We start from the raw sequence: 144,179 nt of genomic DNA, 5'->3' as shown, positions 1-144,179 counted from the left end.
TAATCATCTTTGGAACTTCCTATGATACAATAGCTTCCTTCTTGTTAGGGTCGATCTTCAAGCCTTCCATAGTTGCAATGAATCCCAAAAATTCCATCTCAGTTTGGTTAAACAAGCATTTTTCTAATTTGGCATAAAGTCCTTACTTGTGGAGTTTTTCAAGGACCACATGAACGTGATTCTCATGCTCTTCTACGTTCTTAAAAAATATCAAAATATCATCTAGATAGATGACAACAAAATCATCAAGGTGCTCCCAAAAGATGTCATTTTTCATGTGTTGAAAGATCACCGGAGCATTCGTAAGACCAAAAGGCATGACATTATATTCAAAATGGCCATAACTTGTACGGAAAGCTGTCTTCCATTCGTCTCCTTCTTTGATTCGCACGAGGTTGTAAGTTCTCTTTAGATCAATCTTTGTAAAGATCTTTGCATGCCCAAGTTGTTCTAGAAGATCTGCTATCAAGAGTAATGGATAACGATTCTTCTTTGTCACCTTATTGTGACCTTGATAATCTACGCACATTTGCAGTGAGCCATCTTTCTTCTTCACAAATAAGATTGGTGTCCTAGCTGGCGACTTTGAATGATGAATGAAGTTTTTGGCTAGATTCTTGTCAATGTACTTTTGTAACTCGGCTAATTTCATTTGCAATAAATTATAGATTGGACCAAAAGGCGATTAAGCTCCTTCCTACAAGTCTATAGCATAATTGTATGGTCGATGCTTCGGTAGCATGTCGGCATTCTTCTTTTGAAACACGTCTTCAAAATCCTTATATTGCTTCGATATATTTGTTGTCAAAATCTTCTCTCCGTTGTCGTGTTGTAACACGAGTATACCGTGAAAATATAAAAAAAAAGGACTTTTATTAATATTCAGTTACCTCAAATATTGGGAGCAACGACCAATTTCAGTGCAAATACTGAGTGGCCAGGTTCAGTCACCCCGTTACAGTCAGCTGGGGCATACTGAAATGCTCCGTTCGATTCCAATAACGGGAGTCAACAAGAAGGAAAAGGACCAATTCACACGACGGGTGAGCCTAGTTTGAAGAGCCAATTAGATCCAATTTCAAGACATCCAATCCAGGTCCTCTTACCCAATATGAGACCTGAATTGGTTGGGCAACCCAATGCAGTCTAATTACGGGAAAATCCAGGTCTTACTATGGGCCTCAGCCAATCTGATGCGAAGGACCAATTTGATCCAATTATGGGAACATCTGGATCTTACTACTGGATTCTTACCCAATATGAGACCTGAATTGGTCGGGCGACTCAATGTGGTCCCGATTACGGGGTTTCGATTCCGTTTCAGGCTGTTCCGTCCTTTGTGCCATTCCGGGAACGTCCTTTTGGTAAAAGGATCTCTTAAAGGTAAAAATGGAAGAGAAAGCTCTGACGGCGAGAGCCAATTTTGGATCCAAGCTCTGACGGCAAAAGCCAATTTCAGATCCAAGACGGAAGATTGAAGAAATTCAGAATTAAGGTTAAGAAATGAGAGGGGAGAATAGTTTTTTTGGGAGGTTTTTTAGAAGGATCAGAGAGCTAGCTTCATCCTTCTGGCGTGGAAAAAAGACAGAGAATTGGGTTTTTTTTTTCTTTATAGGGTTTTGGGAAGACTGAGACAATCGTTGCTGAAGTCAGTGTTGGAATGGTGAATCGGGATTTTTAATGAAGTGGGTTTGATTACTCTTGACTGTTTTATGAAATCGAGTTACGTCTGTGATGAAGAATTAAAAGGGTGTCTATAGGATTGAGTATGCGGAGTGAATGAAATTTATTGGGTTAATCTAATAAGACAGTCAGTGGATACAAGATCGTGAGTATAAAGCGGTATCGAAGATTAGTAGTTTGGGTTGTTCGGGGTTCTCGGTAACGTCTAGAGACCTACCGGCTGGGACAAAAAGGACTTCGGCAAACAGTCGAAGGGCATCCGTATAGATTTACGGTGTATTCTTGCAGTCGTTTATATTCTAACAGTCAAAATCCGATAGACTGCTTGAATATTGGCGAATCTCCATACTACCTTCTACAGCCAGACGCCCGGTGCATTTTCGAGCAGGAAAGCACGTAATACGACACAAGTGGTAAACCCGACGTGAAAGCTTGAGGTGGAAGGTATTGGATTTTGGTTGATTTTATCTTTATTTTTATGGAGAACGAAAATAAAAATTTTGAAGGTTCTTTTGGAGGAGTTTCTGGTGGAGGTTCTTCTAAAGGACAAGATATGGACATATATCCATCTATTGCTAGTATGTTTCAAGCCTTCTCATTATCAATGCAGCAACAGCAAAGCAATGATCGAAAGGAAGCTTTGGCAACCAAAGCATTGCAAGCAGTGGTTAATAAAATTGATCAATTTGATGGGAGGAATATTTCAAGGTATTTAAGATGTTATGTTCGTGAAATGGAATTAAATCGGGTTTCTGAGAAGAAAATGGTTGAATTATTTGGACTTGCCAGGATACCGAAGATAAGAGACCATATTACATTGATTACGGATTGTTATGGGAATTCATGGGAGGTTTTTTCACATGCATTGAAAGACGAATATTTCTTGGAAGATGCTGATCGCGTTACTAAGAAGCTATTTCTGCAATGGATTGAACGGCCCAATAAGAATTTACAAGCAACAGAGCTACTAAGGGAATTTGAGAGGCAGTACTCTCAATTGTCAAAGGTAGAAAAATTGACATTGGAGCCGAACAAAGTTGATCTATTTCTTCAAGCTGCTGATGGAGAATTGCAAGGAAAATTAGAACTCCTTCTTTAAGACAAAGAAGAAGATGAAGGATTGACAACAAAGTGGAAGAACGTTGAAGATGCGGTGGAATTGCTTACAAAAAGAGAAAGGAGGAAGGATAGGAGCAATATTCCGAAAACAGTACAAGCACCCAAAGCTCCAGTACGTACAACACCACCAACAATGCCTACAGTTCAACCTTCGACATCCTTATCAAAGAAAGCAGATATGGAGATGGAAGAAATTATACGAAGAATGCGAGATCTTCAAATCAAATTGACAAGACTTGAAGAGAATACTTCTACAAACAATTCGAAGAATGTTTCAAAACAAAGATATGTACAAAGATGCATTTGGTGTGATGATGCTTCATACACTAGAAAAGATTGCAATGAATTTGATAATATGATACGACAAGGAATTATTTGCTGGAAAGATGGGAAGATAGCATTAAAAGATAGGGAGGATCTTCTTCAAACCAATTTTGACAAAGGAGGAATGAGAGCATTAGTTCAAGATTACCTTAAAGAACATGAAATAGCAGCACGAGAAAGTGCAAGTTATGGTGCTAGAGTAGATGATGAAATTGGTGGAAGTACAAAAACTAGTGAGTTTTGGGCTTCTACCGTTTCTACAATGCAAGAAGGGAAATTACCTCGAGAAGCATTATTGAGGACTGCAGCTACAATACGAGGTAGAACAGGTTGGGAGGATCCTGTTGAGTCTCTTTCAGTTCATGCATATATTGCTAAGAGCCAACATGAAGCTTTGATGGAAGAAAAGAGACGAGGAAATTTTGATGATACTAAAGAAGGAAATTCTTCTAAGAGGCAAACTCGAGGAGACAAGGCTCGGGAGGCAGCTTCACAAGAATTGCCTGTAAAGGATACCTCAGCATCATTGGAAGAAAAAACAAAGGAGACAAAAGATAAGGGCAAATCAATTGCTTATAAGCTACTTTCTGACATTGAAGCGGCAACAAATTTGAAAGGGGTGTTGGAAGAACGTATATTAAACGCTAAGGTAGAATTCACATTGAAAGAAGTTTTGGAAATTACAAAGAAGGAGTTTCATGATGTTATCATTGACAGCATTAAGCGAAAGAGGCAATTAATGGGTGAAATTGGAATGAGTCATGCTATTGATGCAAGAATATATAAAGATGAAGAAGAGGTTGATATTGGTTACAAGCAACCAACAAATGAAAAGAATGGGTATAATCAACGAGTACGTTTCAAAGATTATAGTGACAAGGAAATGGAAACTTTGAGCCATTATATTCGACAACACGGATGGAAACAAAAGTACTTGACTATGGTTTTGCTTATGCAAAGGTACGTAGCGAGGATGGGAGGAAAGCTGTACAATTTCTAACAGTACCTCCTAACTATGAACGGAATCGAGATAGGTTGAGGGAGAAACCATTGCCAAAGATTGTTTAAGGATTTCAGGATTTTGAGGAGGTACCACTGTAAAGCGAGATTATGGAGGTACAAAAGAGGAGGTACTCTCGCGAGATGAAGGTGCCTTTGATGCGAGTTTTATTGGTATATTGGAGAATGGAAATATTATATATAAGAAAGTTGATGATTTTAAAAGAAAAGAAAGAAAAAGATTATATAATATTGAAAGAGAATTATACAAGTTAGGTACATTGCAAGATGATGAGAGGATTTTAGGTGTTTATGAAGAAAATGGACTGGAAGATTTATTGGAATTGATTACATCTATTGGGTTAGGGGATAATGATAAGATTGTTGAAATTCATTCAAAAGAGGTTTATACCATACTTGAATCTTTTCAAGCACCAGAAGTCACTCTAGAGACGAGATATAAAACGGTAGATAAGAAGATAAAGCTTGTTGCCGGACCATTACCAGAAGATTCTAAAGAACAAATGGGAGAAGCATCAAAAGAAGCAAGTTTAAGAGATCCAATGAGTATTGGACATCAGTTTACTAAAGAGACTTTTGAAGAATTGAAGATTGGTTCTGATGGTTCTTTATTGCGGAGGAAATTACTTGCTTCAAAAAGATGTTGGCTAAACAAGGTAGATCGTTTGCTTTCGAATCTCATGAAATTGGGTGTCTGGATCCGAATATTATAACACCTATGATTATCTTCACTGTACCGCATGTACCTTGGAATCTAAAATCGATTCCAGTATTGAGGGCACATTTATCTAAATTGGTGGAACTATTAAAAAAAAAGATAAAGATGAAAATATTGGAACCCTCGTTTGCGTCGTATTCTAGTCGATGGTTTACGGTACCTAAGAAGAATGGGTCACTATGGTTTATTCAAGATATGCAACTGGTGAATGTAGTAACTGTCAGGAATACAGGAATTGGACCTATTGTGGATGAATTTGCTGAGGCGTTTGCTGGAAGGGCGATCTATTCAATGAGTGACTTGTATTCAAGTTATGATCAATTTCAACTTGCCAAAGGAAGTAGAGATATGACAACAATGAGGACACCACTTGGATTGGTTAGAATGTGCACTCTTCCTCAAGGCGCGACCAACTCAGTTGCGCATATGATGAATGGGATGAATAAGGTATTGAGAGATTTTATTCTAAAAAAGACTATGCCTTTTCTGGATGATGTTCCTATAAAAGGGTGCAAAGAAGGAGACAAGGATGAAACTTTAGATACGAGGGGGTGTCGCAAATATGTTGTTGATTATATACAAGATTGTGAAAAGATTTTAATTTGGCTTGGAGAAGTTCATCTTACATTATCGGGTATGAAGTCCGTATTTGGAGTACAAGAGGTTGTGATTGTTGGACATTTATGTGGATCTTACGGAAGAAAACCAGATCCGACTAAAGTTGATGCAATTGAAAAGATGAAAGAGGATTGTGATTCTTTAACAGAGGTTCGCAGGTTTTTAGGTGCATGTGTATTTTATCGAATCTGGATCCCTCATTATGCTCACATAGTGGATTCATTATATGAACTGTTACGCAAGGATTACCGATTTAAATGGGAAGAAAGGCATATTTAGGCAATGCAAAGATTGAAGAAATTATTGATGTCACCTCCAATATTGAGGAAGGTTGATTATAAGTGCAATAGACGAGTGATTCTTATTGTGGATGCTAGTCCAATTGCCATTGGATGGGCTGTGGGTCAAGATGATTCCAATAGGAATAGATTTGCAGTTTGATTTGGAGTTAAAGTTTTAAGTATTTGTCAGCGTGCATATTCGCAAGTCAAAAGAGAACTTTGGAGAGTTGTTTCGACTATGAAAGCTGAAAAGGACTATTTGATTGGGGCATTAGTAGTAATTGAAACAGATTGCTTGCCATTGCTTGGAATGATTATTAACTGTTCAATGCTAGATATTACAATGTTGAGATGGATTGCTTATATTAAGTCACTAAATCCAGAATTTAAGCATGTTACTGGGAAGGACAATTTAGTAGCAGACATGCTATCTCGAGCAAGATACGAGAGGGAGGACGAAATGGTTGAAGACATTGATGACGTCGGATTGAAATTCTATTCAATATCAAATTTCAACAGGGAAGACAAGCTATTTCTTGAAGAATCTTATGAAGGAGAATTATTGGATATTGGTCATTACTTGAATACCTTGACTAAGAAGGGGAATTGGTCTACAGAGAAATTCAAACAAATAAGAAAAAAAGCATATGGATTTTTACTTCAAGATGGATTCTTATAGAAGAGACCGAAGAAAGGAATTGGGATGCGACAACGAGTGATAGGCAAAAAGGAAGAAAAACTAAAATTATTAAAGGAGTTTCATGATAGTTTATGGGCAGGGCATAGAGGAATCAGGGCTACTTTTGCTAAACTCAAGGAACGATATTGGTGGAAAAATATGTAATTAGATTTGCTCTCATTTGTAGAGTTATGTGAAATCTATCAATCGTATTCTAATATCCGACATCGAGATAGTCTTCATCCTACGTATCCTCTGGCTATTCATTTTAAATGGATTGTTGATTTGGTTATTATGCCAGTTGGATTATGGCAGATGAGATATTTGGTTTTAGCTCATGAAGATTTATCAAATCAAGTAGAAGGAAGAGCATTGAGGACAAAATCTACAGAGAGGATTTGTAGGTTTTTGCTTGAAGATGTTATTTGCCGCTACGGATGCGTAGGAAAAATCACTGCAGATCGTGGAGAATTAAATGCACAAGAAGTTCGTAAGTTCTTTGAAAGATGTGGAGTTAAACTATCACTGACTACTGCTTATAATCCGAAAGGGAATGCAAAAAGCGAACGCGATCACCCACCGATTGTGAAAGCATTAGTTAAAGCTTGTAATGGAAAAGTTAGAGAGTCGCCATGGCTTTTGACATTTGCATTATGGACTGATCGAACAACACATAGTTCGGTGACAGGATATATGCTAGTAGAACTTATGATAGCTCAAAAACCAATTATGCCAATTGAAGAAAAGGTACTTACTTGGAGTATGCTACCATGGGAAGATGAATTGACAAGAGAAGAACTTCTGGCTGTTAGGATTCGACAATTGGAGCAAAGATCGGAAGATGTGCAGATAGCATTGGAAAGGTTAAAAAGAGCAAGGTTACAAAACAAGGCACGATTCGATAAGCAACATCGATTGAGACCTAAAGCAATCGAGGAAGGTAACTGGGTACTTGTTTATGACAATAGTCTGGATAATCAACATAGCACTTTGCGAAAATTTTTAAAACGTTGGTTTGGACCATATGTTGTAACAACTGTTCATGATAATACGACTTACTCATTACGGGAGTTAGATGGTACAAAATTAAAAATACCAATTACAGGGAAGCGAGTAAAAATATTTAAATGAAGACACGCGGAGATGAATATGGAAGACCTTAATGAAGGTATAGAGATTTAGCAGCAAGAAGATGAAAGTGATTTGGATAATGAAGGTGACGAAGACAAACTGGATAAAGACGTAGAGGATATATTCTAAATCAAACAGCAATTGGGTAAATTGGTGCATACCGGAGGATGCATAGGTTCAGAGGGGGTGGATGTCGTGTTGTAACACGAGTATACCGTGAAAATATAAAAAAAAAGGACTTTTATTAATATTCAGTTACCTCAAATATTGGGAGCAACGACCAATTTCAGTGCAAATACTGAGTGGCCAAGTTCAGTCACCTCGTTACAGTCAGCTGGGGCATACTGAAATGCTCCGTTCGATTCCAATAACGGGAGTCAACAAGAAGGAAAAGGACCAATTCACACGACGGGTGAGCCTAGTTCGAAGAGCCAATTAGATCCAATTTCAAGACATCCAATCCAGGTCCTCTTACCCAATATGAGACCTGAATTGGTTGGGCAACCCAATGCAGTCTAATTACGGGAAAATCCAGGTCTTACTATGGGCCTCAGCCAATCTGATGCGAAGGACCAATTTGATCCAATTATGGGAACATCTGGATCTTACTACTGGATTCTTACCCAATATGAGACCTGAATTGGTCGGGCGACTCAATGTGGTCCCGATTACGGGGTTTCGATTCCGTTTCAGGTTGTTCCGTCCTTTGTGCCATTCCGGGAACGTCCTTTTGGTAAAAGGATCTCTTAAAGGTAAAAATGGAAGAGAAAGCTCTGACGGCGAGAGCCAATTTTGGATCCAAGCTCTGACGGCAAAAGCCAATTTCAGATCCAAGACGGAAGATTGAAGAAATTCAGAATTAAGGTTAAGAAATGAGAGGGGAGAATAGTTTTTTTGGGAGGTTTTTTAGAAGGATCAGAGAGCTAGCTTCATCCTTCTGGCGTGGAAAAAAGACAGAGAATTGGGTTTTTTTTTTCTTTATAGGGTTTTGGGAAGACTGAGACAATCGTTGCTGAAGTCAGTGTTGGAATGGTGAATCGGGATTTTTAATGAAGTGGGTTTGATTACTCTTGACTGTTTTATGAAATCGAGTTACGTCTGTGATGAAGAATTAAAAGGGTGTCTATAGGATTGAGTATGCGGAGTGAATGAAATTTATTGGGTTAATCTAATAAGACAGTCAGTGGATACAAGATCGTGAGTATAAAGCGGTATCGAAGATTAGTAGTTTGGGTTGTTCGGGGTTCTCGGTAACGTCTAGAGACCTACCGGCTGGGACAAAAAGGACTTCGGCAAACAGTCGAAGGGCATCCGTATAGATTTACGGTGTATTCTTGCAGTCGTTTATATTCTAACAGTCAAAATCCGATAGACTGCTTGAATATTGGCGAATCTCCATACTACCTTCTACAGCCAGACGCCCGGTGCATTCTCGAGCAGGAAAGCAAGTAATACGACACCGTTAGTTGGAGTCGCATGAATGACAAACAGTGTGCCTTCTTTGGACGATGTTACAAATACTCTTGTTCCAAAAAATAAGGGTTTTTTTGATTTGGGATCTTCTAACAAGCTTACTCTCAGAATATTCTATAGGAAATGTCATCCTTCGTAACCTCCAATCTATGGATGGATTATGCATTTCTAATCAAGAAAGACCAAGAATAATAGGGTTTGATGGGATTCTAATAATATTAAAAATAATATAACTACTATGATCTTTAAACATCACTTCTATAGGTTCTAATTCATGAGTGACACTACTAGACAATAAAAGTTGTCTATTTATTACTTCTACATGAACCAGCTTAGGTTTTTGTACTAGAAGAATCTCGTAACATTTAGCAAATTCTTCATTTAAAAAGTAAGCAGATGCTCCTAAATCTAATAATGCTAAGGTTTTTAGTTTTTGAGGGCCAAAAGATAGAGGAATGATTAAGCAATGGACATGTTGAGCGGAAAGAGAGGAACCTCATTGTTATTGTGGTATTGAATTGTCCAACCGCACGGTCCCTATTGTGACTAGGCATCCTCGTTTTCCTAAATAAATGTGCTTCTAGTCTTGACAATGTGTCGATTTTGCTTCTTGGGGTAATTTCTAGCTCTCTGGCCTTCTTCACCGTAATATAAGCATAGTCCTTCCTCCATACGCCACTTTTTTTCTTCTAGAATTAGGGATTTGACACGTATTGTGTCAATTTGTTTGTCTTCCACCTTTGAATGTGAATTCAGGCTGCTTGTTGACATAGTTGGAGCGTGGTGAGCAGTATGTTGTCTTGAGCGTTGGTCTTGGCAATGTTGGAACAAGCAGTTATTGCACTTCACAGCTTGGCTAATGGCTTTATTGAGCGTTCATAGTATTAGTATAGAGAGAATTTGCCTCAAAAAAGTGTTGGGCTTCTGGCTGCCACTAAATGCTCAATCAAGTCTAAGATATAAAAGTATGAAGTTTATATATATAATATATTCCTTTTTAGGAAAATTACATCAAAACATAAGCCCAAGTACCAAAAAAACACCCAAATGTATGATAAAGTATCTTAAAACCTTATATATCCTTATAAGAAATGTTTCCTGAATCTCAATAGTTCATAATTCATGATCGGACCGTCCAAAAAAACCTAAATTTTACAAGAAGTACTGATATACTTTCAAAAACTATCACAAAAAAATTCAATCATAAATTCGTTACGGATCTTGAGATATCACCAAAATCCTAACAGTAGCTTTAAATCCTAGTTTATATACACTTGTGTGCTAATTTCTTCATATCTCACAAAATAAGTACTCAAATACCATGAAACTTTGATCTATAGCTTCTTAACTTAATAAATCACACTTAAGAAAATTTTGAGCCAAAAAATTGCCGAAGAATTCAAGATATGATTCCAACCATTACTATCAACAAAATGACTTACTTACTACCTTTGAATTACATGCACTATCTTCAAATGTCTATAATTCCTTCATCCAGACTTGAAATTCATCGAAAAGTATATGTAAAGTATAGTCAAGAAAGTTTCCTCTCCAACTTAAGTCGCCGATCTTTCATTGCTATCCTTACGCAATTGTTATGCTTCAAAGAGTGACAGTAGGTACAAATTTGACACCTTAACTTTGAACACCTATATCTCCTTCACAAAAACTCAAAATCATACAAACTCTTCATCCAAATTATACCCAAAACCCTGAACTTGCTGTCCTTAGACTCCAAAGCTCCAATGACTTCGAAAGAGAAACCCTAATCCCTAATAAGGCCTCAGGAAGCCTCCTTGAAGCCCATTGGGCATGGCCTTTGACCAATAGGAATGAAGTTTCTCATTCTTTGCCTTCATCCAACCATACCTTGCTTTCATCCCTTCCAATAAGCCTCCTATTAGTTAAGATTTCCTTCTTTAGGCCTCAACCTTCTCTTAAGTTTTATACTAAATATCTAAATCCTACAGAATATAAATACTATAATCAAAATAGATAAATTTCCAAATAAATTTCTTTATATCAATTCTCTTTAAATTTATTTACTAACCACTCTAATTTACATGAAGATTTACAAACATATTATATGTTTTAATTAATTTTTACATACTATAAGCAGTTACAGTATGATAATGGATTGAGAAGAGATAATAACAAATCCTTCACATCGTCCCTTAAGCCCTAATAAAATTGACTCATCAATGCTTCCTCATCTCAGTTGATGTCGCACGCTAATTGTTTGAAATCTGATGCGTAGACTGATGCGGAGCATGCTCCTTGTCATAGTGATCAGATCTTTGTTGTAGCCCATTGCACTTTGTCATATTTGCCAAATGATCCGCAAATGCCTCCAAAAAAGTTTTGAAGTTGTTCAAAATTGACGATCCTTTCTCAAACAAAGGAAAAAACCATGATAGAGCTTGCCATGTGAGCAAAGTTCCAACCAGTCCAACTTGTGACTCCTCTGTTGGATAGTGTTTGGACTGTAAAGCTGTTATCAATCTAATTTGATTGACAAAACCTCGAAACTTAGAACACATACCATCGAACTTGTTTGGAAGGCTAATTCAGGGCTTCTTTTATTGTATGACCAATGGTCCTTGTTGAACTAGAGGCAAAGCTGCTTCTCTTAGTGCTGAAGCTTGAGGCTGATGAATCGTCTATTGTGCCACCCTGGATGCTCCATCATCATGAAGTCTTGCAATGATTGCTTCAATCTCTACAGTTCTATATGATAACATAGCAAGAACATTCATAATGGCATCCAATTTGGACTTCAAACTTTCAGTCATACTAATATCTTGACCTCCAGCCATTCTAAGAGAAGGAAAGAAATGACTCTACAAGAAGGCAGTATTAGTTTAGAAGAGGATACTCTGCAACCTCTAAAACGCCTTAAAATCTTCAAGAAGAGGGATAATCCACTCTCTCCAAGAAAGATTAGACTCGAGTATTATAATAGAAGAAATATTAGTTTAGAGGAAGGTAATCCACAACCTCTAAATTGCCAGCACCTTCAAGCAAAGGGATAATCCACACTCTAATAAGAAGGAACTAGCTCTGATATGAAAGATGAGTGTAGTCTTGACAAACTGTCATGAATTTAGAATACTGATTGAAAATCTAAACAAGAAGCTCAAGAAGAATTGGCAATAACTAGATTAATCAGATGAGTACAAGAACAATACTAAAGAGGTGAGCTAGAGCTCTAAGAGGTGTGTTGTTGAGATTGAAGATCCCCTTAGTCTCGGCTCATATATATACAAGCTAGGAATCTTTTCAAGTAGCTTCCACAAACTAATAAGCTTTTGAAGTAGCTTCTATGAGTTAGGAAGCTTGTCAAGTAGCTTCTATAATCTATGAAGCTTCTTGAATAGCTTCCATGAGCTAAGAAGCTTCTCAAGTAGCTTCCACAAACTACAAAGCTTTTCTAGAACCTTTTAGAATCTTCTACAACTTCTTGATGTATGTCCTTGACAAATGGATCAATCTCAAGTTAAGAACTTACAAGCAAACACATGCTATATATATATATATATATATATATCTATATATAAAATTTATAGAAGATTGAATGAAGAAGTTACAGAGGATTGAAGTCAGATATAATGAATTTAGAGTTTGAATGAAGAAATTATAGAGGATTGAAGTCAGCGCATCCAAATCAAAGGTAGTAAATAAGTGATTTTTTTTATAGTAATGGTTGGAGCCATATCTTGAGTTTCTAGAAGAATTTTTGGCTCAAATATTTTGCAAAAGGTAGATAATTATGTTAAAAAACTATACATACAAACTTTGTGGCATTTGGGTGTTTAATTTGTGAGATATGAAGAAAATTACATACAAATGTGTAAAAACTAGGGTTTCGGTGATATCTTAAGATCCGCAATGAATTTGTAGTTGAAATTTATTTGGAAGTTGATAAAAATACATCAATACTTCATGTTAAATTTGAGTAAGTTTGGACAGTCGGATCAAGAAATATGAGATATTGAAGTTCAAAAAAATTTCTATATAAGAGTATACAAGGATTTTATCATATTTTAGATATTGTTGGTTACTTGAGGCTTATATATTTGGTATAATTGCTCCAAAAAGGAAAATTTTATATATAAACTTAAAGTTTTCCTTATTTTAAAGCTTAATGAAGCAATTAGTGACCACCAAGAGCCTAGTGCTTTCTTGAGGCAAACTCTCTCTATCCTGACAATGTGACATTACTTTAGGATAGAAGAGTTTTTAGATTAGTTTTATTAATAATACAAAATTATTTTATTATTTTATAGTTTTTTAGTCTTATATTTAAAATTAAATTTTATATAATTTCTATTTTTAAATTTATAATTTATATTTTTTTATAATTTTTATAATTATATTATATTATATTATATTATATCTTTATTATGAATAAATCCTTAAATAAAATAGTGTTATTAGAATTTTAAAAGTATTAGCAATCACAACAAGAATTGTTATAAAAAAATTAATTGTAAGAATTTTATTTTTTACTTTTATGTGGAATTTTTTATATTTAATTTTATATAAATATATATAAATAAATAATATATTAATGTATTTTTTAATAACTATGATTGAATACATAAAGAAAAAAAATATTTGTTATTTTATTTATTTATTTGGTTTATAAAATATAATATTTTAAAAAAATTAAGTTTTTTTTTGTAACAAGTTATTATAAAAATATGTATAATCATGATCAACAGAGATGCATAGATATAAAAAAAAATATGAAAGTATTATGGAATTATATTTTATTAATTAAACTATATATGCTCATTTTTTTACAAATATTATGTAATCTTGCTAAAATACTTGAATAACAAGGTTTTATTGTAATTTTATGGAGATACAACTTTGACAATTACAAGCTCATTCCAATTATTTGCTAGAATCCATGCTATTATAATTGATATAGCTTTAATTATGAATAGAATGAATTGGAAAGAAATTGCTTAACTATTGAGATAACTATATATATGTTTGTGGCAGAAACATGAGAGAGTATAAAGAGAAGCTGAAATAGTTACAAATGATTGTAAAAAGAGAAGTCAAAGAAAGGTTGTAATAATAAGTATTGGAGCTTATATAATAGGTAAATAAATTTTATAAAATAGAAAGGAGTATTGGAAGAAAGAGTCAACATTTATATTGACCTTTTATCTTTACATATTATTTATAAAAAAAATATAAATGTTAGTAGCTAGAAGAAGCATAAAAAAGAACCTCATATCTTTTTAATTATTTATATAAAAAGTAGGATTTATAGTGGTTTTAAATTAATTTTATTACTATAAAAAATAATCAAAGTAAAAAAGTATAGATTAAAATTTAATTTAATATTACAAAAATATTATAGGAATTTTTAGAATTTATTTATAATTTAAATAGAATTTTTTAGGAATTTTTAGAGCAATTTTCAAGACTTAGGTAAAAATAAATTTTACCACTTTAGAAGCTATTATGAAAAAATAGAGTAAGATTTGAAGGCTACGATAAGTTCCTAGACTAATTGGATATTTTTCAACACTATAGTGGAGTCAAAAATACAAAATTATTGATTTTACTAGTAGAAAATAGGAGGACCAATAGCTAGTATAGTCCTTATAAGAAGGAAGGTGCACAAGTTCCATATGGGTTGTAGCACCTTGAAAATAGTTAGGAAGATAAGACTAAGGCCTCTCTTGAACACTGATATATACTACTTGTGAGCCTTGGTGAGGCTCGAATTCATGATCTCTTAAGCAAATTATCTTTGATGTAAAAATTATTTACTTAACTTTTCTTTTATTTATTTTTTATTTTTTAAACCTTCATAACTTACTCATAGTAACTCGGATTTACATGTTTCTTATACCATTGGAAAGAAAAAAAATTCTTTTTAAAATTAAATATTTTACTTTTATTTTTTTATTTTTTATTGGATAAAAATTCAGTGAATAGATTGTAACTAGTTTTGTAGTGTATACTTGCTTGATTGCACTTGTTCTACTAGTTTTGTATTTTACTTCTTTTATTCTTATTTTTGCTATTCTACTTTATACTACCCATTACAAGAAATTCTTAATTGAGGCCATCTTGTAATTGGATTGAAGAGTGAATTTTACATTTAAAATGGATGCCACATAGTTAACTTGTTCTGTAAGCTACCAATACATGTGGCACATGAGTAACTTGTTGTCTAAGTTTTTAACCTACTAATCAACTACAAATACATGTTGTGAATCCAAATTTTACCACTCGATAAAACAGATGCCACACAACAAGTTTAAGAGGTGGAATAGGAGAGCTCCCAATTGAGTAGTTGTTAAATTGATTTAAATCTTTGTATTAAAAATTCAATTAATTTTAAGCCTTCTAAGCAATGGTTACCAAAATAAAACAAAAAGATTTAATGAGATTACTATGATCTTCAAGGCTATTTATGTGATCTCTACTTAGATCTCAATGGACTCTTTAAATTCATTTATATAATCTATAATTACTAATTTTTTTATGTCATTACAAAAATATAATTAATAAGAGTAGATAAATAATAAATTAGTTGAAAATTATAAATTATTATGTATTAAATAATTCATGGTAAAAATAATTGATTAAATTATTATTATTAATTTATAATAAAAAGAAAAAAAATCTTAAAGGTTGAATTAAAAATGGAAGTTAGAAGTTAAAAATTAAAAATAAAAGTCGTAAGTAAAAAATAAAAGTAAAATTTAAAGTTAAAAGTTAAAAGTTAAAAGTAAAGTAGAAAATATAAAAATTAAAAGAAAAAGAGAGAAGATTAAAGATTAAAAGTTAAAATTTAGAATATAAAAGTTGAAATATGGAAGTTACGAATTACTATAAAGATAAAAGTAAAAGTGGCTAAAGAGAGATAAAAACAAAGTACCTTGACAATGTCCAAGAATTGAGGGTTGCAAATTCTTTTCTACTCCAAAATTTGCCAAAATTTGTGATTAACTCTAAATTGAATGATTTTAAGTTTATTGCAAATTTAACTTAAAGGCACTCATGTTTTAATGAATTTAAATTCAATCCAGTACCTAAACCGTGAGAAATGCTCCTTCAAAGTTAACTGACCAAGATTGCCGTGGCAGGAAACTTCTTTCTACTTGAAGATTTAGTCAAAAATTAAATTTATCTTCAAATTTAGTAAAATTTATTCCATTAAAAGCTCAACTTAAAGATGCACTGACTTCCAAAATTTCACAATAATGAAATTAGGAGACACTAAGAAATACCTTTTTAAAGGTGGTTGATTTAAATTGCTCAGGCAGTTGATCCTTGCGCACTCAAATTTCCACAAAAATTCCGCCTTTATTCCAAATCAAGCAATCCTTACCTTATTAGAAATCTAAAAATAATACCTACAACCAAAAAAAGACTCACATCAAAACAAAAAAAATAAATGATTGATTGAGGAAAATCTAAAAGTCTTGAATCCTTGGGATATTTGGGAGGCCGAGGGAACTATCTACCACAATGACTTATGTCTTAAAATCCAATGAACATCATTCACTATTCCAAATCCATGCATATAAAATTACAAGTTTATAATGAAATCAAAAATAAAATTTAAAATTAGGATTTAGGGCCAAAATTTGGCATGGCTTAACTTTTTACCTAAAAAGAGAGAGAGAGCTTAGAAAAACAAGATTCTCTTATCCAATTGAATGAATGCTCATAGAAAATTAGCTACATCTCTACCCTTGATTTCTAAGATCCCTAATCTAGATCTACGGCCTTCATTCTTCCAAGAGCCAATCTCATTACTAAGATTGATGGCTCTTGTAAGTGCTTAAGAAAGCATTTTTTGGTAAATCTAACTTCACTATTATATTCAAAACACCTTTTTAAGCTAAGATTGACTACTCTCATACCTCAATCCATATTCAATTATAATTTTTATGGAAGTTTTTACTTATAAGGATCTTGGCAATTTTTTTGTAAAATTCTTCAAAATAAGAATTTCATTGCTTCACTTGTATTTTGAAGGAGAGGGTGCTGATCTTGTTTTCTTTGCTTCACAAGGTAAATCTGATGCCACCATTGCATTAAAAAGACTCCCATTAATTAGAAGAACGACCATGTTGATTGAAATTGTTGAATTTGGAAGAAAGCTCAAAACTATCATTGCCAAATTTCACTAAATTTTTTAGAAAATTATAATTTTAACTCCTTCAAAATCATGTGAAATAATTATAGGTGCACTCACAGGCTTTTAGTCAACCCTTATAGTAATGACTAACAACCTCTAAATTATTAAAACTATCTAAGTTGCTATTTTAATTTTCTAAATTTTATCACTTTAGTTCTAATTAACCTAATTTAAGGAATTAAGCTATAATTTATACTATCAAAGGATGTAATTCTAAAAATTCTATAAAATTAATTTCTACTTATATAAATCCTAATATAACATGTTCAATTATTATAAAATAGGAAAATAAAAAAAATTAAATTTTAGAGCATAATTAAGAATTCACACATAAAAAGTCAAAATAGTGTCTAAAAAGCTTTTTAGAAGCTTCATTAGAAGGTATTATAAAATTAATATATTTTTACCTACTTCTATCTATTCATATTACCTAAATAACAATTACAATAAATATTTATCTATGATATTATCCTCTCTTCCAAGGATAAGTTCTACAAGGAACAATGATCATATGTTGAAGAAGTCTAAGTTGTGATAAATTGTATTTGCTACACACTCCAATCTTTTTTCTCTTTGAAGATAATTGATAGGTCCTCTTAGTCATTGGTAATTTGCCATTTTAGGATAAGAAGCCTACCTTGTGATTTGATCATTGTTGAAACCTTCATAACTTCTTTCAAATAAAATATTTGTAAAACCATTAGGAGTTGTACCTACCTCGAATGAAATCACCAAACATTGAGAGTCTCTTCTCAAATCATGATATCAAATATGTTATATCTCACCATTTATTCAAGAAAGAAGATGTTGTTTTTGAAGACTTTCATTCCTATTACATTATCTTGAAGGCTATGATAATTGTAATGTCTTATTTGATAAGTTGACAAATGATGGTTCTTGAGTTGAATCCACTAATTATTGGTTCTCCATCTCTTTAACACCATAATTATATAGAAACTAAAAACAAGGATAGAAGAGAGGATGCAATCTTTTCTAAATTATATTTTTTTAATAGAAAAGATTTTCTATCCTTCATTTTAATTTTGATGGATGTTGTTAATGAAAATCCTCTATTTTCTTTGTTATATTTGTAATATTCTTTGATGGCTCTCATGTATATTTATTAATATCATATTTATGCCAATAAACAAGATATTCTTACTTATTTTGGCATCACCTTGAGTCTAGAACTTTTTCTAATTCAAAATCTTCATTATTGTCTATTTCTATAGGAAGAAGTGGAACTTGTCTTCTTCTTGATACATTCATAGTCTTATATGGTTTAAGAAATGAAACATTGTCGTATTACATGATTTGCTATCTAGAAATATATTGGGTATTTAATTGTAGAGAGTTTAGCTTAAACTTTTATATGTATCTTATTTTAGCTTCCAAAACTCCTTTAATTTGCATAAAACTCAAAATATAGAAAAATCCCTTCAAAATATATTTTTCCCGTAAAGGGTTTTCTCTTTTGGAACTTTAGAAATTCATAACTCTTGATCTAACCATTCAATTTATCTTAAATTCATAAAGTAGGTAGACTTCATCTTTAAATTATACCACAAAAAAAAATCAACTACAAATTCACTCCCAATCTTTTGGCATCTAAGAAATCCTAGTAGATGCTCTAAATCCTAATTTACAAGCATCCAAGTACTATTTTCTTAATATCTCAAGAATTCAATACTCAAATATCATCAAACTTATGTGCAAAGTTTACTAACATGAATATACACATTTTTTAAAATTTTGAGCCAAAATCTTATCAAATTGTTGAAGATATAGCTCAAGTTACAACCATTAGTAAATTGTGTCACTTACTACCCTTAGATTGCATGTGTTGACTTCAAAATCCAATATCTCCTTTACTCCAACTTAGAAGCCAGTAAGCAGTATACAAAAAGTATAGCCACAAAAGTGTTCTCTCTAGTTGCAGTCGCCGATCCTCAATTGCCATCTTTACGCGTGCATTATGTCAAAAAGAGTGACAGTAGCTCCCAAATCAATACCTTAATTTTGAGCGCCTATAACTCCTTCATATAAACTCCAAATCATACAAGATTTGTACCAAAACCATGGTCAAAAACCTAAAATTATTGACTTTAGCCTTCAAAGCTCAAATGGACCCAAAAAAACTAACCCTAATCTCTAATATGGCCTTGGGCAGCCTCCTTGAAGCCTATTGGTCATGATTTTTGACCAATAGGAATAGAGATTTTTATCATCCATCTACATTCATCTATATACATACCCTAAACTCTCTTTTTATTACCAAAATTCCTCTCCAACTCTTTTCTTTACAAGATTTACTCAATATATGTTCTAAACACCAAATTAAAGAACCAAAATAAGACTTCAAGGATCACCAATGTCTAATAAAGGTGACTTTAAATATTTAAAATTACTACCAAAAAAGCCAATATCAAAAGAAAATAAAGTTATATAAATTCTAATAGTAATCCTTTTAAACAACCCCTTTTTAAAGTAGTAATTTAACCACATTCTACAACCAACTAAAATCCAATAACATGGCCCTCACCATGTTGTTAAGTAAATTGTACATTAAATACATAATCACATTATTTTCACATGGTAGCCAAACCACAATACAATAACATAGAATACAAGATAAATCTTCATTGACTCTAATAGATTTAATTAATAAGCAACTAATTTGATTTGTCTACAAATAAAAAAAGGTCTAAACCTATTGTACTTCAATTTATGACAAAAACAAGTAGTTTTAGTAATACAACAAAGTAACCATACCTTGTTATCTACATTGACTTGTGGTTGTTCTTTGTAAGTTAAAATAAACCTCTACTAGTTAGAAGTTTATTCTAATTCACAACAAGTGAATTAACTATGTAAATTATAAATATTATGACTCTTATTTACTCCACAATTAAATAGCTCTTAAATCTTTTTTAAATACTATATTATTAAGTAAAATCTCTACTATTAACTTTTACTTATAATAACAATCTACTCACCACATGCATGCCTAAGAAGTTTCATTTATTAATATTTAATTAGTTAATTTAATATAGTTTAATTAATAACTAAATTTATTTATTTTATTTTATTTATTTTATTAATTTCTATCTATCAACATAAAAATTCATCCAAATATAATTTATCGTCTATAAATGACTTCTCATCTATGAATAATTTCTCATCCAATTCAAATTTTTATCTTTAATTAGATTTATCATCTAGCATCTAATACTTCATATCAAACCTTAGTTCCATCCTAACCTTAGTTCATCTATTTTTATTAGAATTCATCCAACACTATTTCATCAACCTAACTGATCTTACTTGAATTCTAATAAAGATGATTGAAGATGTGGCCTTGACTGGTTTTGAGTCAAGATTCTCTCCTTTGCAATACTACTTTCTTTAGCCTTTGCACTAAAAATTTTGATTCAAAAGATTGTGAAGCCACGACACCACTAGCTCACTCTTATTTTCTTTGATTCAAATTTTCTAATGTCAACATCTACATTGCCTTCTAAAGCTTCATTCTACCATTGTTGGATGGAAAAACAGCAAATACTATTATGCCTCCACCACCATGTTGTTGCACCTTGAAGTTACTAACAATAAGGAAAGGCCACTTCAATTGTCTTGAACTTTCTTGCAAAATAATATCAAGTAGCTTCAATGGCACCATTGTACCACCAAAGGATTCCAATTGGAATAAAACAAGCTAAACTACACTTTGATCACCATCGTAGCATTATTATAGCCACACTTATGTTGAAAAAATAACAGTGTAAAAAAAAATTGTTGCAGTCCAAGCTTCCACATTGACTAATAAGTTGCTGTACTGCAGCGCCTCAACAACACCTTCTAGTTATACAAAAAGGAAAATAAATAAGAAGATACTACTTCTTTGTAGCACTCCCATAAAAAAGACACAGAGCAATGACATCAAATAGCCAATTGCTTCTATCCTTCAAATCACTATGCACTGTACTTTTTTCCTTTACCAAAAAAAAAAAAAAAATACAAAAATCCAACATCTCATCTCTACTTGTTGAACAACACCAGCTTAGACTAGTTGCGATAGGGGCTTAAGTTGTTCAACCTTTGAAACTAGGCAAAGATGACAAGGCTAGTAATTAATACATGTTGCATATCTAGTTGAGATTGCCGCTGCAATAGATCCTTGTATCTTACTTTGCTAAGATAACCATTGTACCACAAGATCAATGATTCCAATATTTTTGTTGTATTGCAGTAGAGAATAATACCAGCCGCAAGAAGAAAAAAATGATGACCAATCGTTGAAGCCATTTGCTTTAGCCGCAGCTTGTTACAAAAAAAAAAAAAAAAAAAAAAAAAAACACGTTGTTGATGTAGACCTTACTACTACCAACTTCTTTGTATAGCAATTCAAGCCACCAATTTTAGATGACACCATCGCCTTGAGTATTGATCACAAATATAACTACCAACATAAATAGTGCATCAATAGTACCAACTTGATGCTACTTTTGAGCCACCGGCAATGTTGATGATGATGAAAAAAAATAACAACATAGCCCCACTACATATATAATAGACAACAAAGAGGAAACATGCTAAAAAAAAATCCAAAATGATTGGAGCTTCAATTGAATTAAGTTGGAACAATCAAAAAACTAAAAAAGAAAAAGGGGTCAAGGATCCAATGGCCACACTCCTATGGATGAAGATGCTACTGTTGTCATAATACAACTATATAATAAAAATATAATCAAAAATAAAATTTTAATTAATATATATATTATCTTGATTCAATGATAATTCAAGATATTTAAATATGGCTTTTATAAAGGCTTCTTATTTTATTTTCTTATCTTAATACTTAGTAGAATAGGATTACTTAGTAATTTTATCTTCTATGCTATAGAGACTCTTTTATTGCCTTAAAAAGACCATAAATTGATAAAATCAGATTAAAAGAGATAAATATTTAGTATGGTTGACACTAGAATTAAGTTGAAGATATGGTTGAGCTAAAAAATCCCTAAGATAGGTTAAATTCATACTCGAGGGTTGATTATTTGTGAGACTTAGTCAAAATCAGATCTCTAGCCACTAAAATGACAACATAGGATAAAATAGGGATTTATTTGAAGATCAAAGATTAGGATTCAAGAGCTAGCTTAGAACTTATTCCAAAGATATAAGATTTCTTTTTATAGAGTTTGTTTGGACTTTGCAATTGTTATTCAAAATCAAGGTTTGTATTGATAATTTAAAATTTATGTATATGATTAGGACTAGCATGCTTGGATAATTCATAAAATCGATGTCACATCTATAGTTCAAAATTTGACAATGCCTATTTAATTGAGTGTGCTTAAAAATGCTTATTTAATTCTGAACATCTAATAGTGGGATTGAAAGACATGTGGATTTTGGTACAAGAAAGAATTGAAAGTTAGTAGTTTGAGATTGGATAGGATTATTATGATATCTAAAGATATACTAATTGGATCAAGGTGAAATTTGACATGATATTAGAAGACTTAAAGATCAAGCTACACACCAATTTTGATTTGAAATTAATGGTTGAAGAAAGAGAAATCACTACTAAAATATTTGCATCAACTTTCAAGTTGTTGGCTTAGTAACATTAATGTGGTTTTTAGACATTTTCTCACGATTTGTAAGTTGGATTGGAGTGAATTCTTTTGAGTACATAGAAGACTTATAAAAGCATTTGTATGCAAAATTTGGCTTTAAGTAAATAGTTAAATTAGGAGCTAAAGCTTGCTAAAGCTTATTGATTAGGATTTGGGCTTGCAAAGAAAAATCAAAATTACTTAATTATAAAAGTAATAAAGAAATTAGAATTTATTTATAGTTGATATTACTAAGAAGAGTGTTTTTAAGTACTTTCTATTAAATTGAAGGACTTTTGATTTAAAATTCAAATTTTATTCTTCTTATAAGTGTGAAACATATTAAGATTCTTGAATATTTATAAAATAAAATTTCACCTTCCACAACTAGATACTTGGTGCATTTCCAAACATGACAATATATAATATGACATAAGTGGTGAATCTATTGTGAAAGTTTGAGGTAGAAGGTATTTAATTGTATTTGTAGTTATTTGAAATTGATTGCACAAAAATGCAAGAAGGTTGAATTTGGAGTTTTTGATAGAGCTTCGGATGGAGCTTCAAGTAGATCTTCAAGTAGATTTTCTACTAGTGAAAAAGGTATGTACTTTGATCCAAATACTGTAAAAATATTTCAAGCATTTATATTATTTATACAATAGCAACAGGGCAATGATTGCAAAAAGGTTTTTGAAACCAAATCATTGCAAGCGATGGTTAACAGGGTTGATTAATTTGACGGGAGAGATATTTTCAAATATTTAAGATGTTATGTGTAGAAAATAAAATTGAATTATATTTCTAAGAAGGAGATGATTCAATTTTTTGAGCTTGCTATTCTATCAAAGATAAGAGAGGATATAAGATCTATTATGAAGCAATTTAAAAGTTTATGGGAGATATTTTCAAATGTATTAAAAGATGAATATTTTTTGAAAGATAATAATTGAATTATCAAGAAATAATTTTTAGAACAGATTGAATAACCTAATAAGAATTTATAAGCTATAAACTTATTAAGAAAATTTGAAAGATAATTTTTTAAATTATTAAAAATAAAAAAAATTAACATTTGGATCAAAAAAGGTTGAATTAATTCTTCAAACTACTGATAGAGAATTATAAAAGAAGTTAGAGATTCTTCTTAAAGACAAGGAAGAAGATAAAAGATTGACAATAAAGTGGAGGGCTATTGAAGATGCTATTGGATTGCTTATCCAAAGAAAAAGTGAAAGAATTGAATTGGTACTTGAAGAGTGGTACAAGTATCAAAGATCCCAATGCCTACTACACAATTGACTATGCCTATTATCCAACCTTCACTGGCTATACCAAAGAAAGAAGTTAAGAGACTTGAAGAGATTGTATATGGGATAGAAGATCTTTAAATCAAACTTACAAGGCTTGAGGAAAATACTTCTATAATAAGTTCAAATGCTACTTTAAAATAACGATATATGCAAAGTTGTATTTGGTGTGATGATGATTCTCATTCTCGAAAAGATTGTCGTAAAATCAATAAAATGGTACAATAAGACATTGTATATTGAAAAGATGGAAAAGTTGCATTAAAAGATACTCATGATCTTCTCTAAACTTACTTTGATAAAGAAGATATAAAAGCGTTGGTTAAAGATTATTTAACAACACATAGAGTTACAGCAATAGAAGTTACAGAACTAGGATAGATAATGATGGCAAATAATATTTTATTAGAAATATTCAATTAAGTGGATTTTTCTCTTCTACCATTTCTACAATGCAAAAAGAAAAGATGCCACAAGAAGCTTTATTGAGAATTCCTGCAATAATTTGTGGTACTATAGTCTTGTGATGTAATATGATTATACAGTGAAACTATAATCAAAATTAAAATTCTAATTAATATCTAATTATCTTGATTTAATAATAATTCAAGGTATTTAAGTATGGCTTTTATAAAAGCTTCTTAGATTATTTTCTTATCTTAATAATTAGTAGGTTGAAGATTAATTAGTAATTTACCTTTTAACTATAGAGACTCTTTTACTACCTTAAAAAGATCATAAATTGATAAAATTAGATTAAAAGATATAAATAATTAGTATAGTTGATATTAAGGTTAATTTGAGGATATATTTGGCTAAAAAAATTCCCTAGGATAGGTTAGGTTGATACTCGATGGTAGATCATTTGTGAGACAATGTCAAAATTAGACCTTTGGCTATTAAAATGACTATCTAGGATAAAATTTAGATGGCATTTGAACATCAAAGATTAAGATCGGCAAGTTCAAATTTTTAGTTAAGATTTTAATAAAAAATTTGGATTATTTATAGTTTTTATGAAGGAGATACAGGCACTCAAAGTAGAAGTATTGATTGGATACCTATTGTCACTCTTTTGGATATAATCCACGTGTATGGAAAGCAACAGAGGATTGGCAACTGGATTTGAAGAGAACACTTTTTTGGCTATATTTTAAATATATTTTTTGATAAATTCTAATTCGAAACAAAGGAGATATTACAAGTTGAAGTCAATGCTTAGAATCTAAGGAGTAGTAAGTGACTCGAATTACTAGTGGTTGTATTTTGAGCTATATCTTGTACAATTCGATAAGATTTTGGCTAAATTTTTTTAAGAATGTATATTTTTATGTTAATAAACTTTATACATGAGTTTCGTGGCATTTGAGTTTTGAATTAGTAAGATATGGTGAAATCAATATATAGATGTTTGTAAAGATGATACAATCAAATGAGCAACTGAACAGACAATATCTAGAGTTTGGTAACGAATTTGTAGTTGAATTTTTTGTATAATAGAAGTTAAGAATATTATCTTGCTCCTTAAAAATTTTGAACTCAATCCAACTGTTGGATTAGAAAAAATTGAGTGTAAATTTTTACTTTTTAATCCAAGTTACAAGATGGCTTGAATTATCAATTAAGAGTTTTTTGTAATTAGTGGTATAAAGTGAAGTAAGCAAATAAAAAGAACAAAAGAAGAACAACCACAAAAAATCGAAATAAATGACATGAAGCAATTACAACACTCAAAACTAAGTCATAGTTTGTTCACTTTATTTTCACCTAATAAAAGTAAAAGTAAAAAAGTAAAAAATATATTTTTAGATATTAAATTTTATTATCTTTCCAATGACATAAGAAACATGTAGATCCGAATTACTATGAATAAGTTATGAAGTTTTAAAGATATGAAATAAATAATTGAAAAGTGAAGTAAAAATATTTTACCTCAAAGGTAACTTGCTTATAGATCAAGGTTTCGAGCCTCACCAAGGCTCACATATAGTATATAAGGGTCTTAAGAGAGGCCACAAAGCCTTAGTCTTATCCTCCTAACTACCTTCACAAGGTGCTACAACCTATATGGGACTTGTGCACTCCCCTTCCTACAAGGACTACGCTAGCTGCTGGTCTTCCTATTTTCTACTAGAAAGACCAACATTTTTGCAATTTTGACCTCACCATGGTGTTCAAAAACACCCAATTAGCCTAGTGACCTTGAGTGGCATTCAAATCTTGCTTCGTTTCTTCATAAAGGCTACCAAAGTGATAAAACTCATTTTTACTAAGATCTTAAAAATTGCTCTAAAAATTCCTAAAAAATTCTAAATAAATTCTAAATAAATTCTGAAAAATTCTATAATATTTCTATAATTCTAATATCCATCTAAGGCTATATTTTCCTACCTTGGTGATTTTTGATAATAATAAAAATCACTTTAAATCTGTTATAAATCCTATTTTTTATACCAATAACTAAAATAACATGAGATTCTTTCTCATGCTTCTTCTAACTACTAATATTTATAGTTTTTATAAGTAGTACATATAGATAGAAGACCAATATAAATATTGGTTTTAATAAATAATTCTTACTATTCAACAATGAATAAAAATACTAAACTAATGAAGATAATTGCCTCCAAGTCTTATTAAGACTTTATTTCTACCACTAACATTCTAATTTTCTATTTTTCTAAGGATTTCTATACTACTTACTATATCTTGTATTTTAAAGAATTCTAAATGCATATTTTTATCCTAAAATAATAATTTAGTCAATTTGATGACTCATAATTACTACTATTAGTTATTATTACTAGTTATTGGTAATTATTACTACTATTTATTACTGTTACTACTATTGGTTATTATTACCAAAGCTAATTATTATTACTACTTATTAATTATTGTTACTATTATTAGATATTATTATTGATTATTGATTATTGTTACTACTATTAGTTATTATTATTAGTTATTGGTTACTGTTACTACTATTGGCTATTGTTACTGGTTATTGATTATTAATATTACTATTGGTTATTGTTATTGATTATTGGTAACTGTTATTACTATCGATTACTGATACTATTATTGATTATTGTTACCAAAGCCAATTACCATCACTAGTTATTGATTATTATTACTATTATTAAATATTATTAGTAGTTATTAGTTATTATCACTACTATTGGTTATTGCTATTAATTATTAATACCAAAGCTAATTACTATTATTAATTATTGATTATTGTTACTGCTATTAGTTACTGTTATTATTATAATTATTATATTCATGGAATTTTGGTAATTTTTTATTATTGTAGATAAATTGGTTGTTGAGTAAGAAGCCATAAAACTATAAATAAGCTCTCTTTAGCCAGATACCGAGTATATTTCTAGATAGAAAAATACATACTACAACAACGGGTTAGGAGGATCTTGTAGAAGTTTTTTCAATACATGAATATATTGGTAAAAGCCAACATGAAGCTTTAATGTAAGAAAAAAAGAAAAGAAATTTTGATAATACAAGACAAGAAAATTCTTCTAAGAGGAAAACTTGAGGAGATAAGGTCCATGAAGTGGCTTCACAAGAATTGCTCACAAAAGTTATTTCAATAATATTGGAATAAAAAGTGAAGAAAATAAAAGATATAGGTAAATTGACAACTTACAAACTATTCTCTGATATTGAAGTGGCAATAGATTTAAAGGGAGTGCTTGAAAAACATGTGTTCAATGTTAAGGTTGAGTTTACATTGAAAAAGATTTTAAAAATTATCAAGAAAGAATTCCATGATGTTATTATTGACAATATTAAACAAAAGAGGTAATTAATGGGAGAAGCTAGATTGAGTCATGCTATTGATGCACGCATATATGAAGGTAAATAGCATGAATTTACTAATTATTTCAAATAATCAATAATTGAGAAAAGGAATCATAATCAAAGAGTAAATTTTAATGATCAAAGTAATAAGGATAAAGAGGGTTTAGTCATTATATTTGGAAGCATTGGCCTAAAGTAACTATAGAGGCATTAGTGAAGGTTGGAGATATGAATGAGATAGTTGTTGCTTTGATTGACTATGGTTTGGAGATAAATCTTATATCTAAAGATCTTTATATGAAGCAAAGGTGGCTAATTGATATGGAGCATGGATAGGCAAAACGACATCATGTTGTGGTTTGGCTACCATGTGATAATAATGAATTTATATATTTAATACACAATATACTAGATAATATGGTGAAAGCCATGTTAGTGGATTTTTGTTGGTTATGGGATGTGGATAGATTATTAGTTCAAAAAGAAGTTGTTTAAAAGGGCTTCTATTAGAATTTATATAACTTTATTTTCTTTTGATAGTGACTTTCAAATTGATCTTATTAATAGTAAGTTTTAAATATTTAGAGTCATCTTTGTTAGATATTGGTGACCCTTAAAGTCTTATTTTTGTTCCTTTCATATAGTATTTAGGACATATATTGTATAAATATTGTAAAGAAAAGAATTAGAGAAGAATTTTGGTAGCAAAAAGAGAATTTAGGGCATCCATGTAGATAAATGGAGATGGATGATGAAAATCTCTATTCCTATTGGACAAAAATCATGATCAATGGACTTCAAGGATGCTATCTAAGGCCAAATTAGAGATTAGGATTACACTTTCAAAAAATTTGAGCCTTTAAAGGCTAAGGTCAGCAAATTCAAGGTTTTAGCTATGGTTTCAGCTCAAATTTTGAGTCAATTGAAATTTTTATGAAAGAGATATAGGCGCTTAAAGTTGAAGTGTCAATTTTGTACCTATTGTCACTCTTTTGGATATAACGCATGTATGTAGAAAGCAAAAAAGGATCGGAAATTGAGGTTAGAGAGAATACTTTTTTGGCTATAATTTTTGTATATTGTTAATAGATTCTAATTTAGAGTGAAGGAGATATTAGAGGTTGAAATCAGAGCTTACAAATCTAAATGTAGTAAGTGATCCAATTCAATAGTAGTTGTGTTTTGAGCTATATCTTAAAATAATTAACAAGATTTTGTTTCAAAATTTCTAAGAATGTGTATAATCATATTAATAAACTTTATATATAAATTTTGTAGAATTTGGATTTTGGATTTGTGAAATATAAAGAAAATAGTACTTAGATGCTTGTGAATTAGGATTTGAAGTACTTGCTAGGGTTTTTAAGATGCTAGATGATTGATATCAAATTTACAATTGAATTTTTTCATAGTAATACTTAAGGATAAATTCTACATTATCTGTAAATTTTACAAAAATTAAACAATTGGATTAAGAGATGAATTTTTAAAGTTTAGGAAGAAGAAAACCTTTGCAAGAAAAATATGTTTTGAAGGGGTTTTATTATAAATTGAGTATTTTATACAAATCAAATGAGGTTTTTGGAAGTCAAGACTCTATATATATGTTGAAGATGGATATATGGAGCTATGGATAAATTTTGATACAAACATGAGTTTTTGAGATGAGATTATGGATTTTTTTTAAAATTATTAAAAATCTAACTTGCCAGCAAATAGTTAGATTATGATTTGGTATAACCAAGAATATTAGGAAATTCTTAGATATTTTAGAAAGCCTTATGTACAAACCTTCTTAAATATAAAAGATTTTATTAGTATGATATCTTTTTGATATTGTAGTATTTATTTGTCTTCTACTTAAAAAGTTAAATAACTTATTATAGCTTGGCTAATAAGTTAAAATTAAACTATCTATAGCTGAGTACCCAATGTATTCTTATATAGAAAACCATACAATATAAAAATAGGTAGTTAATAATATACGAGGTGAATTATATGGTTCTTACTCAAATATAAAAATTTGAATTGATGATGTTGCAATGGAACAAAATTTCTTTATTTAAGAGGCAATGACTTATCCTCTTATTTTGGAGCAACCATATATTATTGTAACTTAGATGGAAACAAAGGTACTTAATGATGGTTCAACTTAAGCACAAATTTATATTAAGGATGGAAAGAGTGCAGTATAATTTTTGATTGTACCTCCAAATCATGAACAGAATCAAGACAAATTGATAGAAAATCCATTGCCAAGGATTGTTGAAGAATTCAAGGATTTTTTGGGATATTGCTATAAAGTGAGATTATAGACGTACAAAAAGAGAGGTACTCTTCTAAGAAGTAGATACCTTTGATGTAGGATTTATTGGTATTTTTAAAAATGAAAGTATTATATATAAGAGAATTGAAGACTTAAAAAGAAAAGAAAGAAAGAAATTGTGTATTATTGAAAAAGAGTTGTGTAGATTAAGAATATTAAAAGATAATGAAAAGATTACTAGTATTTATGAAAAAAATGCATTAAAAAATCTTTTGGAATTGATTGCATGTATTGAATTATGTAACAATGATAAAGTTATATAAATTCATTCAAGAGAAGTTTATGGTATGATTGAATCTTTTCATGTATTAGAGGTTATAGTTGAGATAAAATATAAGATAGTAGATAAGAAGGTAAAACTTGTTGCTAGATCTTTGTTAGAAGATTCTAAAGAATAGATGGAGGAATTTTTAAAGAAAAAGAGCTCAAAGAATTCAAGGAATATAGGGCACAAGTTTATTAATGAGACTTTTGAGGAATTAAAGATTCATTCTGATAGTTCTTTTTTGCCAAAAGAAATTTTTTGCTTCAAAGAAATGTTGGCAAAATGAAATAGATCATTTGCCTTTAAACCTCATAAAATTGTATGTTTAGATTCTAATATTATAATGCCTATGGTTATTTTCATTGTACCACATGTACCTTGGAATTTAAGGCCAATTCCAATACTAATGACACATTTACCAAGCTTGATAGAATTATTGAAAGAGAAGACAAAGATGAAGATTTTAATTCCTTCTTTTACACCATATTCTAGTTGATTGTTTACAATACCTAAGAAAAATAGATCATTATGATTTATTGAAGATATGCAACCAATGAATGTGGTGACTATCAAGAATACAGGAATTGGACCAATAGTAGATGAATTTGTTGAAGTTTTGTTAAGAAGGGCAATTTATTCAATGCATGATTTATATTTGGGTTATGACTAATTTTATCTTAGAGAAGGAAATAGAAATATGATGACAATGAGAACACTACTTGGCCTAGTTAGAATGTGTAGTCTTTCTTAAAGCACAACTCAATTGCACATATGATGAATAAAATAAATAAGGTGTTGAAAGATTTTATTCATAAAAAGACTATACCTTTTTTAGATGATGTACCTATAAAAGGGTGCAAAAAAGAAGACAAGAATGAAACTTTAGATAAGAAGGGATATTACAAGTATGTTGTTGATCATATACAAGATTATAAAAAAATATTGACTCAACTTGAAGAAATTCCTTTTACATTGTCGGATACAAAATCTACATTTGGAGTACAAGAGATCGTAATTGTTGAATATTTATGTGGATTTTATAAAAAAAATCATATCCAATCAAGGTTGATGGAATTAGAAGGATAAAAGAAGATTGCAATTTTTTAACTAAGGTTTGTAGGTTTTTAGGTATATATATGTGAGCTCTCAATTATGTTCTAAAATTTATTTTTTTTATTTTCTTATTTTATGATAATTGTGCATGTTAGATTAGGATTTATGTAAGTAGATTTTAGCTTAATAGAATTTTTAGGATTAAAACTCTTAATGGTATAAATTATAGCCTAATTTCTTGAATTAGATTAATTAGAACTAAAGTGATAAGAGTTAGAAAATTAGAATAGAAATTTAGTTAGTTTAATAATTTAGAGGTTGTTAGTCATTACTATGAGGGTTGATTAAAAGCCTATGAGTGCACCTATAATCATTTCACATGATTTAGAGGGAATTAGAATTATAATTCTCTAAAAAATTTAGTGAAATTTGGCAATAATAGTTTTGAGCTTTCTTCCAAATTTAACAAATTTAAGCAGCATGGTGGTTCTTCTAATTAATGGGAGTCTTTTTAATGCAATGGTGGCACCGGATTTATCCCATGGAGTGAAGAAAACAAGATCAGCACCCTCTCCTTCAAAATACAAGTGAAACAATGAAATTCTTATTTTGAAGAATTTTACAAAAAAATTGCCAAGATCCTTATAAGTAAAAACTTCCATAAAAATTATAATTGAATATGGATTGAGGCATGTGAGTAGTTGATCTTAGCTTAAAAAGGTGTTTTGAATACAATGGTGAAGTTAGATTTACCAAAAAATTCTTGTTTAACCACATACAAGAGCCATCAATCTTGGTAACGAGATTGGCTCTTGGAAGAATGAAGGTTGTAGATCTAGATTAGAGATCTTAGAAATTAAGGGTAGAGATGTAGCCACCTTTCTACAAGCATCCACTCAATTGTATAAGAGAGGCTTGGTTTTCCAAGCCCTCTCTCACTCTCTTCTTTTGGATGAAGGGCAAAGCCATGCCAAAATTTGGCCAAAATCCTAATCTCAATTTTATTTAGATTTTAAATCTCATTGTGAGCCTTGTGATTGTGTGTGTATGGATTTTGAATTGTGAAGGATGGTCATTAAGTTTTAAAATATGCTTCATTGAGATAGATAGCTCCTTCGGCCTCCCAAATATCCCAAGGATTTTAAGGGCCTTGAATTTTCCTCGATGAGTCACTCATTTTTATTTTTATTTTCGATGTGAAATTCTGAATGGTTGTAGCTTTTGTTGTTAGCTTTTGAGAAGATAAGACTCGCTTGATTTGGAGTAAAAAGGAATTTTTGGTGAATTTTTGAATGTGAGGGAGTCGACTGCCTTTGCGGTTTGGATCAATCGAGTTTGGAAAGGCATTTCTAAGTGCTTGATAATTGGCTTTATTTAAAATTTTGGGAGCATAAAGCCTTATAAGTTAAGCTTTGAAAGGCATAATTTTTATTAGATTTAAAGAAAATTTGAGTTTTTAGTGAATTTCTAAGTGAAGAGGGTTGGTTGCCATGGCAGTTTGGATCACTCAACTTTAAAATCCTAAAATTTGATTTATCTATTATCATATATATATATATATATATATATATATATATATTAGAGACTAATAGAAAATATATATTTTTTTATTTTTTATGCAAAGACTATTTTTTTTGGTCCTTCATCTAATATTAACCAACTAAAAATATATTCTTTGTAGAATTTGTTTTACTAAATTCTATCTTATGTTGCATATCTGCTATTGGTAATTTTTTTTTTCTAAAAATTTTACTATTAACTCTTAAAACCTATAAATTTAAGTACAATAAGTGTGTTTTTTATACCAAATATCTAAGTGAATAAATTTAATGACTCACATATAGTGACTATCTAGGACAACTTGAAAAGGTAAAGAATCCAGAATACTTGCTCCATAAGCAAGTCTTTATCTAAAGTTAGAAAATCTAGATTTAATATTCTATCAAAATTGTATTAGTAGTGGTATAGAACCAAAGTAAAAATACTCACATGAAAGATGGTCAGTATTAGTGCACTTCTATATTCTAGTGTTACTTCTCTCAAATTAAAAGATTATTGAAGAAATTAATCTATTTAATAAAATAAGGTAAGATACTTCTATAAAATAAGAAAAGAGACTACCAAAAGAGGAAAAAAATTAAAATACGTCTATATTAAAAATCTAAAAGGTGGTGCTATATAATTCTTATCATACAAAAAGAATTTAAATTAGAAGCTATGAGGTCAACATATCTTCCAAGTTGCATAAGTTGGCTACTTTCTTGCTCTAATACTAGCTCATATAGATAGTTACCTTTATAGATTAGATTCAAATCGAGTCCATTTTTTATATAATCACTTTTTTGACCTACTTCCCAGAAACTAAAGGATGCTAATCTTTACAAACTTATCTTTAAATCCTAAAAGATAAGATTTTATTTTTATTATTTATTTTTTTAATATATATATTTATTTATTTTCATAGGATTTACTAGCTCTTATGAAGTATGAGAGATGATATTCTAGTAGAACTAAAGACCACGTAAAGAACAATTTTTTCTTCCTGATGAATAAATATCCATATTTTTTTGATGAAAATTAAGTTTGATTAAGTTGTTTTACTAAATCCTTACTCATTTAAGTAAGCAAAGAGTATAATGGTTTTCTATTATGAAGAGAATTATTTCATATCTTATACTCTTTATATCTATTCTTAGATATTCTTATTAGAAATTATTCATCATTTAGTGTTACTTATTATAAAGAATTTTTTTTAAATACTTCCTTGATATGATAAGGTCCTAACCACAAAGCATCAAATTTATCAAAAAAATCTATTTTCTTAGCATCTTATAACATTACTAGCATCTATGGTTGCAAAACCTTTTTCTTGTGTTTCTTATCAAAATTAATTTTTTTCTTTCTTTGAATTGCTTTAATATGTTGAGCCCTAATCCTTCAAATTTCATTAAGGCCCTCTAATTATTTTAATCTATCCCTCAAAGGTTTTTGGATAGTTAATCTATCATTTATTTGTATCCTTAGAGAATTGACTTCAAACTTTATTGGTAGTATAGCTTCTATTCCATACACTAAGGAAAATAGAGTGGCCTTAGTTGAGATCTTGTAGATTGTCCAATAAGCCCACAAGGCTTACTTTGTTGGACTAGTCTACATTACACAAGTTCTAGTTTAAATGGTTTTGAATTGAATAGGTTATATCAATATTATTAACTAGGTGTAATTGTCGTTTTACTTATTCTACAAATTCCTTTCAGAATAAACTTATATAGGAGAATTCGAACACAGAGAAAGACTAAGCGCATGAGCTTTATTTGTTAGGATCACACAATTAACTGTATTCCGAACCACTAAAATACCAAGAAACACTACAATGCTTCCTTCCAGTAACAATACTCCTTCATCAACTGATAACAATAGTGTGCAATCTTACATTCTTAAAAGACTGCTCAAAACTCATAAATTCCATCCAATACTAGGAATAATAGACTTCACTCCAACCAATCTGGATTCACAGACTTCCTATGTCCAAAACTCACGCAACTCTTAATAAACAACAATCATAATCTTCTATCCATAATCAATCTTCCAATAACTTCTCATATAATTCAATCACTCAATACTCCAATTACATAATCAATAATTCATAAATCAATCTCTGATTCATTCCACAGACTCACTTCTCAATATTCAAAAACTATCCATTACTCTTCAACAACAAAAAAACAAAGAAAACAAAGAGGTAGCACCAAGCTTAACCCTGGCTCATGACTATCACAATCTGGCCCCCCGACAAACTTCTACAACTCCTATATAATTGCTACTGATTTCTAGATCCTAACCATAATCCTATAATAACTACTTTTAATAACTAAATCAACCATCTATCCTCCTGAACTAACTATTCTATAGAGTATTAATCTATTTTACCAATATCTTACAAAAACAAACTAATATCTATTCTACACTAGGTTATATCAATAATATTAGGTAGATGAGATATGAAGCACCAAAATTTGAAGATGGAAGAATTAATGAAGGCAACAAGAGAAGGCGATACAAGATATGGTATGTAATAGATGAGAAAGTTGAGGAAAGATAGATCTAGTCAGAGACATGTATATTACTTAAAGAATTTTGTGTTCAAAGAAGAAGTAGAGATTAGGAGAGAGAGTAGTAATTTGTGTGAGAGTTGTATAAAAGATTAAATTATAATCTAGTTGGAAGGTAAGTGAAAGAATCTAAAAAAAAGAAGGTGAAGGTTACAACAAAAAGAAGTTATTAGTTATGGAATAAAAATAGTTTCAAATCAGTAGAAAATATTGTTGATTAAGAGGATGAAAGGGTGCCAATTTAAAGGAGCTCGAGTTGACTGAAAGAGAAGTGATGGCAGTGCTACACTAGATTGGTATTGATAGATCTAAGCTGCATAGTTGTTTTAGAGGAAGCGGTGAGGTCAACGCATTTTTATTGAAGGAAATCAGATTAGTGGTGTTACAAAGACGTAGAGACAATCTCGTAGTGAGAAGGATAGGAAATGGCTTGGGAGTTAATGACTATGGCAAATTAGCCGTGATTCACCATATTGTTGCAAAGTGATAGTTGATTTTTAGTATTAATTAGATAAAAAGTTTAGAAAGATTCTTGTACATATTCTTGATGTGATAATAAGAAATATTGGTATTGTGATCAATATTTTAGTATGATTGTTTTTTTTATTGAAGAAAGTGATGTATGTAAAAGCTCTCACAAGTTGATTGTTGAATAATTTAAATAAATAAATAATAAAAAAATTAAAATAAATAAATAATTAATTAATTAAAATAAATAATTAAATAATTAATTAATTTAATTAAATTAAATTAAATTTGAAAATTAAAAATTAAATAAATAAATAAAAATTCATATAAATAACTAAAATAAATAAATAAATATATAAAAATTTCATCAAATAAAATCATAAGTAAATAATGGTTAAAAATAAAAAACATCTAGCCTTATGTAAGTAAAGTTATTCCATCAAACTATCAAACACAATTAAGGTGGATTGATTTTGTTGATATAAAATGGTGTCTTTGCCGAGAGTCCTACTTTGGATATTGCTTGGAAGTCAATTACTTAGGAATTTTTTTTTACTTATTATTGTGATTAAATTTTTTATGAATTATATAAATATTTTTAATTAAAATTAAGGCCGAGAGAAAGAGATGGAGAACAAAGAGTGAATCCAGCATAGAGGTGAAGCATTAGTTGAGATCTTATTGAAAGGAGCTGTCATGGACATACACATGTAAGCCAATAATTACCTATATAAATAAGTAGAAATAAGTAGAAGTAGGTAAAAATAAATTAATTCTATAATATCTTCTATAGAAGCTTCTTAGAAGCTTGATAGATGCTGCTTTGACTTTATAGGTGTCTATAATTGATTTTTTTAGGTTAAAAAAGTGGTCAAAAAGTTGACCATGTGCCATACATGTTGTTAGCTTCAAGACAAAGTTAACTATATGGATCACACGTAGAAAAACTTGCCTTGAAAGTCAAGGCATGTGTCCTATAAAGTCAACATATATTAGAGGTCTTATAAAACATTGCCACGTAGTCCCTAATTAGATAGTATATATAGAGATAAGAGTGAAGCCTTCTTCATTCTTGTCAATTCTTTTTATTTTTCTAGTCTAATTTTAAGAGTTTCAAGTTTCCTTGTCTTTTGGCAATAAGCCATTTCAGTTTCTTTCTAATATACGTACTTCTTTATTTCTATTTTGTTATTCTTTCTTTGACATGGATTTCATTGATTTATGCATCATCTTTTAATTCATGTCCTTGATAGATTGATAAGAATACACTTATAATATCAAAGATTTATCTTATCTTGATTAAGAGTGGATTATCTCTTTTTCATGATAAGACATAAGCATATTAGAAGTTACAGATTATTCTCTTCTAAACTAATATTATTTTTAGTATTATTTTTGTCCTCAAGTCCTTTCTTCTACTTATCTTGAGTGATATTAAATATTTTTTTTGAGTGTTATTGTGGCAAAGCTTATTGAAATGAAGAGTGCAATGGCACAAATGTAAGAGCAATTAAAGGAGTTAATGCTTACGATGCATTAACTTAGTTTACCACTACAAGGATCAAGAAGAATGGCAAGAAATGAGGATATAGAGATGATTAGAGCTGCTTCAATATCTACACCAAATCATGTCCCTCTATCCACGGTGGAACATCTTTCAAGTGTTAGAGAATCAAAAGTTATTTTGTTCGAGAATTTTGATTGTATAAGATTTAAATTTAGAAGATTTATCAATCAAGTATAAATTATGATTGAGCTTCAATCTTAAAGCTATCCAATTCCAAGATCACAAGTTAGATTCATTAGTATACTTCTTTCAAGTTTAGCACTATTATAGTTTTCATCTTTTCTTAAACAATGAAATCCAATATTGGATAATCTAGAGATATTTTTGGTAGAATTTTGGTCCATGTATGGAAAACATGATGCAACTCATGTTGCAACCAACAAGATCCATATTTTGCGATAAGGCAATCAATTTGTAATATAATATGCTTTATAGTTTTGACAACTTGTAATTGATATCAAGTGGAATGATGTTGCATTTATTAGCCAATTTCTCTATGGATTATAATATGAAGTAAAGAAATTGATGCTCAATTTACTTGATCCTCAAATATTGAGTCAAGTAATTGACTTTGTTGTGAAATGTAATAATCAACTTTTTAAATTTTCATCTAATAGTTGCATAAATGGGTTCAACGTTACTACAATTCAATAGCAATACTAACATCTCCTCAATACATATATTCAAAAAAAATGATATGCAAATTGATGTTGTACGTTTTAAACCCCTTATCGAGCAAAAAAAGACTTATCGCCATCAAGAAGGATTGTGCTTATATTGAGGAGAACCTAAATACATTGCTCAACATTGTCCAAAGAAGTGATAAAATCACAAAATGAGGAGCACATTTGTCAAAAAAGATAATAAGTTAGAAAACAAATTTTTCCAGCTACAATAGGAATCGTGCGGCTAAAATCTTGTATAATTTTTAATGAAGGTCCTATCCTCTCTTTAGAAACCTTCTCCTTATTTTATAATAGATGTGCATTTAGAACCTAATAATTATAAAGCCTCCATCTTCATAAATTCAGGAGCCTCAGATTGTTTCTTAGAAGTAAAATTTGTTAAAAGTCATAAAATACTGTTAGAACAAAAAACCAAACTTGTTCATATAGAAGTCATAAATGGTCATTTGTTGTCTTTTGGACGTGTTATTCATAAAATACTTCCTATAGATGTAGCAATAAATGGTCATAGTACTTGCGTAATCTTTAATATGATTAGATCTCCATCTAATCTAGTCATTTTAGATTTATAATGGTTAAAAAAGTATAATCCTTACATAGATTAGATTTCTCGTATCTTTAATTTTTTTAAAATTATAATTAAGAGTAAAATTAATCTAATAGAAAGTCATAAGTCTAGTGTAATTAAACCTATGTTTCTAGATATAAGAGCTTTCTTACATGTTGCAAAAGAAGGATTACCTTGTGTCATTTATGCAACACCTATTTCTAATGATGTGAAGATTCCAAGTAGCATTCCTAATCAATATTAAGAATTTCAAGATGTATTTGAGAAGAAGAATATAAATACTCCTCCAGAACATCGTCCTTATGACTGTTCAATTGACCTTCAAGAAAGAACACAACCACCATTTGGACCAATCTATAATTTATCACAAAATAAATTGACTGAACTCAAAGAATATGTTGAAGAGAATCTAGCCAAGAATTTCATACATCATTCTAAATTGCTAGTAGCAGCTCCAATCTTATTTATGAAGAAGAAAGATGGATCATTGCGGATGTGTGTTGATTATTGAGGATTCAACAAGATCACCATCAAGAATATGTACCCTCTACCTTTGATATCTGAACTTCTCGATCAATTAAATTAAGCTAAGATCTATACAAAAATAGATCTATGGAGAGCATATAATCTAATACGTATTAAAGAAGGAGATGAATGGAAGACTACGTTTTGAATTAGGTATAAGTATTTTGAATACAACGTCATGCCTTTTAGACTTATAAATGCATTGGCAGTTTTTTAACATCTAATGAATGATGTTTTTTAAGAGTTTTTAGACTATTTTGTTGTCTGTTATTTAGATGATATCTTGATCTATTCTAAGAATATAGATAAATATAAACTTCATGTTTGTCATGTGTTACAAAAATATAAAAATACACGACTCTATGCCAAGATAGAAAAGTATGTATTTTACACTACTCAAGTCAACTTCTTAGGATACATCATTTCAAATGATGGACTTATGATGGATCCTATGAAAGTTCAAATGATTATAGATTGGAAGATTTCAAAAACGTTAAAAGATGTCTAATGCTTTTTAGGCTTTGTTAACTATTATTGGATCTTCATCAAAGACTTCTCTCGAGTTACAACTCCACTTACACATTTGACTTGCAAAGATAAATTTGAGTAGAATAAAGAAGTTAAAGCATCTTTTGAAACTTTAAAGTCAGTATTTATTTTTGTACCAAGCTTGTATCACGTCGACTTTTTTAAGGTATTTTTTATAGAAATAGATACATCAAACTTTTCTTTGGATGTTGTATTATCATAAATGGAAATAAATGATAAACTTTACTTAGTAGCTTTTCATTTTAGAAAATTTTCAACAACCAAGATTAACTATGAAATCCACCACAAAGAACATCTTGTAATTGTGGATTCATTTTAAGAATGGCGCCATCATTTAGAATGTGCTTTTAATATAATCATTGTATATACAGATCACAAGAATCTCAAGTGCTTCATATCAGCACATGTTTTAAATCGTCGCCAAGCTTATTGATGCATGTCTTTATTAAGATTTGATTTCAAGATTATATATCAAACCAAAAAATAAGAATGTTTGTTAGACACCCTTTTTAGATGTTCTTATCTGGTATCAAAAGAAGGAGATGCATCTTTTAATCAATAAAAAATAATTCTCTTGAAACTAGAGCATTTTCATCTTCAAGTAATGAAATCAACATTGATTGTTTATTCGACCCTTGTGAAATAAATCCAATCAAGTATGTCTTCTGATCCTCTTATTCACAATATCAAGGATCTTTCTTCTAAGTCTCAAGATACTTCTAATTTTGAGTTCAAAAATAACCTACTCTATTTTGAAGGTCAATTATATGTTCCAAAAGGAGAAGCTCAATTACGTATTCTTCAAGCACATCATGAGTTTCCAACAGTAGGATATTTTTGATGCAAAAAGACTTTGGAGCTTATATCCATAGATTTTTAGTGGCGACAAATATGGAAGGATGTGAAAGACTTTGTTCACTTATGCGACATTTTTTCAAGATCAAAAACTCCTTGTCATTGACCTTATATATTTTTTCAACCATTACCTATTCCACAACAACCATGGTCTTCTATTTCTATGGATTTTATCACGGATCTTCTAATCTCAAGTTCTTATGATTCTATATTCATGATAGTAGATCATTTTACCAAGATGGCATATTTTGTACTATGTATAAAATCTATCACACGTGAAGAAACAGCTAAATTCTTTCTTGACAATATCTATCGCTATCATGGATTATCCAAGGATATTATATCTAATATAGGAATTCAATTTGTATCAAGATTTTAGTGAATTCTTTTTAAGATTTTAAAATTGGATATAAAACTATTTTTGGCATTCCATCCTCAAATTGATGGACAAACGGAGCATATTAATCAAGTTTTAGAAGAATATTTAAGATATACCAATAAGATGATTGGATAATTCTTTTGCCATTAGCAGAGTTTGTTTATAATAACACGGTATATTTTTCAACAAAATAAACAACTTTCTTTATTAATTATGGTTATCATCCACGACTTGATACTTTTGACTTTTCAAAAGTTAATAATCATGTAGCGAAAGATTTGGCACATCATTTGTCAAAGCTACATACAAAAATGAAGACTTAATTAATAGAAGCTCAAGAACACCAAAGATTAATGTGGATGTCTATCGAAAGGAACAACCACCATTTCATATGGGTGACAAGATATGGTTACTTCATCGCAATATCAAAACCACTCATCTTCATGATAAGTTGGACTATCATAAGCTTAGACCATTTTTTTTTTCTGCACAAATCAATCTAGTTGCATATTATTTATACCTATCGGAGTCAATGAAAATCCATATAGTATTCCACGTATTTTTTTTTGAACCATAGAAGACAATGGATATACCAAGAAGAAGATAAACTCCACCTCCTCCTATAGAAGTAGACAATAATAAAGAATTCAAAATAAAAGAAGTCCTAGATTCAAGATAGCACCAAAATAAATTAGAATATCTTGTCCATTGGCATTGATATGATATTAGTGAATGCACATGGGAGCCAATAAAGAATCTTACAAATACAACAAAGGTAATGGAGGCTTTTCATTGATGACATCCATCAAAATCAAGATGAAAATCTTTTTTATAAAAGAAATAAGATCTCGGCAAGATAACATTCTACTTTTAATCCTTATTTGTAGCTTCTTTGTAGTTGTGACTCTAAAGAGATAGAAAATCAAGAACCAGTGGATTTGATTGAAGAGCCTTTATTTATTCATCTACCGGATAAGACATTACAATTGTTACAACCTTCAAGTCGATGGAATCGAGATGAAGATCCTCAAGAACGACATATTTTTCCTCAAATAGATGGCGAGATACAATACATTTGGAATCACAACCTTGGAAGAGACTCCTGATGTTTGATAATTTTATTAGAAGCATGAACAACTCCTAATGGTGTTCCAAATATTTTATTTGAAGGAAGTTATGAAGGCTTCAACAATGATCAAATAACAAGGTGGTCTTTCTGTCCTGATATAGGACACTGTTAATGGTTGAGAGGTCCTATCAACCAACTTCAAAGAGAATAAAGATCTGAGTATGTTGCAAATACAATTTGTCATATCATATATTTTTTCAACATATGATAACCGTTTCTTGTAGAACTCGTTTCTAGAAAGAAGGGTAATGTCATGGACATACACATATAAGCCAATAATTACCTATATTAATAGGTAGAAATGAGTAGAAGTAGATAAAAATAAATTAATTCTATAATATCTTCTATAGAAGCTTCTTAGAAGCTTCATAGATACTACTTTGATTTTATAGGTGTCTATAATTGACTTTTTAGGTTAAAAAAGTGATCAAAAAGTTGGCCATGTACCACACATGTTATTAGCTTCAAGACCAAGCTAACTATGTGGACCACACATAGAAAAACTTGCCTTGAAAGTCAAGGCATGTATCCTATAAAGTCAACACATATTGAAGGTCCTATAGAACATTGCCATGTAGCCCCTAATTAGATAGTATACATAGAGACAAGAGTGAAGCTTTCTTCACTCTTGTCAACTCCTTTCTTGCTTCTAGTCTAATTTCAAGAATCTCAAGTTTCTTTGTCTTTTGGTAATAAGCCATTCCATTTTCTTTCTAATTTACATACTTCTTTATTTCTATTTTGTTATTCTTTCTTTGACACGGATTTCATTGGTTTATGTATCATCTTTTAGTTCATGTCCTTTAACAGTAGCATAGCACCAAGTGAATGGTTGGAACTTGACTTCAAAAATTAGGTAGAATCTTTTTCTACAATGAATTACCTTGATCTAATGTATTAATGGGAAGTTAATATTAATAATTCATTTAAAGATTTTGAGCAAAGATACCAATATATAAGAGGTATAGCGATGGCATATAGGTATATATACTTTTCAATTGGTTGAACAAAAAAAATACTTTTATATTTTATTTATATTTTTATTTGTTGAATAGATAATATACTAATTATATACTAATATAATACTTCAAATTTTATTTTGATACTTAATGAAGGTCAGCCCTACGTGAAGGATTGTTTTGTATGGTATTAGAATGAAGAAGGCACAAAGATGATACTTTAGCCCAAATCAAACATTGTCTTCTAATATTTACATTGCTTGTCAAAGAAAATGCAAATTTAAGTAGACTTGCAAGTGTCTGATTATGAACCTTCAAAAATCTTTTCACCTAATTCAATATAAAAGCCATAAGAAAGATATAAAAGATATGTGATGGATATGATGTATGTAGTGAATGAAGTAGGAATCAATACAAATTGAGTAGATAAATATACAAACTAAATCAAAGAAATCCAATTTTACCTTGACTATAGAAGATATCAATAAAATTGGATCAAAAAAAAGTTTAAAAAATTACTTAGTATCTAAAAAAGATCCTAAAAAAACCATTACAATATTAAAAGAAAGAAGATGTAGTGAATAACTTTAAAGAATGATCACAATAATAAGATTAGATTCTACCTTAGTAACAAAGCAGAGAGAAAGAGATCAAAAGTGTGAAGAACCATCTTCTTCAAAGTTTAAGAAGATGAAAAAATAAGATTTTTTTTCAACCTTTAGAGTGGTTAGTAGTAGGGAGACATTAGAAACTTTGTTTGATATTGTACCTACAGAAGAACCTATTTCTATAAGATTAACTCAACCACAGATAGATTCCTTCATAATACTAAAGAGTTTGTCCATTGTAGTACCTTATGATTTAGCTACAACCACTACCCTAACTCACTTACCTAAGTTCTATGGTAATCCATCCTTGTATATAAAATAATATATAAAAATATTAATAAGCATGTTAAACATTAACTAAGGATATTACTTGATTTGGATTTCTAAGCATTGCTTTGAAAGCTCTACTTGCAATGAAACAAGGAAGAAATGAAGACATATTTTCATATGTCTAGAAATTTGAACTCATATATATGTGATTTGTAGAAAATATGCTTAACAATAATATGTAATTTTTTATATAATAATTCTTTTAAAGATCCACCATTAGAGGCATATTAGAAAAGAATCCAAAGACTTTAAAAGATACTAAGAGAGTAGCAAGGGAAGTAGACGCCATAGATAAGAACTACAAGCAACTTTGGAAAAAAAAAATGTGAGTCTATTCCTTAGTTCATCCCAATTAAACTACATATTCAAGAGCCAAAGGTAAGCCAAATTAGTCCCAATACTAGTCTACCTATTATAAACTAGGGACATGCTCTAATGCCATTTGATACTAAAAAATCAATGTCTTTCTCTGCATTAATTGCCTAAACAATAGAATAACAAGTAGAAAATTCAAAAAAGAGGATGAAAGCTAACCAAGAAGGTTTCCAAGAAGCTATCATGAATCAATTTTAGACCTTGTCAAGGCAGATGGCTTGTATAGTAAGGAATCAAGGTCTCAACACACTTCCATCACAAATAGAGACAAGGAAGCATATTTTGAGGTTATGGTGTATCAATTGTGGTCAAGTTGACCATTTTTTATAATTTAATAGGACAAAATCCTTTAAAATATTTTCCTCCCATAAAAGATATTTTTATCCTAAATTTTAAAAATTCAAATCTCTTGATCCAATTGTTTAATTTTTTTAAATTTCTATATAACATAGATTCTATCTTTAAGCTATATCACAAAAAAATGAACAATAAATCTATTACCGATCTTTTGGCACCTTAGAAATCCTAAAAAGTACTTTAAATCCTAATCTACAAGCTCTTGAAAACTATTTTCTTCATATCTCAAAAACCAAAATCCAAATACCACAAAATTTGTACATAAAGTTTATTATCATGATTATATACAATTTAAAAAATTTTGAGCCAAAATCTTGTCAAATTACTCAAGATATAGCTCAAAACTCAACTACTAGTAAATTGGGTCACTTACTATCCTTAGATTTAAAGCACTGACTTCAACTTTTAATATTTCCTTCATTCTAACTTGGAATCTACCAAATAATATACCAAAAGTTAAGCCAAAAAAATGCTCTTTTCATCTCCAGCAGCTGATCTTTTATTCTTTTATGTATGCATAAATTATATCCAAAAGCATGATAGTAGATAAAAAAATCAACACCTTAACTTTGAGCGCCCATATTTTTTTTATATACCTTCCAAATCACACAAAATTTATGCCAAAATCATAGACAAAAATCTAAACTTATTGATTCTAACCTCCAAAACTTGAATGATTTCAAAGGAATAACTCTAATTCCTAATAAGATCTCAGATAACCTTCTTGAAGTCCATTAGACATGATTCTTAGCTAATAGAAATAGAGATTTTATCATCCATCTCCATTCATCCATATGGATGCCTTAACTTCTCTTTATGCTACCAAAATTCTTCTTCAAATCTTTTTCTTATAAGTTATATATAATATATGTTCTAAACATCAATTAAAAGAAACAAAATAAGACTTCAAAGATCACCAATGTCTAACCAAGGTGATTCTAAATATATAAAAGTTACTAACAATAAAACCAACTTCAAAAGTCACTATCAAAAGAGAATTATGTTATATAAATTCTCATAGAAGCCCTTTTAAACAACTTTTTTTTGGGGTGGTAATCTATCAACATCTTATATCCAATAAAAATCTACTAAAATGGCTCTCACCATGTTATCTAGTATATTGTGTATTAAATATATATACATTACTTTTACATGATAATATATATGTTGTTTATAAAAAATTAAATGCTCACACACAAAAAGATGATTTTTTGTTGTCTTTTATCACTAGCATCTTGAAAGAAGTAGCAAGATATGAGTATTATATGTTTATGGATGGATATTTTAGTTACAACCAAGTATCCATTACTTCTAAGAATAGTCATAAAATAGCCATAAGAAAGTCCAAACTAGAAAAAATTGGAGTCATCAATAATTTCAAACCTTTAACAAGTATGAAGGAGGTACAAAGAGTATTAGGCCATGTTAGGTCGTACCAAAAACTAATTCTAGATCATGCTATAATCATTCTCTTTATTTCCAATTTATAGAGAAAGCAAACAAAGTTTCAGTGGATCGAGGTTTGTCAAGAGGCATTTGAGATTCTAAAGAAAAAATTAAGTTTATATCTAGTCTTACGATCAATAAAGCAAGATCTACCTTTCCATGTATATTATGATGTGAGTACAATAGTAGTCAAAAGCATATTGTATCAATTTATTAAAGACAAGGAAAAGAGAATGGATTATCCTTTTGCCTACACAAGCCATCAACTTAATGCGGCTACAAAAAATTATTCTACAATTAAGCGAGAATGTTTGGTAATAGTTTTTTTAGTAAAGAAATTTTGTTATTATCTTTTAAATACTAGAAGATATTTAGTTAATAAACAAGAATTGAATAGATAATTTATAAAATAAGTGCTATTATTTTAGGAATTTGACAACAAAATGGACTTTAAATCTAGATCTATCTATAAATAAGTAGACCATATATCTTACTTATTTGAGAGCCTAATAGATGAAAGTCTTTTTTTAGTGACAACATAATTTATATGGTATTCAAAAATCATCAAATTCTTCAGCAATTAACAATTACTAGAGGACTTAACCAAAGATGAGAGAAGGAATATTAGAGTAAATAATAGGCATTTTGTAGTGATAGAAAATAGGTTGTATAGGAGAGGAGTTGATGGGATATTACATAGATGTGTCGTAAGCAAGAAAATTCTATTAATTTAGGCAGCATGCCATCATAGTATGTATGGTGGCCATATTTTCGATTAACTCACTAGCCCAAAGGTTTTAAGAGCTAGGTATTATAAGCCTACTTACTTCTAAAATATCCATGACTATGTGAAGAAGTGTGATGCATATTAGCGTTATGCATGGAATGACCTTTGTAAGTATAAAACTTACTTATCAATTTAAGTTAGAAGATGGCTTCAACTAAGAGTTATTTGTAATTAGTGGTATAAAGTAAAAAAATAAATAGTAAAAATAAAAGAAGAAAAAACAGAAAAAAATTAAAATAAATGAAATCAAATAATTACACAATTCAAAATTTGGTTTAGTCTATTTATTAAGTTTTTACTCAATAAAAAATAAAAAATAAAAATAAAAAATATATTTTTAAAAATTTAATTTTTTATCTTTTTAATGGTATAAGGAACATGTAAATCCAAATTACTATAATTAAGTTATGAAGGTTTATAAATGATAAGTAAATAAATCAAAAATGAAGTTAAAATATTTTACCTCAAGGATAATTTGCTTATAGATCAAAGGTTCGAACCTTACCAAGGCTCACATATAATGTATATCAATATCTAAAAGAAGCCATGAGACCTTAGTCTTATCTTCTTAACCACATTCAAAGTGCTACAATCTATATAAGACTTGTATACCTCTCTTCTTACAAGGACTATACTACTTGTTGGTTCTCCTATTTTCTATCAGTAAAAATAAAAAATTTTATATTTTTAAATTTTTGACTTCACTATGATCTTCAAAAACATCCAATTAGCTTAAGAATGTAGTCTTGACTTCAAATCTTGCTCATTTTCTTCATAATAGCTTCCAAAGTAGTAAAACTTATTTTTACCAAAGTTTTAAAAATTGCTCTAAAAATTCTAAATAAATTTTAAATAAATTCAAATTTTTTTATAATTATTCTATAATTCTAATATCATTTTAAGGCTATAATTTCCTATCTTGATGATTTTTTATAGTAATAAAATCAATTTAAATCTATTATAAATCCTATTTTTTTATATAAATAATTAAAAAGATATGAGATTCTTTTTCATGCTTTGTCTAGCTACTAACTAACATTTATAGTTTTTTATAAGTAATACATACAAATAGAAGGCTAATATACATATTGATCTTCTATAATTCTTAATACTCAATAATAAGTAAAACTACTAAACTGACTATAATAATTATCTTCAAGACTTACTATGACTCTATTTCTATAGTTAATATTATAATTTCTATTTTTTTTAGGATTTCTATACTATTCACCATATATTATGATTTTAAATACTTTAAATAAATCTTTTTATCCTAAAATAATTAGTGAATTGATTTAATGACTCATACATGGTAACCATTTAGGAGGACTTGCAAATGAAAATAACCTAAAATTGATTGTATTAAATCTGGTACTTAAAAAGAAATATTATTACAAAAATTATCAATTTTTTTAAAATCAAAATTAATGAGATATTACTATTTAATATTTCAACTAAATTGAATTGATCTGACTTACTACCTAAGAAAAACAAAAGACTCAAAATCTATACTAAGACTTTTAAAGACACAAAAATACTAAAAAAAATTCAAAAATTAATATTCTAAAATCTTCTCCAATCTAAAAAGAGCATGACATCAATCTTGAAAGGCTTACATATCTTTTGATTGTTTATTTTTTATTTTTTTTTATTTTTTTTATCCTTTGAAAGTTTAATTAAATATTTTTTTATTTTCTTAGTATATTTCGAACTTTTTGTAAAGATCTAAATTAAAGAGAAGACAAGATTAATCATTTAATCAATTATTTATTTTTAATTTTAGAATTTTAGTTCTCTAAATTCTATCTAATTTTGATAATTTGCTATTTAAAATATTGAATAAGACTGAGTTTAACAATGAGCCATTTCATCATGTGTATGATAAAAATTAAACTTTATATTCTTTATATTTATTTTTTGAAGTTCTAATAAGAAAATCTTCTCTGTTGAGAACTTGAAACCAAATTGAACTATTTAAAAAGACTTTAAGCAGATATCGTACCAATCATATGGCTTTGAATTTACTTGAGAAATCTAGTTTCTTAGTATCTTGTAAAAGGACCAATATATTAAGTCTAAGGGTTCTAAACTTGTGTCACTTATCAAAGGTAATTTTCTTTGTTCTTTATATAGCCTCAATTAGTTGGAATTCTACCTTAATAAGTTTTGAATCCTCATTTTTTAAAGTTACATCCATCAATTTATAATGAAAGTTCTACACATGAGATTGTTCTATCAATTCTCTATACCAATTGTTTGATATTTGTGGATAGATAGCCACATTATTTTTAATTGTAGGACCATTAAAATTTTGTTTAAATTTTAAAGATAGAATAAGATTGCCTTTTTTTATTAAATCGTTTAATTTATGAATTTTAATATTATCAAAGTTCATTTCAACATCTTCCAATTTGATGTCATCTATTAAGATATCTGATTTAATATCTACTTTATTTTTTTTCTAAGTAATAAAACCATCTATGAAGTTAACATGCATCACTTCATCTGTACTAGATGTAGGATGATTTGCCAACCATTGGATGAATTCTCTATCATCCTCTCAATTGTATAATCTTTGGCCCATACAACTTAATGGAATAGTTTGGACCATATTAGAGTGAGCCAATTCCTTTCCTCTTAAATTAGCAAATCTCAATTTTGTTTTGAACTCCTTCTTAGATTATAGAATTTGATCCTTTTTTTTTAATAAATTATTTAGTTTTTTTTTTAATAATAATCTTAACATTGAATAAAGACTTTTGTGAGGTTTTTTGATAGACTATAAATAATATGGAACTTTTTACCTCCCTAATTAATTTTGGTACTTATTGTCCTTAACCATGGTCTACTTAGAAGTAATGGATATAAATTCCTACTTGAATACAATGAATAACATGAAAAATAAGAAAATACTCCTCACTACCTATTTTCATCATACAGCCACTAATCTGGTACAGAGAGGTATCTTGGCTTTAATTAGCCATATTAATTACATAAAAAGAAGGACTAGTTATAATAAGGTCTAATTTCTCTATTTTTTATATAGACATTATATTTAATCTACTATCTTCATTCACAATTACATTGGAAATAATCTTGTGAACTATTGAGACATCTAGTTCAATTGCGTTAACTTCTTGTACCTTTTGAATTATTCTTATATGGATTTGGATTTTTTTTTAAAACTTTGATATCTTTTAAGAGGCATGTTTGTTTTAAAAACTCTTTTTATTTTTGGAAATACCTCTAATAATTGAATAATAATTATATTTTCCTTGATTTTTTTGAAGTCTTTCTACAAATCATAAGACTTCCTTTGAACTTTTTTTTTAAAGATATTAGTATATCATATTTCAATTTTAGGATCCTAAGTCTTTTCACTCTTCTATAGAGACAAATTCCTCCACAAGGATTTTCTTATTTACTATCTTGGTTTTTAGAATGGTAGTAGATTCTAAATCATGAGGCACTTGTCATAATTTTTTTTTTTATTATCCATTGCTTCTTTTGTGGCTTTATTTAAATCAAAGAAGTGAAGACAATCTTCTGAACTATTTTCACTTTCTATTAAAGTCAAAGGAAAAAGGCTAATATATCTAAACCTAGTCATAATTGTCAATCTTTGCATATTAAAAAGTCTTTTAACTATACTAAGAACTTCTTCATGGAAGATGTTATGTGTGTAAAAAATTGATTGTTGGTCTTGAATGAATTGAAAACCTTGTTCCTTGGTTGGTATTTCCAAATACCTTATATTTTAAAAAAAAATTGTCTTTCATTTTGTTGGCCATATTGAGGTTGGCCAACACTTAATGGAATAAATCCTCCTTGTATTTTTAAACGTGAGGCAGGATGTTAGGTCTAACAATTATTATGGTAATTATAAAACAAATTTGGAGGTTTTAAGATATTATCCAAATTTGAGATTCTTGACTCTTTAATGAACTTGAGCTTACTATTGATAATTTTCTTATAAATTTTTTAAGGAAACTATCTTTTCAAATTATCCATACACATTCATAAGATGGTTTCTTCCAAAATTTTTACATACTATTCTATTCTCTATCCAACAACTATTTAATAGATGGCTTTTTTTGCAAATATGGTATACTTCTTTTCATTGTTGTTGCTGATTTTTAAAGCCTTGGGTCGTATTTTTTTTGAGATTGGAATTCAAAATTGAAAGCTACTATACCTTGGTTTCTATGAGGTGAAATATAAAATTATTACTTTCTTTGATTTTGATGGTAATTTTGCTAGTTTAAACATAATTGACTAATATGCCCTGATTGGCTGCACTTAGTATACCAAAGCTTTAAATTGTACTTATTAGATTTTATAGGAGGTGAGACTTGATTTGGATTTTGACTCTTAATTAAAAGAGTCATCTCCTCTTGCATAGCCTTCATTTATTGAAAAAATTCATTTTGAAATCCATATTGGCTTAAAAAGACTTTACTCTTGAAATCATCCTTCTATCTATCTTATCTTTTGGATATATCAATTCAAGATGAATAAAGGGTGGTCTAAATTTTAAGGATATTGGATAGTGATTTATGAATTGAAATTGAGTTTCCACAATCCCATACAAATATTTTTAAGAATTTTCTATGTTTTGAACATATGTAAGGATAAAATTAGGAATTCTATGGTCTTTTTTTTTCTACATTTATTCTTGCTGCTTGTTGATGTCTTTAAATATCCGAACAATTTTTTTGACCTCTTCTTAATTATGTCACCTATCTTTTAGAATCTTCCAAATTAATCCATCACTATTAAATCTTTAAATAAAAAAGTACATGAAGGTATTATCTATAAAAAAAAATCTCATGAATTAGATTATTATCAATTCAAATTACCAAATATATTTAATAATTTCTTCTCTTTTTTTTATTTCACAGAAAAAAAAAGGCAATGAAAGCATTACATTGCCTTAATTTTTATCTAAATTTTCCTAAAAATGCTCTCATGAGTATATCTTGGTTTTTAGAGGTTTAAAGGAAGTGGTTTCTATACCATTTGTAAGCCCTATTTTTTAAAGTGCTTGAAAACCACACAAGGTATTAACTCGGATTGGTAATTAAATATGTTGTGAAAATTTCTATGAACATCTCCACATGTACTGATGGATCATTATTTCTAGTACCTTTAAATATAAGGAGGTTGTGAAGCTTAAAGACTGCTTGTAAATCCTTAGAAATTACAATTAGCAAACTTCTTGGTTGAAGGATATAGGATTAGAATTGATGGATATAAGATTGGAATTAGTTTTTCTATCACATTCCATTAGAGAAGAAAGAGGTGCTGATCCTTCTTTCTCTTGATTTACTTTTATAAAGAAGTTGGATGAATCATATTCCAATCTTTCTCTTCCTACTCTATCTTTTAGATTTGCTTTAATTGGATTTAAGACAAAAGATATTTTATTATTGAACATATAAGTTGTTTACTTTGAGACTCTTCTTATTTAATCTTTTATTTTTTTTTTGATAGCTGATTTTGGATTTTCTATAATTGGTGATAGGTTGGATTGCATAGATCTAGTAGAATAATGTATCTACATGACTATCAACCTACCATTCAACTTAATACAATTTCATCTATCAATCCACAATAATTTAGTTTTTGACTCTTCTACCTACAATCTACTTAAAGAACCTTCTAATAGAAAAAAGAATAAAACATAAATAATTAAAAGAGGAATGCTTGCTTGAGTATCACGTCAAATAAGACTATTTCTAACTTTAACTGTTATATGGAACTATCATGTGTAGAAGTGACTCTAAGCAATCTTAATTGTAAAAAGAAATTTTGTACTAAGATGGCAAGTTGTCCAAGCTCTTCTTTTTTCTTGTCTTTATACAATAAGACTATTAGAGAATTACTTATTATAATAATTAATAATAATTTTTTACTAAAAAAAATTATTCTTTGTAAGATAATCACACCACTTTGAAAAAGGACTCACCTAATTATATCTCTAGCCAACTTGGTACTAATTAAAGAATTTCCAACGAGATTTTTTTCTATCCAATTTTAACTAAATGATTTAAAATTATATTTTTGAATTGAGATAGTGAAGGATTCTAAGGTTCTATTGATCCTATATGAAAAATATCTATAAGAAGGGTTAGAAGGTTACCTCTTCTGGTATCTTTTTCATAGATTCTATCTTCTAATTCCTAGTTCTTACTTCTCATGTTCAAGAAATTTTCTAAAAATAATAATAATAATAAAAAATAATAATAAGAATTCAAGGACTTACTTGCTTGCAAAATACAATGCTACTCTTCTTTCTCCTTAAGCTCCTTCTCTTTAAACTACAATCTGAGTTAGTAAAATAAATTAAAATTTAATAAAAATTATTAAAAAAAATATTCACCTTAGATTTATGACTTAAACTTATTGATCTTTTCTTCCCTTGTTGATGAAGAATTTTCTTGGGGTTCTTCTTAAGCTCCTACTATATTACTTCTTATAAATAGAAGGGATACAAGAGGTAGAAGGAGTGATTAAATCTCCCTACTACTAGAAAAAAGCCCTCAACTAGAAATTCACAAAGATGAAAAGAAATGATATAAGGGATGGATGAAGTGATTAAATCCTCCTACCACTAGAGAAAGGCCCTCAACTAGAAAAATTATCAAGGATAGTGAAGATCCTTGAAGACAAACTCTACTTTTGATGATGAACCCTTAGAACTTCTAAGCTTCTTCTTCATTCTAAAAATCGCCAAAAATTGAGTATTAATGAAATTTCAAAGAAAATTACACCACTCTAAGATTGTCCTTTAAGTACTTCTATTATAAAGTAATTTAATTGAAAGTAATCAAAAATCATTAAAAAATACCTTTTCAAACATGGAGTACACAAAATTATCAATGCATTGGATTCTTTTCTAATCGAAAATTTACTAAAAATTCAATTTTAGTCCAATTTGGATATGTGATATTTTTTTAGAAAGTTAATATTAAGATATAAAATCTTAAAAAGTTTCAAAATGAATTAACAAATACATTAAAACTGATTGATAAAATCTCAAATGTAAATCACTCTCTATCTAATGTTCTTTTTTTTTTTTTTTTTAAAAAAAATATCTTTTGACTATACAATTAGAAGAGATTTATTTACAACAACAATAAAAAAAAATACTTATCAATGAATAATGATAATTCTTTTATCTAAGATGAATTATCAAATTCTTATCTTATGAATTTGATAAGTCTTTTATCTAAGATAGAAGACTTATCAATGATAGAAATTAAATTAGAAATTTTTATTCAAAAATTCCACATAAAAGTTCATCTATAATTAACTCACTTCACATTTATATCCATATTTAGAAGCACCACCTCTTGGAAAAAGTATCAAAATAGGAGTGTAAAATTCACTCTTCAATCTAAGTTATAATACGACCTCAATTAAGAATTTCTTATAATTAGTGGTGTAAAGTGAAGAAGCAAATAGTAAGAATAAAAAAAAAAATACAAAACAATTGAAATAAATAAAATCAAGTAATTACACAATCCAAAACTTGGTCTAATATATTCATTGACTTTTTATTCAATAAAAAATAAAAAATAAAAGTAAAAAATATATTTTAGAAAGTTAATATTTTTTTTTTCAATGACATAAGAAATATATAAATTAAAATTACTATAATTAATTTATGAAGGTTAAAAATAATAAATAAATAAATAAATAATGAAGTAAAAATATTTTATCTCAAGGATAATTTACTTAAAGATTAAAGATTTGAACCTTATCAAGGCTCACATGTAGTATATATGGGTGTCTAAGAGAGGCCACAAGGCCTTAGTCTTATCTTCTTAACTACCTTCAAGGTGCTACAATCCATATAGGACTTATGCACCTCCCTTCTTATAAGAACTATAATAGTTGTTGGTCCTCTTATTTTCTATTAGTAAAACCAATAATTTTTTATTTTTAAAATTTTGACTTTACCATAGTCTTCAAAAAAATCCAATTAGCCTAAGAATCTTGTATTGTCTTTAAATCTTACTTATTTTCTTCATAATGGCTTCCAAAGTAGTAAAAATTATTTTTACCAAAGTCTTAAAAATTGCTCTAAAAATTCTAAATAAATTTTAAATAAATTCTAAGTTTTTTTATAACGGTTCTATAATTCTAATATCAATTTGAAGATATAATTTCCTATCTTCATAACTTTTATAGTAATAAAATTAATTTACATCTATTAAAAATTCTATTTTTTATATAAATAATTAAAAAGATATGAGATTCTTTTTCAAACTTTTTTTAGCTACTAACTAACACTTATAGTTTTTTATAAGTAATATATATAGATAGAAGCCCAATATATATACTGATATTAATAAATAAATCTTAATACTCAATAATAAGTAAAATTCATAAATCGACTAAGATAATTATCTCCACAACTTATTAAGATTCCATTTGAAAGATCTTCATTATACTCTTCCAATTCACAGACTTGAGCCTCCAATTTTAAGATCTAGGCATCAAAAAGTTCCAACTAATGCTGCTACTAACTCACCCATTTTGAAACATCTTTAATTGACGCTTGTGACCAATTCTTCACGATTAACTCTTCCATCAATTTCGCCACCTTAGCTTGTAAAACTTCAATTTGAGACCTCAACTTCTCTATTTTGCATCTGGATTGGTCACTCAATGCTGCTTTCTCTTTTACTAATAACTTGACCTTTTCTCGTTCCACTTGCAACTGGCATATGAGTTTTTCTCATTTTAAAATCCATATCTTGCAAGTCTGGATCAATTCATCCTGTTGTCCTTCCACAATCCATAGTATGTGTTCTTTTTCTTGTGTCCAAGCTTCTTGTTTCTTTAAAAATCCCCTCTCCAATGTCAACATGGATTCCGCATTCTCTTGGAGGATCCGTTCTTTCTCTGTGATTTTTTGGTTCTGCTCTGATATCACCTTCTTGTTCACCTTCAACTCCTGTTTGCTATTGTCCTCTACATCGAATGCTTGCACCATATAATGTATTTGTGAAATATGCTTCAATAGAGCATTCTTAAGATGTAATCCTTCGGGCAATCTCACAGGGACATCTAACATTAAGTTTAATAATGATAATGTATGGCTACTAGCATCACTTGTCAGTAAAATTAATCCACTTTAATTACGTTAGGTAGTCCAATTGAGTAACTTCACTTACATAAGATTAGATGTCTTCTATTTCTTAACTATTATTTACCTATGATTTTGTTTTATTAAAATTTTATGTATTTATTTATTTATTTATTTATTTATTTATTTATTTATTTATGTAAGTTTATATTTATTTTTATTTTTATTTTTATTTATTTATTTATTTATTATTATTTTATATATATTATTTTAATTAATTGATTAATTAAACTAAGTTGCTCAATAATTCATTTATGAAAGTTTTTTTGTGCATCATTTTCTTCAATAAAGAAACACCCATACTAAAACATTGATCATAATATCACATTTACTTATTATTGCACCAAAACAAAATGTACAAAAATCCTTCCAACTTGCGGTCTAACAACTATTGGAAATCAACTATCACCTTGTAATAATACAATAAATTATGGCCAATCTACTATAGTTATTAATTCCTAAATTATGTTTGGCATTTTTTGCTATCAGGTCATTTCTACATTCTTGCAATACCACCACTTTCATTTCCTTCAAAAGAAACACCTTCACCTCACTACCTCCTTTAAGTGGCAGTGCAGCTTAAATCCATCAATGCCAATTTAGTGCAATATCAACATCGCTTCTCTTTTAGTCAATTTGAGTTCTTCTAGATTTGGCATCAGATCCTTATCCTTAATCAACAACCTTCTCTAGTCATCTAAATCTACTCTTATGTCCACAACCAACAAATTTTTTTTTATTGTAAATCTCATCTTTTTTTTCTTAGATTTTTCTACTTACCTTCTAATTAAATCATAATTTAGTCTTCTATAAAATTTTGGCACAAATCACTACATTCTTCTGTAATCTTTACTTCTCTCCCTGAATACAAAACTTTCTTGACTACGTATATGTCTTTGATCAAATCTACCACCATTCCACTTCCTTTTCTATTACATATCACATCTTTTACCGCCTTGTCTTGCTGCCTTTATTAATTTTGTTACATTTGAATTGCAATACTCTACACCTTGTCTACTTACTACTGTTGACATAGCCTACCTAGTCCAGAACCATCTTAATTGGAATCTGTGCAAACTATAGTACTCTACTAAGATATGTCGCTGATCTTCAATATCACTAAAGACTACAATTGTCACACCTTTTATCTATTTGAAATAGCCATTATAGATAATAAAAGAATCAATTTGTTGACACTACCAAATTCTATTAAAACCACCTTTGGGATCAATTGGTGCTCCAACATCTATAAACTCTAACACTCTACTTTGGCTCACCAAATAGCCAATAAAAAGAATTAAAAGAATTTTATTTTAGCAATATCTAGTGAGAGATCAAAGTCCACATCTCTAGGTACAACTGTTGGAAAAAAGAATAGTAGCTACACTCCAAAGACATAAACACAAAAAAACATAAGATCTAATCTAGAGTGCCACTTGATGAAGGCACACAAACAATTAGAACCAAGAATAAGAAGGCAAAAAAATGTTGCACCATAGCACTCCAACCAACAAATACAACTACAAGCCAAGCACAAAAAGTACAATGCATATGCACTCTCAAAAATATATATATATATATATATATATATATATATATATATATCCAAAAACAATTTGAAGTAATTAGAACTTAGAATTTGTGAATCATCAAATTAATTTACTTATTATTTTAAGATAAAAATATATATTTAAAATGCTTTAAAATACAAGATATAGTAAGTAGTATAGAAATCATTAGAGAAATAGAAAATTAGAATGTTAGTGGTGGAAATAAAGTCTTAATAAGTCTTGGAGGCAATTATCTTTGTTGGTTTAGTATTTTTATTCATTTTTGAATATTAAGGATTATTTATTAAGATAAATATTTATATTGGTCTTCTATCTATATATATTACTTATAAAAACCATAAATTTTAGTAGTTAAAAGAAGCATGAGAAAGAACCTCATATCATTTTAAGATTTATAATGGATCTAAATTAATTTTTATTATTATAAAAAATTACCAAAGTAGGAAAATATAGCTTTAAATGGATATTAGTATTATAAAAATATTATAAGATCTTTCAAATTTTATTTAGAATTTATATAGTATTTTTTAGGAAATTTTAGAGCAATTTTTAAGATCTTGGTAAAAATGAGTTTTATCACTTGAGGAGCCTTTATGAAGAAATGGAGCAAGATTTGAAGGCCACACAAGGTTCCTAAGATAATTGGGTGTTTTTAAACACTATGGTGAGTTCAAAAATGAAAAAACATTCGTCCTTCTATTAGAAAATAAGAGAACCAATAGCTAGTGTAGTCCTTGTAGGAAGGGAGGTGCATAAGTTCCATATGGGTTGTAGCACCTTGAAGGTAGTTAGGAGGATAAGACTAAGGTCTCATGGCCTCTCTTATACACCTTTATACACTACATGTGTGCCTTGGTGAGGTTCGAATCCTTGATCTATAAGCAAGTTATCTTTGAGGTAAAATATTTTCACTTTACTTTTCAATTATTTACTTCATATCTTTAAAACTTCATAACTTATTCATAGTAATTCGGATCTACATGTTTCTTATGCCATTGGAAAGAAAATAAAATTATCTATCTGAAAATATACTTTTTACTTTTTACTTTTACTTTTTATTAGATGAAAATATAGTGAACAGACCGTGACTTACTTTTGAGTGTTGTATTTGCTTCATGTCATTTATTTCAATTACTTTGTGGTTGTTCTTCTTTTGTTCTTGTTATTTGCTTATTTCACTTTACACCACCAATTACAAGAAACTGTTAAATTTAGGCCATCTTGTAACTTGGATTGAGGAGTGAATATTTACATTCACAAAATTCTAACAATTAAAATTAAAAATATGAAGAGAGATGGATCTAGAGTGGCTTGGATTCCTATTGACAAGGAAGTTGTGACTATTCAAAGCCAACCTCTTATCTTTTTTATCATCTTTCTATTTTTTATTTTTTTTATTTTTTTTTGTCTTTCTTCTTTTTTTTCTTTTTTTTCTTTTTTCTTTCTACTTCCTTTGATTTTTTTATTTATTTCTTTATTTTTTTTATTTTTAAAAAAATTATATACCTATATCTATTGTTAAAAATATAAAAAATAAAAAAAATTCTTTTCTTTTTACCACAAGAGATACTACCATTGGCCATCATCTAATGTTAGTTACAAAAAAACCTGTTTATCATAGAATCCAATATTGAACTAATGATTAAGCAAAAATTTGCTACATATAGAGATGTATTGAGTCTAAACCAAATAGTTTTTCTTAAGTTAAAATCTTTATAATTATCTTCTTATATTCTACTTCTTCTATTAGATAGTCATATCTATTTCAATATCTTTTAAAGTTTTTATTTTTTCATGAAGTATATTAAAGGCAAGAGTTGAATTCTCTCCATTCTTACAAATAGTCTTAAATAGTTGCCATATGTGAGCGCCATCAATGCATCTTAATTAGTCGATTGATTAAAAGAATATTTTTAATTCATTTTATTATATAAATATTAAGATTAAAGAGTCTTTTGATTATTTAATTAATTATCAAAATTTGGAAGTATTTATAAAATATAAAAGTCTTATTGAAAAAAAGTCATAAAAATTGAGTCTTAATAAGTTAATTACAAAAAAAATTAAATTATATTTAGAATTTATTTAGAATTTTTTAGGAATTTTTATAGAAGATTTTAAAATCTTGGTAAAATTGAGTTTTATCACCTTAGGAGCCATTATGAAGATAAGAAGCAATATTTGAAGGCCACTCTAGGTTTCTAGGCTAATTGGGTGTTTTTAAACACCATGGAGAAGTCAAAAATACAAAAAAATAATAATTTTACTAGTAGAAAATAAAAAGACCAGCAGCTAATTTAATCCTTGTAGGAAGGAAGGTGTATAAGTTCCTTATGGCTTATAGCACCTTGGATATAGGTAGGAAGATAAGACTAAAACCTTGTGGCCTCTCTTAACAACCCATATATACTACTTGTGAGACTTGGTGAGGCTTGAGCTCTTGATCTCTTAAAGCAAGTTATCCTTGAGGTAAAAAAAAATTAATCTAACTTTTCTATTATTTACCTTCTATCTTTAATCTATCATAATTTATTCATAGTAACTTTAAATTACATGTTTTTTATATTATTGAAAAGATAAAAGAATTATCCATCTAAAAATATATTTTTTACTTTTATTTTTATTTTTTTACTAAATGAAAATTTAATAAATAAACTTTGATTAGTTTTATAGTGTATAATTGCTTGATTATATTTATTTATTTATTTTGTATTATTCTTATTTTGTTCTTGTTCTTGCTACTTCTACTTCATACTACTAATTACAAGAAACTTTTAATTGAGGCCATCTTGTAATGTGAATAGAGTAAGAAATTTACTCCCATAGTGGAGCACTACAATTCTACATCCTTTTTCTTTGTATCAAAAAAAAAAACTTGATAAAAGCCAATAAACAAGTGAGACTTTCTCAAAGAAATAGAAATAGAGAAGTATATATATTAAAAAAAAAATTGAAATGGCTATTGCCAAAAGATAAGGAAACTAAAGACTCTTGAATCTAGACTAGAAGAAAAAAAGGAGTTGACAAAAGTAAAGAAGACTTCATTCTTGCCTCTATATATACTATCTATTTAGGATCTATGTGGCGATGTTCTATAGGTCTTTCAAAAACGTGTTGAATTTGCATGACATGTATCTTAACTTACAAAGCAAGTTTTCTATATGGATGCTATATAATTAGCTTGTTCTATAAGTTAATAATACATATACTACATGGATAGCTTGTTGACCAAGTTTCTAATCTATCAATCAACTACAAACATATGTAAAATCAAAACAACATCTAAGAAGCTTCTATGAAGCTTTTCTAGAAAGTATTATGAAATTAATCTATTTTTATTTAATTCTATCTATTTATATTACCTACGTAATAATTATAATAGGTATATATCCATGATACATTATTGATGTACAATAAGTGTGTATTTATTTTCTCTTGTTATTGTAACTCTTTTTTCTTATGATATATTGAAACAAAAAAAGATATATTCATCTTGTATTAGAGTTGTACCATTTTCTCTTAATTAACATGGAGTTGATTACATGCATAAAAATATTTTATTTTTGCAAAGTATGGTTGAAAAAGTGTTATAATTTATTGATAACAAATAGATTGTGAATTTGTTGATTGAAGCATCAACACTTTTGTCATTTTTTTGGCTTCTTCCCGTAAGTGTTTCTAATGTCTTTTCTTATCTACTTACAGTTGAAGGATTAACCAGCATTCAATGGTCTAATGACATTGCAATATCATGGAATAATATAAGATAATATATGATCTAATGACATTGCATTATTATAAGGTTAGTTTGAAGGTGCTGATTAAAGGGCTTTAATCTTTTTCCTTCAAGTATCATGGGAGTGTACAATGGTATTACAAAAGGCATACTTCAACCCTTTATTATTATTGGTGCAATTAATTACTATAAAGGCATTCATTGCTATAGCCACTGCCATTGTTGTAGATGGATTGATCTCAAATCAAATTCTTATATTGATATTATCAAATTTAGTTTTTCCCTCTTTGATATCATTCTTGAATCTTCCTGTTATATGAGAGTATTGACTTGGGAAGTGTTGCACATAATCTTCTTGCAAAATTATCAATACAAAGTAAATTGTACTTACTATTGAAGTACTTGGAATTATAATTAAGTGGATGTGATTGTCGATATTTAATCAATAAGATCATAGAATTGGCTTTTTAAGTGGCTTGAACACCTAGTTGAATTGCATGAGATTTGATGGCAAGGATGGATTCAGCCCTTTTAGTATAATCAATCGCTCCAACAAAAGATCAAAGTACCTCAACAGAGTGTAGGAGCTCTTAATCAATGTTTCTATCATCACCACTATTGTACAAGATCAATAGCAAGACTATGTGACTAGAGAAGCTATGAAAAATTGTCCTATAAGAAAAAAAGATTCTTCTTCAATATTCAAAGTTAGTAGCATATGACAAGGTGATTTGAGATTCTGAAGGAGATTTTAGGTTGAAAAAATATATATATATTTATATATATATATATATATATATATAGATATTTAATTAAGATGTAAATAAATTAGATTAGTTTGGATGAAAAAATTAAAGTAAATGAATTTTTAAAAAATTAGATAAAATTTATTTTGATGAATTTTCATACTTAGATGAATTATCATATTAGATGAATTATTATTCAAAGATAAAAAAATTACTAACAGATGAATTTTAATCAAATATAAATTAAATTAAAATAAATATATTTATTAATTTTAAATTTTAAATTTTAAATTAAATTAAAATAAATATATTTATTAATTTTAAATTTTAAATTTTAAATTAAATTAAAATAAATATATTTATTGATTTTAAATTTTAAATTTTAAATTAAATTAAAATAAATAAATAACTAAATAATTAAATATTATGTTATTAAATTCTTTTAATTATATAAAATTGTAAAATAACCTATTATTATAAAAGTGAATTATTATTAAAAATTTACTTAATTATATAAATGATTTAAAGAATTTAAAAGTTATATCGATGAAGATTTAAATAATAATTAAAAATTCTAAGGTTTCTATCATTTAATTCACTTATTGAAAACTAAAATCAACTACCAACTACAAGAAGTTTTTTTTAGCTCATATTTTGGTGCATCTATTAAGAAGGAGATCTTATAAGTCTTAGGATTGTTTAGAAGGAAATTATTTATTTATTGTACACTTTTAAATTATTTTATCTTATGCTAGTATAGTTTTCTAGTATTGTTATTGATTTTTATTGCATAAGAATTCAAATTGAAAAAGAAGCTTGAAGAGTTTAGAGTAAAGTAGAAGGAAGTTTAATTAAAGAATTATAATTTTTTTAAGAATAAGAATTAAATTAGAATTAGATAAGGATCTTCATCAAAAGTAGAGTTCATCTTCAAAGTTGGTCATTACTTCTTCTTTTTTGTTAATTCCTTATTGAAGATTTATCTCTAATAGTTGAAAGGATTTAATTATCCTTTCTATTCTTTATATCCTCTTTTTTCATCTAATTATAAATTCCTTATAGGCGAAAATTGTCTAGTAGTAGAAAGATTCAATCACTCTTTCCATCTATTATATCCTTTCTATTTATAAGTATAATATAAAAAGATTTTTTCATCAATAATTTAAGATTTTTTTATGAATAATTCAAAAAATATATTTTTAAGAAAAAAATATAGCAAAGAAAAAATAGAGGTGAAAGAAAAAAAAATAAATAAAAAAAATAAAAAAATAATTCAAATTCAAAGGCTACATTCCAAGCTTATATACATGAAGCAAGGAGTAAGGAATTGGAGGGTAGAAACTAGGAAGAAGAAACAAAATAGGTGCTCATCTATTCCTTCTTTTAAGACTTAAGGATACTAAATTAGAATAGAATCTAAACTTATAATCCTATTTTCTTAATCGATTAGTATGATGTTTTAGAATTTTTTTGTGTTGATTTGTTAACAAGTGACAGGATAGCTGGCAATGCAGTTAAGTAAATTTCATTCAAGTTAGATTGATGTATGCAAAGAACCTTTTTTATCTATTATTTCTTCTCTTTAACTAAGTAGTCAATAATTTCTTAACTAAATTGGTGTAAAAGATAAAACAACAAAAGAAATCAAGATCCTTATTGGCAACAGAATGCTTTTGTATTGAATATTGCTTATAATCACCCTCATATAAGATTGTTTTATATAATAATCTAAAAAAATATATCTTTTTTAGGATAATATTTAATTAAGCATTCTTCTTTTAGTTTATTTTTGTTATATTATCTTTCTCTATTGGAAGAAATATTTAAGTAGAATGCAAGTTAATGAACTTTAAATAATAAAAATTTAAATTTTATAAGTTACTTATTTGGCTTATTTAATTATTTTAATTTTTACTTTTTAGAGATGACGTCATAATCATAGCACTTTAATGCATTGCTCCACTAGGTCCCATAAACTCAGACTAGTACAATCTTTAGAAAATCTAGAATTTTCAAGAACTATCACACTTCATTTACCAAACATTAGAACTTTGACTTTTAAATTCAATTTAAATATTCTTAAAAACCTCTATAAAGAGTTTAAAGACCTTTCTTTAAAAGACCTTGAAAAAAATTCAAAAAACCTTTGATAGATAATATGACTAATTCAAATCAAGGGAGTATTCATTTCTCTTAACTACCAAAAACAATGGATCTAAATAGAGTTGAAATAGAATAATCACCACCTATAATCCTTTGATTCAAATAAGAAATTTATCTATTTTGATTTCAAAGGGACTTAGTATTGTACTTATGCCTCCTAACCTTCATATCTTCAAAGGTATAAGGGATGAAGTTCCTTCAATCCATGTAGAGCATTTTATAGAAATATTCACTACATGTTTGATAATAGATGGCTATTATTATTTAGTACAGTTTTCAACCATATTAAAAGAGAGAGCATACAAGTGGTATTGCAACCACTTTCTTAATACCTTCTTAAGTTGAGATATAAGCCAACATGCCTTCTTAGAATAATTCTATTCTTTTAAAAAACTAATATTTTCAATCATATATTCCTTGATACAAAAATCAAACTTTTCAAGGATATAATTTAGACCAATAAAGTTTTAATACTAAAAACCAAGATCCTATAAATTAAGCAAGACAATAAGTAGAATTTTATGTATTTTGGAAGAAAAGATATCCTCTTTGTTAATATTAGATTGAAAATTAAGTAGAGTATAAGAATTGTGGTAGTAACTATCCTATAGACTTTTGTAGAAAATTAGATAAAGTAGTTTTCTTATAACCTCTACATAATAATTATCCTCAACAATCATTCCACAATTATAGGAAGGCAAGACAATCTCTAATAGATAACAACCTGAGGCCTTTAAACTTTTATTGTGACTATGAGAATAATAGGAAAAATCAAAATATGCCTAGTAGACTATAAATTAATTCCCGATATATTCCACTAAATCCTAGTCAAGGTCAAAATCCTTCTAATCAACGAAGACAAGGCCAAAGATCTCAAGATGCAAGATTTGTATCTCATTCTATAAAGAAGTTGGAAGCTATTCAAAATTCTATACAATCTAATATCAATCAAGCCTTTTTTCTAAAATTAAATTTAATAACCTTTAAAAAAAATCAACCAAAGAAAAAAAGCCTACATGTTATACTAGCTTTAGCAATAATAACTAAATTTAGGACCACATCTTTAATATCCATCATGAAAAAGAGAGTAGTGCCTTCAAGAGTCCACTTTGTTTCTTGGATTTAGAATAAGTTACAAGGGACATAATTAATACAATTAGAAATAATAAGACTAAATCTATGAGATTTGATTCCTTGGTAGAAAATTTATTCTTTTAAAATATTATAATTGAAAATAAACCAAGTATTAATCTAAATATTCATAGTTGAGAGGATTCCAAAATATCCATAGTTGAAATTCTTTAAGAATATAAGGATGGAAAAGAATTTATTACAAGAACTTATAACTTATGAGAAGATCTTAGCAAATCAAAGGAAAATATTATAATTTTTCAAATATTGGATATTTTTTCAATCATTAAGAAGGCACTAAAAATATGTATTTTTATAAGAAATTAAAAAAGGTTTAAGATTAAGATGGCAGCAAAAATAGATGCCTATACAAAATAAAGTGAGGTGAAAGCAATTAAAATTGAGGTTTCATATATTGGAAAAAATAATACCTTATATCATTATAGATGGTAGAAGTGATTTGAATATTATGCTCTTCCAAATCATAAAAAAATTAGGACTAAATATCACTCGCCTATTTCCTTTTGTTATAAAGATGGCCAATTAAAGTCCATCTATTCATGTTGGCCAAATAAAAAATTATAAAATGTGGATTGAGGGAGAAAGATATGCCTTGATATATCATGTCATTCAGATGCATACATTGAAGGATTCATTTTTCTTGTTGCTTGGTAGACCATAATTGAGGGATTCAAAAGCCTTAGTTAATTAGAAAGGAGACAAGCCTTTTGGTCCATGAAAGAATAGAACCAAAATCTCTGTACAATCTATCTTTGATCATGGAAAAAATAATCTCATTGATTTATTAGAAGTTATCCAATAATCTAAAAGATAAGGTAAATTAATAAAAATAGTCAATTCAATTGACCAAGATTCAAAGAAAATAGAATGCTTAGATTCCAACCTTTATTAGTAAAGACTAATAGAGAATTTAAACAATGACTAAATGATTATTCAAACTCTAATTTAGATTTTTATGAATTAATTAATTTTTTTGGAATATATGCTGAAGATTGCAGAAGTGAAAGACATCCATGTCCTTAGCATTAATATAGATGGAGCATTAGAAGAAGAAATTAATGTTCTCAAAAGAAATGACGACTTAGTTATACCTCTTAAATTTCAAAACACTTCATTGGAAATTTTGGTTGGCGATAGAATTGTCAATTAACTTCCTATACTTAGTGATTGGTTTAAAAATCCTTCAAAATAATCTCCAATATAAGAATTCAAATGAAAACTCATAGATGTTTTTTTATGAAGAAAAAGAATCCAAAAACATTAATATTTGAGCTCATTTAAATCAAAGGGAGGTATTTAGATATGGCAATTTGATCATGAAATATCAAGACATTTTAGCATGGTTCTACAAAGTTTTGAAGAGTATACCACCTAAGGTGGCTTAACACTACATTTTCCTTATTCTTGATGTCAAGGCAATTAGATAAAAGAAAAGACGTATGAACCTTCAACTCCAATTTATTGTTAAAGAAGAGTTGGAAAAATTATTACAAGTTGGTTTTATTAAGCCAATAGAAATAATATATTGGATCTCTCCTATGGAATTTATAAAGAAGATGAATGATAAATTAAGAATATACATAAATTATAAAAAATTCAATAAGCACATCAAAAAAAGACCATTTCTTTTTTCTTTTTTTTTTATTAATAGTATTTTAAATGAAGTGATTAGTCACAAAACCTACACTTTTATGGATGGATATTTGGATTATAATCAAATTTCCATAGCTCCAAAAAATCGCCATAAAATAGCTTTTACCATTCCTTGAGGTACTTTCATTTTTTTGGTCATGCATTTTGGACTCTGCAATGCCCCTTCTACCTTCTAATAAGCCATGACCTTTGCCTTTTTGGATTTGCTAACCTCAAAAAAAAATTGGTTAAGTTTGAATTGACAAAAGAATATCAAGATGCCCTTAATTAGATAAAAACAACATTAAGCTCATATCCCATTTTAAAATCATCTAATTGGGATCTTTTCTTCCATATCTATTATGATGATTCATCCATAGCACTAAGTAGTGCATGATGTCAACCAATAAAAATTAGTCATAAAGATTATCTTATTGCATTTGTTAGAAAAAAGTTTAATATGGTAGGAAAAAATTATAGTACTATAGAAAAGGAATGTTTCGTATGGTTTTTTCTTTGAAGAAATTTTGACATTATTATTTATTAAATTTTGTGGCATTTTTTGTTGATCATATAGCCATCAAATATCTAGTCAACAAAGTAGATTTGAATGCTCATATAACTCAATGGATATTATTATTAGAAAAAATTTTCTATAAGGTAGAATACAAACCTAGTAAATTACATAATCAAGCCAATCATCTTTTAAGGTTAGAAGGATAATTAAATCCTATTTCTATTAATAATAACTTTGTAGATAAATACTTTTTTATCATTTCCATCCATCCTACTTGGTACAACCATATTACAAAAAAATTAAATTCTAATCAATTTTTGGAAGAGTTGTCAAAACATGAACATCATAAGATTAGAATTAACAGAACTCATTTTGCTATTATAAAGAAACAATTATATCATCAAAGAGTAGGTGATTTACTCAAACAATGTATAGTAGTTGATGAAGTATTAGCCATATTAATGGCATGCTAAAATAGTGCATATAGAAGATACTTTTTGGATAGATTAATGGCTCAAAAGATAATGAGAGCTGTGTATTATTACCCTACCATGTTTCAAGATGTGCATGATTATGTTAAACAATGTAACACTTGTCAATGTTATGCAAAAAATGATTTACATATAGCACTTCTTATCCACTTATCCTTGCCCTTAATTCCTTTTGAAAAGTGGAGAATTAATTATATAGAAGAATTTTATTCTAATTCTTCAAGAAAGATGAAATATATTATAGTGGCCACAAAATATCTAACAAAATGGGCAAAAGCAAGAGTTGTTAAAATAAATGATGCTTGTGAGCTAAAATAAACCTCCACTAATTGGAAGTTTATTCTAAATCATAATAAGTGAATTAACTATATGAATTTAAAATAAAGCTATTATTTAAATTCTAATCCACTTATTGCTTGTCCTTCTTAAAAAACCAAGTTATTAATCAAATCCTCTAACATTACTCACATTCACAATGATAATTCACTCCTTAATTTCATGCAAAACAATTATTTCTTTTACTTCTAATTAGATAATTTGATTTAATTTTTTATTTGATTTAATTTTATTATTATAATTATTATTATTTTATTTGGTTATATTTATTACTTTTTAATATTTTATTATTTTATCATTTTTTTTAAAAAATGTATAAATTTTTACTTCATAATTAATTCATGGTAAAAATAATTAATTAAATTATTATCTTTAATCCATAGTAACTATAATTTTTTTAAGAATGGATTAAAAATTAAAAGTTAAAAGTTAAAAGTAAAGATTAAAAGTAAAAGTAAAGTTCAAAAAGTAAAAGTAAAGTTCAAAAAGAAAAAGAAAAAAGAAAAAGAAAAAATAAAATAAAGGTTAAAAATAAAAAAATAAAAGTAAAAAGGAGAAGATTAAAAGTTAAAAATTAAAGCCAAAAGTGAATGTAGAAGTTACAAGTTACTGAAAAAAATAAAATAAAAGAAAATAAAAGAAAAAATAAATAAAGAGAGATACAAGCGGAAATACCTTGACAACGCCCAAGGATTGAGGGAAGCACCCCCTTCACTCCAAAATTCGCCATAACTCCAAATTAGCTCCAAATCTAATGATTTTTATGTTTTTGGAAATTTAACTATAAGGTGCTCTTGCTCTAAAATTTTCGTAGCAATCTAGTACCTAAGCTGCGAGAAATGCTTCTTCAAAGTTGGGTCATTGGGCCTACCACTGCAACCGACCCCCCTTCACTCAAAACTTTGTTAAACATTCAAAACTGCTTCAAATTTAATGAAAATAATGCCATTAGAAGCTTAGATTGAAGATGCTTTTACTCTCAAAATTTCAAAATGATCCCATTAATTGGCACTGAGAAATGCCTTTTCAAAGCTGGATTATTGAAATTGCTAAGGCAGCCACCCCCTTGTACTCAAAAATACACCAAAAATTTGGTTCAACTCCAAATTGAGAAGGCCTAAGATCGTTGGGAATCTAATAATAAGGGATATGTGATGAAAAAATCTTCACATACAAATCATAAAAAACCACAGACTGATTGAGAAAAATCCAAGGCCTCTCAAACCTTTTTGACTATGGAATTAGTTAATAACCACTATTTGCAAAGGGGCATCTTTCAAACCACAATAAGTACCACCGAGGACACAAAATCAATGCTCATATGTTCCTAAAGTTCAAAATAAGATCTAAGATCAAGAAAGAAGCAAAAAATTAAGATTAGGGTTAGGATTGAGACCACACTTTGGCATGGCTTCGCCCTCATCAAAAAGGAAAGAGAGAGAGAGGCTTGGGAAACCAAACCACTCTTATACAATTGAGTGGTGGCTTGTGGAAGGGCGGCCACATCTCCACCCTTCATCTCTAAGATCTCTAATGTAGATCTACGACCTTTCTTCATCCAAGAGCTAATTTCGTAATCAAGGCTGATGGCTCTTGTAAGTGGGAAGAAAAAAACACTATTTGATAAATCTAACTTAAAAATTGTGTTTAAAACATCTTTTATGCTAAGATTGACTACTCACATGCATCAATCTATGCTCTTTTGCAACTTTTATGAAGGTTTTTTTACTTACAAGGATTTAGGCAATATTTGTAAAATTCTTCAAAAAATGAAAATTTCATCTCTACTTGTACTTTGAAGAAAAGGATGCTGAACTTTTTTTCTTCACTCCACATGGTGCATTTGATGCTTCCATTGTATTTGAAAGGCTTCCATAGATTAGAAGAATCACTTTTCCACTTGAATTTGTTGAATTTAGAAAAAATCTTCAAATCCATCATAATTAAACCTCTTTAGATTTTTTTCTTTTCTTTTTTGATATCAAGACTACTTCCTTTGTAATTCCTCTACTACTAGCTAATTATAAAAATATAGTCTTTATAGTTTTTTCTTATTAAACTCTATCTTAGATTACATATTCGCTACTACTAATTTATTTTCTATTTTTTCTTAAAATTCTAATATTAATTCATAAAATTTGTATTTTAAGCACAATAAGTCCATTTTTTATACTAAATATCAAAGTGAGTCAATTCAATGGCTCACAATCCTATCTATGTAGCTAGCTTTATGTATGAGCAAATCATTATATAATTTGTTTGTTTCAAAATCTTGATTAGTCATTAAAGAACACACTTCTTTAAAAATGTGATAGAAGAAATAATTAATAGGTTTAATATAAACCATTGTATGACTACTTTCTACTATCTATAAATTAATAGTCACCTGGAAAGGCTAAACCAAATCTTAGTTAATATCCTAAGAAAAATAATACAAGATTGCAAGAAAGATTGAGATACAAAATTAGCAACAACCTTTTGGACTTATCATACAACCTACAAGGTCACAACCAAGGCCACTCTATTTTTTTTAGTATATAGAATAGAAGCTATATTATCCATAGAATTTGAAATCAATTTTCTAAAGATAGTAATAGATGATAGGTTAACCATCTAAGAAATCTTCAAAAATAGATTAGAAGAATTCAAAGACCTTTGTGAAATTCAAAAGACTAGGGCTCAACATATGGAAGCTATTCAATGAAAAAAAAAAAAAAAAAAAAAAAAAAAAAAAAATCAAGAACAGTAATATTGTTACAAGAGAATGGATTTTCTAACAAAATTTGATGCTCTTTGATTAGGACCTTATCATATCAAAGAAGTATTTAATAACAACTCTTTATAGTTTGAAATATTAAATAGTGAACTATTTCCAATAAGAACATCTAGAAATAGATATAAGAAGTATAAAAAAAAAAAAAAAAAATTATCTCATAGAAGGAAAAAAGTATATTCTTTGTTTATATAAACAAGTAAGGATCTAGCTAAAAAACTTAGTCAAATTTTATTTTTATCAAAAAAATAAGAATTTTGACTCATCTGGAAGTTAAGAACTATTCTTTACATAGTTCTCATTATGTATTTTTCTTATTAGAAGTAATGAATCCTATGAAAAAAAAAATGCTTTATGGAATTTAGAAATGACTTAGAATTAATTAGCATCTTTGAATTATTAGGAAATTGCCTACAAAAGTAATTATGTAAGAGTTGGCTTGGATTTGTATTCGCTCTACAAAGGTAACTATTCATATGAACTAATATTAGAGTAAAAAAGTAACCAACTTCTATAACTTAGAGGATATGTAGGCTTCATGGCTTCTAATTTAAATTATTCTCCTTGAATAAGAATTATATAGCACCAACTTTTAGATTTTTTATATAAAAGTATTTTTTTTCTTTCTTTTTTTTGTTTTATTTCTTATCTCATAGAATTATCTTATCTTGCTTTATTAAGTAGAATAATTTCTTCAATAGTCTTTTAACTTGAGAGAAGTAGCACTAGAAGATAGGGGTGTAGTAATATTGAGCAGAATCTTTTATATGAGTATTTTTACTTTAGTTCTATAGTAGTATTAGTATAGTCTTGATAGAATATTAAATCCAATATGCTTAACTCTAAATAAAATCTTGCCTTTGGAATAAGAGTTTTAGATTCTTTGCCTCTTCAAATTATTTCAGATGGTCACAATATGTGAGACACTAAATTAATTCACATAAGTATTTAGTATAAAGAATGCATTTATTATACTTAAAATCATAGATTTTATGAATTAGTAGTAGAAATTTTAAGAAAAAATAGAAAATGGATTGTTCATAGCAGATATGCAATCTATGATAGAATATATTAAGACAAATTTTTATGATAAATAGGTTTTTTTATAATTATATTAGATATTTTTAAAAAAAAATTATATATTTTATTAATAGTTCATAAAATATAGATATATATATATATATATATATATAATAAAATAAAATAATCAAAATAATAGAAAAAAAATAAAAAAATAGAAAAAAAAAATTGAAGAAGAAGAAGAAAGAATATATATATATATATATATATATATATATAGAAATAAAAGGTGATTGAAAAGGTGAGAGATTTCCCTTGAATGGTGGTAGTTTCTTTATTGATAAGCATCTGAGCTACTCCAAATCTTTCTTTTCTTTTCTTTTCTTTTCTTTAGTTTTTTTTTATTTTATTTTTTTCTCCATGAGATTTGTGTATTCTAAATTTTTTTTCTTTTGCATCACTAAAGGGATGCAATTTAATAATTTTAGATCTTATTTTTTTATAATTCTCCTTTCAGTAAAGAAAAAGAGCTAGTAGCTAGATTGTTGCAGCTGATTATTGTTATTCAAGCGGTGATACTGTTTAATTATTTGTCATAGGTCCACATTTCAATCTTTGCTTCTTTGGTACCATTGTAAAAATACAAAGTGCCACAGCTTGAGGAGCTAAGCTATGGATTATTTTCCTAATCTTGCTTACAATTAAAGAGCAAAGTTGTGGATGCAGCAAGGATTTGTACAACATTGTGGTGATTGTAGATGAGCTAATCAAGAACCTAGACCTATTGCACATTATTAGCATTGATATTGCAAAGGCAAAGTGCCACAATTTTGTGTCCTTCTTCTTTGCTACGGTGCAATACAATTATATTTATTTTTTCTTGCCATTACAATTTTTTTTTTCCTGTGACGTATTGTGACAAGAAAAGACATATTCATATTATACTAGAATTGTGACATTTACTCCTAATTGACATGAAGTTGGTTGCATATACAAAGCTATTTTTATTTTTTTTTGTAAAGTATGGATAGAGAAGTATTGTGCTTTATTAATAACAAATAGATTGTGGATCTCTTAATTGAAGCATCAACACTCTCCTCATTTTTTGGCTTCCTCCTACAAAAGTTCTTGGTGTCTTCTCTTGTCTACTTATAGCTAAAGGATTAACCAACATTCAAAGGTCTAGTAACATTGCGGTAGTAGTCATTGCCAATCTTGGTCTTCTATTGCCATATAGTAGCATCATCTTGATTCTATAACAAAGAATGTTTGCAATGTAATCAAAATTACAAGTTATAGACCTTCTACATTGTTACTTGGTCATTGTACTACAAAAAATCAATCTAAATCTAGACTCATAGTTGAACAAGAGCTGTTTAAAAAGAAAAAAAATTAAAGAAAGAAAGAAAGAAAAAAAAAAAAAAAAAAAAAAAAAAAAAAAAAAAAAAAAATCCCTTAAATTGATTGTCGTCAAAATCACTTTTAGCAATGCTCTAATTATTTTTTAGTTTTCATCATTATCATATTCTTATTGTTATGATGTTAAAGTGTTTGGTGCCACTACTACTTCAAAGTGCTTGCTTACTGCAAGGTTAGTTTGAAGGTATCAGTTAAAGGGCTTTAATCGTTTTCTTTCAACTAACATGGCAATATACAATGTTATTACAAAATATGTACTTCAATACTTATTCATGTTGGTGTAGTCAATTACTACAAACATATTGATTATTTTAACCACTATCATCATTATAGACTGATTGATCTCAAATCAAATTCTTAGATTGATCCTATTGGATTAAGTACTTCCCTCCTTGATATTGTTCCTAAATCTTGATGTTGTAAGAAAATATTAACTTACGAAGTGCTACACACAATCTTCTTGTGAAGTTGACAATACAAAGTAAATTGTACTTATTGCTAAAGTGCTTAGAACTATAATTAAGTAGACGTAATTGTTAGCAACCAATCAATAAGGTCATAGAATTGGCTATTTAGGTGGCCAAAATATCTAGTTGAATTCCTTGAAAGTTGAAGGCAAGGATGGATTCAATCCTCCTAACATCATCAATCACTCTAGCAAAGGATCAAAGTGCCCCAAGAGAGTGTAGGAACTCTTAATCAACATTTCCATCATCACAATTGTTATACAAGATTAATAATAAAAACATATGAGTGAAGAAGCTACAAAAAAATTCCAAGATAAGAAATTATTGCCTTAAATTGATACTAGCATTGTAAAACCATTATAAAAAGTTTTAGAATTTATTTTGAATTTTTAGAGCAATTTTTAAGACTTTGATACAAATAAGTTTTAGTACTTTGGAAGCCATTATCAAGAAATGGAGCAAGATTTGAAGGCCATACAAGGTTCTTAGCCTAATTGGATCTTTTTGAACGCCATGATGAAGTCAAAAATGTAAAAATATTGGATCTAGTAGTAGAAAATAGGAGGACCAATAGCTAATATAGTCCTTATCAGAAGAAAGTGTATAAGTCTCAAATGCATTGTAGCACCTTGAAGATAATTAGGAAGATAAGACTAAGCCCTCATGGCCTCTCTTAAACATCTATATACACTATATATGAGCCTTGGTGGGCTCAAATCCTTGATTTATAAACAAGTTATTTTTGACATTAAATATTTTTATTTAATTTTTTATTTATTTACTTGTTATTTTTAAACTTTTATAATTTATTCATAATAACTTGAATTTATATGTTTTTACACTATTAGAAAGAAAAAAAAATTAAATTTTTATAAATACTTTTTTTTTACTTTTATTTTTTACTTTTTATTAGATAAAAATTTAATAAATAAACTGTGACTAAGTTTTGGATTGTGTAATTGCTTGATTTCATTTATTTCATTTGTTTTATGTTTGTTCTTTTTTTGTTCTTTCTATTTGCTTGTTTTACTTCACACCACCAATTACAAGCAACTCTTAATTAAAGTTATCTCGTAACTTGAATTGAAAGATAAAATTTACCTTCATAGTCTTGTCAATGCCTTTCTAGTCCTTAGTCTTCTTTCAAGACTTTTTAGTCTTCTTGTCTTTGGCAATAGCCATTCTAATTGAATATAATACCATCTTTGAGTGATTTTCTAGTCTTTTTTAGTGACACAAGAGTATATTGAGATTTTCATTCATTTATTATTATATCCTTAAATCTTCAAGCTTATGATGAAAAATAATAATAATAATAATAAAAACAATAATAATAATAATAATAATAATAATATAATAAATATCACTATTTTTGAAATAAAGTAAAACCAAAAAAATTATATAATAATATATTTCAATAAATAAAATTAAAATTGATATAATGATAAATTCATGACTAAGGCAAAATACTTTATTGTTATGGAAAATTTAATTATCAATAAAAATAATTTAAGAATATTTAATTTATAGAGCTTAAAAAATATTAGAATTATTTATTTATCTATTAATAAGAATAGTTAAATTACATAAATAGATATAAATTATTGTAGGTTTTTGAATTTATGCTTATATATTTCTAAAAACTTCATCTTTTTTTTATAATTAATGGTTTTTGATAATTTATTTTAAAAAAAAATCTTTCGAAGTATTTATTCTAATTGCTATATTCAATAATTTGTTTATGATTTTTTTTTGAGCTATATCATATTCTTATATTGTTTTATTTTTTATTTTTTATGTCTCAAATTAAATTCTATAATAAAAACAAAACATACACTTTATTTTTTAATATTATAAAAATAAATTTATAAATTTCTTTCTTTGTAAATAATGATGCAATTCAAGCCAATATAAAAGTATCAAAATAAGTTTTATAAACAGCTTGAATGAATTAACCTAAATATATATATATATATATATATATATACACACACACACATTTTCATTTACACATGATGAGGATTTATGAAAGACAACACATAGGGAAGGGCTTCACTGCATGAGATGACTTCATCACACTGATGTAGAAACCATGATCTTGAAGCAAAATCTCATGTGACCCAGTTCTGTGAATCGACATAGAAGACAAAGACATTCGACTTGCAAAACCATGAGGTGATAAGATCATTCAAAGTCGTTGCAAGCTTACGATGTCATGGTGATTTCAAATATGCTAAAAGAATATTTATGCATGTCTAAACAATCAGCAATTTCCTCTGAAAGTTAAAACTACAAATTAAAACACGTCATCCCAATTGGTTAGATTTGGAGGTGGGGGTTCAGGCCTTTCAGTCTGGTCGTCAGGTATGCACAAACTCTTGAAGTCTGCAACTTTGGGGGGCACCATCTGCAGATCGTGAAAAACCGGCATTATTACGAGGGCTTGTCCACACACACAAGTTGATCTCTGTAAAGCTGAAAAAAAAATCACGAGTCACTACGATAATATGGTTTACAAAAGAAGATAAAAACTCACCGGGGCCTCTTCCCTTTGTCGTATGAGAAGCTGAAAATTGATCTCTTTTGTGAAGAAAGGGTGCTCCTTTATTTCAGCAATGCCGGACTTCTGGTTTCCAAGCCGTGTCTCGGGGTTCGGATCCAGCAACTTCCGCACAATGTCAACGGCATTGACACTCATGTAAGGAGGGAATTTGATCTTGCCCTCGACAACCTTTTGGAACACCATCTACGAGACCAAAGAACACAGATTTTGATTCCAACTTGACAAGGAGTTCAACATGTGATAGAGATGTTTTCCGGTGCTGATTACATTTTGGCTCAGAAAGTTGGTTCTGGGTTTCAATCTTACGCACCTGAGGCGGGTCGTTGCCGCTATTGAATGGGCTAGTACATGTGATCATTTCAAAAATCATGCATCCTAGAGCCCAATAGTCGACGCCCTTGCCATGACCCTGTCTTTTGATGATCTCAGGAGCCATGTAATCAGGCGTACCACACATAGAATAAGTGCGTCGGTTATACAGACGCTTAGCAAAGCCCATGTCAATCAACTTTGGATACCCATTTTCCGCAATCAAAGTGTTCTCAGGTTTAAGATCTCGATAAGCTATACCTTTTCCATGCATGTACTCTAATCTGCAAACAAATCCAGTATTCTTGGCATGAACCTCCATTCCAAAAATGGGAAAATAGTTCATTAACTTGCCAGGGAAGCATGCAAATATTTTTGACTTGAGCTGTCCAGAGTTGAACTTTAATAGTTCTCATTATTTGATAAAATTGAACTGATTTTTGGAATCTTACGCAAGTAAGACACCTCCAGCATAAAAAGCAGCCTCCCATTCTTGCAATCGTCCAACACGTTGCAGGAATAAAAATAGCTCCCGGCCAGTCGTCAACTCTTCCAACAGATAAACCTGTTTAAGTGATGTCTCTCCCACCCCCACCCCTCAGGATATTAATTACTGGACTAGGACATGATCTAATTTACATATCAAGAGACGCTCAAGAATGAATCCGATCTTGTATCTCTAGTCATCAGTTTATAGTTTCATGATGGGCTTGTAAGGGTCTTACATGAGTTTGGTCTCTGTACGTTCGGATCAACCTATTGATAAAAGGATGGTCAAGCTCTGCCATGTACATCTTCTCATTCCGCAAATGTTCTTCTTCATTCATACGCACAACCTGCAAGTGATGAAACTGTGAAATCAGTTGCACACCAACCATTTGTTGAAATTTGTGTTATTTCTATTCTGTGGTCATTACAAGTTAAACAATTTGAAAATGCACCACAAGCCATCACACCTTCGAAAGAAGTTACCTTAGCTTTACTGACGCATTTAAGGGCATAATGTTCTTTTGTTTTTCGACTATAAACCAATTTCACTTTGCCAAACAACCCTGCGAGGTATCATTCATGGATAGTTATTGGCACCCTCAAACAATGCTCATGCATGGGAGCTTCTAAAATTGTTGAAGGTACAAAGAAACGAGCCATTCCACAGGAAGCATTATTAGATGCTCATTTCGCTCCAGAGATGGATATTCAGAGGTGCATATCTTGAGGTGGATGTATTCACAGTAAGCAATTGAAGGAAAGATGAAAAGTGCAGATGATAACCAGTTCCTAGCAGTCCGATTTCTTGAAGTTCAGCAAAAGTTATACTCTTCACAAGACCCCGCATCTCAATTTCACGCTTTCTGATCTCATTCAATTCCATCAGTGATCCCAACTGAGCCTCTACAACGGCCCTATCCAAATAAAAGAGTTCGGCACCTGTTGTACCATCCCAAGATGATTCACTTACGCTAGTAGGGGCATGTGTACAGAAAAAATGTCACTTTTCAATAGCAAGGGAGCCGGAAAGACAGGTACGGACCTCCTGTCATGGGGGGTTCGGCAGGCCCCGATGCCATGGTGACCAATCGAGCCTCATTGCTCATAAGTGCATCTTCTCCGAAGACAGCTCCCTTGCCCAAGATAAGAGGTTCCTGACCTTTTGCATTTTGCGAAACCTCCGTTACTGTTCCTCTTTTAACAATGTAGAGACGATCCCCAGGCTCTCCAGCTCTATATACGGCCTCTCCTGGTCGTAAAATACGCAGACCCAGAGAGTGTGATAGTTTATCGAGTTCATTGGGAGTCAAAAATTCTAGATATTTCACCTTCCTGAAAATGAAGCGTCACATTTTACTCCCTATCACTAGCTCATTCATGTAGTCTATAAATATGGAAGATGCATCAAACATCATAATTCGAGTATTATGAAAAAATACACACATCGTCAACTGCTTCGAGACAAATGGTAGAATATGCCCGTAAACTTAAGCATTAGAACCGAAAATTATCACTGTTACACCTCATCAATTCATCCGTGAAATGCTAGAACTGCCAGTCTCTAGTGGTAAGGTAGTTTTATCTAACCTTTTTACAGACAAACTGGATTTATATAGTGAAATAATCGAAAGGGCACCTGAGATTCTTCAAGTTCGAAATACGAGAGAGAACATCCTGAATAGGTCCTAACACAGATATGACATCAGCCAGTGAGATGGATAAAACTATTACACCCGATGGTGATTCGGAAATTGTTGTATTGTAGTATGATGCTTTATGATGGTCATTTTTCACTGAATTCTGCAGACATTCATCTCCAAACACTCCATATGTAGGAAAAGTCCAAGCTGGGGCCCCTGCACCAACTCTGCAAACTACAATATTCGTCATTTGCTCATGCAAGTTCCACAAATTCGGTGAATTATTAGGGATTCACCAACGATATGATATAACATGCACTACATAGCTACACTAAGGTGATGCACTGATTCAGAGTAACATATCACGCCAGGTCTAGAATTTATGTCAAATCGCATCCTTCAGCCAACCAAGGACACATGATCATACGGAAAAATGTAGGGCCTCTGAAGAAACGCATGAATTGATGTCAAGGTAATTAGTATCGCCTTTGAGATCTGTTCAAGAAACGTACTGCATGACGCTCATAGCCCGTCGTTCCGTAGTTTTCCGATCCTGAGTTGGCGCCACCGGCGCATCTTTACCAACAGGAGATGCTGAAACTGAGCTCGAACTTGCTGGAGCAGAGGATGGAACCGGCGTCCCAGATGTAGATGTCTTCGCAAAAGAAGTAGGCCTATTTTTTAGAAGGTTAGGATCCACAGCACCTTTGTGCATTGAAATAACTCCCATTTGAACAACATATATACGAGCATCGGCACCCAATATGTCTCCATATCTTGTGATTTCGTCCCCTAATGAACATCAACATTACTCGTCAGTAGCATGATTAAATTCAGTCAATGTATCAACTGTTATGCTGTGATGGAATTGAGGTGTCAAGAGGAAAAGTTTCAATTCAACATCCATTTTGAAATCAAGCACAATTATTTGAAATAAAGCTCTGAGGTAGATGCTTTAGACTTGAAGTTTCTAGATGTCTTGACAAACTGGTCATAATTGAAAGTTTCCTACTTCTAGTACTCTTCATATTATTCCGACCCATTTATTACACTTTGCAAGCACACAAATTTCCACATAATTCGACCTCTTAACAAACTAATATCTGACAAAACCTAGCGAGAGTATTTTCGTCATGGTTGTACACCTCTTGAATAGCTAGATTCCGACAATTTTTGAGCCAAGTGAATAATTTGATCACTGTTAAGCTCCAGAAACGCAGGAACTCGCTGAAGTCCTACAGATGCAAGCTGTATCTGAAGGCCTTTTCTAATGTTGATCAGAACATCTTTGGTGAAAAATGTCCGAGGTATACATATGATCTCCGTCTGGCCCATCACATGAACCCGCAATCAGTTGAATATAGGCGCGATTCATATGCCTTTCCCATCTTCCTGCCAGTTACAATCTAGTTCTATCCGGTACATAACGAAAGACACACCATGACAATTTCAAGAAGAGAAAGGCTTGTTTTATATGGTCGAAAATGCCTCATTCTGTCAAAAGAAGAAACTTTAAAGATTTGAGAGTTACCTGGTCTGCTGCAGCATTGAAGTTCCATGAGCTAATGATTTCATCATTCAAAAGTATTGCTTCACCAAGGATCTCCAATCTATCCAAAAGAGCTAATGTCTCACCACTGATAGCTCCTCTTCCCGGCATTGCATTTCCTACTGTTGCACCCCAAGTCATTCTTACCTGTCCCTCTTGCACGAAATACACCTACCAACCCCAAACCAGGCATAATTAGAATAAAGATATGGATCAGTAAAACTACAAAGCTTTGATAGCTTCATATACATGGGCAACTTTTAAATAAAGCATATGGAAATAACCGAAGTCACCGTGTCTGCGTTTCAAAAATGAATCGTAATCAAGATTATAGTTGACCTTATCCATTGTCACGCCAGCCTTAATGATAGCTTGCCCCCTCTGAAATTTCAAGACGGTACAATTGCTACACATTTTTACGATATCACGAGTTGCTAACTTCTTGAAAATAGGTGCCTCTCTCAACACCTGTAAAAGGGTTAGTTACTAAATTGATTTAAGTTCTCCTGGTATGTTCACAACAAAAGCTTATCGAATTTCCTCTTAATTGGTGTAATTCGATTTTGCATCGAATTAGCTGCCCATTAAACAGAGGATAGCAATCAAACCAAGAACATGAGGATTAAGAGCACAGGTACAACGGTCGATTAGCAATTAGCAGGAATATATCGCAGAAGGCCCAAAGAGATATGATGTTGAAAACCACTAAGCATGACTACAATATTCCGGATTGTGAAAAGGAAAGCGTGAGTTTTCCCAAACCTGAGCAAGGAGTGACCCAGAAAAATGCCTTGTTAAGATCGACTTAAATTCAGCACGATTTACGCCCCACAGGAGCCCATGGGTTGTTGCTCTGGCAGTAAAATTACGCTTGGCGTCATACATCAGAGCCAATTCACCAAGGCTATCACCAGAGGTTTTCGTACGCACTAGTATTCCTTGATCACTCCCCTTGACAGAAAAACCATCCACGTTAAGAACATTGAGGGGCTAGTTCTAGTTTCATGAAAATGAACATTAAACGCACATGAACTAGTATACTGTTGCTTAATGTCTTCCTTTGTGAGGTTTACATCTTTGCTACTGGAATCTTCAACAAATATCGCACACATGATCAACACAGAGTTACTGAACGAAATGAAATATACATCAACTTGCACAGAGATGAGCAATTGGTTCACTTAAAACACTTCGAAAGAGTAGCACCTTTTGATCCAAGATGTCGAAGTCACCGACATCCTACAATGGTGGCCAACAATCTTTGGTTTAGCATTGTTTTTTAAATTAAACCAATTTGATAATGAGGAACAAACCCCAAAACAATTCCACATTTTAAGCTATTTTCACCATCAGCAGAGGATGAAAAAAAACTAACTGCACTCAAGTACTAACAAAATTGCAGAGATTATAAAACCAGAACGGATAGTCTAGAAAAATAAAAACACGCAACAAGACAGAAATATATACTAGCAAAGACATACACAGACAGCAATCTATCTGTCAGAAATGACATGCTTACAATGATATAGAAATTATCAGCAACATCACCCTGTTTAATAATTTCTGTCCCTGCTGAGACTCGAACATCTTGAAAGGCATCAATAATCTCCTCCTGAAGTTCATAACTCAGGTCTCCTAAAAGGTAATGCGAACTGCAAAACAAAACACCATGTTAAAATACTAGAAGTTTTCAGGTTTCAGCACAACCTCGTCCGAATAGAGGGAAATACCTGAAATCTACAGCATTTAAGCAGAAAACAACACTGAATAATAAATCATGAAAGAAAATTAAATTGAATGCTCAGTATTCTCCTCTCAACAGCGTATAGGGTTGCCACAAACGTTAAAATTTGGAACAGGGCATTCGTCAATACCTTAAAATGTTACGAAGATGTTCTCTGGTGGCCTTCGACTTTGGAACAACTTCAAGTGGTCCAAGAGCTACTTTTTTAACTGCTCGATCCCTACCAGGCCCTTGTAGTATGTGTTCAAGAACTTCAGAAGCATCTTGTGTGATGGTTACCATCACTACATCTCAAAGACATTCGATGCTCCTTTATTTAGTGTTACACGCAATTTCCTCTACGCCATGACTTTCTTTGAAATATTTTGGATTTACTCAAAAAACATATATATATATAAAAAAAACAAAAAAAAAAAAAACAAAACAAACAAACAAATAAAATAAAATAAAATAAAATAAAAAACAAACAAACAAACAAAACAAAGTTCCTTGTATTTCTCCGGATAATAGAAAACATGAAAGCGGTCTTACATAACTCTGACGAGTAAGAACTGTAGATAGATTATTCTGCTTGGATTTCTTCACACATTCATAATCATTAATTAAAATTAGATTAGAAACGTGCATAGAAAATGGACTAGACAAGTCAAAATTTTCACTCAAAAAATTCTTCAGAAACTTCGTCATAAAATTACATATCTAAGTGGGAGATGACTTAGTTCTTTATGATTGACTTTGAAAATTCTAACAGATTGACCGGCAAAAGAAATTACCAGCATCCGACCTCATATGGAGAGATCAATAGTTGCACGTTCAGAGGGTTACCTAATTCTTTGCCTCCGTCGTATGTTCAATGCACTTGACACCGATGCCTTCCAACCAATAGACCATTTCCTTGATTTGCTGCCACTGCAGCCATCCACAATAAAATTTGTCATAAAAATTTCTTGAACCTGTACTTTCTGCGAACACAAAGTATAGTTCAAGAAGATAAAATCTCAATACTTGTGGTAACCTGTCCAGACTGGGGACCGCACCAGTTGGTTTAGATTGTGAAGCTCTGGTTGGTAAAGCTCTTTGCGCAGGCATTGGATTTGCCTGATCTTCTGAATTGGTGCTCTCCATAATAAGTTCAATATCTGTGGCCAAATCGTCTTGCTCATCGTTCAACTGCGTTACAGAATTTATACGTCATTACGATCCAAACTATGTCGCTTAGAGCCAGAACACCGTACAAATATTATATAAAACATGCGTTAGCCAAAGCTTTTACATTACCCTTTGAAATTCTGAGAGGTCTAAAGAGCCTCCTTCAAGAAATGCATTGATTGACTTCTTGATGATTAAAATCTGGTTGGTATTAAAGTGATCAAAAACTCCATCCACTTCGTTCATCATCACTTTAAATCCTTCTTCTGTCGGACTTTTAAAAAGTTTCTGTAGTATGACCATTTAAATGGCTATTAATTCGTTTATGTTACTGTTAGTGAAACATCGTAAATGTCTCCCATATTATAAAAAACTACTATTTACGCAGTAAATGCCTCAGCAATCTCACACAGTACATGGGAATTTATCAAATCAAATATGTACTCTTGGCAAGTGCTTTTGGAAAGCGAATTTCCTGGAATAAACATTCACAACCTCAACCTCCTGATTTGATTAGAACGGAAAATTTATTATCAAATTGATTGGCTTGAAGAATATACAAGAAAAAGCATTCGTATCAAGTAGGCACATTCAAACACAATTAAGAAGAGCTTTAAAACTCACCGCAAATATCAACCTCAAAGCCTTCATATTGGCGGACATTAGCAAAGAATATGCTTTCTCCACATAAGAGATTAGGTCCTCCTCCGCAGCTGCAAAATGAAGAAATTTTAACGCAAATAAAGATGAGAATTGAGGCACTTCAATGTATTATAGTCCAGCCTATATCATTATGTCTAATTTAGTCGCCAATGAAAGGTAAAAGGCATGAATAAAGATGAAACTAATGATTCAATACAGACCAAGTTTCCCCAACAGTTCTTTGCAAACGAAACTTAGCCATAAGTGCCATTAACCTTAAACCTCATATTTACCACTGGGAGGGTGTGATCGAGGAATGAAATAATCGGTTGACACATCAAACAGGAGGTTTTTATCTGAAGAATCGCTAGGGATCTCCAGATGAAACCATGGAGCGGTTGGACTTTAACTGGAAATAACTGGCAAATCCCTACATGTGAATTTTTTTATATCCTTCATACGCATCTTTCAGCAATAGCATATGCAATGATATACAATCAGCTCACACACGATATTCAAAATATGAACGTACAGGAATTCAACTGGTATGTGTAAGATATTGACTCTTAAGACTTCCATGTACTCAGTAGATCACCATGACAATTCGAGATTTAAGAATGAGCTAACCTTGGGCGTTGGATGACCCAGCAATGTAAGAGTTCTTAGTCGAGGAACTGCTCATGGTCGATTTTCTTCTCTCTTCTAAGGTACAGAATGAAAGGTAAGTCAATATGTAAATGGGCCAACAATGTTAAGTATTCAAATAATGTGAAACGACACTTCTGAACAACGTGTTAAACAGATTAACATCACCTGTTGCCGATCAAAAAAGCTCCCAAAATGCTTCAAACCCCGACATGCTCGTCTCACATCAGAGAAATGCCCAATGGTAAAACTCTAAGATGACAAAATTCGAATTCTACTCACCAATTATGAAAAAAATCCAAGCAAGGTGAATAATTGAATAATAAAACAGCATAATCGACTTTAATCCACTCATTACGAACCTGCAGCGTTCAATGATTGGACAAGTCTTTTAAAAGACCCTTCTACGTAAGCTCGGAAGAATAGCTGTTCCAAACGCTGAATCGCCTTATGCCTTAACCATGATTCAACCGTCAACAGAGCCCAACTCGAAGATTGAGGTGATCAGCGTGGCACACTCTTCATTGTCAGCCATGCCAAAATGTTTTCTCAGCTTTGTACAAAAGCAAAATACAATTCATGAAACTGGTAGCTCAATCAACATGTCAGCAGGGGCGGTGAGAGCCTCCACGATGCATCACAGCACAAAAAGGACAATCAAGAGACAAGATGTGTGTGCGCCCTTTGTCAGCTGGTCTATACATTCATCAATGGGCAACGACGTTCATCTACATCGAGTGCTCAACCCCTTGTCTTGAGCATTATTTGATCAACCTGCAATTTGGGTTTGTGGAATTTGGGTTTGTTTGTTTGTTTGTTTGTTCCGATGATTTTCTTCACCAGTTGAACCCTCTAATCGCTTTCTAAGCAGTTGGATCTCGCCTCAGATCAACCCAGCGTGGAGAGTTGCAAATATTTTAGGAAGTTTAGTGGTGAGGGTTGTAGTTTTGATAAAGTGGCTGGATTTAGGCATTTAACTGTATTGAAGTGGCGTGTTGTATGAAAAGAGAACGACGTTTGTTGCTGTTATGAGAAGTTTCCCATGGTTATAATTGGGGACTCGAGTAGGGCACTGGAGCAATCTGAGGATATAAGTTTCGATCCAGTCTTGCAGGTCGGACTCGAAATGGTTCTAAACAGTGCAGGATCAGTGGCGAGTATTCAGTGTCTACAAGGGAGGCAATTTCCGATGGCCATTTTTATGTCAATTGTGCCAGATGCGGATGCAAACACCCACATCAACACTGACGCCGGTGTCATACCCAGGGCATGGTTACAACATGGGGCAAAATAATCCCTCTCAAACATCTGTTGGTACGTTGTCAACAGTGCCGATAGCCCCTACTGTGCCCGTGCGCAACCGCCAATCGTAATTCAAGTTCTTGGGAGTCGAATGAAGAATCTGGACGACATCAAGCACTTCCGTAATTCAGAAGCACAGAAAACCTTTCTAGGAATTATTGTATGACTCAATAAACAAACGGAAGAGGAATATGCTCTCAGACAACTGTTGCGATTCACTTATGATCAAAATGCTGTGTAGCGTATAAGAAAAGATGAATCCATGGATCAAGATGCTTCCTCAAAAGAATAATCCCTTGAGTATGGCAACTCAATTAGGGAATGGCAGACATAGTTTGAGCAGTGAGAGCTTGGGCAAATGCTTCAATTTCTTCCAGATGGTTTGAAAGAGGGCGCTTGTCCTTCGCTTTTCTTACAGCTTTGGAAATGGGATATAAGTCGATTATGGAACTTGCCATCATGCCACCTTCTCAGCTTGACTGCTCTGTCTTAAAAGATTTGGGTTGTGTGAGAACGACTATCAGGTTCCTCAAGTTCGTGTATTCGTGTCGTGGATCTAGATATCATCCGCAAGCTGCAGAATCTCTTTACTAGCTTGCACTCCCAGGATCGTATCTCGTGCGTCTCAGATCTTGGCATGAAGCATGAAGTTTCACTTCTGTGCCGTCAAATTTGTCATGTTTCTAGCAGGCCTATATTGCAACAAATCGCAAATGTATTCTTACAACACCCTCAAAAACTCAGCGTTCTTTCAGGTGCATCACATGTAAAAAGAAATGAAGATGTCTTCAAAAAAATGTGAGTGTAGACACTGAGTGTCACGTTTGACCTAGCTCAACTAGCTGGTCTTCAATATTCAACTATTACTGCAACTTTCGAGCTGAATCTTGAGACTTGTTTTAAAGAACTTTCATCCTGAGATTCCGTCTGCCCTTTCGTCATCTCCAGTTGCTACGATCAAAGAGATTAGATAACCATGTTCATTGAGGACAGTGGCTCCAAGGCAGGCATATCACCGAGTTTACCTTTGCTGTCGTCTTAAGCTACGTAAGGCGTGTCTTCAGAAAGAGATTTGGGCAAGCTGCACAGATTAGCTTGTCATCCGGTTGTAGAGTCCAGCGAAAAGAATCTGCGGTTGTGCATTATTAAGTTTTGATCAGCACTGACAATGTCGAGGGAATATCGCTCTGGGTTTCCTGCTAAGACAGGCATGATGCAGCTGATTCTATTACCACCCTCCGAAGACAATGCTCGCCACCACTCAGGATCTGGTGGTTGCGAGATCCAAATCAATGTACAGGGAAAGCTTCAGAGACTATCAGTCACAATCCCGACAACGCAGAAACGAGCATTTAGTGACAACACGAGCAGAGGTACATTGCATTGCGACTGATGTATGTGCACACAAGCTTTGTTCGATCTCATCAGAGGTATGATCCTCCGAAACGTCACCTTTGTTGCACGTTTCAGTGACAGGTATTTACTTCACTGTCGCAAAAATACTGCAAACCTCAGCAAAGCAATTGCATTGCAAAGGTGGGTATCGATACTCAAAAAAAATGATCTTTCTCTGCTCAACTCTGCAATAGAATACAGTTGATTGGGCTACTACATGGCTTGCAATTTGAAGATTTCTTCATTTCTTGTGTTGACGGTGGTTGCAGGGTAAAGACAAGAACTCTGCTGACTGAAGTAAAGGAAGGAAAATTAAATAAATAAATATACAACAACAACAACAACAACAACAGCAACAACATGAAGCTTCTGCAGAGTTGGTTGTCTCTACCACCGACCTTCACGGAAACACGGATTCCGTTGAAGATTCTACTTTTAATGCTCAATCGTGCATTGACAACCTCATCAACTTTCACAGTGATTATTCCTTTTCATTAACTGAAAATAAAAGGGACATTGTAAATGGGTCCTATTTTTAAGAAATATTTTGACATGGTGTTTGTTTGTTAATTGTTTTTGATTTATTATTGTCCCCATAACTTTTATCCTTGCGAAATTATAGTGGTGGAACCTCACAGCCGGGATTCGTTCGGCCAACTTTAGTAACACTGTCTTTCAATTGCCAGTGGAACATGTTGTTCTTGATTACCTAAAAGTACTTTTAGACCTTTGATTTTTATTTCAATCAGGGATATTTATTTACTTATTTGTGTTGTATGTGTAAATATTTCTTTTTCTGAATTAGTTGATATTTGGGATGAGATTGATTGCAAAATAATGTAGTCATGATATGAATGATATTACTTTCGATAATTTGTTGGTGCCATGTGAGTAGCCTCTGAATGTGATGAAAGATTTATCATACATGTGTTTTCCTAAATGACGATGAATTGTGTATTGAGAGAATATTTTTTTGTCTGTTTTGTTTTTTTCTCGTTATTATTATATCTCTCTATCGCAATGTTGAAACTGGGTTGACACGTAAAAAAACAAAATATTGCATTTTAAACATGCTCACAGTATGATTCATTTAGCAAAATTTATTGGATGAAGTTTGCTTGTTTGTTGATAACATAATTTCTGTGAAGTGTAATGTCAAGCACAGTAATAATAATAATAACAATAATGTGTACAACCCACTGACTTTGGACTTTGTTCTAGTCTTACAAGCCAGAATGAATGTACATAAAATAGGGGAAACTTTTTCAATTAAAATTCACTAACTAACCTACGGATTTGTAATTCACACACTTGACAAATTGAGTCAATAAATATGAGGATTGATTTCCTTTTTTTTAATTTTAATTTGTTTAAAAATGATTACCACTATGCTACAAGAAAAATGAATGATATGCCACCAGTTTTGTGATACAGTATAGAAGTAATCACATCTTGCAAGAATTCTAGATGACAAGATTTGTATCCAGGAGTGAGAGGTTCTATTTAATCCTTAGTTCTACAGTTGAGCAGATTACAATCACATTTAATTTATAACCACACTATACTTATAAACTTGTCATTTGACCATGATACTTTTTAAAAAATGCTGTCATTTAGTTAAAACTATGTAGCATAAATGCAAAATCTTGAGATGGGGACGCATGGTCTCTTTACAGACTTTGAATTTAAAATTTGAGTGAATGAACTCGTATAAATAAATCCATAGATGGGGAAAATATAACTTTGTTATTTTTGTATTGCATATTGGGCACTGATATTTCAAACCAAAACATGCATCTTCCAACTTTGGCACAGAAATGTATAAATGGAGAATCACAACAAGAACGATTAGGGAGTTCAAAGATACCTCTTTCAAAAGACAAAAGTAAAGAAAAAAACTAACCACCGATAAGAATATATTTATGGGTTTTCTGCTTACCCACAAATACACTTATGTGCCAATACAGTGCACCTCAAAATTTGATCAACAACAACAGTCCAAATTAGAGTTATTGTACAAGTGCAATAACCCTAATTAGGGTTTCAGGAGTAGGCTGAGAATGGAAGATTGTTGGTGAGGAACACCAAGGACCCGTCCCCCTTCCGCTCGTTCCCGCCCTCCATTGGAATATTGCAGTGCTACGAATTTGCAGACCGCCACCAAGAACTGGACAAAATTAGCTGATGACAGTGGCAGCGATGAAGAGGGATCAGCACGCCCACGGCCACGGCCACACCCAGTCTGATCCGTAAAGTAAAATCAAATATACTACGACGTGGCGTATGCGAAACAAGCTCGTGGCATGAACGCCAAGGAGCTTGCGGGCCCTTCTCCCTCAGTTACGGCGAGGCATACAATTCACCTGATCCCCCTTTTAATAGGGACGTTCACCCGCGTGGCAGCCTGCAAAGTTCGAATTCCCAATGGACAAACCCACATTCAAGTCGCAAGGATCCTTTTCTGTCCAGTGCAGAGTGTATGAGGGTGATTTTTTTCATTTATTTTTATTTTTATTGCATGTAATTGTTTGTACCCCCAAGTGCATGCACCCCCTTGTGGTGAATCCAGTTCCTTCGTTTACTGAAGCGTACTAAACCCCAACGTGGGCGGGATCTGCGACGTGACTTTGGAAGGAAAATGTTGGTGTTTGGAGCGAATCTCACGGAAGAAGTGATTCCCGACGTGCCACCGAGGTGGTGGGTTTCGAATTCGCGCGGTAGTTGGTTGGGGGTCGCACAGCGGAGGAGGGAGGGGAGGGGCCGGGGCTGTGTCAGATGTTGTGCGGGAGTGAGCGGCCACGATGGGAGGTCGTCGTGACGTCGAGCTTGCGGGGTGCCAGGGCCCCAGCACCTTGGCGGAGACCTGTAGTTTTTTCCCGCATCCAGCCCCTCTTCCTGCCCTGTTCCTCGTGTCCTTCAGAAACTCATGGCCTGCGCCATTTTCGGTCCTTCACATCCATTGCGCGCCGACGTTTTTCTCTCCTCGCCAACATTCTGTACAGTAACCGCCATTTCTGGCGCCTGTATTTCTATTTCTCCAGAATGCAATTCGTCTTCCTTCCTGACGCTTCCAGCGTACTGCGTTCGTCGGCTGTGCTTGAGTTTCATCAACAGGATTTGTTTAGTGATTTTGGATAGATTGTTAATGATTCGCTCGCTTGGGAAGGGTTTGCGCGACTGGCGCGTGAGCAGCAGCAGAGGATTTCGCTGAGTGTGTGCCGTCGACATTAGTGTTGCGTTCCTCTGATTGGGACAGTTTTAAGTTTTTGACTTTGGTCTACAGTTGGCTGGAGTACGAGTGAACTCATTATCTCGAGAGGCTTTCTGTCGAGCATTGGATTGCTGTCCAGCCATTTATGAATTCATTGCGATTCGTGAACTCCTCGCTGACAGAGCTCCCTGTTTCCGTCATCTTAGAAATATGAGCTTGCTCGACTGTGCAAGCCTGGCGCCAATGCACATCGATTTTGTGGTGGTCACCACACGTTTTGGCGTGAATGTCTAAACCAATTGTAAGTTCTGACCGGCGGTGGTTTGCATAGATTACAGTCTTTGCCGAGTTGTTCGAGCAACGGATATCCCAGGAACGGTGAGTTATTCACCTGGTTAGTGACTTGAGCTGTCGAAGATGTCGACTATCAAAGAAGCACCGGAGCCGAAGATCTCCACCTACTTACAAATACTTTACGGGCTCTTCAATTTCCTTCTGTTGGGACTGATGATAGTGAGTGTTGTGAACATGGGAACCTATGTTATATCTGGTGGAGGTCCAACCTCGAATGCCACTTCACCTCCCGTCTATCTTCATCCGGCACGTTTTGATACTTCCATGAGGAAAGTTGAGGAAAACAGGAACCCAACCGAATCTTCTCATTGCTCAATGGGATCTTGCTTCGATTACTCTCGTTGCGACGGCATGGAGGAGCTTCTGGTGTACCATTACGACTCGCCTAGCTCTCAGGCATGGTACTTCAAACAAGCATTGGAGAAAAGTCCTTATTATACTGTGGACCCATCGAAAGCGTGCCTGTTTTTCGTCACCGTTGACACCAGAGCTGAGCATGCTCTCGATTTCAACACTCTGCCATACTGGAATCACGGTCTGAACCATGTGATTATCTCCGTCTCAGACAACTGGGCCAAACAGAAAACCCTCATTCCAGACGTGGCCGAAATGGCGTCCACAATGACTTCCAGTACGCATCGAACGACTTACCGCGAAGGATTCGACATTAGCGTTCCTCTCCCTCAGAGGAAATTTTATCTGGAGTTGCAGAGACGCAAGGCACTAGAAAGGAAATACTTTTTGACGTTCACGGGAACCCGGTTTTTGGGAAGGTCGGGATTGCGCAACAACGCGGTCTTGAGATCAATGCACAATGGAGAGAATATCATTGTTGCTACCACTTGCAACCAGGTACTTTTACTTCTGGCTTCTATCCTCAGTTTTCTGCAACTTTAAAAGTTTTATTCAAATCCTGTATTACATCTTGGAGTTGCTTATTAATTGTCGAATGTGTTTTTTCAATTCGTGGGCTCCACTTTCAGGGCCTGAATTCTGAAGCTATGCTCAAGCACCCCGAACTCCGATCTGACTGCGCAAGGGACCAATCCATCTACGACAAATACAAGTTCGAAGACTTGATGGATTCCACATTCGGTCTAGTTTCAGCTGGAAGAGGGTCAAGCTCGTTTCGGCTCCTGGAGGTTTTGTCTGCTGGTTCAATTCCTGTCGTTATCTCTGACAATTTCGTCCTTCCATTCGACACTCTCATCGACTGGAGTAGATGTTTATATGTATTCCCTTCCTCCCAGATGCATAGAATAGTGCGCACCCTCCGCAGTCTTCGCGAGGAAGATATTGAATTTAGATGGAGTTACTGCCTCTTCATCTACCGTGAGTTTCTTGCGGACGATGACAAGATCGTTAAAACTGTAGCTATGGCGCTTAAGGCCAGATTTTTTGGTGCTCTACCTAAGCTGAACCCTAACATCCCCCTTCTGCCACGACACTTGACCATGGAGTATGCCATGTCGGAGTTCCTCTAGGGCGTCGAAGATGTCGGACGGATGTGGGGATCAAACTCAGGTCTCAATGATCTGATGTACATTAGATTTCCTCCTCAATTACGGTGGACATATTTGCAGCAGTATTACCTCGGTTAGAGTACTCCTAAGCAGTTTTAAAAGGGATCATCTCCTATTAGATAGTTCATGAGGTTTCACCTTGTGAAATGTATCATAGAGTTGAGGGTACAATTCTATTGTGAAGAACAGCTTTGAGCGGTCTGCTTGTATGACCACCACCTGTTCTATTTGAAAGTTAAATCAGTGCTCCTCTGAGTCGGAACACATCATCATTTTCTTGACGAGCTACTTGGCACCATGTGCTGTGTTTACTGGTCCTGCAATCTCTGTTGTGCCTTTTTGAGGGACTGTGATGTCCTCGAGCAATGGTAATGCATGGTAGATTCTCATGGATCTTGTGCTGAATTTCCACCAGGTCTGTTGAAGTCATTGGGGAAGTGGCGTTTGGGCTAATCCACTGCAGATACAATAAGCAAATTGCAAACAAGGAGTAAATGAGGCTCTAAACTCCCAGCCGAATGGGACCACCTATTTCAAGAATTTCGACCACAAGTAGCAGATTGAAAGAGCTGTACTGCAGACAAAGTCAGAGTGTGTTGTGGTAAGAGGTTGTACCAGTTTGAATTCGTTAGGAACTTGTTCTGGACTTCTGGTAAAAATGCTACAACAGGCACATGAATCGATGGGAACTGATATTTACAACTAACTGGGACAGGTGTACAAGCACTAAGTGGATATAGTTATCTGCAAGGCTGGCAGTTTTAAAATTACTCATGACAGATGCTCAACAACTACATTAGTCACATTACTTATCTTGTATGTTGACAGCGTACATAACGCCTCTGGCAGTATTTGACGGCTGTGGGATTTGAACCCACGCTCTTTCGAACTGGAGCCTAAATCCAGCGCCTTAGACCACTCGGCCAAACCGTCGAACTTGAAGATATCTTTCGATGGCGCATTTGACCATAAGTATGCAACAGAGCCGGACCTGTCAAAGTCACATTTATAGCTTGCTATTCTCGTGGCTGAGCGTTGCAGGGCCCGCTTACCGACAATGTGGATAAACCGTAGCTCGCTTTCGTCGGAGATGCGTGACCAACGATGAGTGGATGAATGAAGGAAGAGGCGTCCTCAAATCCACCGTCCGAGTTGATGAAATTTTGTGCATTGGCTTCAGAACGGAACGCTTCGAAAGATCCAAAGTCACGATTGAAGGTGGGTGTCAGATCCATGGTACAGTCCACACTTCGGAGCAAGGAAACTTGAAACACTTTTGTGGTGTTAACACTTTAACGCAATGACACTTTTTTGTGGTAGGATAGACAATTTGTAGCATTTACCTGAATAATAATTTCATGATTTTGGAATTAAAAACAATAACACACAAAAAGAATGAAAAGACATAAGATATGAATGTCATCACATCGAAGCATAATGGAAGAACAAATATAAAGGAATTTGATGAGATTCTTGTGCACCTTAAGTTCCTAATTTCTGTTGAAGTGTTCAAATGCTTTGGATAAGAAGTGTAACATCAACAAACCTTTGTTCCAATAAATTCTTTCAAGGTAACTAATGCACTTTCAACATCCTTGAATCCTACTCTATCTACCACCACATCACCAATTTACATATTATTAACTATTTCAATGGATTCATTGTTAATTGCATCATCTCTTTTAATAAACATATCTATAATTTTTTTCTCAATATGTATGTAGGGGTTTTTAAGATGAAATTCTCCTTCATAATTGATCAATTCATATACATTCATAATAGATTTAGTTTCACTTTTTATGAATATCAATGTCACTTATTCTAGTAAGGTAGTAACTTCTTTAGTCTCTTTCTTCTATATTGCTTTGTGAGCTTCATTATCTTTCTTGATTGCTCCCTTTGCTTCCATATTATCAAAAATAATTGAAAAAAGAAAAGAAATACTTGTGTATTTCCAATAATTCATGATTATTGATGTAGTAATTCCAATGTGCCAAATATTTTGTAGCATTGTCATAGATTAATCTACATCAATATTTTTTATCTTATTTTCTATAAGAGTATCTATTTGATATTGAATGAGCTTCTTGTAGTATTGAACTTTGAATAATGGAATAATTCTTACATCTATGAGTTGGCATCTACTTATAGTATTTGGAGGTAAGAATTTAAGTCTAGTCATCTTTGATTGTGCACCTACAATAGGTACTTGGTGACCTATGAAATTATCAACCAATAGTAATATCTTATCTTTTTGTACAACAACCATCTTCCTTTCAAAATCAAGTATAAATTTTTCAAACACATAGTCATTAAAGCTTTCTTATTAGCAAACTATTTAATTTCAAGATTATTTGGATTGAGAATGTGCCTACATGAAAATTTCTAAAGCTTCACATGTTTATTAATAACCAAAGAGAGAAATTTAATGGTACTATCAACATTTGCAATAAGTGCAATAATAATGCATTCTTTCTCCTTCTTCTTTCTAAACATCTTTGTAGCAAGTGTATAATTTGGTTCAATCCTATAAAAGAGACATGTCGCATCCATATTTAATATGTGAAAAAGAGCATACTGAGACACTAATATTTCAATTTCCTCCCTCTTCTTCAAGGCCTCAAGGGAAGTATCAATACATGTATCCTCTCTATAGCAAGTATATTCCTTGATATAAAATCTCTTTTTGAATTTGTCCATCCACCTATATATAAATTAAAGCTCCTTCTTATCTTTTCTTTTGAATATTGTGCCATAAAATCTCTTTGCAACAACAACTACAAGATCATCTTACAAAGCAACATTATGATTCTCCATAAGCTTAAACTAAGTGAAAATAGCTTAGTCTATATGTGGACATTGAGCTTTCTTAATGTACTTTGAGACAACTAGATGTTGGACATCAATATTCAATAAATCTCTCATCTTTAGTAATTTGCAAATGCTCATGTCAAAAGTAGAGCATGATAAGTAGAATTAGCCTATGTAGTCAAAGTCCTATTGATAATATTTTGTCTATTAGATACTAATCTTTGATGATTTTGGAGGATCTCTTTCTTTTGCATTAAAATAAATTAAGAGCCTTTCTTCATTGTAGACCTAAACTTTGAGCCTTTCTAAATCACCAAGTTATTAATCTTTCACAACATCATAACATCATTAAATCCTCAAATAATATAACATTGGAATGTAATGACACTAATGTAAGAAAGCTTGAAGTTCAAATCCTAAAGAGATTGATGGAATTTGTGGTTAGTAATATGTGCAAGATGTGAAATGTGCAATGTATAATGTAGAATTGATGATGTGTGAAGATATTATGAACTATATACAATATTGTAAATGCAAACCACAACATATGTACATGATGGATCTAATTTGATTTCATTCAAGTTATAAAATTTCATAACCTCATTTTCATCCAAATTAATATTTATTGAGGTGAATTCATTTTAGAAGGGAACATAATTTTTGTAGAATTTCTTAACAATTAACAATTACTAGTATATTTTTTGGAGGGAGCACAACTTTCCTTTAACACATGTGCGATTTTAACACTTATCGGGGTAACACATATCGAGGGTGAACTGTAATCACAGTTCGTCCACATTGTCGGTAAGTGGGCACTGGATTATAGGTTTGTCACTGCAATTATCCCCAAGCTTAATACTGATTAGTAATTTTTTTTAACTCTGTTTAATAAATTTAATTACAGAAAGAAAAGTTAACCAGCATGATATCAAGAGACGGAAATATATATTTTAAGCTGATTTTAGCATAATGTATCATATCTTTCGCTGTTTGCTTCGTCACTGCGGCTCGCAGAGCTTACGCTGCGTGCAATGTATTCTGAGATCTCATCGCTTGTGTCTGAAGTGGAGCTGGGAATGCAGTTGAGTCATCCTCAGCACAAGATCCGCTGCTTCTTTCGCATCTGAGCAACCGAATGGTGCCGAAATAGGCAATGTAGGTTGCGGCGTTATCTGCTGCGCCAGTTGAGCAGCAGTGTATGAATTGACAAATGCTGGTTGATTTGGAGGATCTCTGGAATACGTGATGGTTTCGACAATGTGATACGAACTAACATGGATCGAACTTCTCGTGAAACGGAGCTTTAGGATCAGAAGTGGGACTTGCTGGACTTTGAGCTCGCCTCCTGTGCTTTTCTGCAGTCTTCGCCACGCAGATGCGCTGGCCTTATTGTGTGGAGGTGTTCGTCTTCCTCACAGATCTCCGATTCTTCATGCAATCTGCCACGCTAGACTTCACAACTTATCGGCTGCTTTCCCTTGGGATAATTCGCCTCAGAATCTTCGTGCTTGTGGGTTTACCAGTGTTGAACGTGGGAATGTGATTGTGCACAACACACGGCCTCCGGTGATATTTTAACAGTGGAGAAGAGGAGGGTAGGTTGGGGATGTAACCTAGGAAAATTATCGCACCCCACTACCCCACGCACCCCTCCAGCACACATACACTATGTGTGACCTACTGGCGTCAATTTTTATGCCCTGGTGTCGCAACAACTTGGTCTATAGGGCCTTGATTTCTTGCGTCGGTTGCCCTCTAACTACGCACGCAAGGAAGGCGTGTCGCTCAAGGCACCGCTTTTTCTGCTCGACTACGTCGTAATCGATGTCAATCTTGGGATTCGTGATTTGCAAAAGAAAGCAACTGTGCTGTAGTTCCGTGAGCAGCCCTTCGGTGGATTTCTCTTTCGTTTGCTTTTGTGGGATGGAATCAAGCAGGTTTGTAGTGATGTTTGATGGTATTCACGATAACTGGGGTCACCTTGGATTACACAACTTCTCCTGTTTCCATTTTGGTGGACGTTTCTGTTAGCATCGTCATCATGTCTGCAGCTCAGCTCTTTAGCTCCATGAGTCGCCATGGGGAGGTGTGCTTCCCTTGAAAACTGAAATTAAAGTCTAAAGAAAAAGCCTTTGAAGTTTTGGAAAAAAACCCACCGCAAAAAGGTCCTCTGCGATGGGCTGCGAATAAGCAGAGCTTAGCCGAATGCACCTATTTTTGTATCAAGTGGATTTCAATAATTTACATCGGATTCTATATTGTTATAAGCAAGTTGCACATAAAAAATCGTTTCGTTTTTCATGGCTCAAACACCGACCAGGTTGGAATTGCTGACCAAAGCGCCTAACATTGCTCTAACTAGGTTTCGGAAAAGTTAGAAACGACTTTTAGAATGCCTGCCGAAGGCGAAGTGTCGTTGGTATTCGACCAGACTTTGGGTTCACCTTTGAAGTATTATCGATCTTAGGATGCAAGAAGATGAAGGCGAAGGTTCACCTCTTAAAGTCAGTGTCGTCAATCACATCATGCTTGAAATTTCAGCAGGGGTGGTGCAGTTGCATGATGAATGCATCGTTCACAAACATCTTAAAAGCATCGAATATGCTAATGAGTTGGGTAGTAACGGGTGATGAGCATCAATCCTAAGCATTCTCAGTCTTCCAGATGTTGTAAAGAATCTTGAGTCATGACATATCAGAGGCATAAATTTGCGAAATAAAGGAATCATTCCTTACTTTCGTCTTGGTAATTTTGAGTATTCCCATGTAAATGATCACTGCTTTGTTGAGTACCTCACCTATGTGGGTCCAAGTTACTGATACAAATTCGAAGTCGCCTCTAATTGCTGTCTCAACCAAATGCCAACCAAACTTGCGCAAAAACATTTCCAGCTTGAACAATTTTAGCACCTGAAAAATCCCTTTTTCAGTAAGCTAATTTTGTTGTATTCTAGTTGAGCTCCAAGGTCTCAGGGACTTCAGTATTTGTAAAGATTTCCGTCTATCGTTCAGAATTGAACTGATAAGAGTTAATTCGGAATACCAGTACGTAACCAACTGCTGAGCTCTGTGCAACATGATCCCAACTCTTTGTGACCCATTTGATCTGAGAATTAACACATGGCCCTCAGACACTCGACTAATTCGTATCACAGAAGTTTTTGTATCCCTGTCAGAAAGCTCTTCATGTGACTGAAGAACAGTGACTGCTAGGGGCTCGATTTCTGTGAGAGACGCCAAGAAATCTTCTACTATTAGGAATGGAGTAGTGGCCACCACGAAGAAGGGCGGAAGTTCATCCGAAACAAAAAGAGTGTTTAAACCAGACGTGATGCATCTTCTTAGTCAGTGAGTTGTGGATGGAAAGGCAGTAGTTACGCTGTCATTCGGTGTTCACTTTCTGGAGTTGTTACATGCGTGTGTTCCAACAGGAATAGTTTCTAAATTGTTGAAATCATTAAATGTAGCCGAGGCTCTCCATAATATTTACTGTACACTGTAGTAATTATTATAGCTACAGTATTTAGAGTCTAGTGGAGAAGTACTGTTCATCCTCTTATCTTCTCTCTTCTTGTGTACGAGATACAACCAGATCAATAGATTTTTGTGTGTGTGAAGCTCTCTCCTTAGAAACCCTTGTGTGTGTATGACTTACTATTACTCTTGTGTCTTTCAAAACATTCTCAACACATTATCAGCACTATTCTCTTCTACACACTATCACAATTTTTTTTGCTCTAGTCTTTGACTCTTCAAACCTGTTGCTACCCTTGCTTAGTGTCTGGGTCATGATCTTGTTCTTCTTGCTGGCTCCTCACACATTAGCTGCTTGCTTAGAGCATTTGTTCCACTCTCTGCCTTACTTGCTCTGAATACTTGATCCAGCCCAAATCCACCCTCTGCTTGCTCGCTACTGCGCCCCGAACTGCCGCCGAACAGACGCCGAATCCGCCGCTGCCATCCTGTCGCCGCTGCCGCCCGCCGCCGTCGCCGCCCTAACGCCGCTGCCGCCGCCGTCGCCGCTGTCCGCTGCTGCCCGCCCCTGCCGCCCACCATTGCCCGCAGTTGCCAGCCGCTGCTGTCCGCCGTTGCCCGCCGCCGCCCGCCGCTGCTGTCCGCCGCTGCCCACCGCTGCCACCTTGCCGCCCTACCGCTACCTGCTGCCGCCATTTTATTGCTGTTCTGCTGCCTTAATCTACAACTCTTTCTCCTTAAAAAATATATATATATATATATATATATTAGTTTTTTCAAGTTCAAGTTCATCATTTTATTTGACTTTATATTTTAAGGTACGTTTTATTCAACTTTTCTACTTGATCTTGTATTTTCTTTATAGATTTATTTATAATAAGTGTTTCAACATCTTCAACTGCTTCTACTATGGTTCCAACTATTACCAGTGCATCCCAACATTTTCAAGCTCTTTTATTTCTACCATTGACTGTGGATGGAAACAATTATCTATTATGGGCAAAAATGGCAAAAGCAAATTTATTTGCAGAACAACTCTCGGATGCCATTATGTTTGAAGAATCTCCTACAACAAGTATTTCTATATTTCTTGCTATTCGTTGGAAAGCACTTCTTCTCCTTTGTCGTCATCTTGTACCTGCATTACAACATCAATATTTGGAAATGGAAGACCCTGCAGAACTTTGGAAGAATCTTAAATCTAGGTTTGATCATCAAAAGACCATTTTTCTTCCACCTGCACGTCATAATTGGATACATTTATGTGTCTTGGATTTTCCAAATTTAAATGCTTTCAATAGTGAAATGTATAGTATTATCTCACAATTACGATTATGTGGACAAAACATTTCTGAAGAAGAAATGATTGAGAAAATTCTCTCTACATTTCCTCCTGCATCTACTGTGCTTGCACAACAATACAAGAACATGAAATTTCAGAGTCAGTTTGATCTCATGTCCTATTTACTTCTTGCGGAGAAGCAAAATGAGCTACTCTTGCGCAATGCAGAAGCTCGTCCTATTGGAACTACAGTTCCTGAATCTCATGCACTTAATATTTCAAAGTCTAAGAAGAAATTATATAAACATGGGAAACGTGCTCATAAGTATCAAGGTAGTCATAGTCAAGACCATTTTTATCCATATGGAAAGAATAAACGTTCTACTATTAATTATAGTAGAAAACAAAAATCAGAGATGCGTTCTTGCCATAAATGTGGAATGATTGGACATTTAGCACATGCGTGCCGTACTTCAAAATATTTTATTAAAATGTTCCAAGAAAATAAGAAATTACGAGCTGAGGCTCGTGAAGTTCATACCATGGATGCGTCCATGGATTCAATTGGTGTTAATGACTTAGAGGCTTATATGATTGATAGAACCTCTAATGATGAATCAAATGATGCGCTCATTGATTCTACAATAACACATATTATCTTACAAGATAGATGATTTTTTATTGAAAAATCTTCAACTTGGCAAACTAAAAATATGATGACCATGGCTGGAACAAATGCGTTTTGTTTCGAAGAGGGCACAGCGATGGTAAAATTACCTACGGGTTCCATCATAAAATGTAAACATGTGATGTTTGCACCCTCAACACCTCGAAGTCTAATCAACTACCGAGATGTGCGTATTAATGGTTATCACCTCTCGACCGCCACTTTAAATAAAAAAGAAGTTTTGGTTCTTGCGAAGAACCATAAAGTTGTTGAAAAAGCTTTTGCTACAGAAAATGGTTTATACAGAATTGCGATTTGGCCTCCCATTATATTTAATTTTGCATCATCTATCTCAGAGAGTCGTGTTTCTCTCTAGCATGGACGTTTGGGACATCCAAGATCCACATTATTTAGAAAGATCATTCCATGTATAATTGAGCACAATTTAAAGCCGGCAGATGTAGTATCAAGGACAAAGACTCGATGAGGGAAAATATACACAAAAAGGCTATCTCGATATAATGAGTCAAAATATAAACAAGTAGGTATATTAAAAGGAAACTGGAATGGCTATTGCCACAAGACAAGAAACTAAAGACTCTTGAACCTGGACTAGAAGCAAGAAAGGAGTTGACAAGAGTGAAGAAGCCTTCACTCTTGTCTCTATATATACTATCTAACTAGGGGCTACGTGGCGACGTTCTATAGGACCTCCAATATGTGTTGACTTTGTAGGACACATGCCTTGACTTACAAGGCAAGTTTTTCTATGTGTGGGCCACATAGTTAGCTTGATCTTCAAGCTAACAACATGTGTGGCACATGGCCAACTTGTTGACCACGTTTCTAATCCAAAAAGTCAATTAAAGACACCTATGAAGTCAAAGCAGCATCTAGGAAGTTTCAAGGAAGCTTCTATATTAAATATTATAGAATTAACTTACTTTTATCTACTTTTACTTCCTTCTACCTATTTCTATATGTAATTATTAGCTTACATGATTATGGCCGTGACATTATCCTCCCTTCTAGAGACGAGTTCCACAAGGAGCGGTCATCATATATTGAGAAAATCTATGATGCGACAAATTATATTCGCCACATACTCTGATCTCTGTTCTCTTCGAAGATGATTGATAGGGCCTCTCAACCATCGGTAGTGTCCCATACCAGGGCGGGAAGACCACCCAGTTATTTGATCATTATTGAGGCCTTCGTAGCTTCCTTCGAATAGAATATTTGGAACACCATCAGGAGTTGTTCCTACCTCTAACAAAATCACCAAACATCGGAAGTCCCTTCCCAAATCGTGATACCAAACGCGTTGTATCTCACCATCTATTCGAGGAAGAACATGTCGTTCTTGAAGATCTTCATCTCGATTACGTCGTCTTGAAGGTTGTGACAATCGTAATGTCTCGTCCGGCAGGTCAGCAAACGAAGGTTCTTGAGTTGAATCCGCTGGTTGTTGGCTTTCCATCTAATTAGCATCACAAATGCAAAGAAGTTACAAACAAGGATAGGAAATTGAATGTTATCTTGCCTCAATCTTGTCTCTTTTATAAGAGAGATTTTCATCTTGGTTTTGATGGATGTCGTTGATGAAAAACTTTGACTTTAGCTGATGCATTTGCTAGATTCCTGGCTGGCTTCCATGTGCGTTCACTAATATCATATCCGCGCCAATGAACAAGATATTCCAGCTTATTTCGGCACCGCCTTGAGTCTAATATCTCTTCCACCTCAAATTCTTCATTATTATCTACTTCTATAGGAGGCGGTGGCATTTGTCTTTTTCCTTGTATATCCACTGTGTTATATGGTTTAAGAAGAGACACGTGGAATACAGGATGGATCTTCATTGACTTCGGTAGATGTAACCGATATGCAACTAGGTTGATCTGTTCAGAAACAGAAAAGGGGCCAAGCCTACGATAGTCCAACTTGTCACAAGGTCGAGTAGTCTTGATATTGCGATGAAGTAGCCATACCTTATCACCCACGTTGAGTTGTGGTTGCTCCTTACGATATAGATCTGCGTTTATCTTTTGTCGTTCTTGAGCTTCCTTCAATTGCGTCTTCATTATTGCATGTAACTCTGACAACCGATTTGCCATATCTTCTGCTACAAGATTATCAACTTTTGAAAAATCAAAAGTATCAAGTCGTGGATGATAGCCATAATTGACAAAGAAAGGTGTTTATTGCATGGAAGAATTTTCCATATTATTATAAGTAAACTCTGCCAATGGCAGAAGGGTTGTCCAATCATCTTGTTGGTAGTTGATAGTACACCTTAAATATTGCTCCAAGACTTGGTTTACGCGCTCTGTTTGTCCATCAGTTTGAGGATGGAAAGCCAAAGATAGCTTTATGTCTACTTTTAAAATCTTGAAAAGGGTCCTCCAAAATCTTGACACAAATTGAGTTCCCCTATCCGATATGATATCTTTAGGTAATCCATGATAGCGATAGATATTATCAATGAAAAGCTTAGCTGTTTCTTCACCTGTGATAGATTTTGTACATGGCACAAAATGTGCCATCTTGGTGAAACGATCTACTATCACAAATATAGAATCATAAGATCTTGAGCTTGGAAGATTTGTGATGAAATCCATAGAAACAGAAGACCATGGTTGTTCTGGTATAGGTAATGGCTGAAGAAGTTCGTAAGGTCGATGACGAGGAATTTTTGATCTTGAACAAATATCACATGATTGTACAAAGTCTTTGACTGACTTCCACATTTGTGGCCACCAAAAATCTCTTGATATGAGTTCCAAAGTCTTATTATATCCAAAGTGCCTTGCTGCTGGAAAGTCATGACGTGCTTGAAGAACACGTAAACGTGCTTCTTCTTCTGGAACATATAGGCGTCCTTCAAAATATAATAGATTATTCTTGAACTCGAACTTAGAAGGATCATGAGACTTGGAAGAATTATTCTTGATATCATGAACAAGAGGGTTTGAGGACATATTGGACTGGATTTGCTTGAGAAAAGTTGAATCAACAGTCAATGTTGATTTCATTGCTCGGAGATGAAATTGCTCCGGTTTCAAGAGGACTGTTCTTTGTTGCTCAAAAGCTGCATCTCGTTCTTTTGGTGCAAAATAAGAACGTCTAGATAGGGCATCAAACAAACCTTGTTGTTTTCTTGACCGATAAGTGATAATGAACTCGAATCTTGACAAAGACATACTCCAACGAGCTTGACGACGATTTAATACGCGTGTTGACATGAAATACTCGAGGTTCTTGTGATCTGTATACACAGTGACTGGACTAGAAGCGCCTTCTAAATAATGACGCCATTCTTGAAAGGAATCCACGATCGCAAGAAGTTCTTTATTGTGGATCTCATAATTGATCTCGGCTGCTGAGAATTTTCTTGAATGAAAAGCTATCGGATGAAGTTTGTCATCTGATCCCATTTGTGATAAAACTGCACCCAAGGCAAAATCTGATGCATCTGTTTCCATAAAAAATGCCTTGGAAAAGTCAACACGATATAAGACTGGTGCAGAGACAAACGATGTCTTCAAGGCTTCAAATGCTGCTTCCGCTTCTTGATTCCATTGGAATTTATCTTTACTAGTCAAGCGTGTAAGTGGAGCTGCAACTCGTGAGAAGTCTTTGATGAAGATCCGATAGTAATTGGCAAATCCCAAGAAACATTGGACATCTCTCACAGTCTTTGGAATCTTCCAATCCATGATTGTTTGGACTTTCTTAGAATCCATCATAAGACCATCATTTGAAATGATGTATCCTAAAAAGTCAACTTGAGTAGTGTGAAATACACACTTTTCCATCTTGGCGTACAATCCTGCATCTCTGAGTTTTTGTAATACTTGACGAACATGTATTTCATGTTCTTCAACATTCTTAGAATAAATCAGGATATCGTCTAGGTAGCAGACGACAAAATTGTCTAAGAATTCACGAAATACATCATTCATGAGATGTTGAAAAGCAGCTGGTGCATTCGTGAGTCCAAAAGGCATGACATTATATTCAAAATACCCGTACCTGGTTCGAAACGCAGTCTTCCATTCATCTCCTTCTTTGATCCGTACTAGATTATATGCTCCTCTTAGATCTATTTTTGTATAGATCTTAGCTTGATTTAACTGGTCAAGGAGTCCTGATATCAAAGGTAATGGATACTTGTTCTTGATTGTGATCTTATTGAGTCCTCGATAGTCAACATACATTCGTAAAGATCCATCTTTTTTCTTTACGAATAAAATTGGAGCTCTTGCTGGAGATTTTGAATGGCGTATGAAATTCTTCGCTAAATTCTCGTCAATATATGTCTTGAGTTCAGCCAACTCATCTTGCGATAAACTGTAAATTGGTCCAAATGGTGGCTGAGTTCCTTCCTTGAGATCGATTGAACAATCGTATGGACGATGCTCAGGAAGAATATCTGCATTCTTTTTCTCAAAAACGTCTTGATAATCCTGATATTGACTTGGAATGCCACTTGAAGTCTTTACGCTTTCAGAAATAGGTGCAGCATAAATAGCAAAAGTTGATCCTTCTTTTGCTGCGTGTATAAATGCTTTTGCACCTATCAGTACGGGTTTTACTATACTAGACTTATAATTTTTTACTTAGTTGGTAGAACTATTAATAACGCTCTGGGAAAAGTCAAGTTTACGTGAATTCCAATCTATTCGAGGGTTATATTTTTCTAGCCAGGATAAACCTAAAATAACTGGATTGGATGGGGATTTAATTATGTTAAAAGCTATGTAGCTATCATGACCGTCTATTGTTACTTTTATAGGATGAGTTTCATGAGTGACATCTCCAGAAGACAAGGGACGACCATCTATGACTTCTACATGTACTGGTTTAGGTTTCTGTATAAAAGGTATTTTACGACTTTTAACAAATTGTTCATCTAAAAAACATGCTGAGGCTCTCGAATCTAATAAAGCAGAGGCTTTGTAATTCTTAGGTCCTAAATATAAGTCTATTATAAAACAAGGAGAGGGTTCTGAGGAGAGGATAGGACCTTCATTAGGAATTGTACAAGGTTCCAACTGCATGGTCCCTATTGTAGCTGGACGAATCTGTTTTCCGACATGTTGTTTTCTTTGACCGTCGTACCCCTCATTTTATAGTTGCATCGTTTCTTTGGACAATGTTGAGCAGTGTGCTTAGGTTCTCCGCAATATAAACATAATCCTTCTTGATGACGACGAATCTTTTCTTGCTCAGTTAGGGGTTTAAAACGTACCGCATCAATTTGCATTTCTTCTATTTTCGAATGTACGTTTGGCAAAGATGTTGATGTTGCCATTGAATAATAACATTGAGGTTCCCGTGAATGATTCTCGGATCGAAATTCAAAAAGTCGATTATCACATTTTACCGTAAAATCGATTGCTTGATTCAAAGTTTGAGGATCAGATAAGTTGAGCATCAATTTCTTTACTTCGTATTGCAATCCATAAAGAAATTGACTGATGAGTGCAGCATCATCCCACTTGATGTCAATTGCAAGTTGTCGAAATTGTGAAGCATACATTGGTACTGAGCAATTTTCTTGTCGCAGAATTCGGATCTTATTTGTTGCAACACGAGTTGCATCGTGTTCACCATACACAGATCGAAACTCCGCCAAAAAAGCTTCCAAATTGTCCAATATTGGATTTCGTTGTTCAAGAAAAGACGAAAACTATGATAATGGAGAACCAGAAAGTAGAGTGCCAATAAACCTGACTTGTGATCCTGAAGTTGGATAGCTTTGCGGTTGAAGTTCAATTGCCAATTGTACTTGATTGATTTACCCTCGAAACTTTGATCTTGTACCATCAAATTTCTCGGGTAAGGTAATTCTTGGTTCTCTAGTGCTTACAGGGTGTTGTACAATTAGAGAAAGAACGTGATTTGTTGTAGATGTTGAAGCAGCTCCGATCATCTCTATATCCTCACTTTCTGCTATTCTTGTTCTTTCCTATGTTGGTGAATTGACTTGATGCATTGCAAGCATTAACTCCCTCATTTGCTCTTGCATTTGTGCCATTGCACTCTTCATTTCAACAAGCTCTGCCATAATGACACTAAGAAGAAAAAATTTGTTTGATACTGCTCAAGACAAAAGAAAAGAAAGACTTGATAACAAAGAAGATACTAAGAACAATATCAGTTTAGAAGTGGATAATCCGCAAACTTCTAATACGCTTATGTCTTGTCAAGAGAAAGGGGTAATCCACTCTTACTCAAGAAAAACAAAGCTCTGATATTGTAAGTGTACTCTTGTCAATCTGTCAAGGACAAAGACTCGATGAGGAAAAATATACACAAAAAGGCTATCTCGATATAATGAGTCAAAATATAAACAAGTAGGTATATTAAAAGGAAACTGGAATGGCTATTGCCACAAGACAAGAAACTAAAGACTCTTGAACCTGGACTAGAAGCAAGAAAGGAGTTGACAAGAGTGAAGAAGCCTTCACTCTTGTCTCTATATATACTATCTAACTAGGGGCTACGTGGCGACGTTCTATAGGACCTCCAATATGTGTTGACTTTGTAGGACACATGCCTTGACTTACAAGGCAAGTTTTTCTATGTGTGGGCCACATAGTTAGCTTGATCTTCAAGCTAACAACATGTGTGGCACATGGCCAACTTGTTGACCACGTTTCTAATCCAAAAAGTCAATTAAAGACACCTATGAAGTCAAAGCAGCATCTAAGAAGTTTCTAGGAAGCTTCTATATTAAATATTATAGAATTAACTTACTTTTATCTACTTTTACTTCCTTCTACCTATTTCTATATGTAATTATTAGCTTACATGATTATGGCCGTGACATGTAGACTCTATGGAATTATGTCGTGCATGTGTGCAAGGTAAAATGATTACTCGACCTTCAATTTGGAAACTTCCACAAGAATTACCACCAATGCTTGAAAGATTGCATGGTGATATTTGTGGTCCTATTAATCCAATATCAGGACCATTTCATTATTTTTTGGTCCTTGTTGATGCATCAGGTAAACAATCACATGTTTCATTATTATCAATTCAAAACATGGTATTTTCCAATCTTATATCTATGCTTATTCGCTTTCGGGCACATTTTCTTGATTATCCTATAAAAACATTGCGTATAAATAATGCAAAAGAATTTGCATCAAAGTCTTTTGAAGACTATTGTACTGCAACAGGAATTGAATTGACATTTTATATTCCATATGAACATGCTCAAAATGGACTTGCAGAGTCATTTATAAAGCGTATACAACTCATTACGCGGCCACTCCTCCTTCATGCAAATCTACCTACATCTATGTGGGGTCATGCAGTTTTACATGCTGCACCATTAATATGCCTCCGCCCTTCTTCTCTTGAAACTGTTTCACCACATGAGCTCATTTCGGGTCGTGTTCTAAATGTATCTCACTTACGAGTATTTGGTTGCCATGCTTGGATTTCAATACCAGAACTTCAATGACGTACTATTTGAGCTCATCGACAAGAAGGCATATATGTTGGTTTTGATTCACCAAGCATTATTCGTATTGTTGATCCATCAACTAGCACATTATTACGTGCACGTTTGCAAAATTGCCGTTTTGAAGAAACTGTATTCCCAACTCTTCAAGCAGGAGTATCCAATCAACAAAGAAATAAAATACTCATATTTGAAGCATTAGAAATATTTACAATTAATCCCGATCCTAGAACATCTTTGGCAGAAACTGAAGTTGCTAAGATTTTACATTTAAAACAGATCGCGGATGAAACACCTGATGGCTTCAATGATGCACCTAGAATTACAAGAGTTCCTATTAATGAGGCTCAGAATGTACCTGCTCAGATTGCAGTGCCATTGGCTACAATACCTCAAGTTACAACAACAACAACTAAAAGAACTCGTGGATCAGATAAGCAACCACGTAAGAAGAAAGCTATAAAATTAACTAATCCTGGTATTATTTCTCAAGAAATTGCCACTCATCTTGTAGGACTACCAATTCGTGATGATATATCCATGCATAATGTACCTTCAATTCATATGAAAAATAATCTTGGAACTGGAAGGAATAAGAACAAGTTGAGTAAAGAATTATCTATTCTGTATTGTGCTACAGATGATATTTGGGACAAACCATCTATTACGGTAGATGAATCATTTGCATATATGATTATAGAAGCCCTTTCTTGCGAGGAAGATGATCATAAACCTCAAACCATCGAAGAGACGATACGTCGCTCTGATTGGTCAAAATAGAAAACTGCTATTGAAGAAGAGTATGCCTCTTTGCGTAAGAGGAAAGTCTTTGGTCCGATTGTAGACACTCTTACATCTCGCCCTATGGGATATAAAATGATATTAATACGCAAGCGAGATGCTCAAGGCCAAATAACCCACTATAAAGCTCATCTTGTTGCTCAAGGATTTTCTCAACGATTTGGCATTGATTATGAATCCACATATTCTCCAGTCATGGATTCAATTACATTTCGATATATTATTGGAATGACAGTTCATGCCACCGTTGAGGTGCATCTGATGGATGTAGTTACTGCATATCTATATAGTTCTCTTGATGCAAATATTTATATGAAAGTTCCACCTAGCTTAGAAACAGGAACTCCAAATCAACCCGCTCCAGGAAAATATCGTGGTATTAAATTATGTAAGGCCTTGTATGGTTTAAAAAAATCCGGACAAATGTGGTATCAACGTCTTCGAAATTATTTGATTAAAAATAATTTTATAAGTGATCCACTAATCCCTTGTTTGTTTATCAAATGAAATAAAACTGGTTTTGTGATCATCGTTGTATATGTTGATGATCTTAACCTAGTGGGCACTACATCTGCATGTATTATAGCTACAAACCTACTTATATGTGAATTTTAGATGAAAATGCTAGGAAAAACAACTTTTTGCATTGGTCTTCAGATTATGCATCTTACAGATGGTAGCATTTTTCTCTACCAACTAACATATATTAGACGAATTTTGCAAAGATTTAATATGAATGATGCTTATCCATTGTCCACACCAATGGTTGGACGTGGTCGTGATGGTCATGATCCATACCGTCCATGCGAGGAGGAGGAGAAAATATTGGGAGACCAATATCCATACCTCGCAACGGTTGGAGCACTTTTGTATTTAGTTACATCTACAAGACCAGATATTGCATTTGCAGTTAGTGTTCTTGCAAGACATAGTGCACGTCCAACACTACGACATTGGAATGGCATCAAATATTTATTACGTTATTTAAAAGGTACTGAAGACTTGAGATTATATTACACAAAATCTGCAGATCCAAAATTGGTTGGATATTATGATGCAAGATATAAATCTAATATTGCAACAGCTAAATCTCAAATAGGATATGTATTTTTAAGACATGAAGCTACAATATCATGGAAATCAGTGAAACAAACAATAACTGCAACTTCATCCAACCATGCAGAAATTATTGCCATACATGAAGCATCCCGAGAATGTATTTGGTTGCGATCAATTGATAAATTCATTCAAACAACTTGTGGATTTTCATATGATGATTCTCCAACTATCTTATATAAAGATAATAGTGCTTGTATTGTACAGATGCAAGTTGGTTTCATTAAAGGTGACAGGACAAAGCATATTGATCTAAAGTATTTTAGTTATACTCATGACTTGATTACTGATCAACTACTTATAATTAAGAAAATTGAATCTACAAATAACCTTGCTGATCTCTTCACCAAAGCTCTCCCATTAAGCAATCATCGTCGACTTACTTATGGCATTGGTATGCGGCGACTTACTTTTCTTGAATATGAAAGTTAAAGAGCTCTTTAAATAATTAAAGAAAATGATGTTGTACTCTTTTTCCTTCATCTATGGTTTTGTCCTTAAATAAAATAAGGTTTTCTTAGATAAGGTTTTAATGAGGCAACAATTCTTGATCTTACAAGATCACAGAAAAGTATAGATCATAAATCTATATAAATTTTATATTATGTAAATATTATGATGAGCGAGGAGGAGTGTTGAGATCATTAAATGTAGCCGACACTCTCCATAATATTTACTGTAGACTATAGTAATTACTATAGCTACAGTATTTAGAGTCTAGTGGAGAAGTACTGTTCATCCTCTTATCTTCTCTCTTCTTGTATACGAGATACAACCAGATCAATAGATTTTTGTGTGTGTGAAGCTCTCTCCTTAGAAACCCTTGTGTGTGTATGACTTACTACTACTCGTGTGTGTATGACTTACTATTACTCTTGTGTCTTTCTAAACATTCTCAACATAAATTAAATGTATTTGACACCTTTTATTCTGACTTCACACTCCCACTAAATACTGAAGTTCGGCATATGGGGAGGTGAAACTAGAATGAATGGTAACAGATTGAGGCACCCACCCAGCTCTGATCTAAGCAAAGAGCTGACAAATGTTGTCAACGTAGTCAGAGACTCAGAGCAGACTCGAATTCACACAACTTTGTTGAGAAAACCCCTGTGATTGAAAGGATTTCTTCCCACCACGTCTCTAGATTGCACAGATGCTGTCTGAATTGTTCTTTACACCAAAGCACAGGACATGATCAATCATAGGATTGGTTATAAAGAAGGTTTCTGTAGGTTTTTGTTTCTTATGTTCAGACTTTGCCAACATTCCCGGGAAGATGATATTGGGCTCCCCACCGTAGTACCGTTACTTCGGTGCTGTGGGTCAGTCATGTGATCTTCAAGTATTTCTATAAGTTCTGAGGACGATTACGGAAGAGGCGATCTTGTTCCGAAATGCCATAAAAATCCGCTAAGTATTCCAGTGCATCCAAGTTGGAAGTGGATACATGGCAGATGCTTTCAAACTCGCCTGCTCTGACAGTGCCCCAATCCTCGCACTTTGTTAAGAACTTCAGGAGATCTGTGTAGAAATTGTCATAGTTGAGGATGAGAAATGGGACAGGGAAGGAAGACCCAATGCGGTCGAGTTGCTTGAGGGCAACGACTTCGAATAACTCATCTAGTGTTCCCATACCCCCTGGCAAGCAAATGAATGCCGTGCGATCCGGAACATTGTTGCGCACCCCCGCCTCAACCAATCCATGCTTCCGCGCTGTAAAGAATCTGCAAAGGAGAGAAAAATTAAATTAAATAATTAATAAAAAACTCCAGAGCATGGTCAAATGAGCTAAGATTGATGTTGCACAAATCAACTAGAAAATCCAGATGCAGAATGGGGATAAGGACCAGTATTTGAGGATCTCACCGACAGGTGAAATACATTTGAGTTGCAAGGTAAGGGTGGACATATCTTGTGACCCAAGTGCCAGCCTCTTTTGCTATATTGAAACATCCAACTGGTTTCTTGGCTTCAAGAGCCCCTTGGGTCGCCGCATCCATCATGCCTGGTCCTCCTCCCGTCCATGATGTGCAGTCGAGAAGTAGAGCCACCTGCATAAGCACAACTTTGACAGAAGGGACGTTGTGTGCTAAATAGGTGACCATAAAACCAACTCAACAAATATGCATAATCTGCATTAAGTCCAAAGTGAGCAGAATAACGATAGACACTAACAGGCACTGAATACGTATTATCAAAAGAGATTCTTTCGTTTGCACCTTGCATTACTTAACTAAAGGAATGATCTGAATCCTCACAGGCCAAGAGTTCAGTGGATAGGAGCAATTTACATCTAAAGATATAGGTGACGCTTCACAACGATATCACTGCTTGAATATCCACACTGATTGTTTATTCATCTTGACTTCTTTTATGCTGATTTGATACGCTTGTAGCGAAGTCAGATTGCGACTTACATCATGCGCGAGCTCCTTGGCCTGCAAGTAATGGGAGTGGTCAATTTTCGTGCGCGCTGATCCAAAATACACTGCTCCACGCCCCAGCTTCTCTACAAGCTTGTAACAATTAATAATCTCTTTCCGGACCTGCCATGGAGGACGCTACTCGTGAGAGTGGTTTGTGAGGTGAAGCTCAGATGCTAAAGATCATACAAGATCTTAGAGAAAAATTAAACCTCTATCAAAAAGTAGGGAACAAATGTTCTCCGCTGAAAGGGTATCTCACCTCTTCAGGGCTCTGTCGTCCAGAGTACTCCTCTCTCAAGCTCTACCCAGCCTCTTCATTTTTTGATTCTGACTTTTGTGTCGCGTACATTGGCGTTCGTGGTCGCGAACCTGAACAACTGAAGACGGAGGACAAGAAAGAATATGACGTATTGGAACGAAACAAAGAGGACCTCAACAGCTTAAATGATGCGAAACCAGAGCTAGGTTTTCCATTACAGAAAGAAATAGATCGACGCAAACTGCTCGCTTTTACTGAAGCATTGATTTCCATATTTGTAGTTTGTCTAAACGGGCCTCCAGAAAACACAATTCTCGGAATGTCAATACTGCAGTACGAGCAAGGGAACAAGATAAATGAGCGGATGGCTGAAATTGAAGTTTCTAGGTCAAATTCCTCCCGCCTTTATCTACGAAGACAGTTGAATTGTTCTCCTGATACACACACATGACAGTTCTTAAGACAGACTCAATCAAAAGCGGCAAAAGTCGAAGCCAGATCTACTGCCCATTCTTATTGAAACACCAAGCAAATAACTATGAAACATTGCTCATAATCTCAAAAGGTGACGGAACTGCAAAGAGAGGCGAAATTCAGCGAGGACCTCAAGAAATGAAGTATTGCAGTAAAGCATCGAGTAGGGGCTAGGAAGCGGTACCAACGAGGATATCCACCGCCGCCAGTACGGAATCTAACGACGATTTCTAAACAACAAGGTTCCTTATATACTCCTGCACACGTCGTGGACGAATGCAGGCACTTTCGAACTTGTGTGGCGTAAAGGGTGGATTGGGATATTTCATAACTGGAAACGATGCTTTGCTTTAGACCCAACTGTCAAACGCCTCGAAGTCCCTGATTACGAGCACGTTTACAATTTTCACCCACGCAGACGCACTCCTCCGCCACATCAAAGCTCTCCGGCTCAATCACGAGGGAATTTTCTGGGTACTCTTCATTCTTGTTGTGTATGGCGCTTAACGCTGGGAGGTATCGTCAGCGGTCATCGAAGGGGGCCTTGCGGGGTGGCAGATCTAATCGGAAACGGCTTTAGGCTCCTCTTTCCAAACCTGGAACCTCGTCGACAATTATCATTGCAGCTCGGAGGTGGATTGGCTGGTCGTGAGGAGGAGCATGTATTCTATTCGATTTAAATCGTTATTTGTTTTTTATTTTATTTTTTTCGTTTTTTTGCTTTTTTTTCGTTCTTCAGTGTTGTGGTGGTGTTGCAGAGTCCATCAGGATTTTGCATTCCTTTGCCGCAATGTCTACCGCGGCGCTCTCGCACTTCACCAGTCTTCTTTCATGTTTGTCTTCTTCATATCTCGAATTTGAATTTTGGGCAGCTTGCTTATCTGTGGGCGTGTGTGTGGTTTCGGCTAGACAAGGGGTAGTTAGAGTTGGGATTCAGAACGAAGGAGGATTGATTAATTTAGAATGTGACGCATTGCGCCTATCCCTCTCGTGAATTGTCGAATGCCGGCAGAAGAGAGTTGGCGTGAATGGAATTTGACAATTTGTGGTTTGCCGCAAGTACATTTTCCAGGTCTCAAGTGAAATTTTGTGATAATTTGCAGACGCAAGGACAGAGGATTTGCGAAGAGTTTTTGGTGGCACTTCTTTAACTTCTAGGAACTTCGGGGTGCAATTCAGAAGGGGTAGTTTTGCTGAATTTGAGTCGCTTAGATGGGAACGAAGTGGATGTCGACTGTCAAGTTTGCAGCCAGTTCCAGTTTTAAAAGGCCGAAATTCGGTATCCAGTGACGTGCGTGCCCGAGCTTCAGAAAACGATTCTGGAGCTGAGGTCGATCCTTTGGGGGGTGGTGATGTACTTGTGCGTGTTATTTCTAAGGATGCTGAGGCAAGCTCTTCCACTTGAGCTTTGTGGATAACGTCCGGATGAAGTTGGTCACATGCTGTGGGTTTTGCTTCAAAAATTGATAAGTGTTTGCCTGCTGTTGCACCTAACCCTGAGGTTTTGCTTCAAAAATTGATAAGTGTTTGCCTGCTGTTGCACCTAACCCTGAGGTTTTGTGTTTGTAGTTTTAAAAAAAAAATCCATCCACTACAATTGATGGAGATATATTGTCTTGTGGTGATGGCTTTGGTGTGGTATGGCGATGAAATGATAGGTATCAGTACTGTGCCTTGTGGCCACAGAAGTTGTGAGGGATGCTCAGCGACGGCATAATGCTGCTCCAACTGTATGTGCCATTTTGTAGAAACCTCACTGTTCTCTATTCTGTGTTGCTCCTCATATCTCTAAATGTGGAGACTACTTTGCAAAATAAGGGACAGATTTAGACGTATCTCAGATGAAAGATTCTGTACTTGGCACTGCTTCAATTTTAGGTTTGTGTAGTATTGGGACTCGTTTCATGAAAGCGTATGACTTGTTGTGACCTTTCCTTGAGGTCAATCATCGTGCATTTCTGTACAATCATCACCTCATTCGCATTTTCAAATGCGACTGTTAGATGCATCGCCTACATTTATCGTCAATGGATTCTTCTTGTTTTATTAGAAGTTTGTGTTAAAGTTCATTACATTTCTTCGGAGATTGATTGGGAATATGGTGTTCTAAGGGAAGGCATCTGTAGCGTTAGGTCGTGCGCTGATGGGTACTCTCCTCCTTGGAGCACTCAAAGCCGATGCAGAAACTGTTCAGGTACGGGGACCCAACCGATTGACTTGAATTGGTTACGAGTGTATGATATATGCATTTCATCTCGGTTAGTGAAAATTTTATGGAGCTGGTATGATATTGTTACTCATTATCATACTCACATGTACTTAAGAACTTGTTTCTGGATCTCACTGCACATTTTTGTCATTGGACTATCATGTTACAGGCGCTCTTCTTAGGAGATGGTCCACTAGGACAGATGACTGCAATATCCTCTGAGGGAGGTTATGTAAAAGGTTTTGTTGGCAATCCTTTGTGCGATCCTCCTTACAAGGATAATGGCAAGGTACAACTTCATATATCTGCATCATATTTTTTTAATGAATAATAGTAACAAATTGTTGTAGTTACTGCCAGAAATGCGCAAGTGCACAAGTTACGATGCTCTGTGAAGTCCGTGTCTCTGACCACTAAATTATGAAGATCAAACCAAATTTAAACTAAACGAGTCGATTTACCATTCTCTGTTTCGTTGCACCCTCTTCGTATGAACGATTAATTTGCTTCGTTCGGGTGGTTCTATTTGCAGCTCGACGTAGGCTTGGCGGTTGGATCTGGTGTGCTTAGCATTGTGCGCAATAACCGCAATTGGAAGCAACCTTATACGTAAAGTTCATACCAGGCATCTGCTTCAACCTGTAGTTCGTCTTCTAGGTTTTGGAGATTCTAGTTGTTTCTAAACGCAGAAATTCGCATTCTAGAGATGCCCGTGCTTTGAGTTTTGCTGGAATCAGACAATTTGCGTGTGAAGGTATTTTTCACCGAATTAATAGTGGTACAAGATTGACTGAAAAGTCGAATTTATCTAATCTGTTGCAACATCACCAGTGTGGGGTTACAAAAGCAATTGTCATCGGCTAAATGTCTCAGCCTTGTGCTTGGTTGCAGAGGGACAGTGCCTATTTATTCTGGTGAAGTTGCTGAAGATATAGCACACTATCTAGCAGATAGTGAACAGGTTACTTACCATATAAATACTCTAGAATTCTTCTTTGGGTTACGGATCATCATCTAAGTGTCACCAACATTTGTCGTTTACAAAGTCAACCTGAAAATGCACACATAATATCCTAGTGAACTATTCATAAAGTCGACAAATGATGCTTAAACTACAATATTAAGTGCAATTATTTTTGTAATTTCGTGGTTCTAGGTAACACGTGTTTTGTCTAGAGTCTTACTTTCATACTAAACTTGCATACTGTTGAATGAAATGTGAAACACTTCGTGCACAAGATGCCCAGTGGAACTGTGATTTAACTTGACTTTTTAGTCTTTCATTTGGTGGTTTATGCTGTGCGTTTAATCTAGAAGTGTGCACAGGGTTTGTCTAGCCAGGACTGTCAATTGGATGTAATTTGGCATTTCGGGCTCATGCAACTTCATAATCAATATTTAAACTAGAATATTTGGAAAATTCCTTATACGTGACTTGAACTCGAAGTAATTTCAGTATATTTGCTACATTGCAACGCTTTTATTTCCTTTATGTAGATGGACACTGCGATGGGACTAGGCGTTGGGCTTGACAGGGAAATAGGCATTAGATTTGCCGGAGGATTTTTAGTTCAGGTAAGCTTGGACTTTCTTGTCATACTTAGTAAAAGATTTCAATACGCTGTTTTCGAATAGCTCCAACATAATCTCTTCGCGTCTAGTGCATCGTCAATTACTGCGTCAAAGTTGAAGAGTTGACCATCATTTTGTTTGTGTGATACTGGTGTGCATGCATTAGCATCATGTTGCTTGCATGTGCGAGCTGTAGGATTAAAACAGAGATCAAGGGTTCTAGTTTCCTGAATATGTTTTAACACTTTATTCTATTCAATAAAGAAGAGCGTGAGACAAAAAATTAGCATGACTTTGGTAATTCTGAGCTTAATATTTCCTCCGTTTTGAGTATTTTGGATGTTATAGATTATGAGGAAGAATTCACTTGATTCAAGCGCTATCCCTTTATTCTAATAAGTATTTTGATAATGCCTTTCTAATCAATAATGCAGATTTTGCCATTTTGCTCAGAGGAGACATTAGCTAAACTTGAAGAAAATATCTTGAAGATGAGACCTATATCAGATGCTCCAAGCGATTGCAAGGTATCTGACATTGTAGACGCATTACTTGATGGTGTTGGTGTTGGTAGCTACAATGAAGCAGTAAGTCATCTCCTTCATTTGTACCATCCCAGTGTCTTCTCGAACGACCATGGTGTTTGTTGGTTTGTTTCTTGCCCTTATTTGTCAGTAATTGGTGGTTCAATGGAGTCAATATTTGGATAGTTGGGCAACTCGCTGAACTTGGACATTTTAATATTCATCATTTGAGTTAGCTTCAATGGTCACTGTCTTTAAGATATCAGCTGTTCTCAGCGTAACTTGATCAAACACGATGTATGAAAGTATGCTTGTATCTCAGCATTATTTCGGTACGACCCTACAATTGTGCTTGCTGTTGCGTAAATTAATCGGATGTAACTGATTTTCTCGTTAATCACACTCTTTGCTATATGAGCTTACACGTGTTGAGTTGGTCGTAACAGATAATTCCCACATATGGACCTTGTGGAACTGAGCGGCTGAAACCACGCATGATGCGTGCTGTGGCAATGTTGGGGCCCGCCGACGTTCAGCAGATTTTAGATGAGCAAGGTGTGTGACACCCTGTATTTCTGTAGCTCCTTGTTTCTACTATTTCTGACAAAGTACATCGGTTACCAGAAATTGCACCTAGAAGGCACTGCAGGGTTTCCCTGGAAGTGGAGTCTTGCACTGATTAACATTATCTTCACGTTCGAGATTGATCCTGGAGTTTCCACACCCGATGATCGAGTTATTGTTGATAGTGGTAGAGACCATTCTAGTAGTATACGGTTTTGTTAAACACGAGCATTTCTGGGTATGTATCAACAAGTTAAGTTGTGTCTACTAAATTCTGCTTGTTTGTTCTGGTGTGTGCAGGTTCTGTAGAAGTCAGGTGTGAGTTTTGTAACGATGTCATCCAATTCAAAGAAGCCGATCTACAGGAGGTTTTGCAGTCGTCATAAGAGGCATTAGGCCTTGATTGGTATTTGATCTTTTGATCCAGAGCATGGCATTAAGTTTTTTTCATCTTTGTTCTCTTCAAAGAGTATTTGAGCTTCTCATTATATGAGAAAAATCTTCTTGTGTGGGTACTGAGTAGGTACCATTTAAGCATCCTCTTCTCTTGCTTTGTTTTCAGGCAATGGCATCTTTTTCTTTTTCTTTTTTGTTTCGTTTTGTTTTGTGTTTTTTTCTTTTGAATTTGTGGGTGCCCACACAACAAAACCTAGTTGATGGAAGTCAATTTTTTTGAATGACAGCTCTTAAGGACAGCTACCTGTTTAAGATACACTTTTTTTAGTCTCATCAAAACACTTTGAATTGACATAACTTTCTCCTTTGATAACTTTACAATAAATTAAATCAATTAAATGATTCGAAAAACAATGAAGAATCAATCATGAAGAATCGTTTCTGGTAGTGCTAAAAGTCTCAGATACCTGGATATAAATTAATAAGTGAAAGGAATACTAAGTTTTGTTTGAGAGATCAAAAAAGATGACATCTATGAAGGATGTAAGCAATCCATTATATTTGACTTACTTATCTTCTATCAATTGAAACATTATCTTCTATATATATAGATATATACATACACACACACACATACACTTTGTCTCTTGTTATTCCAAAATTATCAAACTCCATGAAAAATGCAATAATCCTCAAGTGATAAATAATATAATGCGACTAGTTTACAGATGTAACATACCTATTTATTAGATATTCAATCTCATGTAATTACCATATGTACACTAAAATCATAACTAAGAATATTATGGGGATGTAAGTGAGCTGATTCAACATAAGATTATTATGCTTATATCATTCTTATATTCTTTAAATTGTACACATAATAATAATAATAATAATAATAATTTTATATCATAATTTAATAATACAAAAAAACACTCAAAAAATAATATTATAAGTCGCATCATACATGTAGACTTCTATTTATACGTACGTATTTGGGATGGTGTGGATAAGGGCCGTAGAGTGAAGGGGAGGAACATAAGCCATGAGGGACATGAGACTTGGGAGGGGGAGGGACATGAACACAGCGGGGCAGGGGGACATGGGAACTGGAGCGCGGAGGATGTGTTAGGGTTACGCAGGGACAAAGGGCACCCATAATCGTGGCAGAGGAAACCGGGACATCACCGTGGCTATGGAGCTTCGAGGCTATGCCTTGCTCCCGCTGCACGCCGCGCCTCGCTCGCGCGCGCTTGGCTCCCTTACACCGGGATGAGGACAAGCACACACTCTTGTCACGTTTGTTGTAATTCGGTGTTGTTCTCGTTTAAGGAGCTGCGAATCAGGGAGAATGAAGGTTGGCATGGCTGGTGAAGGTGTCTGGGATGGTGGGGAAGAGGGCTCTTAGTGCATCGAGAAAATTGGGGAGAGGACGAAGGCTAGGAGGAGGAGGAGGAAGAAGAAGAAGAAGAAGAGGAGGACGAGGAGGATTGCTGCAGGGGCTACAGAGATGGTCCTGGTCGGGAGTGCGTCTCGAACCGGCCGGGGGGCCACCATGTCGGGTTCTTCTACCGATGATAATCCGCCTGCGCGTCCGCGTCACCGAAATGTACGAGGTGGAGGAGGTGGTGGTGCAGAGTCCGAAGGCTCTGAGGATGAAGTCACGGAGAGAGGGAGCGAGATGTGCCAAATTGGCAGTGATACATGTACCGTGCCGTCGCAGTTGTTTGATCTTCCGAGCTTGAAAGGCGTGCTTTCGCTAAATACGTGGAATTATTGCTTAACAGGTTCAAATTTGGCCACGTTTTTTATTTTATTTTTATTTTTTTGTTTTGTTTTGTTTTGTTTTGTTCGATGTTTTGAATAATTATCGCATTTTAATCTTGTGTTAGCTGTGAGTATGGTTGTTGATTGCCGGTGCTGTAGAAAATCTCGAATCGAGTTTGTGTATTTTGAAGTTGGGATAGTATTTTTGTGTCTGCTTTGAAGATTTTTGGTCGATTGTGATCAGTGTGCGAAGGCTTGATGGCACGCTCAATCCGGCGCTAAATGCAGTTTGAAATATTTTTGCTGTTTTTCATACTCTAGGTTTGATTTGAGTTTGTGGTTGCATTTTTTAGATGTTCTTTCTATGTCAATTCATATGATTAATCTGAAACGTTTATGTCATGGTGAATTGAGAATTGAGCATCGTTTGGTTCGACAGAGGAGGAGCGAGAGTCACTTGCATTGCACCTCCCACCTATCGAAGATGAAGACACTTTTAAAGACACCATCCGGGACTTGCTGGGAGGAGAAATCTTTCACTTCACTAGTCCGATAGATGATCTTTTTGAGAGATTGAAAGGAGGCTTATGTCATCCGCGTGTTTCACGGTATCGGGAGGGTCTAAAATACTTGCAGCGAAAGGAGCATTATCACTTATTGAGACATTATCATAATCACTTTGTCAGTCTCTTTGTTGAGATGCAAAAGCAATGGGAAAACTGTCCTGATGCAGATATTGATGAGAGGTTAGAAATTTGGGATAGGTTTCAAACACAACCACTTCCTCTGCCTAAACCTAAACGTGTGGTCCGTAAGCCTGGAACTGTCAGAAGGGTCAAGGCCAGCGTTGAGGTTGGTTCTCAGAGAAGGATTCCAGACGTGAGTCTGAGGATGAACGGTATCGAGCCGCCAAGAAAAGAAATGCCTGTGATAAAGGGCAGAAGTGAGGTAGGAATGGTGGCACTCTCGAAGAAAACACCAGGTGTCGTGGAGCCAGCTGCTGGGTCAAAGGGAGTGCTTAAGATGAAGTCATTAATGAAGGATCGCTCAGAAGGTCCTTCGGAGAGAATATTTGACATTGACAAGGCGGATAGAGTGGAGCAGGAAGAACCTATGCGGGTCCTTAAACCCAGACCAAAAGGAGTATTGAAGCTGATGCCTGAGGGTAAGCAGGCATGGAGGGAAACTTCATCTGTTGCCGCGAAAGGAAAGTCGCCAGTGTCTGAAATCTACAGGGAAGAAGTGAATGACGTGGTAGCGCATGAATACGAGGAAGAGCCTTTCCTGCCTTATGCAACAGAGGTATTTACCTCTCCTCTGCAACTCTATGCCCCGCCACATGAAACCCCTGTTGAGAAGAAAATGAAACACAAGTTACCAGGTGAAAAAAAACGCAAAATGACAGATTCTGGAGGCGGGACCACAGAAGGCGAAGCAATCGTGAAGAAAAATAAGAAGATCCAAGCACGGGAGGTGAAGGAGCAGCATGCGCTTTCAGGAATGCCCGAAACGCTTGCAGACATATTATCACCTTTTGAGGATGCTAAGCCATCCGTGGAGAAAAGCAAGAGATTGGGAGAACTGAAGAAGAATGTTTATCGGAAGAAAAGAATAGATGAGATTACTAAAGAGCCAGAAGTAATTGTTGTAGAGGAGAATCGGGCTGTAGAAGATGATTTCAGGCCTAGCGATGAAGTTGATGAGAAGGTTTACCATCTTCCTCTGGAAGAAGATGAAGTTGACCAGGTCAAGGAAGAGGTAGGAGTTAAACCGAAAAGGAGGACTAAGAAGAAGCCCAAGGCGGATGTGTTGATGGATTCACCTGGGGTGTCGTCCCCTCATGCTGGTAAATTTAACCTATATTCTGCAACTTCTTATACAAAACCACTCTATCCGGGGCTAAGTGACCCTAGTTTCAAGGGATAGGTCTTGTGCCGTAGTGGATCCTGAAACATGGTAACACAGACGTTTATATTCCTGTGTTTATGTTCATCAACTTACTGAACGGCCTTCGAGCCTGAATCATGCACTTGTTACTGAGTTTTGAGCATTACAATTTGTATGTGTGCAAAAATGCTTTTTCGATGGAACTTAATAAGCCGTTGATGTGAAATTGACGTCTAACATCAATATCCTTATTTTCTAGGCTCCCCTCCTGAGAAGACTCCTGAAAGTGCCTCTAAATCATCAAAGAAACCTGCCTCTTTGGCCATCCCTACACTTGCTTCCACATTCCCTTTCTCCATTATGCACTTGCTGTCAGCTGTACGCACGGCGTTGATCGCAAATTGTGTGGATGGAACATCTGAATCTCATGACCAATACAAGAGAACACCCTATGCCCTTGAAATATTAGATTTTACCCTTCCGTGTGCTACGTCTGAGGGAAGCATGATAGGTCACAGTGATCAAGCTGCCGGAGCTTCGGGTTTGAAGATGGCAAAAAGTAAGGACGGAGACAGCGAACAAACACCTCACTTATTTCGTGGAGTGCCACTCAACGAGCTCGTGAGAAGAGTGCATGACAATCCTGGTGATCATCGGATTTTAGATGCAGTGGAGCCTTAACAGGTATGTGGTTTTGCAATAGGCGTACTTGTAGCATACTTTGTTCAGAGAACGTCCTTTGCAGTTCTCAGAGTATTTAATTGATGTTTTATATAGAGAGAGGTGCTGCTAGTATGCACGGGCTTACGGGTAATTGATCTGCCTTTTTAATTGCCTCAATGTGTCTATCCCTACAGCATCTGCTCATCAAATATGTGCCTCTTTGGATGGTTTGGTGCTAGGAGCTCATGTTTATTTTGAATGTGTACATCATGTGTAACTTTGTTTTTGCAACATCAGGATCTTGTGCGAGGAGATCTTAAAATAATGGGAAGCAAAGTAGCACCCGCAGGTACGAAAGGATGGAAGCCTTTGGTTTGTTTCCACAAAGGATCGAGGATATGGTCGTGGATCGGACCGCCTCCAATTCCTGTAGCTTCAACTTCCTCGCAGGTTTGTTCTTGATTCTTATCTTTGTATTCCAATTTGTGGTCATTATCAATGTGTTGCTATTTTTACCCATTTGTATAGTTATAACACTAGACTCGTTTGTATTAGATGGTGGTCGGTTTTCTTGTGAGGAGGCAAGAATGTGCTTATATGGTTGGTTGATTAAGTTTTTCATTTGGATGCTTTTACTTTTACTTTTTTACTTTTTTACTTTTTTCATTACTTATTCCATGAGGAGCAAGGATTTTCTCTGGATTAGAAGTTTGCTTTATATATGGTTGGCGTCTTCCTAGTTGTGTTCGTACAATTTGGCTGGTTTTCCTTGATTACTTCGCTACAGGATGTGTTAGAGGTGCTCGTGACTGCAGATGCATGGGGTATACCACAGAAATCTTTGCTTAAATTGGAGGACATGTTTGCAAGTTGGCTAAAGCATGGTCAGGAAACACTTCAGCAGATCGATAAACTTCCTCTTCCACCTCCTCCACTCATGCCTGTGCCTGCTGACGAGAAGGAGCGTTTTCGAGAACTTGGAGCTCAAAAGAGTTTCATGACAATTGCACCTAGTTCGGTGGATATGCGAACTTACTTTCGCCGACAGGAGCTACTTCGATATTCTCTACCTGATCGGACTTTTGCTTATACGACAGCAGATGGAGGTAAATCTGTTGTCGCCCCACTAAGAAGAGGAGGTGGGAAACCTTCCTCTAAGGCAAGGGATCACTTCATGCTCAAGCCGGACAGACCGTCCCACGTGACGATTTTGTGTCTAGTGAGGGATGCAGCAGCTCGTCTACCTGGAAGTATTGGCACTCGTGCCGATGTTTGTGCTCTTATTCGTGACTCACAGTTTATTATGGAGGATGCGTCAGATGCTCAGGTTAGCTGTATTATCAACAAACACATAAACTATCACACACACACATATATATATATATATATATATATATATATATATATAAGTCTTGACTTAAGTTGCATAATTTGTGGCTGATTGAATGTCTTTTTGTATGTTCATAACCCATATGACCATTATATCAGAGCTTCACACATGCACGCTTTATTTTGTTTTACATTTCAATTATACGATTTTCAAATTTTACTATTTTCAACATTTGGCCATGTTCTATGTCAGGTTATTCAGAATGGTACAATATATTTGCTCGGTATTGTGTCGACAGGTGAATCAGATAGTAAGTGGAGCACTTGACCGGTTGCATTATGAGCGAGACCCATGTGTTCGATTTGATGGTGATCGCAAGCTGTGGGTGTATCTTCATACAGAGAGAGAGGATGATGGAACCTCATCTACGAAGCGATGGAAAAAGCCTAAAAAGGATAATGCTGATAACTCTGAATATTGTACAAATGCCTACGAGATTGGATCATCAAATGGTGCTGACGATCTTTCGGGTCTGGGTCTTCTAGACTTACACTCTTTCGATGGCATAGGTGGGTTTATGGACAATTCTGCAATTTACTCAACTGGCCGAACAGAACTTTTTTATAACAAGAACATTTCTTTGACCAGTCCGCGGGTTTTCAGCAATGGAATCTCAGTGGACGATGGGGATTTGCCGTTTATTACCTTACCACTTGGTATTGACGCTGGTCATCCTATGGATTGGGAGGGAATAAATGCTAAAACATTTTGGGACCATGATTCCCATTTGCAACCTCAAGAAAGCTTGGAATCTGAAGACGAGTACTTCTTAGAAGGTTCAGCCACAGCACAGCGGCATGCTGAAGCAATATTTAGTGCTGAATCGTAATGAGGTTTGTCTTCATTCAGTGGTATCTTTGATTAAACCATCAAGCCACCTGGTTCCAATCGATCTGTAGTGCTGCTGGCTTTGCTGAAGAGAAGAGGGGTCTGGTCCATCACTTATTAGTTTGCTTTTTATTCGCGAAGCAGCTCAAATGCGCGGAATGAATATTTGACCGCTCATCACTTTTAATGAGGTGTCATGCCCTCTCTTTCTCCCTCTCTTCGGCAATTATCTCTGGTAGCTTTATACAAATGGCACCCACAAGATGGTCAAGGGTTTTAAGTACAAAGTGGGTGGATGCTTTTCGTACTGGTATATTCCTTTTTGGGCTGTACATCGCAGATCACAGGCTACCGTAAGTTGGCAGTGTATAGGTTTGTACATGTAACAGAGGCAATACTGGTTGTTGAGATTTAGTAATAGATAACTTCAGGTTTAAGAGCATTAAGGCAACATGAAAGTTGATGAGGTCAAGGTTGTGTAGAAGGTCTGATTGACTGTCCGAAGGTTGCTGATTGGCTAACCTAATCAACGTCCTGATCTCATCAGCTCTACCAAACGAGCTCAAGGTTCTGTACAAGGTCTGCAGCTTCTTTATTTATTTTAACCTGGCTTCTAGTGTGTGGTAGTATTCTTGTTCTGTCTATTAGCCTGTTTCTGGTATGCCATCTCAATTTGAAAAGCTTTGATACACAAGGGATGTTGAGTACCACTGGACCCTCAACGTAAAAACTGCTCAGTACGAAACTAAGTACCTGGGGATTTGTGCAGGACATATTTGGCCGTCTGTATCTTCATGTGCGGGTTCACCTCCGCTGATTCACTAATCGGAAGGTGTCTTGGACCAACTTCTGCAGCTCTAAAGGATCAGCGCGTTAAAACCAAGATTGAGTGGGCTGTTTGGATTGCAACAGGTAATCCGCCAAGGCAACTTTTCAAGCTTGCAGATGATGATCCTTGCGAAATCAGTAGATTCGTTAATTGATTACCATCATATCATGAAAGGCAACAGATGACGATGTCCCATGTCTTTTCAGAACAGGTTTCCATCACAATGCATACGGGCACTCCAACATCTCAATCCTTGCTCTTAACCTGAGGTTTTTCTTCTTGATCTACAAAGTTATTCATTTTTTTGCATCGTTCAAGCTTCTGGACGGGCAGGGTTTTGAGATCTTTGACCACCAGATGTTGGAGTGTGTAGGGTGAACAATTTGTGAAACTTCGGCGCTCAGCATGTCGTTTGATCTCATCGTTCAACTCTATTAAGGAGAAATAATCCATAAATCTTGAAAAATGGCTCTAACTTGACGATGTATACCACACCTCAGCCCCACAAAAAAGAATTGTCATACACTAAAAGCACAAGGCTCTCGTACTGTCGAGCCCATGTCAACAAGCTAATTCTCAAGATGTTTCATTCATGCACAATGGATGAGGATGGAATTTCTGTTTCAATGTGTGGATTATGACCTAGAAACTTGACCCATGCAATGTACACAACTCAACTACCATCACATCTTTGAAAGCTGAGTCGGTTTCTAGAGTACGATCTCTCCCTAAATGGTTCACTTATTCAAGCCTTTCAAGTGTGGACTATTTTGGTGGGTTAACTCATTATTGTCTTTTCTTCAACATTGAAAAGACGCTCTGTTTGTTCATCCAGAATTGTTTCTGGTTTGAGTGGGGATTGTTGAAATTTTGTTAAATTATACACACGTACAAATATAAACCCAATTTTCCAGTCTTCGTATAACAGATGCAGAATAAATTTAAAAATTATTATCTTTTGGTACAGAAAGTAAACAAATTATTCTGAATATTTATGATTTCACTAGTAAAAATGATACTTGTTCAAAGCTATTGTGCAAGGTTGTTATTTAAATATGAATCCAAAAGAGATAAATATTAAAATGATTAGTCTTTTGAAGAATATTTTTGAAAATGAATTGATTTGTTCCTTTTTAGGTGAATGCTCTTAAAAAATTGTTGGTTATTTTTTATTTTTATTTTTGTTTTTGAATTTTAACATCATTTAGTTGATTTTATGCAAATACAATCTTGTGGTATGAATGTAACCAATACAGAAAGTGGATGCTAAGTTATTCAAATGTCATGTTTGCAATATATGTGTATATACACATATATTCACATATATATATACTAACACATATTAATTAATTTAAAAAACACTTCAAACATTGTTAAAGTAAAAATAGAATAAGTTACTTTATAGAAGATATCAACTTAAGTAAGTTGCTAGTGATCAAAGATTTGACTCTTGGTATATGATAAGGACATCCAATAGATATAGGACGAAGTTATGGAGCAAGAGTCAAAGTCAAAAGGATAAAGTATTAACAAGGAAATATCCAAAAACTAAGTAAGAGTCGTTAGTATATGTCATAGGATACCCTCGAGGCTCATGAGATGCCAAAAGGATCCTAGGGCCATGTGTGTAAAAGTCAAAGAGTAGAAGTTGTCTTTTAGGGCAACAACCACTATCTATAAGTAATGGGTATAGGAAGTGAGAGACATCTTATTCCATACTCTCTTTGTATGCAACCTTGCTAATGCTAAGTATTGTATCTTCAAAGTGCTTGATCTTCAATAGGTTATGGGCCCACTCACCTTTACTTGTGAGTTTTGAAGTACTTTGAAGTCTTTCTTGTTATGAGGAATAGATCTTGTGGTTATTGCTAAAGTTTGAGTTTGCTTTCTTCTAACCCTTCTTATGCATCTAGTTGTTGATGTAGTTTTTGCTCTTACTTATTGTTAAGTGCATTGATAGTCTTGATTATTATTAGACTCCATTTAATGATGTTTTAGAACTTGAGTATTATATTTCTTTGATGACTTTCATTATTGGTGCTCTAACTTTGTGCTTTCATATACTTAACTTCATAAGAGATTCTCTTATTATTATAAGAAGTATTTTGTGTAGTTAGAGGGGTGATTGAAGAGTGGCAAAGCTTATACAAGAGGTTAAGATAGAATATAAGACTTGTGAGAAGTCTTATATGTGAAGTTGAGAGTGATACAAGAGTGAAATCACTTGTATAATTACAAAGAGGACATTTTGGTTTTCTAAGACAGCAACACCTTCTTGTTGATTTTGAGAGTTCTATCTTCTCTTTTCTTGATTTTTTTTCACACATCTTTTTCCTAGACATGGCTTCAAGTGAAGGTGAGAGCTTGAGAGTAATTGAAAAGTTTAGAGGTTACAACTTTTACCATTGGAAGAAGAAAATGAAATTTTTGTTGGCTTCATTGGACCTTTGGGATATTATTGATGAAAGTGAAGACCCTCCAAGTGACAATGTTGATATCAAGATGAAGAAGGAATACAAACATCGTGAAAGGAAGGCTTTTGAGATGATTGCAATAAACCTTGATGATGCCAACTTTTCACATGTTATAGCTTGCAATGGACCAACAAAAGCATAGAAGACTCTTTACAACATCTATGAGAGTAGAAACCTTGCCAATATCCTTTGGACAAGGAGGAAGTTCTTGACAGTAAAGATGGAAGAAAGAGATGACCTCATGGCTTATGTTAACAAGGTAAAAGCACTTGCTAACCAATTAGCAGTTGTTGACAAACTAGTTGATGATAAGGACATTGTGTTGACATTGCTCATCAGCCTTCCCGAATCCTATAACTACCTCATTATGGCATTAGAGTCCATCAACATGAAGGAGCTTACCATGAACTATGTCACATCAAGACTTGCCTATGAAGTGACTAAGCAGAAAGAAAAGAAGCTTGCAAGTGATGATTCAGTTCTATTTTCAAGACAAGGCAAAAGTAGCTATTCTCATCAATGTGATAATTCAAAAAATAATATGAAGAATTGCTATATTTATAAAAAACTAGGTCATTTTGTTAGAAATTGCTACAAGGCCAAGAAAGGAGATAGAGAGAATGCAAACAATGTTAGTGATAGTTTTGGTAGAGATGAGTATGCTTTCATGGCAAGGAAAGGAGCCTCCATGGCTGCTATTTCGAAGTGGATTATAGATTCAGATGCTACTAAGCACATGATACTATACAAGTGTTCATTTCACACTTATGAAAAAATTTCAGCAACAAAAATGTGGTTGAGAGACAATGGCATGGTGCAAGCCATTGGAATTGGCTCCATTGTGGTGGAGATTGTTGTGAAGGACCAAATCAAGAAGATGACATTGAAGGAAGTTTTACATGTTCCAAAAATGAAGAAGAACCTCTTTTTGCTAAGTAAACTTGTATCACATGGTTATAATGTTCAATTTGATATGAATGGATGTTTTGTTAAGACATTGGATGGCCAACATGTTGCCAAAGGCCTTAGAGATGGAAATCTCTACTTCATCAATTGTAAAAAGGTGAATGGAGTTGAAATGGCGATATTTACTGATTTTTCACAAGATCAAGACAAGTTTGGCATTTGGCATCAACGACTTGGTCATTTGAATGCCAAATACATGAAGGATCTCCAATCCAAGGTGAGTGGCTTGGATCTTGGTCAATTCAGTCACAATGCCATGACACTTGCTTGTGAAGGATGTATACAAGGCAAACAACAAAAGGCTTCATTTCGAAGTCGAGTTGCAACATATGCAACAAAATTATTGGAGATTGTGCACTTCGATGTTTGTGGACCGATGAAGACACCATCAATTGGAAGAGCAAGGTACTTTGTCACATTCCTAGATGACTTTTTAAGAAAAGTGTGGATTTACATCATTAAAACTAAAAGTGAATGTTTCTCAAGGTTTAAGGAATTTAAGGCTCTTGTAGAAAAACAATGTGAGTGCAAGATCAAAGTGTTGAGAATGGACAATGGAGGTGAATACATGTCAAAGTATTTTGATGAATTCATAAAGATTCAAGGTATTGTAAGACAAACCTCTACTTCTTAAACTCCACAATAAAATGGAGTTGCTGAAAGAGCAAATCGGACCATTGAGGAGATGGCAAGGAGTATGCTTTATACACAAAACTTTGGGCATGATTGTTGGACGCAAGCTATGGTAAATGCGGTGTACACAAGGAATAAGTGCCCTACAAGTACACTTACATCAATGACTCCACAAGAAGCTTGGAGTGGGAATAAACCTTGTGTTTCACACATGAGGATTTTTGGATGCATTGCTTATGCAAAGATACCAGATTGTATGAGGTCCAAACTTGACGCAAAAGGTACAAAATGTGTATTTGTTAGATATTGTGAAGGTACCCAAGCATATAGGCTAATGTATTTAGAAACCAAGAAGATCATCAAAAGTCGTGATGTAGAGTTTTTGGATCATAAGAGTACCTTTGAGCACTTGGAAGAGTGTCCAAGTGGGAGTGAAGGTGTGTTTGTGGACACATCTTCAAGTTCAGCAAAGAAAAGAGAAGAAGAAGATGATGATGACAATGAGGATGGAAGAAATAGAAGTTAAGATCAAGTGCCAAAGAAGGTAAATCATAGTGTGACTTCAATTGCTAGAACTAACAATGAAGACAATGAAGATATTGAAGGTGATGATGATGATGAAGAATATCAATCTTTGAGTGAGAAAAGACAAGCATTGAGGAAGAAGAAGGATGGAATGCAAGAAGAAGGGTCTTCTTCAAATGAAAGGAGATATTTTTTCAGAGAAAAAAAAATACCTGGTAAATGGTAGAAGAATCACATCTTTCCTCAAATAAGTGAAGAATATACCAATGTTGCACTTCTTGTTGATCCATTGAGTGTATGTGATACAATGAAGTCCACGGATGCATTGAAGTGGGAGAATGCTATGGAAGAAGAGTACAAATCACTCATGGACAATGGAACATGGAAATTGATTCAACTTCCAGAAAATCGATCTTTAATTGGTTGTAAGTGGGTGTTTAGAACCAAAAAGAATGCAATGGATAATATTATGAGATACAAGTCTAGATTGGTTGCTAAAGGCTACTCACAAGTTGCTAGTGTGAATTTCAATGAGACATTTGCTCCCATGGCCAAATTTACCACCATTAGAACCTTTGTGGCAATTAAGGTAGCATGGAACTTGGAGATGCATCAAATGGATGTGAAGACGGCTTTCTTGAATGGAAGTTTGGAAAAAGACATCTACATGGAGCAACCTCAAGGATTTATTGAAGAAGATAAATAACACCTTATTTGTAAGTTGAAGAAATCTTTGTATGGGCTAAAGCAATCACCAAGGGTATGGTACCAACGTATTGATACATTCTTTGTGAATGAAGGATTTGTAAAGAGTGAGGCTGATCATTCCTTATATGTGATGTAATCAAATATGTTCATATTGATTGTCATCCTCTGTGTTGATGATTTGTTCATCATAACCAATACATTGAAGATGATGGATTGGTTGAAGGCAAAGTTAGAAAAGAAGTATAAAATGAGTGATTTGAGAGATGTTCACTATTGTTTATGAGTGGAGTTTGTAAGAGATCATACTAAGAAGACCATTACAATGAGTCAAAGTAAATACATTGAAGAAGTATTAAAACGATTCAACATGGACGAGTATAAGCCAATTGGAACACCATTGGAGGCAAACTTGAAGTTGATGAAGCTCACGGATGAAGAGTTTGCTGAAGTTGAAGGTCAAATGCAAGGTGTTCCATAGAAGACAACAGTGGACTCACTTATATATGCAATGGTTGACACAAGGGTAGATCTTGCATATGCGGTGAGTATTGTGAGCCAATACATGTCAAAGGTTGGACCAATCTATTGGACAACCATCAAAAGGATCATGAGGTACTTAAAAAGTACTTTGAACTTCAAATTATGCCTTGGAGGTAATAACATTAGTTTGCATGGTTATTATAATGCGGATTGGGCTGCAGATGCAAATGATAGAAGGTCAACAATGGGCTATGTGTTTTTTGTTGGAGTGGGACTAATTTCATGGAATTGCAAGAGACAACCAACCATTGCAAGGTCAACAATGGAGGCGGAGTACATGGTAGCAAGCCATGGTGCAATGGAGGCAATATGGTTGAGACAACTTTTGGAGGACATTGGAGATGTACAAATGGAAGCAACTCCAATGAAGTGTGACAATTAAGGATGTCTTGTATTTGCAAAGAATCCAAAGCATCATTCAAGGACTAAGCACATTGATATTCAACATCACTTTATAAGAGAGAAGATTGAAATGGGAGTGATTGATATGAAGTATTATGCAATGGAGGAAATGCTTGCTGATTTGTTGACAAAGGCATTAGTAAAAGATAGACACCACATGTTGACAAAGATATTAGGATTAAAAGCTATTTGACCAATAACAAAGTGAGAGTGTTAAAGTAAAAGTAGAATAAGTTACCTTATAGAAGATATTAACTAAAGTAAGTTGCTAGTGGTCAAAGGTTTGACTCTTGGTATATAAGAAGGGCATCTAATAGATATAGGACGAAGTCATGGAGTAAGAGTCAAAGTCAAAAGGATAAAGTATTAACAAGGAAATATCCAAAGACTAAGTATGAGTCATTAGTATGTGTCATAGGATACCCTCGAGGCTCGTGAGATGCCAAAAGGATCCTAAGGCCATATGTATAAAAGTTAAAGAGTGGAAGTTGTCTTTTAGGGTAGCAACCACTATCTATAAGTAATGGGTATAGGAAGTGAGAGACATCTTATTCCATACTCTCTTTGTATGCAACCTTGCTAATGTTAAGTGTTGTGTCTTCAAAGTGCTTGTTCTTCAATAAACACTTCAAAATATTCAATCAATTCCAATGTTTTAAACCTTTTTCATAATAAAAACTCAATAAATTTGAGATTTTGATATATATATATATTTTTTTCTTTTTATATTGATATAAATAAATATCTCACAAAGATATTCAAAAAATGCTCACTTTTTACAAATTATAAAAAGAATGGATGGGATAGAAGTTAACAAACAAGAGCATGTCTTTGAAATGATGGCTAAAGATATCATATTTGAATTTAGTAGTAAATATGATTTTTTTAATATACAAAATTTGAAATTATCTTTAAAATTAATTACACTTATCTATCTATTAATCAAGATTTAAGAAATTAATATTAAAATTATTTATGATTTTTCTTAATTTTTTTAACAAACATAAATAATAGTGATATACTAAAATAATTTACAAGATTTATTTTTGAAAGCAAAACTAACATCATAAAAAAATAAAAAAGTTACTTTGTACAAATTATTTTATGTAAAAAATATATTATTCTTAATTAAATTTTAATTTATTATAATTTTAAAAAATATCATTTTAAAAAAATTGCACAAAATATATTATTTTATATTTTCTAAATCTTCAAAAGATTTTAATAGCCTTTTATTGTCTTTTAATAAATTAATATTCATTGAATAGTTTATAATATTTATGTTATATTTTATATATTCTTAGAGTCATTTACAAAGTCCTTATTTTAATCATTACTTATGATTTATAATTGTATTTTATATTCTTCTAAAATCTTTTTAAGAGTTCTTTTTTGAATCATAACAAATTCTTTAAAATTATTTTTTATGTTCTTCTAAGATTATTTATACAGTCCTTATTTGAGTCATCATGTACAATTCAGAGTCAATTGTATGTCATACATAAAAGCAAATAGTAAAAGCCCAAGCAAAATTGTTAGGTAACTCTGAAAAATCTTCCTTTAGTCCAAACCCAGACTATGCGGGGCAAGGCTGAAATCTGCCGTACAAAGCATTTGAGTTACTTCTGGGTGTGGCTTGATGTAGTGGAAAATTACTTAGTAGCAATTTAGGCCACAAAGTCATGCCCTTGCACAACTCTAACTTCTATGACAACTATGGTGCCTCTTTACCACTCACACCAGCATTGTCCATGGGGTTGAGGCCAGCCTTAGCTCACGTTGTTTGTTTCAAAAACACAAACATGGTGAAAGTCACTTTTTGACCCTTACACACTCCTCTACTTTGGGAAGTCAATATCCTAATTAACAAACAATATAAGCAAATAGTGAAAAAAATTGAAAAAAAAGAAAACAGTTGAATAAAGCAAATAGTGAATTGCATATCATTACAAATGTTTGTTGTAGATCTATAAACGTAAAATAGCATACAAGTTTGGACTATTTGTAATCCTTGTACTTATGCATGAAAATGTAAGGATATAATTGAAGATTATACTAAAAACAAAACACACAACAAACAAATAAAGAGTCAAACAAATAAGAGGACGAGGAATATGTCCTGACACGCCCAAGTTGCAGCCACTAAAAAAAAACCGAAAGATTAAACACCACATGAGATACTAACATTATTATCAAACATGATAAAAATCTCAACAGGAAACCAGAAATAGTATGAACGACTGGTAGCGGTGAAACGGGTGTGGAAAGCTCAGTTCAGAGGATCAGAATCATGCCCACAAGATGTCGTTCAAGCAGGCATTGTGTAAACAACACCAAGAAAGAGAAGATGAGTATTTGGTGATGTGTAGTTGTATGGAGGAAGGTGATGAATTCCGGTTTTTGTTGGAGGAGGAAGGTGATGAATTCGGGTTTTTGTTGGAGGAAGGTGAAGAAGTGGGGGCGATGGTGGTGGTGGTGGTGAAGAGGGGCTGGTGGATGAGGAGGAGCCTGGTGGGTGAGCTCCACGCCCACGAAGCTGAAGGAGGGTGAAGCAGCAGCAGCTTATCAGCCTTCTCGCACCGCATCGCCGGTCACTAGTCTGAACTAATTCCTCACCAGCTCGCCGCCTTCCACTCCCCCAGCGCCTTCATGTAACCACACGCAATCACATGCTTTTGGCTCTCTCCTGGATTGCCCCTCACATGGTGCGAACCTGGAACGTTTTTAGTGCCACCCGCAGTGGAAAACCATCCGTTCAAGTGTGGCCGTAGCTACCAAGGTGCGCACATATATATATATATATATAGATGTGTGTGTGTGGATGTGTGTGCGCGTAGTCTTCAATGCACATGATAAGGGCACTGGTGCTGCGTAGCGCTTGACAAGGTCCGGAGATCGGGTGCATGTGGCAGGCTGTGAGTTGTAGCTACGGAAGCTGTCTCCTGTTGTGAGTGTATATAGTTGGGTCTTCTCGGTCGCTTACCGACTGCGCGCGTGCGTGGGTGCGTCCTTGAGACGATTTGCCACAAGGTGGGTGAGATCTTGGAGCGTGCACTTCCGAGGAGCGTTGTGGAGGATCAGAACAAGCGACGTTCATGCAGAATAGGTGATGAGCGTCCCGTTCCTTTGTAAAGGAGTTGGGAAATCAGAGTGATAGCGTTCTGGCTGTTGCCGCGGTGATGGTGGAGCCGATGATTTCCTCGCGGTGTTTCTAGAGTTCGTCGTCGTCGTCGTGTGTCACCGTAGCAAATTCATGAGTGGTCGACGGAAGCTCGTTGATGTTGTATCCCGTTGGAGTAGATCTCGAGAGATCCTTGTTATGAACCATTGGAAGTCATGGACGTTCTCATGATTTTTGCGTTTCATGTTTTTTGGAAAGCTGCTCTAAAAATGGTCTGATTTTTCAGCATGTGGAATTACACTTTTTTGAGAGCAGCGGAAAATGTTGAAATCTGCTTGTGAGACGATGTCATTGTCGAGATTTGAGCGCATTAGTTTATTTCGGCGTGCTGAGGACTGGCGAATTTTCCCAATTTTGTGACAGGGATGGAGGCATTGATCAGCGTTCCTTTCAGTACTGAATCTGCAGTCACGTTTGTGATCATAGCCACATTGTCATGGTTGTGGATTTTCCGTTGGCAGCAGCGGCACCGGTTAGCGCCCAAAGAGTGGCCCGTCATTGGGGCGGCAGTAGAGACAATTCGAAACTTCGACGACCTTCATGACTGGGTCTTGTCATATTTTCAGAAAGGGATCAAAACCTTTCGGGTCAAGTTTCCGGGGACCATGTACACTTACACTGTCGATCCCAAGAACATTGAGTACATCCTCAAGACCAACTTCGCAAACTTCCCCAAGGTAGGAGCCGTCTTGGGGGATCCGCCTAGCTTGATGTATATTGATGAACGGACTCAATCAATGGGTGCTAGAAACGGAGTTTGACACGCGATCGTGTGGCACTCATATGCAGGGAGACCTTTACCATAAGAACATGGAAACCCTACTCGGCGATGGTATTTTCAATGCCGACGGGGAGGTGTGGCGCCAGCAGAGGAAGACAGCGAGCTTCGAATTCGCGTCTCGGGTTCTCCGCGACTACAGCACTGTGATCTTCCGGGAGAACGCGCTCAAGGTTGGGGACATTGTCGTAGGAGCAAGCCAAACGCATAATGCTGTTGACATGCAGGTGGGTTGTTTGTCCTTTCAGTTGCTGATCGGATCTTGTTGTGTTGTGGCTATGGCCGCCGCAGGGTTGTCCACTGCATGGTTTGAATGGTTTTGAAGGTCGTGCATGATCATCCCCTGCAGGACCTTTTCATGCGATTGACGCTGGAAGGCATCTGCAAAGTCGGTTTTGGCGTGGAGATCGGAACACTGTCTCCCTCGTTACCAGCAATACCATTCGCGTCGAATTTCGACAACGCGAATGAAGCAGTGACGTACCGGTTTTTCGATCCCTTCTGGCGTCTGAAGCAGTTGTTCAATATTGGCAACGAGGCGGTGTTGTCACGCAGCGTAAAGGTGGTAGACGATTTCACGTACAATGTCATCCGGACTCGCCGTGTGGAGCTGCAGTCGACCGAGGGCGAAAACAAGGTAAGGGTTTTTTTTTCTAAGCCCCATCATTCGTTTCTCATCTATTCAAAATTTATTGACCAACATACACGTCTGCAAATTAACCTGGTATCGGATTCCATAGCAATACTACTATGTAATTGGCAGACATCATCCTTGTAAGTGCAGAAAGCCGATCTATTGTCCCGTTTCATCTTATTGGGAGAAGACCCTGAGCAGAATTTCACTGATAAGACTCTACGAGATATCATCCTCAATTTTATCATTGCGGGTGAGCACCTTACTTTAAAGAAGGACTCAATTATCAGAGGCATTGTCCGTTGTGTGCAGCCTCAAACTCACAAATTGGTCCCGAGCCGAGATTTATGTCTAGCAGTGATGAATCTGTTGTTTACATAACTTAATGTCTCTGAGCCTTGAGATACGGCTTTAAATTGCAATCAAACTGTGATTACAGGGAGAGATACAACGGCAGCAACGTTGTCGTGGTTCTTTTACCTGTTGGGGAACCACCCTCGCGTTGCCGACAAGATTTATGACGAGCTTCATGCTCTCGATGATGATGCAAACGTTAATAAGAGCCAATCTCTGAACCAGGAGATGTCAGAATATGCAACCCAACTGACATATGACGTTCTCCTGAAGCTACAATATCTTCATGCCGCCATCACGGAGACCATCCGGCTCTACCCAGCTGTACCCCAGGTGCCAATACACCTTAAAAGTGGCTAAAATTCATTCCTATGATCAAACAATAGTTGCAATATCTTAAAGAAAATCGCTGCGACGCAAACTAGGTTTGCTTGAAACGAATTTGTGTGGCATTTACGCAGGATCCAAAAGGGATATTAGCTGATGATGTTCTTCCGGACGGGACAGTGTTGAAGAAAGGAGGGCTAATCACGTACGTTCCATATTCCCAGGGCCGGATGAAGGACATTTGGGGTGAGGATGCCGAAGATTTCCGGCCTGAGCGCTGGATCAAGGACGGCGTGTTCACCCCTTTGTCGCCATTCAAATTCAGTGCATTCCAGGTCTTCACTTAATTCTCGCTCCCCAGATTCACACACTGATGTAGAATCTTAATTCATGTCTGCATAACGCAACCTCTTCATGGTAGTTGTGTATTGAAGTTAAACGCTTGTATTTTCGGTGGATGTTTGCTTCATCAGGCTGGCCCTCGGATCTGCCTGGGGAAGGACTCGGCATACCTGCAAATGAAGATGGCTTCTGCACTTTTGTGCCGGTTTTTCAAGTTTGAATTGGCGCCGGGCCACCCCGTAAAGTATCGCACCATGGCCACATTGTCTATGCAGCGCGGCGTGAAAATGTATGTGACCAGGCGTTGATGGATTGGAAGGGTACGCTACCCAGCAGCGGCTCTCGACCCTCTCTCAACCTTGAGTTTTGTTTTTTGTTCGTGTAAAACGTCTAATTAGGCAGTCATTTGTCGCATCTGTAGAAACTTAGTACTCATGAATTGTAGCAAAAGGTAATCAGATATAATCCTGAATTGACATGAATGATGAGTGCACAGTGATGACGAAGGTTCCAGACATCCTCAATTAATTTGAACATACTCGACAAATCTAGACGGAATCCAAACTTCAGTGTACGACAGTGATAAAGAGAGTGAGTCAAACTATAGGAATCAAAAAACCTGCCACCTTCAACATTGTAACTGCATCTCCAATTGTATATGTACTTTATTAAATGGTGACTTAACATTTAGAAAAATGTCTTGTCTCAGCAAGCTATGTATGGGATCTGTTGTCTCTAATTTATGTATGTGTAACTATTCTCAACTATTTTCAACGAAATCACTGAAATGATTTTGGTGCATTAAGAGAAAAATGGAAAGATCTGTCCCTCTCTGCAAGTTCCCTGAACTATATCAGTGTACATCACAACTTCAAAAAACGTGATCAAATCGTGTTGATTACTTGTGACTCCAAACGAAACACATCACTTAGCAGACATTTCAGAGCTAAGAGAGTTACATTCTGAGGTTTAGGGTTGAGTTTAGGGTGAAAGCCATATGTACCTTTCAAAATTGTAGAATAACTTTCAAAGATAGATATTCTGCAGAGCAAGGAAAGCTAGAGCCTTCATCAGAGCTCCCAGTCTCTCCTCCAGCATGGATAATATACTGATCTACATCAAGTCGAAAAGGTAGTAGACATACAATATCAACGTAATAGCAGGTGGCAGAAGAAATTTGTTAAAAATTCATGACTAATGGAACCACTAATTATACATCAAATTGTACAGCTACACAGTAAATGTACTTGAAGAAGAGAATGCATGTGAGAGCACTCTCCTCTTACTGAACACAGGTCTCATGCAGGTTTACTGTAATTCTGATACCATTGTTCTACTCATCCTGCAATGTACATCGTTGAATAATTGAGGCCAGTTTGATGAATATGAGGAAAACACAATTACATAGACATGTAAAAGACCAAAAGCTTCTGCGTAATATTATCACCAATCTTACTCAACAAATATGGTCGAGACTGCCACGACACCACAGAGATCACTTGTAAACGATTTGCTCTTTTATAGCTTCAGCTGAAACAAGTGTCTGAAACAAGTAGCAGGCTCATATTGAGAAGTTTCTTAAAGGAATGAGTTCGATTACTGAAGTTTCTACTTTATTTTGCAAAATGAGAGCATGATGTTTTTTAATTTCAAATTACTGGGAGAATAATATATAATATTTTCTTAAAGATCACAGTAAATTCTTTCTTCTATATAAACTAAAGGTAATAAAGTGGATCTTATAAACTAAAGGTAATAAAGCTGACCAAAAGATTGTATATAATAAAGTGGAATAAAGAGAATAAAAAAATAAATTCTTTTTGATATGATATTCTTTAAATTATGCAAGGTGATTTTGAGCAAGGTTAGAAAATATATCCAATTGGTACCATAAATAAACCTTGTCATTCATATAGGTACCATACATTTGTTTAATAAACAAAATTATTTTAACAAGTGCCAAAATTTATTGTTTAATTTTTTTTTATTAAAATTTGGACAAAAATATAAAAATTTTATATAATAAATTTCATAATAAAAAAATGCCTAATTTCTATACTATTAAAGGCTTACCACTATTGGTTAGGTAGAAATTTGCAACTCCATGCAAGACAAAGCTTTGAATAGGTAGATTTGGATTGAACCTTACAACCTTACTATTTTTGCTTCATAAAAAGAGACAATTTAGAGGAAGAAGTAATCTTGCCTTTTTCCATTCATTTGGGTTTGTAAGGCTTGGTCTAACTTTCTGTGAAAATGAGGCTTTGGCAATAGTTAACTTCTACTTAATCAATAAGGAGAGACGTACTGCCCCACTTGCCTCTCTTCATTATTATCAAAGTCATATATATTTATTCTAAAAATTATTTAGATAATGTGTATATAGAAGTAAATAAAAGTAAGTAAATTTGATAATTTATTGTGGAGAAGATTCTTACAAGCTTCATAGACATGGATTTTCTTTTACACGTTATTGTATTATGAGTATTCTTGCTTGAGAATGCACTTGGTACCTAGTTGTGAAAGGTAAGTGTTAATGCAACAACAATTCTACTAAGTCTAATAGAGCCTTAATAAACTTCAAGTAATTCCTAATAATCTAATAAAATTTTATTCTATTGAAATAAATTTAAAAAAAGTTACAAAAGAAATATAAATAATCCTAAAGAAATACTAAAGATAAAAATCTTAATACAATCTAAATTGAAATTCTAGTTAAATCTTAACCAAATTCTAAACTAAATCCTAATCAAATCCTAAATCTTAAACAAACACTTAACAAATCCTATAACAAAATAAAATCTCAACAACTAATGATCAAAAAATTGATATTAATTCAAAATTACCACACTTCTTAATGTCTTAGTTAAAAATAAGCACAAAAAAGATGAAATCAATTTCACTTACTAATTAAGAAAAATTCAAGATAATCCAATTGGGTGTTGGGCACCCTCCTACTCCAATCTGAATGTTGAACTTCTAGTGCTAATATCTCCTTCTTGAATCATTGAATTGCTCTAAAATTTTACTTAATCATTAAAAATCAAGTCTAATATCTATAAAAAAAAATCACTTTAATCCAATCAACAAAGTGTTGAAGATCTTAGAAACACTCACTAACCTTCAAACTCCAATTTTTGAGACCTCAACCCACAAAAATCTTCACATGCTTTGATCTAGTTATTTGATTGGCTTCAAAATTTGTATATACATTCACAACTAGCATAGCAACACATTATCCAAAATTCATTAATATACACATCTCAAAACTCAAGAAATCTTCAAATTTGTAAACATAATTTTATTTTTCAAATCCTAATCTCACAAAAAACATCACTAACTTTGAAAATCCCTCAAAAACTCAATATTGGTTCAATTGATATAAAACTAATGCCCAAAAAATTTTCTTCAAGTTTTTTCTCAAGTCTCACTTTTTAATCTACCAAAAAATCTCAAAATCATCATGGTGCATGGTTTTATGCCTCAGAGTCTAATATTAATCCATGTTGATAATGGTCCTATCTAACTATCCATTCTTGGCTTCTTAAGGTAAATTTTGCTAAAATCTGTTTTTAACTTCTTATACATGCCTATATCATTTAATTTCTCTATCTACTTTATTTTTCCTTATTTATAGCCATACAAGATAAATAGAAGCTTATTTTGCAAAAAGACAGCATTAACACCTTTTAGTTTTATTATTTTTTCAACTATTATCTATATTTCTAAGATAATTTGCTATAATATTCTAAAATAAAATCTTCTATAATATATATATATATATATATATATATATATATATATTTTCATTTATTAGCCATATTATATCATGACAATGTGTCAATAGGTAATTGATAGGTTAAAAACTTTGCCAATAAATTGGTCATATGTTGTATATGCTGGATACTTGTGGTATAAGTTGGACACATGGTATACATATAAGAAACTTTCTTTACAAAATAGACACATGTCTTGCAAGTTGGATATGTATTGAAGGTTTTATAATACATTGTCACATAACTCCTAATAAAATAGTATATATAGAGATAAGAATGAGACCTTCTTCATTCTTATTAATTTCTTTCTTACTTATAATTTAGTTTCAAGAGTTTCTATTTTCTTAGTCTTAGGCAATATTCATTCTATTTTCTTCTTAAATATACATATTTATCATTATAATTTTTTTCCATCTTTCTTTGATAAATATGTGTCAAGGACTAGAATATGATAAAGACAAATAAACAAGTGAGACTTCTCTCATAGAAAGATGAAAAAAAAGAAATAACTTAATATATATATATATATATATATATATATATATATATATATATATATAAAGAAACTGGAATGGCTATTACCAAAAGCCAAGAAAATTAGAGATCCTTGAAACTAGACTGGAAGCAAGAAAGGAATTGACAAGAGTGAAGAGGGCTTCACTCTTGTCTCTATATATACTATCTAACTAGGGGCTACGTGGTGACGTTCTGTAGGACCTCCAATATGTGTTGACTTTGTAGGACATATGCCTTGACTACAAGGCAAGTTTTTCTATGTGTGGGCCACATAGTTAGCTTGATCTTCAAGCTAACAACATGTGTGGCACATGGCCAACTTGTTGACCATGTCTCTAATCCAAAAAGTCAATTAAAGATACATATAAAGTCAAAGCAGTATCTATAAAGCTTCTAAGAAGCTTCTATATCAAATATTATAGAATTAATTTACTTTTATTTATTTTTACTTACTTCTACCTATTTATATATGTAATTATTAGCTTACATGTGTATGTTTGTGACATTACCTCCCCTTCTAGGGACGAGTTCCATGAGGAGCAGTAATCATATGTTGAGAAAATCTATGATGTGATGAATTATATTTGCCACATACTCTGATCTTTATTCTCTTCGAAGATGATTGATAGGGCCTCTCAACTATCGGTAGTGTCCCATACCAGGGCGGGAAGACCACCCAGTTATTTGATTATTGTTGAGGCCTTCATAACTTCCTTCAAATAAAACATTTGAAACACCATCAAGAGTTGTTCTTACCTCTAATAAAATCACCAAACATCGGGAGTCCCTTCCCAAGTCATGATACCAAACACATTATATCTTGCCATCTATTTAAAGAAGAACATGTCGTTCTTGAAGATCTTCATCTCAATTGCGTCATCTTGAAGATTGAGACAATCGTAATGTCTCATCTGGTAGGTCAACAAACGAAGGCTCTTGAGTCGAATCTACTAGTTATTGGTTCTCTATCTCCTAAGCGTCACAACTACACAGAAGCTACAAACAAGGATTGAAAGTAGAATGTTATCTTGCCTAGATCTTGTTTCTTTTATAAAAAAAGTTTTCATCTTGATTTTGATGGATGTTGTCTATGAAAAGCCTCCACTACCTTTGTTGCATTTCTAAGATTCTTTATTGGCTCCTATGTACATTCACTAATATCATATTCGTGCCAATGGACAAGATATTCCAATTTATTTCGACGCCGCCTTAAATCTAAGACTTCTTCCACTTCAAACTCTTCATTATTGTCCACTTCTACAAGAAGAGGTGGAGCTTGTCTTCTTCTTGGTATGTCTAGTGTCTTGTATGGTTCAAGAAGAAACACGTGGAATACTAGATGGATTTTTATTGATTCCAGTAGATGTAAACGATATGCAACTAGATTGATTTGTACAAAAATAGAAAATGGTGCAAGCCTTTGATAGTCCAACTTATCACAAGGACGAGTGGTCTTGATATTGTGATGAAGTAACCATACCTTATCACCTATGTGAAATGGTGGTTGTTCCTTTCAATAAACATGTGCATTAACCTTTTGTTGTTCTTGAGCTTCTTTTAACTACACCTTCATCGTTGGATGTAG

General features: G+C 33.4%; 8 protein-coding genes, 1 long non-coding RNA gene and 1 other non-coding gene across 24 annotated transcripts; 7 read left to right on the top strand and 3 right to left on the bottom strand.

Annotated features, from left to right (window-relative positions):
- Nucleotides 1-76,498: 76,498 nt before the first annotated feature.
- On the bottom strand, nucleotides 76,499-85,651 carry LOC112291101 (uncharacterized). 5 transcript variants are annotated; one of them, XM_024538098.3, is made up of 24 exons: nucleotides 85,592-85,651; nucleotides 85,212-85,286; nucleotides 84,567-84,655; nucleotides 84,072-84,230; nucleotides 83,809-83,963; nucleotides 83,619-83,702; nucleotides 83,325-83,372; nucleotides 82,924-83,013; nucleotides 82,569-82,701; nucleotides 82,256-82,288; nucleotides 81,812-82,000; nucleotides 81,389-81,517; nucleotides 81,032-81,220; nucleotides 80,646-80,826; nucleotides 80,013-80,292; nucleotides 79,497-79,727; nucleotides 78,903-79,192; nucleotides 78,644-78,799; nucleotides 78,344-78,423; nucleotides 78,097-78,207; nucleotides 77,824-77,936; nucleotides 77,373-77,655; nucleotides 77,036-77,245; nucleotides 76,499-76,906 (listed from the first exon to the last, which is right to left on the bottom strand). In XM_024538098.3, the coding sequence occupies exons 2-24, from the start codon at nucleotides 85,264-85,266 to the stop codon at nucleotides 76,796-76,798; spliced, it is 3,399 nt and encodes a 1,132-aa protein (XP_024393866.1). In that variant the 5' UTR covers nucleotides 85,267-85,286; nucleotides 85,592-85,651; the 3' UTR covers nucleotides 76,499-76,795. The 5 variants fall into 5 exon arrangements, 4 of the variants coding, with proteins under 4 accessions (XP_024393866.1, XP_090112157.1, XP_073394573.1 ...); XM_090256031.1 differs by having other exon boundaries at nucleotides 84,072-84,143; XR_012218847.2 differs by lacking the exon at nucleotides 76,499-76,906 and having other exon boundaries at nucleotides 77,105-77,245; nucleotides 77,373-77,475; nucleotides 77,633-77,655.
- A 2,048-nt stretch (nucleotides 85,652-87,699) lies between these two features.
- On the top strand, nucleotides 87,700-88,981 carry LOC149987882 (uncharacterized). Its single transcript, XR_016506431.1, has 2 exons — nucleotides 87,700-87,904; nucleotides 88,196-88,981. It is a non-coding gene; the product is annotated as an uncharacterized LOC149987882 (long non-coding RNA).
- A 1,711-nt stretch (nucleotides 88,982-90,692) lies between these two features.
- LOC112290993 (uncharacterized) lies at nucleotides 90,693-93,295 on the top strand. The gene is made up of 2 exons (XM_024537899.3): nucleotides 90,693-92,343; nucleotides 92,475-93,295. The coding sequence occupies exons 1-2, from the start codon at nucleotides 91,555-91,557 to the stop codon at nucleotides 92,973-92,975; spliced, it is 1,290 nt and encodes a 429-aa protein (XP_024393667.1). The 5' UTR covers nucleotides 90,693-91,554; the 3' UTR covers nucleotides 92,976-93,295.
- Nucleotides 93,296-93,867: 572 nt separating this feature from the next.
- TRNAL-UAG (transfer RNA leucine (anticodon UAG)) lies at nucleotides 93,868-93,947 on the bottom strand. The gene has a single exon. It is a non-coding gene; the product is annotated as a tRNA-Leu (tRNA).
- A 17,559-nt stretch (nucleotides 93,948-111,506) lies between these two features.
- Nucleotides 111,507-114,210, bottom strand: LOC112291851 (uncharacterized). 5 transcript variants are annotated; one of them, XM_090256024.1, is made up of 5 exons: nucleotides 113,991-114,210; nucleotides 113,333-113,766; nucleotides 113,065-113,193; nucleotides 112,514-112,712; nucleotides 111,507-112,371 (listed from the first exon to the last, which is right to left on the bottom strand). In XM_090256024.1, the coding sequence occupies exons 4-5, from the start codon at nucleotides 112,702-112,704 to the stop codon at nucleotides 111,996-111,998; spliced, it is 567 nt and encodes a 188-aa protein (XP_090112150.1). In that variant the 5' UTR covers nucleotides 112,705-112,712; nucleotides 113,065-113,193; nucleotides 113,333-113,766; nucleotides 113,991-114,210; the 3' UTR covers nucleotides 111,507-111,995. The 5 variants fall into 5 exon arrangements, with proteins under 5 accessions (XP_090112150.1, XP_090112154.1, XP_090112152.1 ...); XM_090256028.1 differs by having other exon boundaries at nucleotides 111,729-112,371; nucleotides 112,514-112,698; XM_090256026.1 differs by lacking the exon at nucleotides 113,991-114,210 and having other exon boundaries at nucleotides 111,729-112,371; nucleotides 112,529-112,712; nucleotides 113,333-113,517.
- LOC112291586 (uncharacterized) lies at nucleotides 113,199-119,212 on the top strand. Its single transcript, XM_090255527.1, has 14 exons — nucleotides 113,199-113,223; nucleotides 113,341-113,760; nucleotides 114,089-114,439; nucleotides 114,565-114,639; nucleotides 114,910-115,193; nucleotides 115,465-115,536; nucleotides 115,923-116,000; nucleotides 116,185-116,304; nucleotides 116,548-116,624; nucleotides 116,907-116,976; nucleotides 117,513-117,590; nucleotides 118,022-118,114; nucleotides 118,558-118,666; nucleotides 118,976-119,212. Exons 1-14 carry the CDS (start codon nucleotides 113,199-113,201, stop codon nucleotides 119,059-119,061), a joined length of 1,938 nt encoding a protein of 645 aa, XP_090111653.1. The 3' UTR covers nucleotides 119,062-119,212.
- A 1,050-nt stretch (nucleotides 119,213-120,262) lies between these two features.
- Nucleotides 120,263-123,841, top strand: LOC112291371 (uncharacterized). Its single transcript, XM_024538664.3, has 4 exons — nucleotides 120,263-120,861; nucleotides 121,281-122,687; nucleotides 122,988-123,412; nucleotides 123,689-123,841. Exons 1-3 carry the CDS (start codon nucleotides 120,585-120,587, stop codon nucleotides 123,407-123,409), a joined length of 2,106 nt encoding a protein of 701 aa, XP_024394432.1. The 5' UTR covers nucleotides 120,263-120,584; the 3' UTR covers nucleotides 123,410-123,412; nucleotides 123,689-123,841.
- A 121-nt stretch (nucleotides 123,842-123,962) lies between these two features.
- LOC141046184 (uncharacterized) lies at nucleotides 123,963-126,030 on the top strand. Its single transcript, XM_073538743.2, has 2 exons — nucleotides 123,963-124,718; nucleotides 125,020-126,030. The coding sequence occupies exons 1-2, from the start codon at nucleotides 124,113-124,115 to the stop codon at nucleotides 125,608-125,610; spliced, it is 1,197 nt and encodes a 398-aa protein (XP_073394844.1). The 5' UTR covers nucleotides 123,963-124,112; the 3' UTR covers nucleotides 125,611-126,030.
- LOC112291372 (uncharacterized) lies at nucleotides 125,662-127,065 on the top strand. Of its 6 annotated transcripts, none has more exons than XM_073538745.1 (4): nucleotides 125,662-125,800; nucleotides 126,379-126,521; nucleotides 126,650-126,707; nucleotides 126,812-127,065. In XM_073538745.1, the coding sequence occupies exons 1-4, from the start codon at nucleotides 125,796-125,798 to the stop codon at nucleotides 126,825-126,827; spliced, it is 222 nt and encodes a 73-aa protein (XP_073394846.1). In that variant the 5' UTR covers nucleotides 125,662-125,795; the 3' UTR covers nucleotides 126,828-127,065. The 6 variants fall into 6 exon arrangements, with proteins under 6 accessions (XP_073394846.1, XP_073394845.1, XP_073394847.1 ...); XM_073538744.2 differs by having other exon boundaries at nucleotides 126,796-127,031; XM_073538746.2 differs by having other exon boundaries at nucleotides 126,645-126,707; nucleotides 126,812-127,031.
- Nucleotides 127,066-135,016: 7,951 nt separating this feature from the next.
- On the top strand, nucleotides 135,017-138,998 carry LOC112291140 (cytochrome P450 704B1). Of its 2 annotated transcripts, none has more exons than XM_024538189.3 (8): nucleotides 135,017-135,792; nucleotides 136,231-136,544; nucleotides 136,657-136,872; nucleotides 136,995-137,282; nucleotides 137,430-137,532; nucleotides 137,719-137,966; nucleotides 138,095-138,295; nucleotides 138,434-138,998. In XM_024538189.3, the coding sequence occupies exons 2-8, from the start codon at nucleotides 136,233-136,235 to the stop codon at nucleotides 138,608-138,610; spliced, it is 1,545 nt and encodes a 514-aa protein (XP_024393957.1). In that variant the 5' UTR covers nucleotides 135,017-135,792; nucleotides 136,231-136,232; the 3' UTR covers nucleotides 138,611-138,998. The 2 variants fall into 2 exon arrangements, with proteins under 2 accessions (XP_024393957.1, XP_024393958.1); XM_024538190.3 differs by having other exon boundaries at nucleotides 135,025-135,465.
- Nucleotides 138,999-144,179: the final 5,181 nt, after the last annotated feature.

The sequence above is a fragment of the Physcomitrium patens genome, chromosome 14, assembly GCF_059467195.1.
Source record: "Physcomitrium patens ecotype Gransden chromosome 14, ASM5946719v1, whole genome shotgun sequence".
NCBI classification, from domain to species: Eukaryota; Viridiplantae; Streptophyta; class Bryopsida; order Funariales; family Funariaceae; genus Physcomitrium; species Physcomitrium patens.
This window is presented reverse-complemented; position numbering and strand designations above follow the sequence as displayed.

Bases quoted from the DNA above. Each gene is read 5' to 3' on its own strand.
- LOC112291101 (XM_024538098.3), bottom strand. From the start codon at position 85,266: ATGAGCAGTTCCTCGACTAAGAACTCTTACATTGCTGGGTCATCCAAC. The intron at 83,964-84,071 runs GTAATGTAAAAG...TCTGTAACGCAG, and splicing joins ACCTCTCAGAATTTCAAAGG to TTGAACGATGAGCAAGACGA. The intron at 81,518-81,811 runs GTTTGGGAAAAC...ACCCTTTTACAG, and splicing joins CTGGGTCACTCCTTGCTCAG to GTGTTGAGAGAGGCACCTAT.
- LOC112290993 (XM_024537899.3), top strand. From the start codon at position 91,555: ATGTCGACTATCAAAGAAGCACCGGAGCCGAAGATCTCCACCTACTTA. The intron at 92,344-92,474 runs GTACTTTTACTT...CTCCACTTTCAG, and splicing joins TTGCTACCACTTGCAACCAG to GGCCTGAATTCTGAAGCTAT.
- LOC112291851 (XM_090256024.1), bottom strand. From the start codon at position 112,704: ATGCAGGTGGCTCTACTTCTCGACTGCACATCATGGACGGGAGGAGGA. The intron at 112,372-112,513 runs GTGAGATCCTCA...TCTCCTTTGCAG, and splicing joins CAAATGTATTTCACCTGTCG to ATTCTTTACAGCGCGGAAGC.
- LOC112291586 (XM_090255527.1), top strand. From the start codon at position 113,199: ATGGAGGACGCTACTCGTGAGAGTG. The intron at 113,761-114,088 runs GTTCTCCTGATA...GGACGAATGCAG, and splicing joins TCTACGAAGACAGTTGAATT to GCACTTTCGAACTTGTGTGG. The intron at 114,640-114,909 runs GTTTGTCTTCTT...GATAATTTGCAG, and splicing joins CTTCACCAGTCTTCTTTCAT to ACGCAAGGACAGAGGATTTG.
- LOC112291371 (XM_024538664.3), top strand. From the start codon at position 120,585: ATGGTCCTGGTCGGGAGTGCGTCTCGAACCGGCCGGGGGGCCACCATG. The intron at 120,862-121,280 runs GTTCAAATTTGG...TTGGTTCGACAG, and splicing joins GTGGAATTATTGCTTAACAG to AGGAGGAGCGAGAGTCACTT. The intron at 122,688-122,987 runs GTAAATTTAACC...CTTATTTTCTAG, and splicing joins GGTGTCGTCCCCTCATGCTG to GCTCCCCTCCTGAGAAGACT.
- LOC141046184 (XM_073538743.2), top strand. From the start codon at position 124,113: ATGGTTGGCGTCTTCCTAGTTGTGTTCGTACAATTTGGCTGGTTTTCC. The intron at 124,719-125,019 runs GTTAGCTGTATT...TTGTGTCGACAG, and splicing joins AGGATGCGTCAGATGCTCAG to GTGAATCAGATAGTAAGTGG.
- LOC112291372 (XM_024538665.3), top strand. The intron at 126,522-126,649 runs GTAATCCGCCAA...TTTTCAGAACAG, and splicing joins GGCTGTTTGGATTGCAACAG to GTTTCCATCACAATGCATAC.
- LOC112291140 (XM_024538189.3), top strand. From the start codon at position 136,233: ATGGAGGCATTGATCAGCGTTCCTTTCAGTACTGAATCTGCAGTCACG. The intron at 136,545-136,656 runs GTAGGAGCCGTC...ACTCATATGCAG, and splicing joins ACTTCGCAAACTTCCCCAAG to GGAGACCTTTACCATAAGAA. The intron at 137,283-137,429 runs GTAAGGGTTTTT...TTGTAAGTGCAG, and splicing joins CGACCGAGGGCGAAAACAAG to AAAGCCGATCTATTGTCCCG.